Source organism: Saimiri boliviensis, chromosome 7, assembly GCF_048565385.1.
Source record: "Saimiri boliviensis isolate mSaiBol1 chromosome 7, mSaiBol1.pri, whole genome shotgun sequence".
Taxonomy (NCBI): Eukaryota; Metazoa; Chordata; class Mammalia; order Primates; family Cebidae; genus Saimiri; species Saimiri boliviensis.
This window is the reverse complement of record NC_133455.1, coordinates 116783464-116927642: the sequence shown is the minus strand read 5'-3', so window position 1 is coordinate 116927642 and position 144179 is coordinate 116783464. Positions and strand designations below refer to the sequence as shown.

Here is a 144179-nt window from a genome sequence, read left to right as displayed (position 1 = left end):
TCCCCACTCCAGGTAGGTCACAGAACATGGCTCAGTGTGTGACTCTGAGCCAGGGAACCAGCTGAGTGGCAGGATCCATGACGTAGGAATCTAGGGGAAACGAAGGATTTGGTCCTAAAAAGAGATGTCTGGCACAGCTATGTGCCGGAGAAAAAGGGGCCAGCCATGCTTCTACTATAATCTGTTCCTTGTAACTTCACTGGCTCTTAGAGTTCACCTTTGAACTGCCGGCTCCATATTCCTGCGTCACTTCAATAAGCCAATTTCCGGTCCTTATCAGGACCATGGGAGGTGGGGTTTCTTTATCCAGGTACTCAGTTGGATTACTTAGGAGGGATAGATGTTATTGATGCTAAAGTAATTTCTTTTCCCAGGAAAACGCAGGCTTTTGCCTCTACCTGGTTCCTTAGCCCGTCCTGCACACATGGGTCAGAGGCTCCAAGATGGCTGGGGCAATGCTCCAGTGAGAGCAGGTGACAAACCCCAGCACTGATCCAGTTTGACTCCAGGGTGAAATGGGCAGGGATGACTCAGGGGTTGAGGAACCCGCTCCACAAAGGCTCTGCGGAAGGAAATGATGTCTTGCAGCCTTGGGATGAACTAAGCCTGAAGAGATTACTGATGGCCAGGAAGGGGTTTATTTGCAGAGGGCGAGGCCTTCTCTTTTTCTCACTAGGCCTGATGAATGGAGAGGTGAGGAAAGAAGGCTGTTGGGAGGTCACATCTACTCCCCAGCTGATCTCTTCAGTCAAAGCCTGGCAGAAGCTGCTCATTTATCTTTCTACCACCAGTTCCCTGACCCAGGAGAGGATACCAATGGTAAATCAGTGCTTGCATGTGGTGATTTCTATTTTGTGGACCCTCACATGCAGACAGCCAAGCTAAACGCATTCCTCAGCCACACTGTTGTGAGTAGGCTGTGCAAAGTCACATTCTGGTTTTATTTTGGTCATTTCCTTTCATCCCTTATCTTCACTTCCATTTCCCTTGTGTACCTCCCTTCCCTATTCCACACCCTACCTGTACCCCTGACTCACTCATGGGATTCTAATAATGGAACAAGAACCCCATGCATGTGCCCCTATGGCTTTGGCAAGAGCTTCTCTGGGTATATACCAGCCTGTGGAATCGCTGGGCCATAGGGCATAGGAGTACTTCATTTCACTAAATACTGCTGGGTTGCTGTACAGAATGGCTGTGCTCCAGCAGTGAATGAATGAGCTTATTTCCTGGAATCTTCTCCAGAATTTGCTATTACCTGGCTTTCTAATCTTTGTATACTGGGGGTGCATAAAATAGTATACCATTGGTTTTAAATTTGTATTTTTCTGATTTCTAGGAGGGTTACATGTCTCATATCTTACTTGTTATCTATTCTCTGAATTGTGTATTACATGTTTTTCCCATTGTTCTTTGGGGTTTCCAGTCTTTTTCATGTTGATTTGCAGGAGATTTTTTTTTGTATATATTACATATATAATTATAAATGTATGTACATACTATAATCCAATTTTGAAAGCAAGATTATACTTACTAGCCTGATTACTATTTTAATTTCTATAATGGTTCTTTATCTATGCAAACTTTCAATGTCTTCTTCTGCCAAAATTGGTACTTTATAAATTCACTATAATGTGTCTAGGTATGCACCATTCCCCCCATCTACGTTGTACAACATTTTATAAGTCTTTCCAATTGAAGTCTCTCATTTTCCTTAATTATAAGAAATAATATTCATTTCTTTAAGTATTTTCCCCTTTCATTTTTTTTTTTTATCATTTTGGAGAGCATCTTTTGTATGGTTAGTGATTCTTCTACTTCTCTAAATCTTAACTTTCACTTTTGCTTCTTTTTTTAGAAATAAATTAAAATTTATATGGTATTTATTTATTTACTCTTAATAAAAATAAGTCTCATAATGTTTCCTTGTATTTATTTCACTTCTTCCTGGAGTACTTCTTTTAAGAGAATACTGAAAAAATGTTTTATGTGTGCTTGAGATATCATTAATTTGCTCTCAAATTTAGAGACAGTGTAATTGGAGTTAAAATTCTAGGTTGAAGGTTTGTCTTTCAACACTGAAAAATTTATTCTATTACCCCACATCCAATGTTGATAGTAAGAATTCTTGGTTGTCCCCCAATACCCTAGCCCCATCCCAGGGGATCTGAACCTTTTCTCTGGAAATCACGAGAATGTGGAGAGGATCTTTGGAGGCTAAGTGATGGTATGCTGTGTGGCTTGCAGGAGTGGCAAGAGGACCAAGAGCTAATGGGGTAGGGTGGGCAGGGCAAGGCACAGTGAAGGAGATGTATAGGTGGGGGGTGGCTGGCAACGGGTGATTTTTCCTGCAGAACCCTGGAAGGGTACCAAATTCTAAAGTTAGAGGACCCAAAAACTCTAGATTTGTTGGTGGGCAAGAGTGAGATGCAGGCTGAAACTCCCCACTTCTCTACCCCATCTTGGGGGAAGAATTGCTCCTCTGTAAAGAAACTGAACAACCTTTTCCTGGTGTGGGAGCTGATGCCACAGCAAGGCTCCATTTCCACTGACCCTGTAGTGGAGCCAGGTAGTCTGCATGACCTCTGGCATAATCTGAGTTCAGTCAGTTTTACTTGCATCACAAATTGGTAGGCATTTGGAAAAAACTACGAAACACAATTTAGAAAAAGATAAATGGCTTCACAGGAAAACAAGAGTTAATTTAGGATACATAAGGAACTTGAAAGAAATTAATTTGTATATTCAGAGCCATTTATGAAGATATCACATCAATGAAAAAAAGAGAATGATATAAAAGCACTAATTAAAAAGCTGAAGGATAAAATAGAGGAAAAGTAAAAGAAAAAGAGAGTTAAAAAAAAGGGGAGGGGGCAAAAAGGTAACATGTTGATAACCCAGGGAATCAACATCTAACTGATAGAAGCTCCAAAAAGAGATGAAGATGAATTGATGAGGGGATGAATTACAGAAAAACATTGCAAGAGAATTTCCCAGAGTTGAAGGACACAAAATTTAAGAAAGACATATTCACTTTGTGCTCACTATGATAAAGAAGAGTTGGCAAATGCAATATCATAAAATTCAGGACGCTAATACTGAAAAGAGAGCTCTTACATGTTTTCTGAGAGAGAGAAATGGAGAAAAAATAACACCAACCTACAAATAAATGGGCACCAAAGATTTCTAACAGCAACACAGTTTGCTAGAAAACAGTTTTTAACTGCTTTAAATTATGGAGAAATATAATTTCCCCGAGAATTCTTTATTATTTTTCTTCTTATTATTAGATGAATATGCCTATGTATCAACTAGAATCCTATACTCCTCAGGAATATCTGTGAAATTTGAAGGCAGAGGAAAGGACATTTTGAGACAGATAAGGAGTCAGAAGGCTTAAGTTTACATACATTTTTTTGGAAGTCATTTGAAAACACACTCCTGCAAAATAAAAAAATAGATCAAGCCAGAGGAAGACATAAAATTCCAGAAGCAGTATATTCAACCTGGAATCATAGTGAAGAGTAACACACAATGACAGTTTTGCTGCAGGTCCAGAGAGACCAGTGTAGATTTTACAGCTGAAAGAAACACCAATTTGTGTCTTCAAATGATTTTGAAGACATGTAAGCACAGAGATGTTAAGTCAGTCGACCAAGATCTGTCCATGGTAAGTAGTAAGTTAGCAATCTGGACCCCCCAGCCTGTCAGCCTTTGGAACCTGTTACCGTACAGTGCTTCTCCTGGTAAACTGTCTTAAAGTTATTAACGATTTCCATTAGGAAAATGAAAATAGTGGTACATTCCATGTATGCTAAATGCTTGTTTGTTATAGTCAGAATGCAAAAAATATTATGTAAAATTGCTAAATTAAGAAACAGCTTTATAGAAATCAAGAAATAGTTTTTAGAGAAATAAAAATAACTACCAGGAGAGAAAATTCAAAGAGAATGAAAGATGATTAGATAGAGGGAGTGGACAAGGGGAAGCAGAGATGGAAGTGGAAGAGGAGAGGGAAGAGGAAGGGAGGAGACTGCTGTTTTGCATTTTGAATCACCTGCACATTAGAAAAATTAAATTACGTGCATGAATTATTTGAAAAACTTTAAATCTGTATATCTTTTAAAAGGGTAAATGGGGCTTGTTTGGAAGATAAGCCAACAGGGAATTACAGCAATGTGCAAAGGAGCAGAAGAGTTGGAAGTTCATGGCCTGGTGGGGAAAGGTATGATTTAGTGGCTGGACTCTAGGGTGGTTGTTTGGCCATTGGGGGGAAGGGGGGAGCGGCTGGAGTTGACTCTGGAAAAGTGGGCTAAGGCAAGGCTTTGGAAAGCATCGAATGCCATGCTAAGAAGTTTGGAATTTCCTCTGTTGACCATGGAGAACTATGGAAAAAAGTTTTGAGCAATGTGATTCCATCTGTGTTTCTGAAGGATGATCCCCTATGGCAAAATGCGGTAGGATTTGGAGTGTGGGAACGACAGGAAGCGGGAAGGCCAGATTGGAGGCGGTTACAAGCTTAAGGATATCTTCAGGGTCCGAATTAAGGCTTTCAGCGTATGTAGAAAACTGAAGTTCCATAATTGCAACTTGAATCAAATCTCTTTCACCACTTTCACCACCGTCCTGTGGACTGGGCTGTCCTCTGCCCAGGGAGACACTGATGGAGCAGTATGTGGGCGGGTCACAGGGAACTGCCCCCCGCTCCTCATTCAGGGGCCACTAGAACCTCCTGCCGGGTCCCAGTTTCACTTCGAGTTTTCAGAATCTTACTACAATTTCTTGGCCACATTTCAACACACGTCTTAGTTTGTAGCATAGGATTTTTACCAGTCTGTCCCCAGCCCCCTCCACGCCCTCCAATGATTCCACTGGTTTTTATAAGTAGTTTTCCAGTTTTTTCCTCCTGCCCTGCCAACTCATCTAGGAAGCAGGATTTTTTTCTCTCCTTTTTTATTACTAGGATTTAAAAAATAGTAAAATGGAAAAAATGAATGTTTTTGCACTTCTGGCCTCTTGCTTTCGAGGTTCACACCCACTGGCACCCTCCCAACGAGGCTCACTAGCATTCCACACTGCTGGGCGTGTGTCTGTGTGACTAGGAGCCCTCGGCCACTGTCTCCTGTCGTCATCGTTCCCCCCACTACGTCCTCACCTGCTTCCATCCCTCCCTTTCTCCTGCCCGCTGGTTGCTAGGCAACACAGCTCAGGGGCAAGAGAAGCTGGCGGGCAGTACCCCACGGAAATAGTGGCTGCTTGTCTTCCTCTCCCAGCAGCCTGACTGGGAGTTGAGCAACTTGCTGAAGGTCAAAGGCAGCCATCCACAGCTGTGTCATTCCCTCCACTAGGTATAAACCTGGCACAACAGGGGAAATACTTGAAGGTGGAGAACGGGGTAAAGTAGGGCAATTAGCTTTCCCTTCATACCTAAGAGGGTGTGTGGCTCCTGCCTTCCGGCAGAAGAGGGTAAAGGTGAAGATGAATTGGTCTTTTCGCATTTCAGGAATGTGAATTTTATTTCCTTCCACACCTCTCTGTTCAGTAGCTGGGCTTGATAATTAGAGTCAACCCTGCAAAACGACAAATTCACTTGTTGACAGAGGTTGAATTTTTTGAGTTGGGGTCCATTTCTCTAGTACCAAGCACGATCTGGGGACTCACAGCAGGACAGCCTCTGGGAGCTTGTTAGACATGTGACCTCAGTCCCATCCCAGACCACTGAACCAGAAGCTGCAGTTTTTACTAATAGCCAGGTAATTTGGTTGCATGCTGATCAAATGCTGTGGATTTAGTCATGTGTTCTTGAGACTTCTTTCTTTCCTGCTCAGCATCACAGAGTTCTATCTTGGGTCTTTCATCAGTTGGCTGAGGCATCTCTCAGCCTGACACAAACCTCATCCCTTTTTCCATCTCTCCTTATCCTGCACAGATGTGAGACAAGGCAGTACAGATATGTTACTACCCTTATCCTCCTTGGGCTAACAAAGCAGAGATTATGAGACTATATTCAAACAATGAATCCCAATTTTATTGATGAAGAAATGACCTAGTATGTTCAAGGTTACAGAGCTTCAGTGGAATTGCCCTGGGGATTGCTGAACAGCTTGCTTTCACCTTCTTTTCTCACGTGTCCCAGGCTAGAAATTCTGTCCTTTTAAACACTTAGCTCCAAAGACTCTTACTGAAAAAAAGCAATCAGAAACATAATGTTGGGTTTGGTTTGAGTCATAAATTCCACCACGTAGGGATGAAACTAAGGACTTTTTCCTGAGCCTCTGCAAATGATTCCAGTAGTTCAGAGGCCTTTTCGAACAAGAGGTTGCATGGATTGAGTTTCAAAGAAAAGAATGTCGAAAGACATCTTCCAGCTGAGAATGGTCTCCAGATGTGAACACTGCTCTTCCAGATGTGGATGAATGGGTCGGGACTGAGATGCCTCACATGTCTGCAAAATGAAATGGAAAAACCTCTCTCAGCCACAGGGGAAAGTAGGACAGGGGGAAGATAAACGGAATCCAAGTTAAACTCTTCACGGTGGGGCCAGACTAACTCGGACAAATCATTCTCGTGTGGGCTGATATTTTAAATATGCAGTATGTGTAGAGGCCATGTGTCAAACTGTGCTGTTGAGCAGAAACTCAGAAGGTATTGTGTCTGCAGGAACTCACTCTTCTTAGACCTGTGTAAATCTGACTCAGTCCCTTAGAGGAGCCTCACCAAGAATTGTTGAGACTCCAGACAGATCTAGCAGGACAGGCAGTGACACTTACTCAGGGGAGCTGAGAACAGAGCCCAGAATGCGGAAGGGGAAGGAGCCAGAAATCACACAGTCCTTTCTTTCTTCAGCTTCTGAATCAGCAACTCATTCTCTCAGGAATTGCCGGGTTTGTTTCTTTACAATGGCCAGTAGGTCCCATGTTTCTCAGATGAGTAAATATGAAACCACAGAAAACTGAGGACTTGTGGCCAAATCCTCCTGGTTTGTCACATCTCTGAAAATCTGAGCCATTGTTAAACTCCTGGCTGCAGGAAATTAAACTCCTTTATTTCCCTCTGCCAGCGTCTTCACCTTCTCCAGGAAGATCCGCCAAAGGACTGCTCCAGGTGCAGGTCCACCCACCTCCCCACTTTCCCAAACCATCCGCTTTATCCATTTAGAGGCTATCCCTGAGTCGCAATTTCCGTGTCACTCTGGAAGTGTGAAAGCAATCTTTATTCCCCCTAACTTCTCTATTTTTCAGCAACACAACTCACTCACTCTGTACTGGTTCAAATGGTGAGAATTCATATTTTTATTTCCATATAAAGTTTCCCAGGATCTAAACAACACATTCTGACAAAACAGGTTAATTTAAGTTGCTAATTATTTACATTATTAAAATATTATTACATTTGCACATGTAATGATGTCTACATACTGATAACACACACACACACACACACACACACACACACACACACACACACACATAAACCCAAACTGGTTAATATGCTAATAATAAAATTGACGATTGCTAAGTTGGAAACAATAATTAGCTGTCTTCCGTTCTCCTATGTGGGGCCTAATTCTCCCTGTGATCTTGGGCCCAACACATTTCTCAAAGGCCACACCAGTCAGAAGGTAGATTTTCCAGTTGGAAGGTATCGAGAGCATTGCAAAGGTAAACCCACGATCAGTCCACCCTGGGTGGACATGTCATACATCATTACACTGGGAATAAAGTATCAGGAAGCATGGTATCATCATCATCATTATCCATCAATGGCTAACTGTGAGTTTATTTCCTTTTTTTTGAGATGGAGTCTAGGACTGTCGCCCAGGCTGGAGTGCAGTGGCATGATGTTGACTCACTGCAACCTCCGCCTCCCGGGTTCAAGCAATTCTCCTGCTTCAGCTCTTGAGTAGCTGGGACTACAGGTGCATGCCATCGTGGCAGGCTATTTTTTTGTATTTTTAATAGAGACAAGTTTCACCACATTTGCAGGCTGGTCTTGAACTCCATCTCCTGACCTCAAGTGACCTGTCTGCCTTGGCCTCCCAAAGTGCTAGGATTACAGGCATGAGCCACTGTGCCTGGTCATTTCCTTTTGTTTTTAATCAATTTAGAACTGACTTCTCAAGCTGCTGTCTAAGTTTGATTCTAAGCATATTTTGATATTCCAATTAGTACTCAATTCAGTATATGTGTATATATGTGTATATATATATATACACACACACACACACACACACACATATATATATATATAATTATACACTCTCCATCAAAAACATATTTACATATTTTTTACTTAAACCCACTTCAAATTGATTTAAGGCTTAGGAAAATAAGTTAGGTTTAGTTCAGTATGTGGTTTAGAAAATGTGTACGCTTTATTCTGGCTTCCAACTAAAACTGTGGTGTACTTCCTGCCTCTGAATTGGACAGATTTCTGTGTTTGGCTTGTATTGTGACAATGGTGTATTATTTTGTTCTTGTCAGTTGCATCCATCATTATTTTTAAAAAGATTCCAGAAAGCCTGGTGTTACAGTTAGCCCACCTTCCCCCAAATGCTGCGCCATTGCATTTTGATCAAACATTGGGATCATAAAGAGTCTCCATCTTCTGTGTCTAGGCTTCCCCCATGCCTCACAGCCCAGAGTCAGGAGAGATGGTGTTTTTGTTCATCTGCTTCCCTGAAGTGAGCTGTGTTGTCCAGACTGAAGGGAAATGGCATTTCTCCTGCTGCAACTCAGGACCCTGCTGCAATAATTCTTGCCTAAGAGGGCATCTCAGCCATGTGTTCTCCAGCTCATTAATCCTCAGCAGTGACTAATGCTGAAAACCCAACCCTTGTCTTTGGCTGCCAAGGGTGTAATTTCCTTTGGAATGTTCATTTCTGTTGACTTGTTCTCTACCTTTCTTTTCACCTATCTGTTATGCTTAGCTCTAGCCTCCTGCATGTGTTAATTCTAATCCTTTAGTGACCTAGCTAAAGAAAATGGCTCAGGAATATATTTTTTATTGATTAGGTTTTTTTCTATGTGCTATGGCACCTATACCTCGAATATTGATATATTAGTTTAAACCTACCATTTCTCGAATGCCTATGTGCCAAGTAACTTACAGTATCATGTTTGTTTTTACTAACAACCAGTGTTATCCCCATTTTTTAGATGAAAAAACTGAGGCTTAGAGAGTCTGAATGCATTTCCCAAGGCTCTGCAGCTAGAAATCAGATTAAATCTCATCTGTCTGACTCCAAAGTCTCTGTTTCATGGACTTCCAGCTCTGGTTCACATTACCCCAGAAGAACCCTGTGACTTCAAGAATTTCTCAAATGTCCAAACAAATCTATTTTAATTCATTTCATTAATAAAAATAATAATTCCTGCCTGTCTCATAGGTGATATAATGAAGTGGAAGGAGACAGAAGAGAGTGTTATAGCTGGAAGGGTGGGAAATCACCCCCTCCACGCTGAAGGGAAGATTTCAGGTTCCAAATGACACATTTCACTCAGAACAACTTTTGCCATAGGTGTGTGAACCTGCCACCACCCTTTTAATTTGATGGATTGATTTAATCTTGTATCTGAACCTGACTGAGGAGATTCCTTCCTGGTTCATGACCCTGTTGTTGGAGAAGTAGGATCTCGAACTGGAAGGCTCTGAGTGACAGAATGAAGAGCTGGAAGAATCAGAGTGAGATACAAGAGGGTTCCAGACTTGTTCCTTATTTTATCAGAGAATTGAAAGTGTAGATCTTCCTTCTAGAACTTGCAACAAGACAGTGAACAGCAAACATGAACCGTTTCCCCTGCAGTTTGTTTTCTTGTACATACCCCTGCTTCCTGACGCCTTGGCAGAACAGCCTCTCTTGACCAGCAGAGGACAAGCCTATGAAAGCGTAGAGTAGATGCATGAGTGCATGTTTGCACCCTCATTCCACATCCTTCTATAAAGCATTTGAGGCAGTTCACAGAATAGCATGACCACCAGCCATGCTGCCATTTCTTCCAACAGCGACCATGGATATCTTTGCTGTGATCCTGAAATTCTGCAGACAGTCCTGAGGGATCTGGCAGGCCCTCTGACAGACCCTAACACTGGAAGTCATGCATATGACTCTGAAGAGGTGTCACAAGAAGTGGTGTTTCTGGAGAATGCATAGGAAACTTTTCGTTTGCCCTCACAAAGCCTATTGGCTTTGCAAAGCCTGCAGAGGAAGAGTTTAAATTCTGAGCCCTCAAAACAGATTTTTAGAAAAGCATCTTCCAACCTTTGTTTAGTACAAATAAAGAAGATATGACACCACCCTTCCCAGGATCTTTCTCTTGGGTTTTTTTTTGTTTGTTTGTTTGTTTTTTTTTTGTTGTTTTTGTTTTTTTTTTTTTGCCTACGATGGGGGTATTTTTAGGGAAGGGAGACCAAAACTTCTTGTTCCTTAGGTTGTATGTACACTTATTCAGGAAATATGAGCAAACATTTTGGAATCTGTATCATTATGTATTAGTTGCCTTACCGGTGAACTTTATGGAGACTATCATATTTACCAAAATAGAATGACACCTCTGTAGAATCTTTTATCATAGGATTTCTTGGCCAAGTCATCTTCCCTCTAATTTGCAGAGATGAGAATAAAAACCAAGAGAGGTCACTAGTTGAAGAGTAAGTAATCAGCAGAAGTTGATGAGCTCAGCCTCCTTCAATCTGGCCTGGAGCCGAGTGATGGGTTCAGCCCATGAGTCTGGTCTTTTCTCCTAGCCCTCGATGTGCACACTTACTGCAATGGGTACACATAGTTAGTGCGGAAAACAGGTGTGTGGTGGAGCAAGTCCACTGGCTTTTTAATTATTTGTAAATTTGAGGTCAGATAAGTTTCTTAATTATTAACGATAATCCTTTGGGCATCAATATGCCAAGTACTGCACTTGTCACACAGGAGAGGAGGAAAGTTTGTGACATTTCAACATTTCACTAGGATGGAAGAAGAATCAGGCACAACCTTGTACTTTGCCTCAGAGGGGTCAACAAACAAGCATGAAGCCACCAAAGAAGGACATGGAGAAGGTCATCAAAATGGCAATGAAAGCAGCGTGAAAGGAGCACTAAAGGGAAAGGGTGTCAGTATTCTGGCAGTGTAGCCAGGCCGAGGTTGGAAGGAGGCATGATCAAAGCCTGGTTCAGAGAAGGGGAAGCCACGTGGTAACATTATTGTCCAGGCAAAGGGCAGGAGTCTTCAGGTGCATGAATGACTGGATAAAGAACAAACATGATTGGAGCCAAAGGGCTGCACTGTGCCATAGCAGGTGCTGATGAAGTCAGGGAGGGTGCAGGTGGCAATGTCAGGAGCTATGCACGGGTTCTGAGCCAGATATGAAACGGGTTTTGAACCTGGTTGTTCTGAGCAGCTGCATGTGGTATCAGTTAGCATAAAAAACAACTGAAACTGAAGAAATCTGCAAGAGGACAGCTCTAATAATTTAGCATTGAGAAACATAAAAACTGAACTCGTCTTGAGACATTTGGAATGGAGAAAAAGATCCTAAGACAGGACGTAGGGCAGAGGAGCAATTAGCCAGGGCTCGGCAAAGAAATGGTGATGGAATCGGAGGAGAGATACTGCGTGTGCTTTTGTTGCCTCTTGGAATTTTTGAGCTGGAAGGGCCCTTTGTCCAATATCATCTTACAAATGAGAAAACCAAAGCTTAGAGAGGCCAGTGAAGAAGTTGTACCTATAGACTTACACGTGGGCCAATGAAATTCAATTATGTCTATATTTTATTTGGAAAATAACATAAATATGTTTTAGGTTTCAGACACAGAAGCTTAATTAGTTAATATGGTGTGTCAAGCAGAGCACTGGTTTTAAGCTTTTGACCATTGCATTCTGATTCTAGAAAACTTGAACCCTGATCAGCTCTGACCCTTGATCCCTGGAGACCTTTGGCAGGCAGCGAGTTACCTTGCACTGGGGCTACTATGGATTCCAAAAGCCACTGGAAAACATGGTGTGGCAAAGGACTGGCGGGATCTCAGAGCTACACCCTGCTCCCTGGGGCTCTGAAATCTGGGAACAGTCAGGCTAGATTGGATCTTTCCCAGGATGTCCCATTCTGGTCTGGGTCATCTGGCTTCTACCCAGACTCACGTCAACCTCCACACTGTGATTATCCATGACACTTCAGCCAGCAGCATCTCCACACCACAGTTTATGCAAAAAGAAAAAAAAAAAAGTTAAGATCCTTTCCCAGGGACTGGGAACACGTTTCATTTAGCTCCATTTAAAATACATTGTTAAAGCGATGTGCTCCACAGAGCTGCCAAGTGCTATAAATATGTATGAAGTCGCAGTGGCCTCCTACACCCATGGAGAGGCCAGTTTGGGGATGGAAAACAGACAGGGGGAATTTTAAGTACATCCTGTTCCACTAACACTTGCTTCTTTTCCATTCTGTTCTTCCTCCTTCTGCTCTCTCCTGCTCACCAACTCCCCCGCCCCCAGCAGAAAAAATAATTGCTATGAGGGTTGAGCTTGATGATTTCCTTTTTTTTTTCGTTAAAGTGTTGCAAAACCTTAAAACTGTAAGGGAATAACAGCTTTCTCCACAACACACAAACCTAGCTCTCCTCTGCCAAACAGGAAACGATCCCAGGGCTGTGGGCTCCTGAGCCAGGAAATCAGTCTTTGCTGCTCTGGCTACCTTCCCCTCAGGTTCTTCCTGGGCATCGAGCGCATTTAAAAATAGTAACCACCAAAACCAGAAGAAAAGACAATTTCATTGTCTAACCACTGCAACTTGTGGCCTGATTTGGGTGGTAGCAGAGAGGGAGCTAATCCTCTGAGTTGGCACCTTGAGAATTCTCGTAGGGTAGAGCTGGTCCCTCCCCCAAGATTTCAACACCGGGTGTCCCTGAGGAGTCAGCCCAGCGCAAGCGGGCGGCATGCTAGGCAGAGCCAGTTTACCACGCTCGTGCACGTGAGCACACACATTTGTGCGCATGTGCGCACGCATGCGCACCGTGGGTGAGGCGGCCGGTGGAAATGCAACATCTCCCGGTGGCTCAGCCTGCGTGCAGTGCAGTTGGTACACGCCCACCCTGGCTTGGGAAGGCATGGCTTGGGGCAGAGCTTGTCTGCTACTGAGCTAGTCACTCCTGCAGCGGTCTGGGGAGGGTGCATCCTCAGCTGGCCCCGACAGGATTAAGAATCTGTAGAATACGCTCAGTTTCACTCAGCATGGGGAGCTGTCACAGTGCCAGGTACAGAAGGGACCCAGTGGGCTTCTAAGGCTATGTGAAGAGAAAGACAGTTTGAGAAGGTACTTGAGGGTCTCAACAGTTAATCTTGTTGAATAAAAGAGAAATCAGTTTTTACCATGAACAACCTTGCTCCACCCCATACCATGCAGATTAAAATCCTCCAAAGCAGAGGTAAATTCACAATGATAAAAAGATCCACATTCCTCAAAATAGGTTTATGATCCTAAATTTTTAATTTGCCTTTTTTTTTTTTTTTTTTGAGACAAGTTCTCAGGATTCCTGTCACCCAGGCTTGAGTGCAGTGATGTGATCATGAATCACTGCAGCCTCAAACTGTTGGGCTCAAGTGATCTTTCCACCTTAGTCTCCCAAGCAGCTGGGACTACAGGTGTGAGACACCACACCCAGCTATTAATTTTTTTTCCCCTAGAGATAGGGTCTTGCTATATTGCCCAGGCTGGTGTCTAACTCCTGGCCTCAAGTGAACTTCCCAAAGTGCTGGAATTACAGGTGTGAGCTACTACACCCAACCTTGCCACTCATTGGGCAAGTGGGTTTTAAAAATAAGTTCGGTGTGCCTGGCACCTCCTGAAGTGTTGTGGGGACACAGAAGAGATGTAAGAGCTGTTTGCCATCTTTGAGGACTTCGTATGTTATAGTCAAAGAGAGAGAACGAACTCAGCTGAAGCAAACTGGAGACAAGGCATGCCAAGCATTCAGCCAGGAAGTCTTGAGTGCCCATGAGACACTGCTCTGGGGAGTGCAGCTGTGAAACAGCACAATGAAATGCCTGCTCTCAGGAGCTCATGCTCTGGTTGGGGGAGGCAGGTGGAAAAATAAGTGGGATATATGCGGCATGCTGGATGGTGCTGGATAATTGGTAAGAGCTAAGGAGAAAAATAAAGTGGCAAAGGGGGATAAGAAGTGTTGGGGAAGGGTTGCAATTTTAGGATAGGTGACCGGAAGAGTTCTTCCTCAGACGGTGACATTTGAGTCAAAACATGAAAGATACAAGTACTGAAACTGCATGTTCCGGGCTGGACAAGGATGATCGTAGAGGAGCCAATTGGGAAATAAGCAGAGAACATTCATGCAGAGGCTGAGGCTACATCCAAACCCTTGAAAATTGGAAAGGCTTTATCTAGTCGGAAGAACGGATGAGAGGGACAGAATTGATATAATTACCTTGAAATTTGTACAATCCAATACATGTTTTCTCTGCTCTGTGTCTTGCATATTACACACTTTCAAGAAAAACAATTCTATTGCCTACTTTTACCCTTTGGGTGGATACAACAGCACTTGGTAATTTCCCAGGGATGTCTGGCAGTCCCATTACAGCACTGGGGACCGGGAGGCAGAATGGGGATGGGGTGTCTCTTGATTAGCAATGTCCACCGGGGAGATGGCCTGGCTGGAAGGGTAATTGCTCTGCCCTCACCAGAGAGACATGGGTTGAGAGGTGCTCAGCCACTTTCTAACCTTGTGACCTGGTGCGCTGGTTTTCTCATCTGTAAGTTGAGACTATTACCTTATTATTATTCTTTTTACAGACTTGTTATTAGGCATACATTAAGAGCTCAGCAAGTCATACCCATTATTATCATTATCATGCTATCACATAACTATGTGAAATAAAGTGACAAGCTGACAATTGTTGTAAAATCTGTCATGAGTGTGAGAGGTGCTAACATTAGTCAAACTTATATTTGTTTCACTGCAGAATTGCCAGCCTCCAGTAAATGACTAAATCGGGGACAAAGAGAGGCTAAGTGATGCACCCCTGTCCACCACAGTTCAGTGGTATGGTTGGATGCATGCTCTGACCTGGGGCACCTGGGTGGAGCACTTTGAGGGTTTGGGGCAAGTCCTGGGGAAGAGGAGTGAAGAGGTGGGGAAGAGGCAGGTCTGAATATGGCATCAGCCTCCAGGCCATGAGCTCCTGTGAGCCTTCCTAATAGAAGGTGCTAGCTCACCAGCGTCATGGGCTGTCCATCCATCCTTCTCTGGGAAGTGTCACTCAGGAGGGGACCTGGGGAGAGCTGGCACTGGGACTTCCACTTCCCCATGCACTATCTCTTTCCCTCTTACTGATCTTGACAGTTCACCCATGCCAGTGTTCAAAAGCTTATGATTAAAAAAAAAAAAAAACCTGATAAACCTGATGTTGAAGCTGTAAGAAGTTTCAGGCATCTAAAACTGGTCTGGATTAGCCTGGGGGAATCCTGTGGTCGGTGAGTCAAGAAGGCCAGAAGGCCATCGGAAGATTGAGAAAAGAAGCGTGGGCCTGGAGAGAGCCGAGGGTTTCAGAGTAAATGAAAAGTCCGTGGCGTGTGCTAGAGGCTCACACTCTGGGTGGCAGGAATCCCAGGTCCTGCTGCAAATTCCACAGGCGGCTTTTTGAGTGTTTAAGTTACTTTGCAGTGTTCTGCTCATCACTGAGCTCTGGTCTCCCTTTCAGCACAAGGGACAAGCCAGGCTCCTCACATGCACAATTGTGTCCATTGCTGATGAAGATTTCTCTTGACTTCCCACAGATTTAATGGGCAGGCATTCAAATACTTGCTGATTCACTGATCGGCAAGGCAGTAACTAGGGCTTTTTAACACTTAATCTATTTTTAACCTTTATTAAACGCATGTTACGTGCTAGGCACTGTGCTTTACACACGTTATCTCATCTTATTCTCATAAAAACTTATGATACATGTATCCATATTTGTTTTTCAGGGAAGCCTCAGAGAGGTTATGTGATATGCCTCTCTGAGGACCCAGATTCAAATTCTGCCTCACACTAAAGGTTGTGAGCTTGAACACAATGCAATCCCGACTCAGCATCCACCGGTGTTTAATTTTTGACTTGTTTATGTCTATAAAAGTAGGTTACCAAGGACAGGTAGATGTGAGATCTTTTGGGGCAAGTAGGATAAGGAGATAAACATATTTATAGTGTGTTAATGCTAGAAGCAATCCATTTTCACAATCTTTCATTTACTTATAAATTGATTTTGTTCAATAAAAATAATAGAGCACCCGCTATACTAAAGCATGACTGGCCATTGCTGAGGGTTCAGAGACGAAAGATCATTCCTGCCTTCCAGATCTTGCTCTCTCCTGGAAACAGGGAGACAGAAAAGTGAATATTGGTAAAGTCAGGTGTGCTTGGAGGCTATGGGAGCTCCCAGGAGGGGCATGAGATTCACACTGGGGCTGCGAGTGTCTTCCTGGGGATGCTGATGCCCAGGCTGAGTCTTGTAGACCAGGCTAGACAAGGGAGAGCAGGCCAGGGGGAAGGGCGTCTCATCAGGGCAGGACATGGAAGGCTTGGAGGTTCCAGGCTCAGGCATAGAGAGAGTTCAGTATGGCTGGGACATGAGGCAGGGAGGAGAGGGTGACAGGCTGGTTGGTGGGCCTGAGAGATAGGGACAGTTAGACCAGGGAAGGCCTTGTGTGCTGACCAAACAGTGGGTCCATATCCTAAAAGCAACAGCATGCCATTGAACAGCTTTCTATGGAGGAGAGACTTGGTAGTTTTAGCAAATCACTCCGAGAGCAGGGGAGATGAACCAGAACAGGGCAGCTGGAGAGGGGAGACAGGCTAGGAGGGAATGAGAGGGTCCAGGGCAGAGAGCGGGGAGCCGGCTCAGAGGGCTTGACTGGGGGAGACAGCTCTCGACACTCAACTGCCCTCCATCCCAAATCAGGAAATACCTAGAGTGCTTTTGTTCTCATAGCATTGCCATATTTAGTTCAAATTGGTATCTCTATTTGTTTACATCCAATGCTCATTGATTATAACCAATAGTCTGCAAACCGCAGTACTGAGGGCCTCAGTGGCGGGTTCTGTTCAAGGTCTCTACATACATCGTGTCGTTTCATCTTCCTACCAGCTTTCTGGGGTAGATTTCATTATCTCCACTTTACAGATAAAGAAGTTGAGGGTCGGAAAGTTTAAGAATTTGGCTGGAGTTGGAGATAGAGAGTGAAGTAATAGACACTGGAGACTCAGAAGGTGGGAGGGTGGGAGGGCAGTGAGGGATGAGGAATTACTCAACACGCACGATGTGCAGTATTTAGGTGATGGTTACACTAAGTGCCCAGCTTCACTGCTATGAAATATATCCACGTAATAAACTGCACTTGAATCTATAAACAATGCGAATAAAAAAAAAAAATGGTCCTTCAAAGTGAGAAAGCTGGGATTCCAACCAAGCATAGCATTCGCAGTGAAGTTCCATTGTGGGTTTTTGTATTTGTTTTGAAGAAGGTGAATTCCTCCCTATTTCACCCATATCCACATTTTGTAAGTTAGCAATCCAGGTCCTTTAAGAAATTCATTCTTGTATCTTCAAATTCTCCTAATTAAAAAAGCGTCAAAGATTGCACCAGGCACTGAAATGGAGTTTTGTAATTTGCAAAACGTTTTCATCTATGTTGCCCTTGCTGAGTCTTCCTATATTCCACCAAGCTGGGAGAGACATTATTATTTCCATACTATTGATGAGGAAACGGAGGCAGGGAAGCAGACATCACGCGAATAAATGGCATAGCTTGGCCTTCGTGCTCTGAATTTATCCTTTGCCTTTTGTCTTTCTCTGATTACACTCAGGTGGCAAATGGTATCACATGAACATTCTTTGGTGCATAAAACTGGGAGAAAAATGCGATTTGAACCTCTGAATGTTTCTGTCTTCGAATCCAATGCAACTCATTCAAGAAACACTGGGTACCTAAAGTGTCCAGGCACTGGGTGTTCAAAGATGCTCAGCTCGGCTCTTAGGGAGCGAGTGGTGCACAGGAGGAAGGACCAGGGGAGCCGAAGGTGCGACAGGGTGGTAAGCGGCATCCTAGAGGTGTGGCCAGAATGAGCCAGCTCCTGGGGTGGGGCTACTCATTCTGCCTAGGGTGAGGTGGAGGGAAGGGACGGCCTCACAGAGAGGTGACATTGAGACTGGCTGTGGAGGTAGAACAGCATTTCTGTAGGGAAAGAAGGGCAGGGGCAATGACAACAACAGGGTCACTGGTTAAATCCTCGCTATGTGCCGGGCCCCGCGTTAAGAACTTTAGAGATATTATTCATTTGCTACTCTCAGTAACCCTACGAGGCATCAACTAGTATTAGGCCCATATTATAGATGAGGAAACAGAGGCTTAGGGAGGATTTACTCCTAGGCAGTCTGATTCCAGCTCATTCTCTCGACCACTGCAACGCAGGGAAGGCACTCAAGCCAGAGAACAGAGCTTGAGCAATGCCTCAGAGATGTAAAGACGCCCAGCTCACTCAAGGTGCAGGGTGGGTGCAACATGGGAAGAGGGCAGAGGCCTGAAAGGGGGGTGGGGCCAGTGTGCAGCGGGCCTTGCATGCATTTATCTTCCCAGCAAAGTTAGAGAGCAGTCATGTGATCCCATCTGATGGGGTCTGTGTCTCATCTAGATATGGTGCCACAAATTCAGTGCCTGCAGGGGGCCAGCTCCTGGGGTGGGGTTACTCATTCCGCCTATGGCGAGGCCCATGAGGCGAATGAGGGAGCAGGCCAAGCGAGAACGAGAGGATGTTCCTGTGAAGGCAGCAGGCTCCGGGCCTCCAGCTCCTCCCAGCTGACTACAGCCACGTGGGAAGGAAGTCCCTTTGTCACCAGTCCCTCTCATTTTTAAAAAACCTTGGCAAATCAACATTTTGTTTGAAAAGTCCTGATTTTAAAATGTAGGAGACTAATTCAGATTACTTTTTTGGAACACTTTCAGGACCAAACAAACCATGAGTGTGGGCTGCTAGTTTGCTACTGCTTACATGGAGGCTGAATTGGAATAGGGAGAGCTCAGAGGCCAGGGTCTGTGTCAGGAACCCATTCTAACACACTAGACAGAGGAGGAAGACTGGAGCATAGGCCACAGCATAGGGAGGAAGCTGAGGGGTCAGGCCTGAGATAGGTTTTAAGTAGAATTAACAGTGTTAGTTGACTTTGGATGTGGAGAGTGGGAGAGGGAGGAGTCAAGGTTGACCTGGTGGATGATGGAGCCATTCATTCATTTAATTTTTGGACAATTATTTATTGAGTACCTACTATATCCAAGATACGGCCCGAGGAGCTGAGATATCACAAGGCAGAAGACACGATACCTTGCTGTGAAGAAGCTCCGAATCTAGTGAGAAAGTCTGTTGAAAGATAAGGACTGTTGAGAGATTTGGAGGCATCTAGGAAGAGCAACCACCCTAGCCTTAAGCGGCAGGGTGTTAGGGAGGGCTCTGCTGCTGCAGGAGAAGTGCAGGTATGAGAGAGAGGGGCAGACATTGCATTTTGGATTTGTTGAGCTGAGTCTCAGCTACAGCCCAGGTAGTTCTGTGATCTGATACTAACGCTCTGTGATGCTTTTAGTTTTGTGACACGTGAGAGTCCAGACAGCTTGCTCACTCATATGACACATACTTTTCTTGCAGTCATGCGTTCCCTGTATCCTCTTTTAAAATGCTTGGCATACATGTGTGCACGGCCGAGAGTGTAGCAGATGCCAGTGTCACTCTGGGTCCCTGCCCACTTGTCATCCATCTTAGATGTTGCAATATTTGTAAGGCGAACCTGGGCTGCTTTGTTTCGTTTACTCATTGCTGTTGTGGAGAACTGTATTTCTCTCCGTATTAAGATTGCTGTATGGTGGATTAATTATGAGGAAGACACCCTGTGCAGTTCACCACTCCACCTCCTGTCTGAGAGTGCCACACACTCTTCATCCAAACCCGGGTCAGATTTTGCTTCATTCATTGAACACACATTTGTTGGGCATCCACCATGTGCCAGGCACTGTTCAAGGTGTTTGAGATGCATCGTGAATAGAGCAGGACTCCTACCCTCATGCAGCCTTGCTTTCCTGCCGTCTAAATGATTTGTTCATGTTTATTTCTGTGTTGCTCTTTTGGGATGTGCACAGATGTGTGGCCCCCTCCCAGCCAGGAGAATGTTCCCACCTGTTCCCTCTCTAGTAAAGCTGTGCCCTTCATCTGAGACTCTCCATTCTGTTCCCCTATATGGATTGTTTGCAGCATGGCAGCTCCTCATCTTGGCTGTTGAATTTCCACTGTCCCAAACAGAACCTTAAATACTTTGCCCAAGTTCTAAATATCACTGCTCCTCTATATACTCTGAAAGCCATTTATGTTCTCTTTTGATAAGAAAATTTAACTCTATCCTTAAACCAGACCCTTTATCGCTCCCATTGACCTCCTTACCAGATGCACACTTTCTGTCATAAAGCCCTTGTGGTCTTTTGTTCTCTGTCCTCAGCTAAAAGTCCTTCCTATGGGAAAGTGTCCAGACAGACCCAAAAGGGGCTTTGAACTCAGGCTTGAGTGGGTACACTGGTGTGGATTGGGCAGGGCAGGATATTCAAGAAAGCTTTTCTAGGGAGGTTGGTTTTCACCAGGTCACTTGGCATTCAAAGATAATCTGGGACGAGGAACCGAGAGGTCACTACAAGGGTCATTTGGTCTGGGTGAGTTCCCTGCTCAAAGTAAAATGGTGCAGAGACCTCTCAGACTCATAAGCTGCTCTGTGAAGGTCTAGGAAGCTCTAGCTTGGATTACTACCTATTGCAATAGTAAAAACAAAAAACCACCCCCACACCTGCAATTTCTTCACCTATTTGTACCATTCTTGATCTATGGTGGACAATTCATAGCTTCCAGTAGCCACAAAAACACAAGCATTGTAGAGGAAAGAGAAAAGTTAACAGCAAATACAGAGTTAAAAACTCTAAGAAACTTACAGGCTGTTCTTTAACAGGTCTGTGAGCTCGATCAAACAGATAGGCTTCCCCGAGCCTTGATTTTACCCTTCCAGTAAGATTTTTTAAAAAGGTTGAAATAGGAGCAATGCGTATGCATAAGATGTTATGCAGGTAGAAGTTGTTTTTACCGTTGTTGTGATTATTGTTTTTATTTTGAGCAGGCTTCTCTCCTAAAGCCTACATCAATCTGGACCTGGATCTTCAGGGCTGCTCCAACGGCTCTCCCTCTGTGGCCAAGGACAGTCCATCAGCCATTACCCAGTGAGCCGTTCCCTGTCCTGCCCATCAATCAGCCGGCACTGGGCTGAGGAATCTGTGCAGCTGTAACCTTGCCACCAGCTAGCAGGGACCTTGCATTTTCTTGCTTCAGTACCAAGGCTGGAAATTCCTTGGAAGGGGCTCCACCAGCATAGGCTTGCCTGTTTCACTGCACCCAGGATGCTGAAGGAACGCCACCGTACCAGGATATAGGAAACTATAAACTCATTAGGGACAATTCACTAGTATACCCCCTGCTGCCCTGCAGGGCTTTGTCTGGGCTCCAGCCTGTGCAACTGACTAGGGTCACATGCTGAGCTGTGGGAGTTGAGACATAAAGTGAGGTCCAAATGATGCCAAGAGTCAGAAATTTGGGGAAATGGATATGCTGAAACTAAAAACACAGAATGGAGTAGTCTGAGGAGATTTAGCCAGAACTAAGGGATCTTTAAAAGATCAGATTCCTGGCAACCACTCAGCCCTATACCTTCAAGGTTAAGGGGAGTCCTTTGGCTTCATGTTCTCAGATGAAGATCAAAAGGACAACAATATGATGGTCAATCATTGCTCATGACATAAAAAGGAAGAAAAGAGGGCAGAGGGAGCTGGTGGGCGTCCATTTACACATGCTTTGCAGAAGTTTTTGGATTTGGGAAGGTAACCAGATAATGTTAATACTAGAGGGGACCTCAAGATCATGAGAAATGACCCTAGGGTGCTTAAATAAGCTTCCAAGATTGCACACCAATGAGTGATGTGATCAGTGCTGTACCCCAGTCCAATGGATGGGAAACAGAATAGTTAATAAGATGGCAAACATGTCATTACATGTACAGATATGTTATGTGCAGAATTTCACTATGGTATTGTTATGGCAGCCAAAAATTGAAGCAGCATCAATATCTATTATCCACTAATAAAGAATTGCTTAAATGTTTTATGGCATATGAACTCTGTGGAATACTACATAGTCATTATGAATAATGATGTTGATCTATATTTATTGACGTGGGGTGCCGAGGGGCTTAGCTAGAGGGACACATAAACTTTTGTTATATCACAATAATGGATGTCAGTGCAACATGCACATTGTTTTGGGTAAAATTTCATATGTGTATACAAATACATATAAATGAAAGAATGTTTATCATAATTACCCAAGAGGTGAGGTTTTGGATGATTTTAACTTTTTAATTTATATCTCCATGCGTTGTTGGAATTTTGTTTGAAGATCATATATTATTTTTTATAATCAGAAATCAAACAGTAAAAGGACTTCCTTTTTATTTTGATTATGTAACCTCGTGTACAGTTTCAGAGCTTCTCAGGATGGTGGGAGTGAATTTCCACACCCGTTTTGTTTATGGCTGTTTTCCTCAATAATAGGCAAGTGTTGCCCAGCTCACAATTCAGGGGATGACCATTCGGAGGGCATAGTGCCCTGGATCTTCAAATGGGAGCTGTTGATACAGGAAGTAGATTAAGATGTCCCCAGAACTTCAAGATAAAGTCTTTTTAGAAGAGTAAAAGTTGGAATGAATGGAGTGGTTGCTTTGAGCTTCTGTGGAAGTGACTACTCTAAAAATAGTCCCAAATGGGTGGCAGGAGAGATTTAGGAAACCCCACCTCTAATTAAGATGACTGGGTATAGTCACAGGCAAGCAGGACTAGAGTGGAATTACAGCTGGAAAGGTGAGACTGAGTCAATTGCATTGGCTAGCGCTGTAATTTGGCTAAGGACATAGTGTGTTAACCAAAGAGGGGTGACCAGTGCCGAGTCCAGAAAACAGAGCTTTGTGTGTTCATCAGTTTATCTAGCGTTGTCCAAGGAAGAATGGCTGTGAATCCTGTGTCCGTGGACTCTGCCAGTTCACACGCATTGAAGTTCCTTTCTACACATCAACCTAGAAGAAGAGGCTGGACCTGGCATCTGTGTTTGGAATGGCAAAGGCGTGTCTCAAAGTGTCGAGGTCTTGTTTCATCCTGTAATATTTTTTAAAGAATTGACCTATTATCCTAAAATTTAACTGGGATGCATGTCCCATTTTCCAGTGAGGCCAAATAATCAGGTCACTCTACTTAGTACTTGTTCATTTGTTTGTTTTCACCAAGAACCAATTTGTGTCTTTGAAAGTATTAACTTGGTCTCAACGATCACTTCTGGCACATCTCTGGGTCTCGTGTGTTTTGTTGACCACACAGTCTCATGGGGAATACGCCTTAGGGTCCTTAGGCTGGACTGCTTGGTTTTGTGCCCCTTTCATGGCAATTTTTCCTGGGCAAATTTAAAGACATATACTACTTTCCCAACAGCTATGGGGGCTTAGCTAGACGGGTGCTCTGACCAGCATCTGAGTTTGAGGAAAGACTCTTGAACAAGAATCGAGAGCCTCTAACTCGGTTATTTGACACTTCATTGATTAAGCACATTACATTTTAATTGAACGCCTACTATGTAGCCAGCATTTACTTATTGGACCTGCTGCCAAAGGAGGGGCCGGTCACTCTTTAGTCTCTTATGAATATTCAGTTCTTTACCTGAAATGGTCCACTAAGCAGGAAGAACAACATGCTCAGTAACACGAGAGCTAAAGTACAAAAGAAAACCAGTTATTCAGTATACCTTTAATGTCTACCTTCTAGTATTACCATTGGCATTGGTTGGAGAAAGGATGTCTTCGTTTTTCATTTTGGTCACAATTGCTTCTTATTTGTTTGCCTGTTACTCTTCTCTGGCCGTAAAGCTGTATCTGCACTGGAAATGGCTCAGGTCCCTTTGTCAGCCATTTGGATCAGCCATGCATATCCCAACTGCCTAAAAACTAGGTTCAGCAATTAGTATCAATCTGGTAACTGTCCAATGTGGCAAGGGTGGCTTATTTCTCCTCCAAGTTGAGATGTCATTGTTGACATCGCCACTTCTCCTCTCTAGCCACATGCCACTTTCCTCTCCGTTCCACCAAAAGTATCAGGTCGTGGTCCTTATTCTAGAAAGGCTCTCAGTATCTCATCAGTGTTCTCTTCCCTAACCAGTGTAATGACCAGCTGGCCAAGAGATCAGAAATGGGGAGACTAGGAGGATTTTGGAGACTTCTTATTTTGTGAAACTATATTAAAATCACATCTTACTGAGAGGAATTTAAGAAAGTAAGCAATAAAAGCCAGAAGAAGATGGGCCAGGCACAGTGGCCCACAGCTATAATCCCAGCACTTTGGGAGACCGAGGTGGGCAGATTTCCCGAGTCCAGCTACTCTGGTGGTTGAGGTGGGATAATTGTTGGAACCTGGTGGGCAAACGCTGCAGTGAGAGCCAAGATTGTGCCACCTCATACCAGCCTGGGAGACAGAGCGAGACTGTGTCTCAAAAACAAAGCAAAACAAAAAATTAGCCAGATGTGGTGGTGCCTGCCCGTAGTGCTAGCTACTCAGGAGGCAGGAGTGGGAGAATCACTTGAACCCGGGAGGGGGAGATTGTAGTGAGTCAAACTTGTGCCACTGCACGCCAGTCTCGGTGACAGAGAGACTCTGCCTCAAAAAAAAAAAAAAAAAAAAAGAAAGAAAAGAAAAGAAAAGAAGAAAGCCAGCAGAAAGCCTGAGAGAGAAATAATGAGAGGAGTGTTGAAGAAAGAAATGGAAGGAAGGGGAAAAATACAACATTTCTGGTGAATTCTCAAATTTCAAAGAGGACTGGTGAGGAACAAACATTCCTTTGACTTGGGACGATACTGTATAACTTTTTCTCTCCATTCTATTTACCTTCTAAGCAGTATTTGCTAATATTAATATTGACATCCCTGTTTATATAATAGCTTCAAGGAACACGTTGCATAGTTTAGGATTCTTTTTGGTTAACTGAGTTTAAACCAAAACAAGTTCAAGCTATTATTAGTTTTCTTTTCTGTGGGCTGCAGGGGCCAGACCTGCCTTAGGAGACTTCTTGTATCAGTCATTAAAAGCCTTCGTTTCATGCATTCATTAAAATGTTTACGCTGGTTCAAACTTGAAAATTTGCCCCAAATGGCATCGTGCCAGAAGTTGAGTCTTGTTGCTTCAGAAGAAGGGGAAAATATCCTGGTGCTGGAGTAACACTTGCACTGGGTGAGAGGGACATTCCTTCCCAAGAATATATGGCTTTTCATTGAGTGAGGTCAAATGAAATTTTGTCTGGTTCTCTGCCCATGTGGAAAATGAATGTGTCTAATTTACCTTCCAAATGGGGGAAATGGGAGCAGAAAGGCGGATTACTTGACATTGTTTGGAAAGACCATATAAATGCCAGGGGAGCTGTATCTCCAATCCCATGTGGTTTTAGGCCCTAAACCGTTTACTGTCAGTAGTCTAAAAATTGTCTGCTCAAGGCCACAGGAAGACTCAGGCTTGACATTTTAATCACATCCAGAGGCACAAGAAGTGAGAACTTCAGCCAGAACAGATCCAATTCCTTTCCAGACTTGATAACTTCGTTTTATAAAATAAGCTCAGTGATATTTCAAGGGTTAATTACAAGTCTTTAGAAATCTTGGACTTGCATTTATCTTTTAAAAATACTTACACAATTTAGCTTTCTAAGGCACCACTCTGGGTGTGTGCATGTGTGCATGTGTGTGTGTGTGTGTGTGTATGTGTGTGTGTGCATGTGTTTCTCTCTGTGTGTGCATGTTTTTGCATGTGTGCGTGTGTGTATGTGTGTGCACGTGTTTCTGCGTGTGTGTGCATGTGTGCATGTGTGTGTATGTGTGTACATGTTTCTCTGTGTGTGTGCATGTATTTTTGCATGTGTGCATGTGTGTGCATGTGTTTCTGCATGTGTGTGCATGTGTTTTTGCATGTGTGCATGTGTGTGTGCATGTGTTTTTGCATGAGTGTATGTGTGTGTTTTAAGAGCTCTCATTTAATACTTAATAAGCATTTAGTATTTTCTCTCCAAACCTAGACATCTCCAAAAGTACACAGGAGGGTGAGATTTATCAGACCCATTTGGAAGGTGATGTCGTCTACTCACTTTAAGGTGAAATGGAGGAGGGCAGATGCCTTGCTCACAGCCACTGCCAGGTAGTAGGAGTGGAAACTGGAACTCCTGCTTTCTGAGTCCTGTTTTGACAGCCCCTCCCTGAGTCCAGTGCCTCTCTTTTTGAAATCCATAGAAATCCAGGTGGACAGAAAGATTCCTCTACTCAAGTACTGTAAGAAAAGTTCCCAATTTTTCCCTTTGTTAAGCCCAAGAAGGAGGTGGTGGGGGAGAGTGCCTTCCCTCTACTATTCCTTGGTTCCAGGGTTCTCTTTAAAAAATACAGTCAGACCACATACTCCTCAGCATCTGAGAACACTTCCTCTGGAGTCCAGTTCTCTTTTCCAGGCAGCTGAGGGAAGAGAGACTTTAAAATTGGCAGAGGGCATCGGGGATGAAAGGCAAGTCCGAGAGTGGGAAAAGGCCAGGGGGAGAGGCAGATGGCAGCAGGGGAGAATGGCCCATCTGGAGAGCCAGCCTATGCCTGGGGATTCCCCAGCCTCACGGGCAGACACCCTCCCTTCCCTGAGGGTTGGGCTGCTCACAGATTACAGGGACTCTTAACCTGCTGCTGGGAGTGGCCCTTCTCAGACAGGCATTTTTATTATCAAATGAGTGATGAGGGAGGGGAGAGGTGAGGAACTCTATGAAAAACATGCAGCCTTTTATCACATCATCAGTTTTCAATGAGAAAATCCAGAGCTTCTTACTTTTACAGAGATAGAATTCAGTTCTCAGGGACTTTTGAAGGTACAGCATCACATCACTGTGTGTGTGTGTCTGTGTGTGTGTGTCTGCGTGTGTGCGTGTAGTATGTTTTCCTTGTCATCCCACCTTAGAAAATATACTCTACATTCCCACGTTGAGATATTTTTTCCTAAAAACCATCCATCCAACACATCCCAACCTCCTGAAGAAAGCCCTATAGGTTCACCACAGAAGATTCGGAAAATACAGACTGTGACCAGAACAAACTAAAATGCGCCCATAATTTTAAAACCGAATTTGATCAACATTTTGGTGAAGAGCCACCAGTCTGCTTTCTGTCTTTTTAGGGAATATAAGCTCCAAGAGGCTGGGACGTCATTCACTTCTGTGACTCAATGATCTGAACTGGGCCCAATGAAGGCTGACAGGCAGCCTGTATTGGCAGAATGAATGAAGAAATACTACACACACGTATTTTGAATTGAAATAGGTTGTCAGGGTGCAGCAGAGAATAACAGAAATAGAATTGCTTGGGTTTGTTGACTTCGATCCAACCTACTGCTGGTAACGCACTGAGTCTCCTTGGTAAGTCACTTCACCTCTCTGGGCCTGAGCTGCTGCTTCAGTAAAATAATCCTTGTAGCTAAGATGTGTTGAGTGCTCACTATGTGCACTGTTATAAGCCCTATACGTGTATGTCTCATTATAACTCTATGAATAGGTACCTACTATCTCCATTTTATGCATGAGAAAATAGGCATGGAGAAGTTAAGTGGTTTCCCTAAAGTCATACAGCCAATTTGTGGAGAGCTGGGCTTGAACTCAGGCCTCTGGGCTTTTACCCTCTCCAGCAGAATGTCTGGGCTGTGGGATGAGATGACTTCTCAGGCTTCTCCCAGCTCCAGTGTTAGAGAGAGAGAAAAAGAAAGAGAGAGAGAGAGAGAGAGAGAGAGAGAGAGAGAGAGAGAGAGAGAGAGAAAGGGAGGGAGGGAAGGAGAGGAGTGCTGCAGGAAGGTAGTCCGATGACTATGCTACTGGCCAAGTTCAAGAAAGTCAATTGTGGAACAAGGTCCAGCTGATTATTACAGAGAGCAAAGTTCTTAAGTAGAGGACTTCCTCCTGGAATGTGGAGAGTCCACACGGGCATTAGGAGAGCCTAATTAAAGACCAGGAATTCTCTGCCATTCCATCAGCACTCCATCACTCAGAGGCAGGGTTGCAAGGGCTCCTGGTGCGTCCCTTTCGCCTTCAGGGCCTCCTTGTACAGCCACCCACAGGACAGTGCACGAGGGTCAGGCAGGGAAGTAAATAAAAAAGGAATCTGATAATTCCTCATGGTGAGCAGCAGCTGATGCATTTAATGGGGGAGAAAGACTGGGAATCTCGTTTGATGGTGACCTAGGACTTCAGTCATCAGGACACCGGCCCCTTTCCTCCCCCTCCCAGGCTGAAACCTCGTGTTTTGCCTTGTGTCCATGGTAACCAAGTCTCCTTTTTGGTGAGGAGGAATGGGCTTCAGTAAACAGATCTATTTGTGTGATCCTATTACTCATTTGAAGCAGTGTCACTCCTTTTTCCACTGTGGTCTGTGTGTCTGAGTCAGAGAGAGCGTACAACAGGGTTCTTTGAATTGATGGCTCACTCCCAGCCACTCTTGACTGACTGCCAGCTTAGCAGGGCGTAGCTTACCAACAAATCTTTTTTTTTTTTTTTTTTTAAAGCCAGACTGATTCATAGAAACTCCTTTAAAACACGGTGAAAAGAAACCGCCCATTACACACCCCAGTACACCAGCGGAGGAAACTTATAACCTCGGAAGACGGGTCCCTCCCCTCAGTGCAGTCGCGAACCTCCAGAAGAGCGGACCAGGGCTGCTGCCAGCACCCGCCACTCAGAGCTCCTCTGTCGCTGAGACCCTCTAGGTAGGACAGCTCCCAACGCTGTGGCACTCTCAGCAAACTTTCTCTGTCCTTTCAACGGCTCTCCTTCTTCTGACCTCATCTAAGCTTTGCTTTTTCTTTTTTCCTTCGCTATTTTTCTATGATTCTCTAAGAACCAAGTCCTTGAAACTTTTGGCTTAAAGTGAATACACAGACAAATTTTTTCCAGAAAGTTCAGAAAAGTGTATTTTGAGGACGTAGTCTGGGGAAATCAGCTGGATGGGGCGAAAATCATGTCTAGCAGTGACTGGGTTCTTGCTTCAGGGTATCGACGGAGCAGGGACTTTGAAACAAACCGGGATAGGACACTGTTTACAGAGGAAACAGCACACAAAATTGGAAATGGCATTGGGAACTGGCCAGATGTTTTTTGGCTCCTCCGTTTTGATTCCGATTGCTTCAGGACTTGAGTTGTTTCTCTGCCTGCTGGTTGTTGGCTGGGATTTTTTGGGTGGTGGTGGATAGATAACTCGTTTTCAGTTTATTTTTCACGTTGCTTTTCCTGCAGGTTTGCTTCTCTGTTCACTTCTGTTTAAACTTAAGTATTTTTTCCTCCACACAGGATGGGAAGAGGGGGATTGATTTGTTTAAAGAAAACCTTTGGTGGGGTGTGGTGGCTCACGCCTGTGATCCTAGCACTTTGGGAGGCCAAGGTGGGTGGATCACCTGAGGTCAGGAGTTCAAGACCAGCCTGGCCAACACGGTGAAACCCTGTCTCTACTAAAAATACAAATTAGCCAGGTTTGATGGCGGGTGCCTCTAATCCCAGCTACTCGGGAGGCTGAGACGGGAAAATCACTTGAACCTGGGAGGCAGAGGTTGCAGGGAGCTGAGACTGTAGCACTGCACTCCAGCCTGGGCAGCTAAGCGAGACTTTGTCTCAAAAAAAAAAAAAAAAAAAAAGAAGAAAAAAGAAAACCTTTAGAGAGAGAAAGAGAGGGAGGCAAATGGTGTTTCAAATGAAACGTGGGAGGGGTTCATTTGGTGGAAGCAGGAGCTGATGTGGATTCCAGATGACTTCTCTTGGCCAGATGTGGAGGGTGGGGGAGGCAGAAGGGAAGCTGGGTTTGGAGGGGAGGGTGGGGCAGAGGAACTTCATCTGTGCCTGAAAAAATTGTTGAGTGGCTTTGTGCTTTCACCCCAGAGAGTTGCTTTTCAGTGCCAAGTGAAAAGATGGCATATCAGAAATGATGAGAGAAATTTTGAAAGAAAGTGGATGTGGCATTTCTCTGCACGGAAGGCAGTGATTATTTTGAATCCTTATCTTTTCTCTCTTTTCTAAAATGTGGTTGTATAAATGCGAACATGCCTGCTAATCACGAGGTAAATCTGGAGGAGTGAAGAAGGGTGCTTTTTCTATTTTTGTTGTTGTTGTTGTTAGGTTTGCATTTCGGGTGAGTGTCTACCAAGGTGTGGCCCATTTCAACCCAGACACTGGTGTATTTTTTCCCCAAGTAAACAAGATGAGGAGAATGACAGGATTCAGCTTGTCTGACAAAGTTAGACTTTTCCTTTAGAAAGGAGTACGCTGCGAGAGAAGATTTAGATGTAATCAGCCCTGTGTGAGCAGGCAATGCTCCTTATAAAACTGCCCCAGGAGGGATGATTGAGTAGGCACCAGGGCGACGCTTCAAGATAAAGGGAACTCCCACATTTGCTTCAAATGTTTATTATTTCCACATTACGTGGATGTGGACTAGGGAAGCCATTATTACATCAATCGTGATGATATCCTGTGAAAATTATACAAATCTTTTAGTTCTGTGCAGGTTAAAACTAGTAAGTAATGTCTGTCTAAACAGTCAGCACAGGGAAAGCAGCGACAATTCTGGAGTGTAAACCATCATGAAAATCGCATTAGTTGTAGCAACGTTTCACATTATACTGTAGCGTTATACACAAGAAAATATGCTACATGCTATTTCCTGGAGTTTGAAGACAATTTAAAAAACGCTATTCTGATTCCTGCTCCCTGCCCTTCCTCCAAGAAGTAGTGAGAGAGTCCCTTGGCTGTGGGAGCTTTTCTGGATTTCAGCTTTGACAATACTGAAATGTGAGGGTTATTTTCTTCCTCCTGCTGCCTCCCACCCTCAGAGGCAGATCCAATTCCACCCAGACTCCGAAGAATGAGGCGGGGGTGGGGGCTGCAGGACATCCTGTCTGGCGCCCTGGTCAGAGAGCCCCCCACATTTTACATTGTTTGTGGGTACTGAACTGTCTTGGGAGTTGGCAAGAGGCCATCAAGGACCAACTTGGAGCAGATCACATCCTTAGAACCTGGCTACCTCCCAGGGCTACTGGGCAGACCACTGGGGAAAGGAAAGACAGCCCTTCTGCGGATTGTGGAAAGGACTTACTGTGCCTTCCTCGGCCCTTCCTGCTTCCTCCAGAGAATAGATTAGGCCCATCCAATTCCCACCTTGCCAGTGTGCTTCATGGAGACCCACTCCAGGAATGCAGACCCTCTTGGCTTGCTCTGGGTAGCTTAGGGATTTCATATAGTGCCAGAGAAAGACACACTGAAGACCTAGAAAAACTTGTGGATGAGGCAAAACTTCTTTTCTGTAGACTCCAAGGAGCCTGGTGGGCACATAGCTGAAACTTGGCCACAGGAAAGGGCAGAGGCAAGTCGGTTCCATTTCATCCTTCATTTCGTTCACAGAATTCTAAATTTGGGAGGGATCTTGGAGATCAACTCATTCATTCTCCTACTGTATGCAGAAATCTAATTTTTACACCATCTTGAACAGATGGCCATCCTACAGATCTTAAAATTTCCAGATGGGGGGAGCTCAGAATCTCAGTGTGTACCTCCATGCTCACTCCCCTTGGCAGGACAGCTCTAATTTTATTAAAGTTCTTTAAATCACACAAAATCAACTTCCTTATAACTTCCTCATTCTGCTGGTCTGAAATGACTCAGAAAATATCTATTCTGGTTTTGTTTTTGCTATACCCAGTGATTCTTATCCTCCAAACACTTAGCCCCTACTTAATGAATACAACTTGATGGATCTAGATTGCATTAGCTTTTCTTTTCTTCTTCTTCTTTTTTTTTTTTTTTTTTTTTTTTGCCTAAGTCTCAGAAGAGCAGGGAATGTTTTTGAAGTTTGAAAGTATGCACATAGTCAATCATACTCACAGAGTTTTTGATTCGGAGGTATTTCATTTTCTAAACATATGAATATGGTTCCTTCTTTAACTTCTCACATGTATGTACCTAGCTGCCTAACACAAAAGCTCAGGCTTATTTGGGACTCTTAGATGTACATACTCGGAGGGACGCACCCAGTGTTGCTACCTATTAGGTCATGGTTAGATCAATCTAATACATCTAGCTTCTAGCTAGGCCTTTTGGGGATTGTCCCATAACTTGGTTCATAGTTTATGTAGCTCACGCCTATACACTGTCACCACTCATCATAGTAACTACGAGAACAGGCTGTCCATCAAGTGTAGCCTCCTTTTAATTGCTGGCCAGCAATCTGGGTATCAGCTCCTTGAGAAGAGCTCATAATCCTTAACCAGTGTAGAACTGGAATTTTCTGACCATCAGCTTCCCTTTTCCAATACTTTTCCCAGCTCTGCCCAGGTGACCTTGAATTTCTGGACCACACTTACTATTCAGCCATCAAGGAATCCCAAATATGGTTCCAGTTAGGGGTTTACTTGAATCTCCATCCCCCGGCCCCGACATACACACGTCCAGAGACTACTCTTTGCAACACTTTGGTCTCTGGTGTCCTGCATGGGTAAAACCATTTCCTTCAATTTACCTGGGAGATTCACGGATACTGAAGCAGAAAGGTGAAAGCACAAACACCTGTGTGATTGCTGCTTCTCTCGCTTCCTTTTCAGCAAAACGTTGGGGTCAATGTTTTCTTCTCTGTTATGGAGATGGCATTTTCCTGGAACTACAATGGACTCCTCTGCTGTTGGTGCCCTTGGCCTCATGTGGCTGTGGCAGTCTTTCTATTTGCTGAGCCTCTTTCACGAATTATTTCTTCAAACAGGGCGGTTAAAATAGAGAGCCCTTTCAGCACCGGTTAAAACTGTGGCAAGAGCAGATGGAAGACAGCTGACTGGGAAGACAGAGGGGCGAGGTGCCGTCTTGACTCTGCTGTGTAACCACAGGCGAGGCGCTTGTCTCCTTGCTTTCAGGAGTTGAACTTACTGGTTCTTTCAGACCCCTTATGGCTCTGAGATTCTAAGATTCAGCCAGGCATGGTAATTCCAGCTACTTGGGAGACTGAGGTGGGAGGATCACTTGAAGCCAAGAGTTTGAGACCAGTCTGGGCAACATAGTGAGATCCTGTCTCTAAAAGGAAAATTTTAAGAAGCAGGGCGTGGTGGTGCATGCCTGTAGTCCCAGCTACTCGGGAGGCTGAGGCAGGAGTATTGATTGAGCTCAGGGCTTTGAAGCTGCAGTGAGGTATGACTACAATTGCACTCTAGCGTGGGTGACAAAACAAGACCCTGTCTCTAAAAACAAACAAACAACAACCAAAAACAAAACAATTAAGATCCTACCATTTCTATTTTGAGAAATCCCTTGGGCTGATGCTAACAACTAGTTTAATCCATAAAAACTTGGTAGACTAGTGAAACAAGGTAATGCCTGGCATTGAAATGGGCGTTTTACAGAGGATTCTTGGCTCCTAGGTGCCTTGAGGACCCACGCAGCCTCCTCTGCCCCATCCACTCAGAGATTCTTTCGGCATGGTGGTCCCCGGACTTACTCTCAGATAGCCACGAGAATTCATCCAGCACTAGGACTGAAAGAAAGAGGCTTGAGTAATTAAACGTAAAGGGTGCCAGCTCAGATGAGGAGGGCAGGCTGGGTCCGCGAAGACTTTGACAGCAGCAAAGCATTCACCAGCAACCGAATCAGGCTCAGGGAGAAACTGAGCTGGCCCTGGGAATGAACCTCCACCCTCTTCTGAGGAGGGAGACCCTGCAGCATGAGGGTGTGGCGCACAGGTGTGGACAGGAGCCAGTGAGGAACGATCTGAGAGGAGGAAGGGGAAGGTGCAACCAGGGCAGGAGGGAGGGAGGGAGAGCAAGTGGGACGCTGTTTCCCAGGCTGTGTTGAGGGAGGAGGCAGGCAGAAAGACCTAGAATTGGAGAAAGAACTAGGTGGATAGAGAAAGACAGAAGGGGGCAAAAGAGCAGGAGAGAAGTGGTGAGAACGTTCCCCTCCTATCCTTCTGCTCTTTTTTGGGGACCACTCACCCTCAGTGTTTCAGGAAAATTCTTTCTGTCAAAATCTTATTCTTTGTCCCCTGTGAAGAATCTTTTGTTGCATCGTCTATGTCTTGTTTTTTCAGGATAGTTGGCACCTCCTGGGTTTCATTTGAGTTTCCATTACATGTGCCCACCAGGCACATGTTCCAGAGGCTGGAACCTCTTCAATGTTTCTCCTCTTCTAGGTCAGATCAGAGCTGAGAGCAAAATGGGGTCCTTGATCCTTAGACCTCTCGTTTCAAAGAATCAAAGACCCTTCCCCAAGAGGCTGGAGAAGGGGAGTTGGAGGGAGGTTTGCAATCCTCAAACAACTAGTTTGGGGCAAGCCAGTGTGTTCACGTTGACCTCAAAGAAAGTTCTGAAGCTGAGACCTGGAGCTGCTTCCCTTTACTGAAAGAGTCTCCATGCCTGGGTGGGATGGGGACTCCTGTGCTGGGGCGGGGCCCAGGGCTGAGGGTTAGAAGCTTGCTGGGAGTTTGCAGGGGAATCTGGTTCGGGTCTGTGATGGCCAGGCAGGCTGGCTTTGCAGGGTGGGCCTTCTCAGCAAAACAACAGCGAGAAGCAGTGGCCTTTGAAAACCCTGCGTTTTTACCATTGGCACTGTTTCGGGGGGGTATATGTGGAGTCTCTGATTAACTCAGAGAGGGTAGGAAGAAAAGAGGAAACAGTAGATCTGGTAGAGGTTCTAGAACGAGAGACGGGAGAGAGAACACATTTCCACCCTGGCCTGGAAGGCATGAAATGGTGGCTTCAGTTGTGATTGGAGTCCCTTTCTTCTCTGAGGACATGCATTTCCTTGTTGTCAAGGGGTTGGAGTGAATGACCTCGATGCCTCTAAACCTCGAAAGAATGAATTGCAGTGAGGCCCTGAGCCCACCGATGGGTCTGGAGTGTCTCCAGGCGAGGGGCCTCCCTCCCAGCTCGCTGCCCTCCAGGAAGCTGCAGCTTTGCTGGTTCAAGCATGTTGCCCCATCTACTGTCGGTCCCGCCCAAGCGCCGCTGGGCCCGGCCACACCTAGGTTTTCTTCCCAAACCCATAGTTATTATCTTGGCAACCTCTCCCTTGAAGACGTTCTGGCTGCCAGAACACTCCTTTGTCAGAAGCAGAAGGCAACTGACGCTTCCGTCCTCACCCAGGGAACATCGCCCGATCCCTTGACCAGCTGCAGTCTGGGGGCGTGGGCTGGGCCCCGCTTCACAGCCCGGGTCTGGCCTCCGTCTTTGCAGATGTTGCCCAGATCCACCCCCTCCCCTGGACACAAAGGAGGGCAAGCGGAAATAAGACAGAGAGGTTATTCTCCTTGGGAGCATTTGCAAAAACAATATTCATGCGGCTTGTTTGCTTTTAGCCTAACTGTTGGTCCCCAGGCTCTGCCGGAGAAGCCTAAAGTCCATTTCTCTGGCCCGAGCCTCTCGTTTTACACAGAGGAAGAGACCAACCTAACCAGGAAGAGTGCGGCCCCCAGCTCGGTGCCTGGCACAGGCCTTCAGCCCTCGCGAACCCTGTGAGTTCTACAGGTCACAGTTCAGACGTGATGGGGCCAGGTTGGTGCTGAAAAGCCCTCCTCTGTGCTGCTTTGTACTCTGTGCCTCTAGGAGCCACTGACCAGAGAGGTTATGTGATTTTTCCAAAGTCAGCAGTTGGTCAGAGGCAGATTTATTATGAAAATCTGATTCTCTCTCCCTCATACAGTGGTTTACCCCACTCCCAACCCATCCCTCGGCTTCTCATCCCTAAGTATGTGAGACTCTGTTCTAGTCTACACAGCACCAAACACGACTTGCTGTGTAATAACCCCCATTTAAGATAGCATGCATTTGGGAGATGAAAAAAATAATTGTTTCCCTGCAGGATGTATATCCTTATTACTTTTGCTGCCTGATTGATTGATGATGTTTCTCCTGGTAGTAAAATCTGCCCTGTATTTTAAAACATCAAGTCCTACCTGAGGTTCCTTCCTTCCACACCAAACATGAGCTATGCAGAGGCCGGAGGAAACAGCCCTTGAGAATTCTTTTTCTCCCCATGTTTCGCACGAAGAAATTAATGCCCTACTTTCCCACCCCTGCATAAAAACAATCTTGAGAATGGAAAGGTACACTTGACATAAAACAACAATAGCAATGGCCAGAGAGGCTCATCCAAGGTCTCATCCACTCAGCCTGCCTCTAATGCCAGCCTTTTCCTCCTCCAGCCACATCCTCTCTGGCTGCTCCCAGAAGGGAGCGCTTCCTTTTCTGCTTTTGCGTTACATGGGCATCTATTTTGCCAACCCAAATGATCCTTCACGGGAAACAAACACAGCAAAACCAAACCAATGAAAGCTGAGTGCTCCCGACGTGCACAGAGGACAGAAAGGCTTTTGTGCCACCCTGCGCGGTGTCTTTAGGAAGGAGAGGCAGCTGCAGAGTTTCAGGTGTCACGCTGGGGAAGGTGGTGTGGGGACAGTTGACTCATGGGGGTCACATGACCAGAAGCGACTGTGCCTCTCATCTCTCCTCGTACCTTGGAGAAAGCACCACATCTTTGGTCAGATGCTGTGAGAACGCTTTCCCCAACGTTTACAGTTATCCAGAAAGAGATCAGAATTTCATTGTCGGAAAAACATCGGCTAACAAAAAGACAGGGAGTGTCTGGCAGTAATCTCAGGACTGTGTTAGGACTTGACTGAGATTTTGAGATCTAAGGTGAGGGCCTCTAGTGAATCTTCTGATAACCCGGTAGTTCTGCTGTGAAGACAACCATGAAGAGTTAGTCTAGTTGGGTAATCTCACGGGTGGAACTAAAGGTGGTGTGGTTGTTGCCAAGAGCATGCTCAGACATATAGTCAGAAAAGTCTTTCTAATCAGGGAGGGGATCCTGGTGGGTAGTGAGCTCCCCAGGACTGAAGGAGTTTAAACAAGATTTAGATAGTTCTTGGGTTTAGATTTGTAGATGACTTTCTTGAATTGAAAATGAATTTTAAAGACCTCCCTCTTCAGTCCTGAGATTCTATAATTCAAAGAAGTAGAGAGAAAGGTTAAATCTGCAGACAAACTAGTGTTTAGAAATTTAAGATATTTTCTTTGCATTCACGTATTTCCTCTTGAACAAAAGGCAACACACGCATGTATACCCTTGTATATTCCAGTGCTCTCAGGACATAGTCACATATTTACATAGGTATTTCTATAGAAATATATCACAAAGTTTGCATGCAATAAGATACTCAATATCTAGTTGTAAAGTATTAAACAATTTCTGAAAAACAATAAAAGACTAACGTTCATATATGTTAAAAAAAAAAAAAGGAAATATTTTCCCTCTAGAATTCTGTGTTTATTATGAAGTCTTCAGTCATTTTGACATTATTTTTCCATAGGGAAGAAAATATGGCCATCCTTAATTCATTTATTTGTTCCTTGAACAGATATTTATTTGGTACCTGTCATAGGCAAGACTCTCCCTTAGGGGACTTGAACTCTTAGGGCTGCCGTCAGTGGTTTTAGTAAAAAGCTATGTAAGGGAAATAGAATAAAAGAGGGAAGAAACTACTTCTAACCTACGGATCTGGGAAGGTTTTTTAGAAGAGGTAGGATTTTGGCTTGGTTGAAAAGAATTTGATAGGCTGTACTGAAAGAAGAATACAAAAGCAGGGCTTTTATTCTTGGAAACCAAAATCCTGGGATTGCAAAGGCTGGCTAGAGGTGTTTGGAGCCTCTCTCCTGGTGATTGGTGGTGGTAGTGGTGGGGTTCGGAGGTTCTTGAGCAGGGGAGTGCCATGGTCAGATAACCCAGTAGTGGGTAGGAGATAAGTTAGAGGGGAGGAGTTCAGAGACAGGGTCAAGGGCGAGGCTGATGTCACAGTCAGGCTAAGACCTGAACTGGACAATGGCAATAGGAATGGAATGGAAGGAAGGATGCGAGATAAGGAATGGAAGTAGAAGCTCAGGGTAGGACTATGATGTTTTGGGCAACGAAAGTGGACTGAGGGGAAGGGAAGATAAGACATTTGGCAGTGGCCATTACTACTCTGTTCTCCCCAGAAAAACCTGGTCTATCTTAAGCTGCCAGGGAAATGCCAGCCAGATCCATCCCCTGCTACTCAGAAAGCTCTCTTGTGCCCTCTTGTAGAGAAGAAGGTCTCCACGATGTCTTTCATCTGGGAGAATCTCACCCACTCTCAAATGAATCATGGAAATTCCCCCTGTGTTGGCTTCGTCTTCAGCCCCTGATTTCTGAGCATGCTCCCCACCTCCCCCGACCCTTCGGCTCAGGCTAATTCTTCAGTGACTCAAGCCCCAGGATTCTGACCACTTCCTTCACTGGAGAAGTGGGTTTCTGGTTGCTCTATTCTATTGCATTGTTCCTAGTCATCGTGCCTTAGACCGCTCTTAAAGAATTGCTGCTGCCTCTAGGCCTTGTGGCAGTTCAATAAGCACAGACGTCTGCACAGGAAGAGGGTATCTGATTCCTGGCTTAGCAATCATGGAGCCAAATTATGCACCTCTAAACTTCCCTTCTCTTCCTTAGGAGTCAATTATTCTCAAAGTGTCTGCAGAATTAGTTACCCACCAGAAAAGGAAAGGCTCCCATGGGGGCCTGAGTAATTTCTCACCCTTCAAAGAACTCTCGGTGTTAGGGCTGCCTGAACAAAGTCCACAAGGCAATGTATGGCAGTCTCAGGGCTATCTATGTTCCTTTGATTCTTTCATGTGTGTGTGTATGTGTGTGTCTGTGTGGGAGGGAGAAGCCAATAAAGATTTAAATAGGTGGAGATAACTTGAGACGGTGGTTATCCTTCTTTCCCTTCTCTCATATCTCATAGTGGTCATTCAGAGCTACAGTCACCTGCAATTTTAATCCTCAGGGTTATGTCCTCCCTTCCCCTCCCTTCCCTTCCCCTCCCCTCCCCTCTCCTCCCCCCCTCCCCTCCCCTCCTCTCCTTTTCCTTCTTCTTTTTTATTTGAGAGAGCATCTTGCTCTGTCACCTGGGCTGGAGTGCAGTGGTGTGATCTCAGCTCACTGCAACCTCCACTTCCTGGGTTCAAGCGATTCTCTTGCCTCGGACTACAGGCGCGTGCCACCACGTCCAGCTACTTTTTTGTATTTTTAATAGAAAGGGGTTTCACCATGTTAGCCAGGATGGTCTCAATCTCCTGACCTCGTGATCTGCCCACCTCGGTCTCCCAAAGAATTGGGATTACAGGTGTGAGCCATCACGCCCAGCCCTCTTTGTTTTTTTGAGATGGAGTTTCACTCTTGCTGCCCAGGCTGGAGTGCAATGGTACAATCTCAGCTCACTGCAACTTCCGCCTCCCGGGTTCGAGCGATTCCCCTGCCTCAGCCTACCAAGCAACTGGGAGTATAAGCGTGTGCCAACATGCCTGGCTAATTTTTGTATTTAGTAGAGACAAGGTTTCACCCTGTTGGTCAGGCTGCTCTCGAACTCCCTCAGGGTTATTTCTGCTAACTATCATACACTTTCTGTTAGCTAAGAACTTTATCTAAATACTGAATGGTCAGTGTTCGTGAGGTTTGCATTAGAGATAGGAGCACAAAGACACCTCTGCTGTAGTGTGGTCTGGGCAATGCAGGAAGAAAAGGAGGAGCAGTGATCAGAAACAAAAGACGGTGGTCGAAGGTAGGGAACAGCAAGCCTGTCCATTAGGACAGAAACCAGAGCAGCAAAGGCATATCAGAGTGCCGTGTGTGGTTCCAAAGTGCTGATCTCCATTTCTCTTAATTCCTTCTCTCCAGAGTCAACACACATGGCTCCTATACCTTTCTCAGTTTTCCACCCAGCCCCTGACTGCCCCTGCGCCACGTATGGGAGGTAGGTGAGGCTTAAGAAGGAGATCATCCTCCACTCACCGTGACGGGTACAGAAATGTGTTCCTGGCATCCCGCACAGAAGTCAGTGGACAGGCTGTCCTTTACGAATGCAAGGAACTGCTGAGCTCTGCTGGCCCAGCTCTGGGAGTCTAAGCACCACAAATGAATGCTGTTACACGTGTTCCCCCACGACTGTGGGCCTGCCCAGAGCAGCAAATGCTCCCACAAAGCAGGCCTTGCTTCAGAGTATTCAGAATTGCAACGCTATGATTCTCTGCATCTGGTTTGAGCTACCCCATGAGGACTAGGGGTATGCTTTCCACTGGAGAGTGCCACCCATAGCATTTGAGACGGGGGTGAGGGAGAAGTCTATTATTGTTTTAGTGAAACGCATTGCTAAGAAGTAAGTAGTAGCCACCAATACTTCCAATGATATAAATTCTTATAAATGGTATTTTTTTTCAGTGCCTTTGTATGAAGCAAGATGCACACTGGGGCAGGGAATGAGTCTCCCCACAAGCTCCCCTGCAAGTAATGGATGGGTAGAAGTTTCAGGAGCAGGATTCTTCTGTTATTCTACCCTGCGATTTAATAGATGGCCAGGCATTCATTCATTAGTTACCACTAATGGTTTTTTCATAAAGACCTCAATGATTGCCTCTTCCCAGACGGAGGGTTTCCCTGTGGGGCGGGAGGTATCTAGCATAGTGTAGAGACTGGTAACTAGGCATGATTCAGCCCAGAAACTCCAGAAGATAATTCAATCTGTTTTCACCTGTGTTGGGGGAAGCCCACTGAAAATAATGGCAACCCCTCTAAACTGACAGTGGATGATATTCATAGAACCTGACAAATGATGGGATCTTGAAAAGATGGAGAATTTTTAGCTCCAGCTAAACAACCCTTCCTTCTGGCTGGATACAGCAGCAAAAAGCAGAGAGGATTGTGGGTTTCCTGCAAGAAGAATACTTGTTAACTCAAGATACTTTACTTCTTTCCGTAGTGAAAAGACAGGGAGGGCATGATCACAAAAATCTGACATGAAAGAGAGTTGCTCTTTTGCTTGATTATCACATCCATTCTTCCAGCCTGCGACGGGCAGGGAATATGGTCAGGTGGATCCAGGGGCCGGGAACTCGCACACACTGCCAGGACCGTGATACCTGGGTCCAGGCTCAGGTGCTGTGGGAGGGGCCTTTGAGACAGAGCATGAGCTAGGCAGAGGAAGTCAGACTGGACTTCAGGGGTTAAGAGCAACACAAGGAGACAAAAATGCTGCTGAATTCCCAACAGCCTATGGGGGAATGTTTTCTGCTACTTATTTAAGTGGCCTCACTTGGTGGATTACATTCTGTTATGGGCCCCTCCAGCCCCTCCCACTTTTAGGAGAAGGATGTTTGTAAATTAGAAGCAACAGGACCAAGAAAGTCATCTGAAGAGCTGGAGGAGGATTAAACATAAGTACTTGTTATGTAATATTTGTAATTCCCTGCAATCAGCCTGTCCCTCTTCTTACAGGGAGCAAGGAGACCAGGACCTGGTGAAGTGTGAATCTTGGGGAGTTTGAGGACAATGGGCTGAGAGGGTGAACTTTCTCCTGGTCTTTCTCGAGGGTGTGCTCTTAGAGGCCTCCCCCCATAAGGGACAAGGGTTAGACAAATGACAATTTCTGAGAGGACCGAAAGGATTTTATACACTCTGCCTCATGAAGTAGAGAGCAGATATCTTATTACTTGGACTTAACGTGGGGCAGCCTAGCGATTGAGTAACTGGGTTGAGTTGACAACAGCTACTCAGCTTCACTTATGAATAATAGCGATAATGATAACAGCAGGTAAAGCAACCCCATTATTAGTGGCTGCCATGTGCCAGACACTAGGTGTTTTACATAGGCAATCTGAATTCATCCTCGCACTTCCCTTTGCAATTGACATTGCAACTTCCACTTTCTAAATGAGGGAACTGAGATGAGCGGTCAAATAACTTGATGTGATTCTAATTCAGCCTCTGTCTGAGTCAGAAAACTCTTTTTGCTGTTCATTTAAGTCAAGCAGAAAATTGTGGAGGTGTGCTAGAACCTGAGAAAAGCAAAAATGAATTTGAATGTGTGGGGAGATTATTAATAGCAGACATGAAAGCTCCAACCTGTCCCCTGAAGAGGCAGGATAAACTTCCTAATTTTTGCATTCACGGTTAAATTGGACACATTCCTAAAAAACAGGTTAGGTTGGAAAGAAGTGGCCATATTGGGAAGGGGCTGTTGGAGGGGGTCAGGGAGAATAGTGGAAGCCAGTGTCTGCCTCTCATTCATTGCCTGCAGAGAACAAGGCACTCTGATACATATTAGATCGTTCTAGATTTTTGGTTGCCTGATGAAGAAAGTGAGAGGAGATAAAAGGCATGTGAAGTGTTGGAATTATAGTATCAGTGCTCTCTAATAAATACCCGGTGTGGCATGGAAGTGGCTCAAACACACTCAAAGGGTCGATTAAATTCGGTGGAGGGAGAGAGGGCAGTGGAGCCATTTCAGGATGCGCCTGGCCATCTCCTCCCTGGATTGGGCATCCACACATCCATTCTGCCTAGGGTGTGAGTAACCTCAAGCCCTTTCCTTTCGCCATCCCTCTGAGCCTGCGCTGCTTTGTGACTGACAGTCTTAGGCATGACAAAGCTCTCCTTCTCTAGCTGACATAAATCAGAATCGCCTCCCTCATGGGTATCTTTCACACTTCCTTTATTTCCTAGGCTTTATGATCGTCGGGCTCCCTTCTTTTCTGCTGTCATTACGGCTGAAAGCTTTTGTTTATCCTGCACATTCTTAATCAGTGTTAGTTCCCAATCCTCCCATTCTGTGATTTATGCATTTGCCTGTCTTCCATATTGAGTCCTGAAGGATTGGAGTTTGTATAAATGTCATGTACAAGGAGAAGGCACATTTGATGGTATCTCAAGCTGCATACTTTGAAAGCCCCCAGAACCGTCATACTGAGCTGTGGAAAATAAGACACTCTGCCAAGACCAGTGGCAGGCTTCCTGCCATGAGACACACAGAGCTCAAAGGCTCAGGTGTAGTAACACTAGTCCGAAATGCTCAGTCAGGGGGTGACCATACCATTAAACTGTAATTAGGTCGTTATAATCATTGAAAACCAAACATCATTATAATAATAGAATTGTGTCTCTTACATTTTATATCTCACCTGGGATCAAATTAGTAGCCTATTCAGTAGATGGGCATTGAGTAATATAGCTGCTATTCTTCAGAAGACATTCGTGTCTATTAAAAGTGCTGGGTGAGCAATGTGATGAAAGCATGGGCATTTTCCTAGTGGAAAATGGACATTTAAATGACACTGTTGTATAGAAACCTGGAAATGATAAAGGCCTACTTCTTTGCAAATAAAGGTCCTACTTTTAACCTCTAAAACACAAACAAAATAAAATACTAACCGTTATCATAAAATGTTCTTGTTCCTTTTTTGAAACAGAATGTATTAGAGAAATGAGTATGTAAATACCTAAGAAGAAACTGAATTATGTTTACATGTAGGTATGTATTACTGGATGAATAAGCACTTAAGCGAATCAGAACTAGGTTACGGGGGTGTTTTCAGGAATTTATGATTAGATTGTGATGGTTTTTCGTGCAGCTCTTGCCCATTTTCGCAGATAGCCCACACGTGTGGAACAGCTGAGTCGTCTTATTGAATCTGACAGTAACCACTTTTTTCCCTTTGTTTTTCTTTTCAGAACTCTCTTTGCTCACGAGTTACCCCAAAACAAGCCAGGATGTTGGTATTGCTGGCTGGTATCTTTGTGGTTCACATCGCCACTGTTATTATGCTATTTGTTTGCACCATTGCCAACGTGAGTAATGTTCTTTTGTTCATTCATTCATTGAGAAATCATTCAAATATTTACATCAAGTGCACAAAAGAAGTTTAAGCCACAGCCCTCGCCCTTCATGAACTTACAGCTCATTTGTGGGAAAACAAAATAAACACACGCTTGCACTTCAAACAATTAAATAACAAGAGGAGAAAGGTGAATGGAGGATAGTGAAAAAGGGCTGGAGGATACAGTGCGCCTTCGTCAGTCTCTTAGAGGAACCTGCCCAGCAGCAGGGGTGGCTGGAGCTTGAAGTGACCCCGGGGGGGACTGGGGGATGGATGAGGTTTCTTTTAGTGAACGAGGGAAGCGGGAAAGCTCATAGGGATGCACTCAGGTGGGAGTGCTAGCAAAGGAGCACATGCAGAAAGGACAAGCTTTTGTCAGAAAATAAGGAAGCCGCCTACCTGTCTGGAGCAGACCTTCCCTCCTCCAGGGAGCCTTCATTGGAAGGTAGATGGGAAGAGGAGGATGACAGGCTTTGATTGCCAGATTGACGAATTCAAATTTTTAGCAAAGAGTAGCATGTGAAAGTGGAGTTTTGCCAGATTAACCTGGTGCCACTCAATTAACCCAGAAAAAAACAAAAAACAAACAAACAAACAAAAAAAAAACGGAGGTAGCAAAAGTCTTTTCTCGGAAACCTGGGCTACTCTGACCTCTAGTGGTGGCTTATAGCGTCCAATTTACTTTTACCTGTGCTTTTCTCTGAAAAAAGCAAGCTCCTTGGACTAAAGCCAAGGCCATCACTAGGCAAGCAAACAATGGTTTCAGAACCTGTTTAGGTCCCTATCACAGTTAAAGGATAAGTGGGTTTTAAAGTTCAGATAGAAGAGCTCTGCAAACATTGGTGAGTGTGATCACAAGCAAGGCTAATTTAAGAATAATTTCGATGAGACGAACCCTGCCCGTGCGACCTCCTCATTTTGTAATTTAGCCACTCTGCATGCCAACTTTTATATCTATCCGGGTAAATCTGATAAGCTTCTTCAAAGTGTATTAATGAGCGCCAAAGTGCTGAGTATCTGTGAATTACCAGCCCCTAATATAAGGCTCCGCACACACACAGTTGTTTATTGAATGAAGAGCAAGGATAGGCGCAGGTGATTGCATGTGTCTGGCCCGCCTTTCCAGTGTGTGCATTTGTGTGTGTGCAGACAGAACCCTGAACTTCTTTTCTATTCCAGAAGGAGAATTCTTTTTCTTGGGCCAGGCAGGAAGGGATGGTGGCACCATGATGAGCCTGGGGGAATCCATTCGGGTCACCCTTCAGCTTTTAGCAGCCCCTACAGGAAAGCACTTGCTGTAGTATTTTACTATCGAATTACTTTGAATGTTGTGACAGTCAAGTTTGATCCTTCTGTTTAGATGAAAGTCGCTTATTAACCACCAGATTCATTGTTATTTTCCCAGTAGGTCTTATGCTTCTTAATTGTTTCCAGTTGGACATTTCACTTTTTTTCCTGGTAGCCAGGGACTTAAGTGAAGCAATCTTGTTAGAGTATATCAATTGCACATACCTAAGCCCTACCTAAGCCAATTTCCTCATCCAGGGCTTCCAGAACCTTAGAATTTTAAACCACCGTGGTTGAATTACTTCCATTTTGAATTACTTCCAGTCATGAAGAATGTGGAGTCCAGAGAGGACGAGGTGATTTCTTTCCGGGTTTCACATTCTTCTCTCTCTTTTCTTAAAGAGAAGCCTATCTGGAGGTGGAAATAAAGTCTGATTAAAACTGTGACTTCAGTTTTAGTCGGACTTTATTTCTACCTACAGATAGGCTGCTTGGCCATAGTAGCTGAATAGAGTGTCTTCATTACAATTTGGTCCTGATGCAAGCTGATTTGTTATTTTCTTTTACAATCAGAGGGTCAGCTTTCAATCAACGTTTCTTTCCTTCTGGTTTCAGGTCTGGATGGTTAACAGTCTTGGAGACATATCAGTAGGTCTTTGGGCAAACTGTACCTATGGTAACTGCAATGGCAACCTGTCATATGGCAATGAGGGTATGTAGGAAGATATTGACCCAGGGCTGACAACAGGTGTGTTCAGGAATATTCAGCCCCTGGAGTGACGTAATGCCCTGTTCTTCTCGCCCTGTGCCTACAGATGCCCTCAAGACAGTGCAAGCCTTCATGATTCTCTCTATCATCTTCTCTGTCGTCTCCCTCGTGGTCTTCATGTTCCAGCTCTTCACCATGGAGAAGGGAAACAGGTTCTTCCTCTCGGGGGCCACCATGCTGGTGTGCTGTGAGTATCTCATGGATAGACTCCAGTTTACACTTTTAAGTCCATCTTACCATCGGTGCTTCTGGTAACCTGAACGGATTAGCTCATGGTTCAGTGGAACTTTCTTGGGCAATTTTCTCCTCTGGTTATTTGTTCCTTCATGGAGAACCTTGAATTGCTGCTTGTATTAAGAATCCTCATCTGCTTCATTGCTCAAAACCAGTGCTCCTGGATAGCTACCAAGTGGCAGCACATACCTGTCAGTGGCACGTGTGTACAAGACACTGGAAGAAGGCAGAAAGGCAGGAGTTCTCAGAAAGATGAAACCATTGCCACAATGCACACGATTATTGTGATTCTCATTCAGTTGTCATTCTTTCCCAATGTACTCGGTTTGGTGGAAGGGCATGCTCTTTTGCATCCCTGAATAGCTTACCTAGACCCAGAGGGCCAGACAGGACGCTGGATGGTAGGCATGAGGTTCTGTGTTTTACATCACATTATGGCCACAGAAACCAGTGCAGAGATCAGAGACCAGACACCTCTAATTTATCAACATACCATCAAGCTTGGCCCAGGGCACATCTAACAGAACTGCTATTTAGGGACAAACAACCAAAGTTCATTTTCCTATTGCTAATGAGGGAAATAGGATCTTCTTAAAATTAGGAAAACTTTTTCTCAATTTTAATGTAAAGAAACACATTGACACATCTCCTTTTCCTCTGCAGGGCTGTGCATTTTGGTAGGAGCCTCCATCTACACTAACCGTTACGCAAGTGGCTCTAGCACCTCCTTCTGGTCGGAGAGTCACCACGGCTATTCCTTCATCCTGGCCTGGATCTGCTTCTGTTTCAGCTTCATCATCGGCATTCTCTATCTGGTCCTGAGAAAGAAATAAGGCTGGACGAGTTCACGGGGATCTGGGGGGTGGGGAGGAGGAAGCCGTTGAATCTGGGAGGGAAGCGGAGGTTGCTGTACAGGAGAAACCAAGATAAGGGAGGGGGGAGGGGGAAGGAAAGGGGGGAGATCAAATCCCAAACCATTACCAGAGATTCTCCACTGCCAAGCCCCTGCCCTGGGGAGAAAGTAGTTGGCTAGTACTTTGATGCTCCCTTGATGGGGACCAGAGAGCCTCCCCTGTAGCCACCAGACTTGGCCTCCAGCTGTTCTCAGTGACACACACTGTCTGGGGCCCCATCAGCTGCCACACCACCAGCCCCACTTCCCAGGTGAATTCTGGGTCACACACTGAGGTCCACAGACCTACTGCACCGAGTTAAAATAGCGGTACAAGTTCTGGCAAGAGCAGATATTATCTTTGTGCTGAATACGCTAAGCCTGGAAGCCATCCTGCCCTTCTGACCCAAAGCAAAACATCGCATTCCAATCTGAAGTTCCTAGACGGGGCCTTTGGCCAGCGAGCCATTGTCCCTCTTTGGAACAGATATTTAGCTCTGTGGAATTCAGTATCAAAATGGGAGGAGGAGAGAGGGTTTGTAAGGTCACATTGGTGGGTTAGCTAAACCAAGAAGGAGACCTTTTCACAACAGAAAACCTGGGGGGATGGTCAGAGCCCAGTCCAGACCTCACACACGGCTGTCCCTCATGGAGACCTCATGCCATGGTCTTTGCTAGGCCTCTCGCTTAAAGCCAAGGCAGCTCTTCTGGAGTTTCTCTAAAGTCAGTCAGTGAACAATTTGGTGGTGAAAGTACCACACAAACTATGGGATCCAATGGGCAGTCTTGCAACAGTGCCATATTAGGGTTGTGTTTTTAGGATTCCCCTCAATGCAGTCAATGTTTTTTTTAAGTATACAGTAGGAGAGAGATGGACATGGCTCCTTGGAGAGCAATTCTATTACTCTTCCTCTAACTTGTAAACTTTTGAGGAAGTTTTGTCTAATTATTGATATTGAGAATCAGGGCTCCTAGGCTCAGTGGTAGCTCTGGCTTAGACACCACCTGGAGTGATCACCTCTTGGGGACCCTGCCTATCCCACTTCATAGGTGAGGCATGGCAATTCTGGAAGCTGATTAAAACACACGTAAACCAAACCGAACAACAGGCCCTTGGGTGAAAGGTGCTATATAATTGTGAAGTATTAAGCATACTATAGTTCAGCCATGATAAGAACAGAGTGCCTGCATTCTCAGGAAAATAAGAAAATTCTGCGAGATAAATAAAAATATAGGTGATGGGCAGATCTTTTCTTTAAAATAAAAAAGCAAAATCTCTTGTGGTACCTAGTCAGATGGTAGAAGAGCTGTCTGCTGCCGCAGGAGCATCTCTATGTAGGACTTAGAAGTAGTATGTTATTCCTGGTTAAGCAGGCATCGCTCTGCCCTGGAGCAGCTATTTTAAGCCATCTCAGATTTTGCCTAAAGGGGTTTTTTGGGAAGACTTCTCCTTTATCAACCTGAGAAGATCTACCCCAGGGAGAATCTGAGACATCTTGCCCACTTTTCTTTCTTAGCTTACTCCTCATCCATTTCTTTCATACCTTTCCTTTTGGGGGAGTTGTTATGCCATGATTTCTGGTATTTATGTAAAAGGATTATTACTAATTCTATTTCTCTATGTTTATTCTGGTTAAGGAAATGTTGAGGACAAGCCACCAAATTACCTGGTCTGGGTTTAGAGAGATTGGCCAGCAAAAACTGTGGGATGGAGAATTTTGTCATTATGATTTAATTATTGCATGATTATAGAAGACTGTCTTAGTGCAGAAGCATACTTACATATCAGACATATCCAAAGGAAATACTCACATTTTGTTAAGAAGTTGAACTATGACTGGAGTAAACCATGTCTTTTACTTTTTTTTTCTGTGACATTTACGTCTCATGTAATTTGCATTACTTTGGTGGGTTGTTCTAGTACTGTATTGGGCTTCTTCATTAATAGATTATTTCATATACTATAATTGTAAATATTTTGATACAAATGTTTATAACTAGGGATATAAAAACAGATTCTGATTCCCTTCATTGTGTGAATGTTTTCTTTCCAAAAAAATGTGGAAAAATATGGATAATTGTGACATTTATCCCTCATTAAGTTGCCTATCAATTTGATTTGGACAACTTGACATATATTTGAGACATTAAGCCTCTTTCTGTTAATACGTTAGGCATTTCTGCAATAGCTCTTTCAGGCAACTGAATGTTATTAAGCATAGTTTTATCTTGCTTTAATTAAACCTCTTAGGCAAAAAATGGAACTTCATAAGCTAATACATTAGAAAGAGGTTATGATTATGATTTTAAATCAGAAATGCTTGTGACATTAAGACATGAGACACTTGTAAAGTTTCTTTGAAATAGCCAGCTCCTCTAATGTGTCTTCAAAATATAAAGTGATTCACAAAGGCATGCATAACACACATTTGTAACAGCCCATTCATTATATAAACCAGGGCATACCTGTGTGGGCTCTGTGAGTGAAGGGAGGCTTCACTACTTTCTGTGAGCAATGAGGACTGGCATCAGACTGCATATCCTTGTGTCATGTCAGCACCAGTACGATAAGGAGGGTTTTAATGTGGAGCAGGTAATCTTCCAGCCCCTTCTGGTCTTGGATGAAGTCATTGCACAGAGTAATGCACCAAAAATACACAATGTAGGCTGAAGAGTTTAACATATTTTAAATCAGTTAATCAAATTCAATTGATTCTTGATGGCTTCTCAGAGCCCTACATGATTTCTTGGATTGCTCTGAGAAACTATCAGAAGAGGTCCACTTCCTTCACTTAGTTCCCCCAGGGATTTCTTTTCCCCCATGTCATACACCCAGTTCTAAATCAACCCCCCAGACTATCTTTCCATTCCTTCCCCAGAGGCAACTTTTGTCAGACTCTGCAACAAACTCCTTGCACTACCCAGAGTGTCCTCTGCTGCTAAGATTGGTATCTTTCCCCTCAAAAGTCTGGATGGTGAATGGGGGTATATTAGTCTGAATTCTCCAGAGTAACAGAAGATTTATGTGTGTGCGCATACATATATATGAATAAATAAAAATATATTTATTTTAAGGAATGGGCTCACATGATTATGAAGGCAGGCAAGCCCAAAGTCTGCAGGGGGTGGTCCAGCAGAGGGCTGGTGCTTCAGTGCAGATAGGAAAGTTGCCAGAGTCCCTTTTATAGAGAAGTTTAATACATATTTGTTGAATTAAATGTCTTCGGTAGAGACAAATTGAATTAAAGTGGTTAAGTAAATACTCTTTGGTAAAATTTGTGCAAATTATGAGTATGAAGAGAATGAGCTACAGAGCTGTCCATGACCACTCAAGAATGGGACCCCCAGGCAAATGATAACTTATTCATTCATCAAGGTGACAAACTTGAGGTATCAAACGGTTAACAGATAATGATCCCACTCTGCCTTGGACTTGGCCATTACAGTCCCTGTGTAAAATCCCACCAGCTTTCAGGCATGGAAAAAAATTTCAGAAAGGTCTTGAAAGAAGGCATATGAAGACAAAAAGGATATTGAGCAGGGCTCCCTACTTGGAGAAAAAAAGAAGCTCTCTTCAGTGTTTACTAAGAAATAGATGGAATATAACATATCCTGTACAGATGAAATGTCCTAGCAAAAACGTTTAAGTGTATTTAAAGAAGAGCTAGATTTTGGGGGGAACAGAAGGGAATAAGATAGGCTGGTGGGAGTCAGGATGAAAAGAAGAAAACTTGTTGGAAATTTTGGAGTAGATCGTGAGGAATGGTGACTCAGTTTAAAGATGTATTGTTCAGAGGTGAACACGACTTTCAGAGCACACAGCAGGTAAGGAAAGATGCGCACTGATTGTGTGGAGCCCAAAGTAAAGAGGGGTTTGGAGTCCCAAATAGCCTTGTTTCTGAAAGGGAGACATGTGAAGCCTCCTCCTGAGGTGGGGAGGCTGGGGAGGTGAACATCAAGACCTATATTGATAAACAACTAGGGGCTAGATGCTGCATCTATGTGCTGGGGAAATAGAAAATGAAGCAGACACGTGTCCCATCTTCCTCCAGCTTTCAGTCTAGCTTGGAAACAAATCTCATACCTAGAGAAAATGGAGGCTCTGTGAGACATAGATGAGGTGGGAGCACGAATGCCCAGGGAAGGGAAGAAGAAAGATTTTCAGGTCTTCAGCTCTTTGTCATGACCCTATCTCAGGCCATGAGCAATTGCCTGGCATCTGCTGTGGATTGGGCCTGTGCTGCATTTATTACTTGCCAACATTACTTTGTCCCAAATACCATTCCTTTGTTCCAGGGTCTCCTTGTCTTCCATCTGGGGAACTGGAGGTGAGAAGCATTATAATAGCCTCTCTGCCTTTATCTACAATCTCTCCAACCTGTCCTTTATGCCAATGTCAGGATGGGCACTGATGGATGCTTCTATTGCTGTCAGGGCAGGGAGGGCCAGAACACTGGCATAAGATGTCAATGTGTATATTCATATGTTAGGTCCATACTCAACTCAAGCTTCCAGTTAACTGCTGATTTATGCAACTCCTGTTCCTAATAAGTTCCTCATCTCCATCTGAGACCACCTCAGCCTGGACTTAATTGTCCACATCACTAACAGCATTTTGGTTTAAACCATTCAACAAGTCTCCAGGAAGCTCCAAACTTTCCCTCATCTTCCTGTCTTCTTCTGAGCCCTCCAAACTCTTCCAGTCTCTACCCATTACCCAGTTCCCAAGTCACGTCCACATTTTCAAGTATCTTTATAGCAGTGCCCTACTCCTGGCACCAATTTCCTGTATTAGCCTGTTTTCACACTGCTATAAAGACCTACCTGAGACTGGGTAATTTATAAAGAAAAGAGGTTTAATTGATAACAAAGCTAACAAAGTGAACTCTGATTCAAGAATGACTGTCTACACATGGCACATGAAAGACTTTATGACATTAAGAGATGAATTAAACAAGGGTGGGTAGGGGGAAAAACAGACTTTTGAGCTCTTCACAGTATAGGAATGTGTTATTTCTAAGAGTTATTTTCTTAAATTGTTTGCTTGGAACTCAGTATATTTTTCCATAGGAAAAAGTCAGAACTATTTTATTTATGAAATGGGCTAACAAGACTTCTGTAATCTAGCTTGGAAACTTAATAATTATTAAACTTATTTTCAGGCCAGGTGCGGTGGCTCACGCCTGTAATCCCAGCACTTTGGAAGGCCAAGGCAGGTGAATCATGAGGTCAGGAGTTCGAGACCAGCCTGGCCAGCAAGGTGAAACCCTGTCTCTACTAAAGATGCAAAAAATGAGCAAGGCCTGGTGGCACACTGCCTGTAATCCCAGCTACTTGGGAGGCTGAGGCAGGAGAATCACTTGAACCCAGGAGGCAGAGGTTGTAGTGAGCTAAGGTTGTGCCACTGCATTCCAGCCTGGCCAATGGAGCGAGACTCTGTCTCAAAAAACAAAACAAAACAAAATAAAAGAACAAAAACAAAAACAAAAACTTATTTTCAATGAGATATGACTGTTTAAATTCTAAAACCTAGAACCTTCTGTTGCCCTGAAAACACTTTAGGGAAAGAGGAGTGTGTCTGATAGAGAATAAGATGGAAAGTGAATATGGATCCATATTCAGAAGACATGGCTGTATTAGGGCAAAGGAACAGCTTTTCCCTGGCCATGCTCAGTGTTTGACATTGATGTGGGAGAATATGGCATTCGGTATGACTCTGTCTGGACATATATAGTTTTGTAAATCGGGTGTTCTTGAGTCGAGACTGCATATTTCATTCCGAAATCAATCTTAGTTTTCCCATGTGCATTAGGGTATTTTATTAGTCCATTTTCACACTGCTATAAAGACACACCCGAGACTGGGTAATTTATAAAGAAAAGAGGTTTAATTGACTCACAGTTCTGCATGGCTGGGGAGGCCTCAGGAAACTTACAATCATGGTGAAAGGGGAGGAGGTACATCTTACATGGTGACAGGTGAGAGAGCGTGTGCAAGAAAAAGGAAAACTGCCTTATAAAACCGTAAATTTTGTGAACTCACTATCAAAAGAACAGTATGGGGAAACCACCTCATGATCCAACCACCTCCCACTGGGTCCCTCCCTCAACACGTGGGGATTTGAGGGATTACAATTCAAGATGAGATTTCAGTGGGGGCACAGCCATATCATATCACAAATCAATGCTTAAATTCAGTTTACCTGGGAAGTTTGAATGATTCAAACTCCTTAAATAGCCATTTAAGGCTTTTAGGCATCATGAAATCATACTATTTTTAATTTCATTTGACCACTTCTCCTCTGTCTTATAAAAAGCTGACATTGAGCACATATGTACTTATATATATATATATTTTTTTTTTTGAGACGGAGTTTCGCTCTTGTTACCCAGGCTGGAGTGCAATGGCGCAATCTCGACTCACCGCAACCTCCGCCTCCTGGGTTCAGGCAATTCTCCTGCCTCAGCCTCCTAAGTAGCTCGGATTACAGGCATGTGCCACCATGCCCAGCTACTTTTTTTTGTATTTTTAGTAGAGACGGGGTTTCACCATATTGACCAGGACGGTCTCGATCTCTTGACCTCGTGATCCACCTGCCTCGGCCTCCCAAAGTGCTGGGATTACAGGCTTGAGCCACCGCGCCTGGCCAGTACTTATAATTTTTAAGGTGAATCAAAGTAAACCTGTTTTGAGTATTTGGATACAGTTTTGCAATAGCTTTTGAGGTTACGAGGGTTGCATGATCAAGTTTGAGAATTACAGTAGTAGATTCATGAGTGAAATGGATTACACTAATTAATCTGACATTTAGTCACATTGTTTTAAAAAAGCAAGGCAGTATTCTGGCAGTGATATTGAACTCCAGATTCCTTTCCATCTACCAACTTATGAAATTCACTTCAACATTGCATACCAGAACTGACTACTAATTTCTTTCCCCAGAATAATTTAAATTCTTTATGTCTCATTGTATTTAGTACTTGTCAGAGCTCCTGGAAGGACAGATTAAAGATAAATGCAGACAATTATTCATTGCTTAGCTTAGGTTCATTTCAGTCAGTCATTCTCTTGACCTTACTCTGGACCTCCCTATTCTCCAGAACCACTGTTCCTAATTCAGAGGAACGCACATGGGGCCTAATTTTTTGGAGCTAACACCCGCTACCACCATTTTTGAACCCCATGCTCTTTTTTATTTTCGAGACGGAGTCTTGCTCTGTCACCTAGGCTGGAGGGCAGTGGTGCCATCTTCGCTCACTGAAACCTCCTCCTCCTGAGTTCAAGCAATTCTCCTGCCTCAGCCCCTCAAGTAGTTGGGATTATAATTGTATGCCACCACACCTGGCTAATTTTTGTATTTTTAGTAGACACTGGGTTTCACCATGTTGTCCAGGCTGGTCTCCAACTCGTGACTTCAAGTGATCCACCCGCCTCGGCTCCCAGAAGTGCTGTGATTAGAGGTGTGAGCCACCATGCCTGGCCTGAACTCCATGCTCTTTTAGCTCTTCAGGGATGCTCTATTTTTCTTACCCTTCTCTCTGTATCTCTACCAGAAATTTTCTTTTGTGGGTAAAATATGCTTAAGTTTACCATATCTTAAGCAAAAGAAAACACACAAACAACATAAAAAAATCACTCCTCTCCACGCTAATACTTCGCCTCTTGCTCTCTTATTATCCAACTCCACCAGGCTCTGTCCCTGGGGTGGAGGGTAAGAGCTCACAGAGAGGCATACTGTATATCTACATATTTAAAAATTGTGTATCAAGTTAAAAAGCCATTAAATATAAGGTATTCTATTGTTCTATTTTGATAAAGATACCTTAGAAGGTCAGGTTAAACTGAACAAGCTCAGACTCCTTGGAATCCCAGGGCAGAAGTTGGCTTGTGAGGGAGTTGGTGTCAGGCTTCCTGCTCATAGCTCGGCTTCCTTCCTTCTCCCTTCTCTGCCCCGTCTCCCACTGTGAGAGACACGGAGTGCATGTGAGTGGGTATTCCAGCTCACACATACAAGAACAGCCCTCACCTCTGCCCCCTCCTTCAGTCAACTGCCCCAGGGCCATCCCGTGGGCCATTCGGTAACACAGTCAACTCTCCACTTGACAGGCCCAGGGAAAGGGGCCTAGTCAGGAGCATGCGGGCATTTGGGCAGAGACTTTGCCAGCACGGGCAATCAAAATGCAGTCTGGCAGCAGAGTGCGGCCTCCAGGTGGGTGTGCTCCTTTGGTTCTGAGCCCAAGGCCTTCTTGCCCAGGGGAGGGTGTGGCTGGAGAAGGGTTGGAGCAGAGCCTGGAAAGCACAGGCCTAGAGAAAGCCTCCTGCCTGAACTAAGGGCCCAAGGCTCTGACTTCACTTCCTACTCCCTCAGCTCGGGGCTCCCTGGAGCCAATCACCTTCTGCCCTCAGCACTCCAAAGTGACAGCTCTGCTGAGGATCGGTAGACATTTTATATTCTCCAGTCCAATGGCACTCTTAGCCTGTACCTTTTTGTTTGTTTCTTTGCCTTCTGCTCATTGTATCTTTGTGTTCTGCATGCGTTTTAATTAAAATTCATATAACGAATAATCACCTGCATTGGAATGAATCCAAAATCTGCATCTTGACTCAGGTCGGCTTTCTGAATTCAGGGCTGTAAGAGCTACAAATTCAACCGAACCCCTGAGGTTTCCTCCCCTTCTTTTGACTTTCGTATCTCAGGAAATAGCCACCTACCACTTAGAGTTACAGGCCAGAAATCCAAGCGTCACTCATGTTCCTCCTTCTCCCTCACTCTTCACATTTAATTAATAACTGTATCTTGGTAATTATCACTCCCAAATATTTCTAGACTCTTTCCCTTTCTTTCCTTCCCCTTTGGTGTGATCTTAGTTTAGACCTTTAATTGCATTTATTTAAAGTAGCTGAATTAGGCTCATAAGAATTCACTGCTCCAACTCATTTTCCACTCTGTTGCAAAAACTGATTTTCCTGCAATGCAAATATGAATGTACCGTTCCCCTGCTTGTAATCCTTCATTTGCTCCTTCAGGTTGTGCAGGATAAAATTCAGAACTTGTTTATTGCTGCCTTTTTTCCCCCATGCCCAGTTTATCCCTGGGCTAAAACACACTACTTATACATTGTTGTGGGGAGTCTTCCCCACCTACCATGGTCCTTCCTCTGGTATCCAGCTACCTCATCCGGATTTAACAGAATCAGAGCACCTTCCTCATCTCCAAAAGGGTGTCCTGATGCCCCAGGCCCTATTGAGATGAGCGTTGTCAATGTTTACATAACACCATATGCATATTTCATCAGAGCGTTTGTCACAGAACATTTGAATAGTGGGTTAAACTGTATGCTTCCCTCACTGGACCATGAGCTCCACGAGGGCAGGGAACTCATCTTTCATTTCCTCCCCCTCAGCATTTAGCAGGATGCCCGGCAGTTAGCAGGTGTTCAATATAATCGTGTGAGAAGGGCTGGAAAGGTGGTGGGGCACATCATCACGGGTGACAGAACTGGTCCCCTGTGGCACTCGCTGTCTCTGGGGATTGGACAAGTGGCTCCAGTGCAGGTGAAGTGCCACTGATGCTGAGAGAGAGGGAGGAAAGGTTCCTCTAGGGGGATGTCTCTTGCTATTTTTAGGGTCATTAAAAGTGATTAAAGCCCTCTCTGTAAAAGCGTACACATATATATTCTTGTCATAAAATGTTCCTGAAACATCCACGGGTTTCCTAAGTAGTACAGCCCTTAGGCCAGGGCAAGAATGACCTCTGCTTCAGAGCGCTGCATTTATTTAAAGTAGCTGAATAGGCTCTGGTCCTCGTCCAGCTGTGCATGCATTTAAGATGAACTTCAAGGGTGAATACAATGTTGGAAGTTGTAAAGAAGCTGGAAGTTGAAAGATCAGCCAACAAAATCATAGCGATGGAAAAGCTGGCTGGAGCAAGTGACCCATTTGGAAAGGTAGACTGGGGGCTTTACTGCAGAAGGTCTTGACTCTCAGGGTTCGGAATTTCACAACGATTTGGAGGGATAATGGGAATCCCTTTAGGGATTTTGAGCAATGATGTAATTGAAGTGTGCTCTGAAAGGATGAATTTGACAGATCATAGAGGGGGTTTCAGGGGAAGAGAAGTTGGAGAAACAGTTGGGAGGCTACCGTAGCAGCTGAGGGAAGAGGTAGAAAAGAACTGAACAAAGTGGGTGGGATGGGACTGAAGAGATTAATATAATACAAAAGGTATGATTTAGATGTCATGTGAGTCAGCAAGATTTCAGGGAGAAGGCAACAAAGATTACTCTAATTTGCAAGACTGGAGTTGGGGGAACTGGCCATGTCATGAACAAAACAGGGAAGCTGGAGGAACAATTAATATGAGGGAGAAGATCATAAACTCAGATCCAGACACGTGAAATACAAGGAGCTGGCTGGACATTTAAGTGTCTTGCTCCTTAAAGTCTAAAGGTATCTTAGGATACCTGTGAAGGGTTCCTTTCCAGAGGGATCCTGGAAGTTCCCCAAAGTACCCACAAATATAAGTCTCCAAGAGGCTGAACATTTTCCATGTTTAGACTCTACCTAGGTAAGTTTTTCATAGCACATCCATCAACCTGGGTCAACTCACTTGGGACTGACCTTATATCTGTTTGAATTCAGCTGTCTTTTGTTTTAAATTTTACTTTTAAATTGTTTTATTGCCAATTTTAGCTCCTCCAAATTAGCATCACACTTTCTCCTTGTGTTAGTTCCAACCTGGATCCTGTAGGGGTGGACACGGAAGCGTGATGGGAGGACAGGGCATGGATCTGGGACACACTTGGAGTTTTAATTTAGTATCCCATGAAACTTCTTGTTTAAAATATCTGATTTGCTAAAATTTGCTTTTCAAAAATGTTGGCCTTTTACTAAATTTCCCTTTTCAACATTTTAAACATCTGCTTTAGTTTTAAAATGGCTGTCTTCTTTCTTTTTTTAAAAACATCTTTTACGTTTGTCCAAACTTTCCTATCCCTCAAAACGGAGGCTTCTTTTGGGCAAATTAATTTGATGTGAAATCTCTGAACAATATCATCAACAAGAGATCTGGAATGATGTCTGAACACAGGTAACAGTGACCTGGCATGGATGTAAGTCAAGTAATATTGTGAAAAACCCCATGTAATACCAGGGCACATGAAGAAATGAAGATGAGAGGCAATCATTCCTTTAGATTCCGAATCAGTCAGATTATGGTCTGAGTTAGAGTACCGTGTTCAGTGTTGGTCATCACTGTTCAAAGGGATGTTAAGAAATTAAAGTGACTGTAGAAACAAGCAACCACAATGATCAAAGCGTTGGTTAATGGGCTCCAGGATAAAAGATAAAGAGGTTTGCTGCTGTTTTCAGAAGAGAGGACTGAAGTAGACCATGATTTCTGAAAAGTTTTTATAAGACTCGGTTGTAAAGTTTATTCTCTGAAGGTTTATTGCCGAGTTAAAAACGAGGAAACTGAGGCCAGCACAAGAAAATTAGATGCCAATTTATTCAGCTCCCAGGCGAGTTCCTGTGTCCCAGGGAAAGGGGCCAGGGAAGTCGTGCCTGATTCCTCTCAGGAGTGGGGTTTTATAGGGAATGAAGGCCTTCCATTGGATTTGGAGAAACAGGATGTGGATGGAGTGAGCTGCTCTTGGTAGGGAGGTGGGACTTCCGGTGAGTGGGCTAAGTGCTGAGTGCAGAGGGGATTTCCAAGGGTGGGGTTGGGTGCCAAGTGCAGAGGGGATTTCCAAGGCGGAGCTAGATGATTGACATATTCTGATAATGTAAATTTTTAAGCGGGGAGGGAGATGGGCGTGTCCGAACTCCCAGCGAGGCAACCAGCCTTACATCAGTTAACAGAAATAACACATGATGGAAAAAGATTGAAAGCAAAGCTAAAAGAAGAGAAAATGCCTCGTTTTGGGTAAGTCAGGCCAGAATCAACCTTTTACCCTTTCCTATACTGTTATTAATTAATCACAACAATCTTTCCTGCAGAGCTTGGGCCAACCATGTAAAATCCCTTATAGGGAACTCCAGGCAGCCTCTCCCAGTTCTTTGAAATTTTTCCTTAGGAAGAAATCTGCTTTCTCCTCTATTTTGGACATAGAATATTTTGAGAACTTGAGGTTTTACCAAATGATTTTTCAAAGCTCTTTCTAGCACCATGATTCTATCAAATCATTTGATTAGATGAGTTTCGCAAGGAATGGACTTAATTTGTAGATGATAATGGATCTAGGCCCTTTGACGAAACAGAGACATTTCTGGAATGCTTTGGTGAAGGGATTGGAGACTTGGCTACTCTTTTGACACAGAAAGTTTAGTTGTCTTCTCAAACAAGCTCTTCACAGACAGCCTAGAAAGTCTCATGATGCTGATCAAAAAGAAATATTTGGATGGAACCAGAAGGAAAGAACTCCTACCAGGATCTCCTGGGTAGAATCTCCTGTTTGGCCCAGGAGAGGAAAATTGGGCTCTAGGAGGATCCTGAACACTGATTGGCTGAGGAAGGTATTGAGGCGCCTGAAATGAAGCTTGTTGAAGTCTCTGCTTTTTCTGTAGCTCTTTATGTGTTGTTATGAAAAAGCCTGATGAACAGTGGTTTTCTGACATGAAGTTTCTGGGAGGTAAACAGTGATAAATGGCAGTTCAAGAGGCTGAAGGGCAGAAATCAATACTTGCTGTTACTCTGCAGTAAATTATGAGAAGCCTTCAATGAGAGGGACAGATGTTGTTTTTCAGTTGCATGGTCTGGACTTTAGTTGTTTATAAATTTTCTTTCTCCCTGTGGGTCTAAGTTTTGGTCTTTGCCATATATACCCTAAATGTATGGGGATATATATCAGGCCACTTAAAAAGGTAATTCACCATTAGTATCTGAATTTGCTTCTCTACCATTGACTTTTTCTTTTTTCTTTTGTTTTTTTCTTTCTTTCTTTCTTTTTTGTTTTTTGAGATCTCACTCTGTTGCCAAGCTGGAATGCAGTGGTGTGATCTTGGCTCACTGAAACCTCTGCCTTCTGGGTTCAAGTGATTCTCCTGCTTCAGCCTCCTGAGTAGCTGGGACTACAGGCATGCGCCACCACACCCAGCTAATTTTTAGATTTTTAGTAGATACGGGGTTTCACTATGTTGGCCAGGCTGGTCTCGAACTCCTGACCTCAAGTGATCCACCCGCCTTGGCTTCCCAAAGTACTGGGACTACAGACGTGACCCACTGCACCTGGCAGACTTTCTCTAACTTTTCTAATGATGATTAGCACAGTTTGTTTTGTTGAAGGACAGCCTTTGGACCACAAAATGGATAAAAATAAAATAAAATAAAATAAAATAAAATAAAATGGAAATAACTAAACTGCTTTAAAAAAAAAAAAAAACCCTTGAGAATCTCCTAATACTGAATTTCAAGGGCAGAGTCATTCTCAGTGCCATTTGGCTCACAGACATGCATTCCAGAGTCACTAAATTTGAAATACAAAAATAAAAAAGATTTTACAAAAGCCATTTCTTCCAGTGAGGTCAGCAACAATTCTTGTCATTTCTTTTTTGAACAAATTCATCATGTTCCACCAAGTCAGATATTTACATATACTAGCTTGAAATTTCACTTCTGGAAAACTAATAGAGAAAAAAGTCTTAGGGGATACTTTTGCTGTTTTTATCGCAGTCGTCGATCTTCAGTGTTTATTAATTTTTAAATCTTTTCCTTATTTATATCCATCCCTCCCTTTTATAAAAAATAGACAATTTCCTAAAACTTGAGCCAAGAAGTCTGCTCTTAGGTGGTGCTCCTGTTTTTTAACTGCTGGTTAGGCTGACAATAAGGAGAAATGTCCAAGATCTCATTGGAGGAGACTTCTTGCAGCTTGTCCATCACACACACATATATAGCACTTCTGTTGCTGCTTACTGAGACAGCCACATGATGCTTTCTAGGACAAATTCAGATGGGAATCTCAAGAGTCATGATGGCAGAGACAATATATGTACCACACTGCTCCAGTGGTCTAGGGGCATTGCAATCACAGAGACAGGAGCTGGCTCTTCTGCCCCTTCTCTACCCACTTCTTGCTAACTGCAGGCTCACCTGGCCAACCTACAGTCTAACCTGTGAGGAGCACTCAGATGGGGGAAGAGCCTCCTGCCAGATGTAATAATGATTATTTTGAGAGGCAGTGGGGAGAAGGGGGCCAACCAGGGGACCCTTACAAGACTTCATGGCTTTCAGGCAAAGAAATGACGGTTTGACGGTTTGAGGGGCTCTGACTTACATTCAGATCAAACAGACTCCTGAGACATAATCGAATCAACACCAAGCGTACCTCCTTTGACTGTTAAGTACCTCGAGTGCTTGTTCTATGAATACTGTCTCCTCTGTTTTCCTGGAACCGGCCACATTGCCTGGTTTGTAGACACTGAGTAACGTTACATTAGACCAGTGAAAGGATAAAAGAATCTCAGGTTCTACGGAAGGAGAAATGGGCTTACACTGAAGTATCAGAAAGAGAGGGTATACTAGGTGGGGAATTTCTTGATGAGAACCATTGTTGTATTATTATAGGTCTATTGTGGGTTATTGAGGAAGTGCCATGTAATCTAAGGAGATGCATTATCACAGCAGAATTTCCAATTTTGAAATGATTTCAGTGGGCTGCCTGGAGGAGGGCATGAACTGACCACTGTAGGCTTTCAGCCTTCTCTTGATGCTGATGATTCTCATTCTCAGGAAGGTGCCCCACTCCCACACCACCCCCAATTTTCTTGGACAATTCTAATTTCCTACAGTCCCTGCAGTGCAGAAGCCACTGATTCTGGAGCATTTTTGACAGTATGGTATTGGTATGGTATCAACAAATGCTTTTTCAGAGCAAAGACACTTTCTCAAATACTAAGTCCTCACTTAAAGTAATTGATAGTTTTTTCTTTTTTAATTTAAGAGGGGGTCTCGCTATGTTACCCAGGCTGGTCTTGAACTCCTGGGCTCAAGGGATCCTTTTGCCTCAGCCTCCAGAGTAGCTGGAGTTACCACTGTGCCCAGTCATCCATAGGTTCTTGGAAACTGCCACTTCAAGTGTAACGGCATACAACAAAGCCAATTTGATCACAGGCTAACTGAGTTAAATACGAGTTAAGGTCTTGTGGCATATTTCTGGCCACAAAACACCACCAAATTTCTAAATAAAGACCCAAACACTTCCTTTTTTTTTTTTTCTTTTTGAGATAGAGTCTCACTCTGTTGCCCAGGCTGGAATCCATGGTGCATCTGGGCTCACTGCAACCTCCACCTCCGGGATTCAAGAGATTCTCCTGCCTCAGCCTTCCAAGTAACTGGGACTAAAGGTGCGTACCATCACGCTTGGCTAATTTTTGTATTTATTTATTTATTTTTTGCATATCACTTCTTTATTTTATTATTATTATTTTTTATTATACTTTAGGTTCTGGGGTACATGTACAGATCATGCAGGATTGTTGCATAGGTACATACATGGCAAGGTGGTTTGCTGCCTCCATCCCCCCGTCACCTATATCTGGCATTTCTCCCCGTGTTACCTCTCTCCAACCTCCCCACCCACTGCTGTCCCCTCCGTAGCCACCCCCACAGACCCCAGTGTGTGATGCTCCCCTCCCTGTGTCCATGTGTTCTCATTGTTCAACACCTGCCTGAGTGAGAACATGTGGTGTTTGATTTTATCACTCCTTTATTATACTGATCTGGAAAAAGGAGTTTGTATAGTTATGCTTAAATGAACACTGGACCCATGTGGCAGAGCCAAGCCACTAGAACATGATTTAGAAATCAGTGAAAGAGACACTTGAACAGGACAAAGCAGCATTTCACTGCCAGGAAACAAGGTGGGGAGGAATTCTAAAACACACAGCAGGAAGCACTCCTGCCCCCTAGAGGTCAAGGAGCTGATCCCATATTGGTAAAAGGAATGGCTTATTTTCTGATGACCACATGTGGGACTATTTCAACCACCAAGAGAAACCCCAGAAGGGTTACTGTTTTGTATTATTTATATATACTACTTTTTTAAAAAACAAAATAACACTAAATTCAGGATTGATCCCAACCTTCTACAGCCAGCTCAATTTTTGTATTTTTAGTAGAGATGGGGTTTCACCATATTGGCCAGGCTGGTCTTGAACTCCTGACCTCGTGATCTGCCCACCTCAGCCTCCCAAAGTGCTGGGATTACAGGTGCAAGCCACAGCACCCAGCCAACATTTCTTAAGTGTTGAAATAAATGTAAGCTATACAGACAATTACGAAATATGAATGAAAACAAGAGAATTATTTAGCCACTTAGTTCAGTTCAGGCTTTGGGTGGCTGGAGCCTCCCGCAGCAGCTCAGGACACAAGGTGAACTCGGAGAGGACACCATCCCATCACAGGGCACGCTCACACACACACCCACACCCACACACACCCACACTCACACTGGCACTGTGTAGACATACCAGTTCACCTAATGTGCACAGCTTTGGGATGGGGGAGGAAAGTGGAGTACCCAGAGGAAACCCTTGAAGCCATGGGGAAAATACGCGAACTCCTTGCAGACAGTGGCTCCAGCTGGGAAGAGATTTTATTCTTCTCATCGGTGTTATAACAAAACAATGACGTTATTCGAGCACTCTCTGTACATTAATGGCGCCATCTGCTGAGATGCTTAAACAACTAAAATGTGAGAAGGACCCAATGACCCCTCTGCCAAAAAATGTAAGTGCATCACTGTGTCCTGGTGCTAGCAGGTGTTGAGAAACAGAAGTTAAAAGCTATGCCTACTTTTTTTTTCTTTTTGCATTGGCATCTGTTGACCTATATTGTGCATTCTGTGTAAATTCCATATGCCAGAAAAATCAAGAGTAAAAAGGTCGTGAGAAGGCAGAAGAGTGGGTTGGAGAGGACTCTGAATAAGAGCACCTGGGCTGAGACAGCTTATCAAGATATAAGCAATGATTTCTGGCTTTTTTCAGCCAGGAGATAAATAAGCGCAGAGGATGCAGTGTCAGTCTTGGATCAGTAAGGGATATTGTACAATGAGACAAATGATGCATTTTCATCTTCCAGGTGCCTCTCCGCCCCTCCTGTCTGGGGGCTGTGAGATAGGGAATCTGCCAGCTGCTTCCTGTGGGACCCCGCAGGGTTACTAGACCAAGAGGCGACCTTGAAGAATGCTACTTGCCAACCCAATTAACAAGTAAGGTTAATATCCTTGTCCTAGTGGGTGTCTGATTTCCACTCTGTCATTTCACATGTTGACACTAGATGTCAGGGAAAGACTTAGCGTTCTACTTTGCAGGTCTCACATCTCTTCAGCAGGAAGGAAGGCCGCCTGACACAGAAATCAGGTACTGAAGACTGGCGAATTTCCCACTGTGAGCCACTGGGGACAGCAGGGCTCGTACGCCAAAACACCACTATCCTGCTTGTGCCCTGTTAGACACACTCTTGATGCTGTTAAAGCCCATTGACAGAATGGGTTAGATCAAGGTCATTTCATCAAAAGAGGTTTTTTTTTTTTTTTTTTTTTTTTTTTTTTTTTTTTTTTTTTGAGTGGGGAGGGGCAATGAAAGTCGTTAATTTACCCTTTCAATTTTATTATAAAAGAGATTCAATTTTACTTTTTAGAAAAGGACAGAGGTATGACATGATAGCGTTTTTATAATCCTTTTCATTAGTAAATTAGGAAGCAGGTAAATCAGTTAAAAATTATATGGAAGTCTCATAAGATCGTTCTGATACTCTGTAGTACTTCCTTTTGTTTTGCAAAAATGGCATTTTATTTTAAATGATATTAATCAAAAATGTGTTTTTGCTGCAGAATAACTAAATCCTGACTTTCCAAGGCTCTCAGCTCCTTCACAGGCTTTCTGATGTAATAAAAAACCATGGGCTTTCATAAAAAAGTATGGCTAACACATTCAAAAATTTTCCTTCTTTGCTTCCTCCCTCCCTCGCTCCTCTTCCTCCTCTTCCTCCTCCTCCTCCTCCTCCTCCTCCTCCTTCTCCTCTTCCTTCTCCTCCTCCTTCTAGCCTGAAAGAAGGCAGTGTGAACAAACTGGAACCAGGAAGGATGGTGGTAAAGGACAAAGCCAGAAAAGGGTACAGGATTTTTCCTGTGATGCACATTCTTTTCCTCTGTTCCAAAGGGCCATGGCCATTGTGTTCTCAGCCAACCTTTGGAAATAACTGGTCATCTACCCACCCAAGGTTAAAAATAGCACTTCCTTGGTAGGAGGAGCCCATGGTGGGAGGAGGGCCCACCCAGATGCTGGGGAGCAGCCCCGCCTATGGAAAGACGTTCCAGGAGTCCCCTTTGTGGATCTGGAAGCCATTATATCATCACCAAAAATAGTATTATTAGTACCATATGGGTGTGTCCTTCATTTATTCATGAGCTGGATGTAGTGCAGGGCACAGGGGACTTGAAAAGAAAAAGAAACGTTTTCTGTTGGCTCACAGTGGAGGCAGGAGAGAGACATCCTAGAAAACCATTCTAATGCTCATAATAGATATTTACAGTACTTGGTCATTGTCACCTACTGCAATCCAGACAAACCCATCTTCTTGGAACTTTCAGATAAAGATTGATGTGGGGTGCGGTGTCTCACACCTATAATCCCAGCACTTTGAGCAGCTGAGGCAGGAGGATCGCTTTGGGTCCAGGAGTTCAAGACCAGCCTAGGCAACATGATGAGGCCTCATCTTTACAAAACAATAAAGATTGATGTGGACAAACAAAGACAGTTTCAAAGTGTAAGGCCCATTAGAGAATTACTAGGGTAGGAATGGCAATATGGAGAGATGTCAGTACTACTGATTTATTGATTAAGCTGTTGACTGGGTCATTTATAAAAATACCCATATGGCACATATTATGTGCCAGGCATCATTTTAAGTATTTTGCAACTATAAACTCATCCTCACAACAACTCTCTAAGTAGGTACCAATGTTAGTCCCATGTTGCAGATAAGTAAACTGAAGCATGAAGCGGTTAAGTAACTTGCCCAAGTATTCACAGACAGAGCTAGAATCCTGGAGGTCATTTCACTCACCTTTTCTTCTACTCAACCCAGACACTCACCTAACAATACGCTTTTTCTTTTCATCTAGGAAGAGAGTGTTACGTAGTTTAACAGCTTGTGGTTTGGGAGTCAGTCAGATCTATGTTTGACAATTAGCTCTGCCGCTTAATAACTGTGAGTTTGGGGCAACGTGGACTGAAGTTCTCTGAGCCTAGTCTTTCTTATAAGGAACAGTGGTAGCTCATTCCTATAGTTGTTGGAAGAATGAAAGGAGATAAGTAGTTAGGAGGAGGTAAGTAGAAGATAGGTAGTAAGATTACATACTCTTGATAAACGTTCTTACTTCCTGTGGAAGCTCTAAGATAACCCACCGGCTTCTCACATCCTGGTGACTGGGCCCTTGTGTGGTTCTTCCCACTTTGGGTAAGGCTGACCTATGAAGCCAGTAGAATATTGTAGAGTGACTTCCGAGGTCAGAGCATAAAAGACACAGCAGCCTTGCACCCTCATTGATCTGGGGAAAGCCAGCTGCTGTGCCATGGCGATATGGTTTGGCTGTGTCCCCACCCAAATCTCAACTTGAATTGTAGCTCCCAGAATTCCCACGTGTTATGGGAGGGACCCAGGGGGAGGTAACTGAATCATAAGGGGCGGTGTTTCTCATGCTATTCTCGTGATAGTGAATAAGCCTCATGAAATCTGATGGGTTTATCAAGGTTTCTGCTTTTGCTTCTTTCTCATTTTTCTCTTGCCACTTCCAAGTAAGAAGTACCTTTCACCTCCTGCTGTGATTCTGAGGCCTTCCCAGTCGTGTGGAACAGTAAGTGCAATTAGACCTTTTTTTTCTCCCCGGTCTCAGGTATGTCTTTATCAGCAGCGTGAAAAAGGACTAATACAGTAAATTGGTACCAGTAGAGTGGGGCATTGCTGAAGATACCCCAAAATGCAGAAGTGACTTTGAAACTGGGTAACAGGAAGAGGTGGGAACACTTTGGAGGGCTCAGAAGAGGACAGGAAATATGGGAAAATTTGGAACTTCCTAGAGACTTGTTGAATGGCTTTGTCCAAGATGCTGACAGCAATATGGACAATAGGTCTAGGCTGTAGTGGTTGCAGATGGAGGTGAGGAACTTGCTGGGAACTGGAGTAAAGGTGACTCTTGTTACGTTTTAGCAAAGAGACTGGAGGCATTTTGCCCCTGCCCTAGAGATTTGTGGAAGTTCGAACTTGAGAAAGATAATTTAGGGTATTTGACACGGAAATTTCTAGGTAGCAAAGCATTCAAGAGGTGACTCAGGTCCTTTTAAAGGTATTCAGTTTTATAAGGGAAGCAGAGCATAAAATATGGAAAAGTTACACCCTGACTATGTGATAGAAAAGAAAAACCCATTTTCTGGGAGAGAAATTCAAGCCAGCTGCAGAAATTTGCCTGAGTGGCAAGGAGCTTAATGTTAAACCCCAAGCCATGGGGAAAACGTCTCCAGGCTGTGTCAGAGGTCTTCACAGCAGCCTCTTCTGCCACAGGCCCAGAAGCCCAGGAGGAAAAAGTGCTTTTGTGGGCCGGCCCCAGGTTCCCGTGTTGTGTGCAGCCTAGAGACTCGGTGCCCTGCGTCCCAGCTGCTCCAGCTGTGGCTGAAAGCGGCCAACGTGCAGCTCGAACTGTGGCTTCGAAGGGTGGAGCCTTGGCAGTCTCCACATGGCATTGAGCCTGTGGGCGCACAGAAATCAAGAACTGGGGTTTGGAAATTTCTGCCTAGATTTCAGAAGACTTCTGGAAACACCTGGATGCCCAGGCAGAAGTTTGCTGCAGAGGCGAGGCACACATGGAGAACCTCTGCTAGGGCAGTGCGGAAGGGAAATGAGGGGTTGGAGCCGACACAGAGTCCCGACTATGACACCGTCTAGTGGAGCTGTGAGAAGAGGGCCACCATCCTCCAGACCCCAGAATGGCAGATCCACTGACAGCTTGCCCCATGTGCCTGGAAAAGCCATAGACACTAAATGCTAGCCCATGAAAGCAGCCAGGAGGGAGGCTGTACCCTGGAAAGCCACAGGGACAGAGAGGCCCAAGACCATGGGAACCCACCTCTTGCATCAACATGACCTGGAGTCAAAGGAGATCAATTTGAAGCTTTAAAATTTGACTGCCCCACTGGATTTTGGACATGCATAGGCCCTGTAACCCCTTTGTTTTGGCTAATTTCTCCCATTTGGAATTTACCCAATACCTGTACCGCCCGTTGTAACTAGGAAGTAACTAGTTTGCTTTTGATTTTACAGTCTTGTAGGCAGAAGGGACTTGCCTTGTCTCAGCTGAGACTTTGAACAGTGGACTTTTGGGTTAATGATGAAATGAGTTAAGGCTTTGGGGGACTGTTGGGAAGGTATGAACGGTTTTGAAATGTGAGGCCATGAGATTTGGAGGGGCCAGGGCAGAATGATATGATTTGGCTCTGTCTCCACTCAAATCTCAACTTGAATTGTAGATCCCAGAATTCCCATGTGTTGTGGAAGGGACCCAGAGGGAGGTAATCGAATCATAGGGGCTGGTCTTTCCTATGATATTCTTATAGTGAATAAGTCTCACAAGATCTGATGGGCTTATTAGGGGTTTCTGGTTTTGCTTCTTTATCATTTTTTCTCTTGCTGCCTCCATGTAAGAAGTGCCTTTCACCTCCTGCCATCCTAAGGCCTTCCCAGACATGTGGAACTGTTAGTCCAGTCAAACCTCTTTTTCTTCCTAGTCTCAGGTATGTCTTTATCAGCAGCATGAAAATAGGCTAATGCACATGGGGACCCCTAGGCAGTCCAGTGGATAGATCTTGTAGCAGAAGTCTCCTGCTTCATTTATCCTGCCAGCCAGGCAAGTGCACCATTTTAGAAGCAGATCCTCTAGCCCCAGTCAAGCCTTCAGATGACAGCAGCCCTGGCCAAGATCTTGACTGGAGCCTCATAAGAGATGCTAAACCGGAACTGCTCAGCCAAGCCACGTGTGGATTCCTGACCCATAGAAGCTGTATGAAATAGTAAATATTTACTCTTACTTTATACCACTAGGTTTGGAGCAGTTTGTAACACAGCGACAGATAACTAATATACTTTCCCTCATCTATTCTTTCTCCAGTAGGTCAAGCTGGACTCTTATCTTGTCTCCACCTCTCACAGCACATTCTGCTCCAGACATAAGTACAGTGGGTGAAGTTTGTTCTGGGAACATAGCCCCTTGTAATCCATTTCACTTGCCCTTTCTGCTGCCAGCTGAAAATGTTTTGACCTCCACATATGGTCAACCAATCTTCCCTGGCATTCAGCTGCCCACTAGGTGTTATTGGGCATGACTGCTCTTGTGTCTTTCTCTGGGGACATTTATACTGGAATAGTGGAGAACCTTTACAGCATAGCCTGGGGTTTCTCCTTAAACTCTTGTTTTGGGCTCCAAAAATGTTAGGTGTGGGCTTGAACCTAGGTGGGAATAATTCCCTGCAAAAAAATCAAAATTCCTTGTAATCACCTTCAGGGCCCACTGGGTTCTGGTGCCCCCCCCCCAATTCATCTTTTACTGGTTGTTCCTCACTCATTGCACCCAGCCTTCCTCTCCCTTTCCTCCCTCCTCTCCCCTCCCCCCTCCCTCCCCTTCCCCTCCCCTCCCCTCCCCTTCCCCTCCCCTCCCCTCCCCTTCCCCTCCCCTCCTCTCCCCTTCCCCCTTCCCCCTCCCTTCCCCTCTCTTCTCCCCCTCTTTTCCCCTCCCCTCCACCCCTCCCCTCCCTTCCTTTCCCCTCCCCTCCTCTCCCCTTACCTCCTTCCCTCCCCTCCCCTTCTCCCCTCTCCCCTCCCCTCCCCTTGTCCACTCCCCTCCTCTTCCCTCCTCCCTTCACCTCCCATCTCCTCTCTTCTCCTCTCCTCTCCTCTCCTCCCCTTCCTTTCCCTTCATTTATGATGGGGTCTCATTCTGTCTCCCAGGCTGGAGTGCAGTGGTGCAATCGTGGTTCACTGCAGACTTGATCTCCTGGGCTCAAGTGATCCTTCTGCTTCAGTCTCCTGAGTAGCAGGGACTATGGGCACAGGTCACCATGCCCAGTTGATTTTTGTATTTTTAATAGAGATGGGGTTTCACCATGTTGCCCAGGCTGGTCTGGAACTCCTGAACTCAAGTAATCTGCCTACCTTGGCCTCCCAAAGTGCCGGGATTACCGAGATGAGCCACAGTGTCCAGCCCACTCAGGCCTTACTGTTCCAGGAGAATGTTGAGGTTATTCTCTCCATTGGGCTTTTGCACCTGTTGTTTTCCTTGCTTGCACCTCTTTCTGCAGGTCTTCCCTTGATTGGCTTATTTTCATCATTCAGATTTCAACTCATCGGCACCTGCTCAGAGAGACTTTCACTTACTAATGAAATGAAGCCCTCCTGCCCCCACCATTCCTGCTGTACTCTACAATACTACCATGCTGTTATCGTCATAGCAGTTACCATTAGTGAATTATCTTATTTATTGTTTTGCTCACTTGGTCTTTGATTATACCCCACCCCTTGTGTCACATATACTTCATGAGAGCAGGGTTGTCTTGGTCACACACCACAAGCCAAATGCTTGGCGCATATGTGTATATATATATATGTGTATATATATATATAGTATCTGAGAAATTTATTCACTGAGATGCAGTATGTGTGTAACTCAGAGTTGGTTTTGTTGGCTATGAGATGCGATTATGCGTAGTCCTTGTGTACAATTCACATATAGATTAGAAACAAAAGAAATACTCATAGCACATGGGTATGGTATGCTGTATAGTAGCAACAACATTAATGCCATTCTCCATCGTCTCTGGCCCATTTTGCAAACTCATCTGAAGTTTCCGAAACTGTAAGAATTCCATGCATCTGGCCCCAGCCTCCCCGCACTGGACAACCCTACTGCCCCTCACCCTTCCCATCCATGTTCAGCTCTCCAGGATCTTTCTCTTTTCTGGTCTCCGCTACAGTTGTTAGTGTAACTGCGTCCCCTGGTGGCCTCTCCTGATAATGACACATTGTGGAGGTGGGAGGACATTATTGGAAACCTGTTGATGGGTCATTCCCAAGTCTTTTTAGGAGAAACACCAGCCTCAAGTTCAGATAAAAAGGTCGAGGCCACAGAAAGTATGGTCTCCACATCCATCCTTTCCTGAAAATCTGCTTCCCCCTCTGTGACCTGGCCTCGTTCAAACCCCAGTGTCTTACCTGTATTGTTGCCTCCTCTCATTTAAAATATCAGCTGGTAAATTGTAATTGATCTCCCCTCCACACATTTTCCCTCTTTCCATAGACATTTTCCTGTTGTTCATATTTTCTAAGACCACTGCTCTGCTTAAAAACAAGCTACGGCTCCCTACTGTATGAAGAATAAAGTACCAGCTCCTCAGCCTGGCATCCCAGACACTTCAAAGCCTGGCTTCAACCTGCCTTTCTAATTTCAATCTCTTCTACACCCCTGACTCCTCGACCATCACATGCTCATGCATAAGGCATCTGGACCATTCCTTGAAACGATGCCTCCACTTCGTCAAAGCCCTGTTGGCCTTCATGCCTTTCTCTCTGCCTGAAGTGTCCTGCTCCCACTTTTACCTGACAGCTGAATCCCATCCCACTCAGAGCCAGCTCCAAGGCTCTGGCTTCCATGAACTCCCTTGGGCCCTGCCTTCTCCTGCACCATCATGTCTTGGGGGAAATATGAACGATTATGCCTACAAGTCTATTGAACAATGCTAACAGGCATAATTGTTCATGTTTCCACCAAGACATGATGGTGTTTTATCTACTTTAACACTGTCATGTGCACAGTAGATCATTAACATCTGTTAAATAGGTCAATGAATAGTGGAAGCTACAATCCATGTTTTCCGGAGTCCAGTCAGGCTAATCTGAGAAGTGAGAGGCCATATATGGTGATATTGGGACAGAGTCTTTGAAATTGGCATGACCTTGGGAAACTTGGGGTGCAGAGTTACTATAAACTGGAAGAGCTTCCACTGAAATTCTGTGAGCTTTAGCTTCCTTAGGGGAATTATGGGCACAATTATTTCTGAATCTCCTTTTTTATCTCGAGAGAATGAAGGTGAGGATCTTAGAATAATGGTTTATGTACTCTGATGTGCCAAGATAAAGGCAAAGTGTAAAAGTTGATACTAGAATATTAACTAACGTGTTCGGGAAATTGTATTCCCACAGCACTATTTCTTTTCCGAAATTTAGTTGCATTTCCTATTTCTTTGGTTTGTATTCCAAGATAACTGTGTGCTGCTAGTAGCTGAGATGAATGGAGCTTATGCATTGATAAAATCAATGGATTTTGAGACAAACCATTTAGTAATCTCTAGTGAACACAATAGTTCTAGAGATTCAGAAACCATGTACATAAATTCAGCTTTTTTCTGAGTCACTTTGTTGTGTCTCTTAATGATCTTTTGACTCAGTTTTCTCACCTGATATTTGGAAATATTATTTGATTTCCAATATTTTCAATAAGTTAATTGTTCAGTGAACACTAATTGAGTCACACCCATAGAGCTGAAGGTTTTCGAGAAAAAATGCCTTAGAGGAAGTTAAATTTGAAGTCATATATTTGGGACTTGTTTTTCTGTCTCATACACCTACACCCCAAGACCAGCATTATAGGGCGCACATCTTCTATTGCTAATCTCCTGGGGAGATTACTTGCCTGGCTTAGAGAGCAAACCTTCCTACATTCCTTGATAGAGTCTATGCATTAAAGCCCCTTCTTGTTCATAAGAGAGCATCAGGTGGCTAAGGTTAGAATATCTACTGTCAATTCCATGTAGAGAGCTACATCAGACCAGGTCCCAATAACTCAACCTCCATCAGAGACCCAACCTCCATCAGAGATCCGACCACCATAGAGATGGGTAGGAGTCTCATGGTAAGTGTAAAGCCATGAGCCTGTCTCTAGGTATCTGTCTCTATTTCTGGGTGAAGGAATATACATATATATATTTTTTCTCATGGGCACATCCTACTAAAAAAAGGAGATTAACCATATTACATCCCTGACTTGCACCATGTGGCTTAATAAGCAAGACATGCCATAAAGTCAACACTTAGTTCTGTGGCTTATAGCAGTGTACACTAAATACCTGAGTGTAGTTTCTACAGTAAGAGTCTGGTGGCAGTGGGACAGGTTTCCACATGCCCTGAGGTTTCTGAATAATACTCTGCCAATCTTGCATCTTAAGTACTTTTTTTTTTTTTGGATAGTAGCTCACTCTGTCACCCAGGCTGGAATGCAGTGACATCATCATGATTCACTGCAGCCTTGACCTCCCTGGCTCCATAGATTCTCCCACCTCAGCCTCCCATGTAGCTGGGACTACAGGTATATGCCACCATGCCCAGCTAATTTCTTATAGGGAGTTTTGCCATGTTGCACAGGCTGGTCTTGAGCTCCTGGACACAAGCGATCTGCCTGCCTAGGCCTCCCAAAGTGCTGAGATTACAGGTGTGAGCCACTGTGCCTGGCCTGATCTTACGTACTTAGAAAACCAACTAACTGGAAGATACTTCAGATCGCATTAATTTATCTCCCAAGCAGATCAGGTGTGTGAGATAAATAGCTCTCCCTGCAAACCCAAAAAGAAACTGAACTGCTTATCAGGCATGGTGAGTCTACGGTATGTGGTCAGCCTTATTAGCATGTCTTAATTGAGAATTAGACTGTCACTGCAGAACACACTGTGAGTTCAAAACTTGGGAGACAAAATAATTCATTGAAATTCCCAAGGCACATCTTGTTTCCTACCTAGTCGGACACACTTTCATCTCTGCTGAATTTCTAACCATTCCCATGGGAGATGATTGCCTTGTTTTATCTGAGATTGTCTTCCAAACACACCACCCACCAGGACTACTACCAGTGCTGGAGTATTTGGGGTACCCTTTCCTAGGCTATATGTAAGCCAAGTTCAACAGGTTGTATAATTCTCCGCCAGTTTCAGTGGAAGGGTCGCCCACCAGGTACTTGCTGGTCTGAGCTAAGCAACTGCAGAGTGAGGGAAACACAGTTAACAGACGAGGCTGTGAAGGCTGGTGCTTTTGTCCTCTGTTCTAAGAGCAAATGATGTCTTCCATAATATGGATGCAATCATGGCCAAATGTATATTCAGCAGTATGTTCCTCCCATCTCTGTTCTGGGGCGATAACGGATAATGCTATTCCTCCAGTAGTGTGAAGGGAGAGGGGGTCAAGAAAATGTTATCAGCTTAAAGCAACAGGGCATGAGATGCATCCAATCTTACGCGATCCTAAGTTCCTGAGCACGAACGTAATTTGTAACCGGCAAAGAAATTATTTCTAATAATATAATTTGTATGTGAGATTGGGCTCGTGAGAGTGAATGTCATGAGAGGTAGAGGGAGAAGGACGTAGGGAGTGAGACGGGAAAGAGGATGAAAAAGATGAGTGAGAATGAATAATGGAAGGTAAAAGCAAAGGAAAAGCGACAGAAAGCAGAGAGTGGAGAAACGAAACAGCAACTTCTGATAACTGTGGAAATAGATCACAAATATAATGGTATCAAAGGAGGGATTCAGACAGTGAACAGGAAAGTTGAGAGCATGGCTGAAGGTGGAAGAAAGGAGGAAGAAATGAGTAAGAGGAAACCGAAAAGGAAAAGGAAAAGGAAAACCCTTCGAGGACTAGGTAGGAAACAAGATGCGCCTTGGGAATTTCAATGAATTATTTTGTCTCCCAAGTTTTGAACTTACAGTGTGTTCTGTGATGACAGTCTAATTCTCAATTAAGATATGCTAATAAGGCTGACCACATACCGTAGACTCGCCATGCCTGACAAGCAGTTTGGTTTCTTTTTGGGTTTGCGGGGAGGGCAGTTATCTTATGTTTCCACACCTAAGTTTCTCATTGGCATTCTTCCTACAAAGACACAAAATGACCACATATTGTTCTCGCTAATATTTGTTTTAGTCTGACACTTTCATCTCTGCTGAATTGATGACGAACTGCTTCGTACCAACTTTGTATTCCTCCATCTGCTTTCGGTTACCTTCATTAAAAATATTCACATAAATCTTGACTAATGGAGAAAAATAGATTCACTCTGGTTTACTTATCTGTGGGTAAGTTTAATTATTTCCCAGTATGCAAAAGCATCTTAGGAGGCTGCAAAGATGGCTTGGAAGTAGCATTGCCAGAAAAGGGAAAGCTTGTACCATAGAGTCAACTGGCTGACCTGCAAGTAACAGACAGTGAATATTAGCTGAATGATGGTAATTGAGTGAAAATCTGGATTGCCCTTCAAGGGCTGTTAGAAAGAGTATCAGAAAACGGCAGGAAGACTTAATATATATAGTGACCAATTACCAAGCACCCAAGCATAGTGAAAATCACTGTGCATGTATTATCACATTTCACAGAAGCAGAACCCATTCTTTTTCACATGCAAATTCCTCCTTAAGAGTCCCTGTCTAACAGTACTCTAGGAATTTTAGCCTACTTCTGGAGGGCTTCTGGGCATCCCCAGGAAGTGCTTTTATTCTCGCGACATCACTGCCAAGTGCTTGCTGCAGATACCCTCAGATTTCTCCCGCTGGGCTCACCTTCCCTCCCCAAGTGCACCACGATTTCCCATCCACTCCACCGCAAATGCCATTGTAGACCTCCCTTTATTTCCAAAGCCAACACAATCAGAAAGATACAGAGCATAGTAGTTGCTAAGATTATAAGCTTTGCAGCCAAACTTCTTGAGTTCAAATCCAGGCTCTGAATCTTACTAGCTGTATTATCTTAAGTTACGTAACCTCCTATACCTCAGTTTTTTTCTCTGTGAAATGGGGCTGATAATAATACTTTTTTCCTTGGGTTGAAGGAAATGAAGATTAAATGAGGTAACTCATTCTGTGAGGTAATTTTTACGTGAGATTGAGCTTGTGAGAATGAGTGATGGAGAGTTAGGAAAAACTGGAGGGAATGAGAGAGGAGAAAGTGGGAAAGGCAATGAAAAAGATAAATGAGAATGCATAATGGGAGGTCAAGATAAAGGAAAAGCAACAGAAAGCAGAGAAGTTAATTCATTGTAACACGTAGGGCACTTTGAAGAATGCTTACTCTGTTGTAAGTACTTAATAGAGTTAGTTATTAGTGACAGGTTATAATGGTTAGGAATTTTTTTTCTACTGAAGACATGGATTTCTTAGGTTATAAAAAAGTATAGCTTTGGCCAGGCGCGGTGGCTCACGCCTTCATCCCAGCATTCTGGGAGGCCGAGGCGGGTAGATCGTGAGGTCAAGAGATTGAGGCCATCCTGGCTAACATGGTGACAAACCATCTCTACTAAAAGAACAAAAATTAGCCGGGCGTGGTGGCGCGGGCCTGTAATCCCAGCTACTCGGGAGGCTGAGGCAGGAGAATCGCTGGAATCTGTAAGGCGGAGGTTGCAGTGAGCCGAGATTGTGCCACTGCACTTCAGGCTGGCGACAGAGTGAGACTCTCTCTTGGTCTCTGCCATCTTGCTGGAGTCGTACACTTCTGTTGTTCCTGCATTCTTCTTGTCTCCCATTTTCCCCAAGTCTTGGATCACAACTCCTAATTAGAGTCTCAAGGAAGCCCAAAATGAGCAAACAGCGTGAGTCTCTGCCCCCAAGGCCTAGAACGCTTTCACTTTTGCTGTTTAGAAGCCAGAGGTCTTTGTAGTCTTAATCCCTCTTCCAAGATTGGGCAGTGAGCCTTAGATCTGCATAACCACAAGCCCCACTCAGGTGTTTCACAAATACAACGACAGTCTTCTCCCCAAAGATAAATTCTCCTGCTGTTCTTAGGATGGGGATAGGGTTCTAGGGGGGTTGGGAACTCCTCCCTCCAGAGGCTCAGGATATGTCATTAGCCATGAATATATTAAAAACACATCCTTTGAGTAAAGCAGGCTTGTTTTGAGACCTTGAAGCATGTTTGGTGTTCTTGATGGCCATCATCTTGAAGAAAAATCCAAAGTGCTTCCAAAAATGTACCAGGCACTAAATGAGTGAAGAGGTACGCTTGGTGGCAATGACTCTGCAACTGTTCCTTGGAAACATCTAATGAGGTTGGAAAATAAGGTAAAAATAAGGTGAATGATTATATAATTATGCATATACATAATTATGCATATATATATAATGGTTTACAACCAAATTCTTTAATGGAATGAAATAGATTGGAATAAAACAGATTAGAGTACATCAAACATAATAAGGGTAAGTACTCTCGGGGGAAATTTTGTTTCAGTTACATGTGTGTTCATCTGCCCGTGTGTATATACTCCAGGTCATGATGTAAAATGCATTTCTTATGGTGTATTATGATTTTAAAAAATTATATATATAATTATATAATTTAGATAACATATAAATATATGCTTCCCCTCACTACAAAATACACTGCCTTAATCATCCTGGCTTGTATTTCCACCACTTGGCAGAAATAGCTTTTTTGAAAACTGTTAAAGTTCTCCAAGTTGCTGTCTCACGTGGCTTTTCTTAATCCACATCTTCCTCCTTGACCTTCAGGACATTTGACATTCCTGAAATTCATTGGATCCCAATTTATTGGATCTCTCAGTCCTTCAATCTCCTGATTTTCCTAGAACCTCTGTTGTTCCTTCTTAAATTTTTTATTTTGGACTTTTCGTCCTTCCCCTTTCCTTCAAATGTTATTATGGCCAAGCTTTTGTCGTGGACTTTTTTTCTGTTTCCTACATTTTCTCCTTTAGTAACCTGATTCCTTGCTATAGCTTCGCATGTCATTTCTCTGTAAACAAATCCCAAATTTATATCTCTAGCTTTGACATTTCCCCTGTCTATACTTACCTTTTTGACTGGCTTTTCATTTCACCGTTGTTTTTAGATATTCAGCTGAGACTTGAATCTCAAAATCTTCATCTTTAAAATTAATAGCATTTGTTAGTCAGTCTTTTTCTTTTTTCTAACAATACCATAGTCTTCTACTGACACAGATTTAAAATCTCTATGCCAAATTTTTTAAAATCATGATGCACTGTAAGAAATGCATTTTACATTATGACCCGAGATATATATATATATATATATATATATATATATATATATATATATATATATTTGCAGACAAACACACAGGTAACTGAAACAAAAATTTCCCCCAAGAGTACTTACCCTTATTCCGTTTTATGTACTCTGATCTGTTTTATTTCAATCTATTTCATTTCATTAAATAATTTGGTTGTAAACCATTAAATTGATTTCATGACCCACTAAAGATATGAATTGCTGTTCCAAAAATACTGCTCTAAATAGTTTTTCATTCATCTTTCTTTTTTAACTCCCACATCTAATCAGTAATAGTTTGTTTTCAAAATGTCTTGCATATTCAATCTTTTTCTAAACTTTTCTCTCTGATGCTTTCAAAAGTCTACCTTTATTGGGAGACCTTCCCTGGTTTCTTTAGCTAGAGGCAATTTCACTCTCCTCTAAGTAACACTATTTATCTGATTGTGTCTCTCTTAAATTGCTTGATCATCGAAAATATCACACGCTATAACTCTGTTTTCTTATCTTGCTTTATTTTTTCTTCTTAGGTCTTGTCACTTGACAATTATATTAGTCAAGATTCTCTAGAGAGACAGAACAAATGGAATATTTCTATATTTATATGTGGATGTGGCAAGAGATGTAGGTAGATGAGAGGTGATTTATTAGGGGAATTGGCTTACACTGTTTTGGAGGCTGAGAAGTCCCACGACCAGACATCTGCAAACCAGAGACCTGAGGACACCAGTAGTGTGGCTCAGTCCAAGTCGGAAGGCCTCAGAACTAGGAAAGCCCGTGGTGTGACGCTCAGTCTGAGACTGTGGGTTTGAGAACCTGGGTGATTGATGGGTTAAGTCCCGGAGTCCCAAGGCTGGAGAGCCTGGCGTTCTCACATCTAAGGAGGGCAGGAGCAAGAGCATGTCCCAGCTCCAGGACAGAGTGAGGAAATCCTTTTCTCTCTGTTTTTTTTTTTTTTTTTTTTTTTTCTTGTTCTATCCTCACCCCAGTTGACTGGATGGTGCCTGCCCACAATGACAGCAGATTTTCCCTGCTCAGACCACAGACTCACACACCAATCTTGCCTGGAAACACCCTCGCAGACACAGCCAGAGTAATGCCTTACCGGTTCGCTAGGCATTCCCTCATTCAGTCAAGGGGACACCTAACATGAGTCAACATTAAGTCTACCCCTTGCCAACCTGGCACTCGTATACATCTCCTTAAGCCGTACCTGACCTCCAAATAAAGACAATAACAAGGTATTGGTTCCACCTAATGTGGTATAACTATCCTGCATACAACTGAAAATGGACTAATCCTGCCCTCAGAAGAGGATGCCAAGTCCCTGGGTGATGTTTACTGTTCTCTTGATATCCTTTAACTTAAATACTGCGATGTGCGATTAACAATGACTAAATATTATGATATGAAGTCAATATATTTCATGTTACATGATAAAGGAATAAGAGATACATGAAAACAAAGATATTTGCTTAATATATGTAAATATACACACAAACACATAACAAAATAGGGAGGAAATATTCATGACAATTACAGCCCTTGTTTCTGTGACTGGTCACGTGGTTGCAGCTGGCATAACTACCCATTTTGTATTCCCTTTGCTTTCAGCAAATACCGTTGGCTAACTGTGGCTCTTTACTTGGTATGGTGACCCAAAACTTCATTCCTGAAGTGTCTGGGCCATTTGTAGTCCTACCTGTATTGGGTTGTTGTGATTTCCCATTTACCTTAACCACAGGGCATGATAATATTAAGAGACACTGTAAGAGCTCTCCAGACACTCTTCTTTACCCCCACTGTGGAGTGGTAGTCCAACTTCCCCTTGAGAGTCTGAATCAATCACCCTAGTCAACACCGCCACTCCTTCTTTAGCCTGTTGACTCAGAGTCACGGGGAGCCTAAAGTGGCCGGGTGGCAGCATTTACTTCCGGTTCAATGCAATCATTGTTGTGTCTCCTGCTGGTAGCATCCCTCTCTCTGGAACCAAAATATCTAGGCCAGCAGAAGTTAAAGTCATGGGAGCAGGAAGCAACAATTTTGCTAGTTGGTCACTTGGTATAATATTGAGTGGTGCCACTCCTGTTTCCACTTCTTGATTCCTGTCCATGAATCTTGGCTATGGGAGGAATAGTACTATATATTGGTCCCTGATTTAGAGCCTATGTAACCACCTGGGGAGACTTGCCCCAGCCCTGCAAAGTTTTGTCACCTTTCTGGTACCATAACCACATCCTCAAAAGGCCATTCCACTGTTCTGACAAGGGGACTAGCTGCTTTAGGAAAGTGGAGAACATGGTAAGACCACTGACTTTAATGAGCATTAGCCCACTGCTGTGAAGTGAGTTCCATGAACAGAAGCAGAGCTGTGTGTGTCAACCTGAATAACACAGAGGAAGACTCACTAGAAGGAAATGATATTTGGAGATGGGCATTGCGATGGGAATACGCACACAGTAGTAAATGATGTGCATTTCCAGGGAAGTAAAGAAAGACAAATGTTTTTAAAGAAAAAGTGAGGATTGCATAATTGTTTTGAGATAAATATTCTTGGCTACAAGAATCAATAACAAGCCAGTAGAGGTTGGAAAGGTAGTTGCTGTGCAGTTGTTCTCACAGAAGTATTTTTTTGTGTGTAAGTTTGTGATGTCATTTGTGCAAGGTTGTGGTTTTTGCAGAGTGTTTTGCGATAGTTCTTGTTATCAGGTATTCATGCATGTGAACTCTCCCTTTATGGCCTTCCTCAGCTCTGTTTGTTAAGGTTATATTAAAAAAATTATCTATCTATCTATCTATCTATCTATCTATCTATCATCATCATCATCTATATATTTATTTTTACTTTTTGAGACAGAGTCTCATTCTGTCAACCAGGCTGGAGTGCAGTGGCACGATCTTGGCTCACTGCAACCTCCACCTCCTAGGTTCAAGCAATTCTCCTGCCTCAGTCTCCCGAGCAGCTGGGACTACAGGTGCATGGCACCATGGCTGGCTAATTTTTGCATTTTTGTAGTGACAGGGTTTTGCCATGTTGCTCAGACTGGTTTCAAACTCCTGGCCTCAAACGATCCACCTGTCTTAGCTTTCCAAAGTTCTGGGATTACAGGCATGAACCACCATGACTGGTCACTATTTGTCAAGGTTATTTAAATATAAGTGACTCAATTTTTATTCTGACAACTTTCACATGTGGAATACCACGATGGTGGACAAAACATTCTGTGAGACCATGAATGGTAGTTTTGGCAGAAGAACTGTATGCAGGGAAGGCAAATCCATATCCAGAGTGTCTATTCCAGGAAGGATAAAATGCTACCCCTTCCATGATGGAAATGGTCCAAGTAATCAACCTGCCACCGGGTAGCTGGCTGATCATCCTGGGGAATGGGGTCATATCGGAGGCTCAGTGTTAGTTTCTGCTGCTGGCAGATTGAGCACTCAGAGGTGGTCGTAACAGGGCTGGCATTAACGGGTGGAAGTCTAGGTTGCTGGGCCCTTGCATGACCTCCATCCCAGCCACAATGGCCACTTCATTCATGAGTCCATTGGGCAATGACAAGAGTGGCTGTGGAAAGAGGCCAACTGGCATCCATAGAACCGGTGATCTTATCCACTTGATTATTAAATTTCTTCCCCTCTGACGTCACCCTTGGTTAGCATTCACATAGGACACAAATATCTTCACATCTTCTGCCCACTCAGAGAAGTCCACATGCTTCTTTCCCAAACTTTTTTGTCATCAATTTTTCAATCACGTCCTTTCCAGGTCCCTGACCCTCTGGTCAAACCATTGATAAATTGGTATACAATCACATTTCCTTCCAAGAGGAGTGTACAATCAGGTGTACTGCCCCAAATTCTGCCTATTGAGGAGACTTCCTTTCACCACTGCCTTCAAGAATGTCCCAGAAAGGGGCTGTGGTGCTGCAACTGTGCACTTCCCAGTGGTGCCTGCGTATCATGCAGAAACATCTGTAAACCAGATCTTAGTCTTCTTCTGTCAACTGGTTATAGGGTGCTACTCAAAAGGCCATTGGTGCAGGCAGGGAGAGAGAAGGCCGCATAGCAAGAGTAGGAACCATTTGCACCAGTTTGTCATGTAACTTACCTGTGCCTTCAAGACCTAATTGGACCTGGTCACATAGATATCACTGCTATTTGATGATGTAGTGTTGCTGTGCACATTCAACCTCATTGGCTCGGTGAGCCTGATAACACCCAGTTTATGGCAGGAATTTCAGATTGCATGGTAACTTTGTGGCCCATGGTCAAGCCTTCAGTTTCTACTATGGCCTAGTAGCAGGCCAAAACTGTCTCTCAAAAGGAGAGTAGCTGTCTGCAGATGATGGCAGGGCCTTGCTTCAATATCCGAAGGGCTTTTGCTGTGATTCACCTATAGGGGCCTGCCAAGGGCTCCAAACGGAATTCCTGTCCGCTGCTGACACCTCAAGCCTCATTGCATCTGCTGGATCATGTAGCCCAAGTGGCAGAGCGGCTTGCTCAGCAGTCTGTACCTGCTGCAGAACCTTCTTCTATTCTGGGTCCCACTCACAACTAGCAGCTGTTCCAGTCCCATGGTAGATAGGCTAGAGTAACATGCCCACTGGACCCCTAGAAACTTCAGTGAGGCAGAAGTCCCCTGAATTCCAGTTAGATTTATTTTTCACCCTCTGACGCCCAAATGACTTACCAATGAGTACAGGGTAATTGCTGCTTCACGCTCACTAGGTCCAATCAGCATAATGTCATCAATGTAATGGACTAGTGTGATAGCTTGTGGAAGGGGAAGGTGATCAAGATCCCTTCAAACTAAACTGTGACACAGGGCTGGAGCGTTGCTCTGCCCCTGAGGTAGGACAGTGACAGAGTTTTGCTGGCCTCTTCAGCTGAAAGCACACTGCTTCTGGTGGGCTTTGTGGACAGGTATGGAGAAAAAGGCATTTTCCAGATCAATAGCTGCGTACTGCTATGAGGATATGTGTTAATTTGCTCAAGCAATGGTAACACATCTGGTATGGCAGCAGCAATTGGAGTTAACACTTGGTTAAGCTTACGGTAATTTACTGTCATCCTCCAGGATTCATCTATATTCGGCGCAGGCCATAAAGGAATGTTGAATGAGGATATGGTGGGAATCATCACCCTTGCATCCTTCAAGTCCTTGATGGTGGCACTAATCTTGGTAATCCGTGCAGGGATGGGATGATGCTTTGGGTTACTGTTTTCTTAGGTAAAGGCAGCTCTAATGGCTTCCACTTAGTCTTTTCCCACCACAGTAACCCTCACTCTACTGGTCAGGGAACCAGCATGGGATTCTGCCAGCTGCTGAATATGTCTATTTCAATCACGCATCTGGAATGGGGGAAACGACCACAAGATGGGTCCAGAGACCCACTGAGCCCATTGTGAGCTGGACTTCAGCTAAAATGCCATTGATCCCCTAACTTCCATAGGCTCCTACTCTGACTGGTGAACCACAGTGATGTTTTGGGTCTCCTGGAATCAATATCAGCTCAGAGCCAATGTCCAGTAGTCCCCAAAATGTCTGATTGTTTTCCTTTCCCAAGTGCACAGTTACTCTGGTAAAAGGCTGGAGGTCCCTTTGGGGAAGGATGAGAGAAAGATTTACAGTATATATTTTTGGTAGTGTACCAGGCTCCTTTCTGGAAGGGCCCTGGCCCCCCACTTCATTTGAGAGGTTCTGGGTCTGTAAACTGGCTCAAGTCTGGGGGCTGATTGAGAGGCCATGATTTTCTGTTTTTATGATTCAAGTTAGACTTTTGTTCACTTGACCTGGAAGTGTTCTGCTTATATAAATCAAGTAAGCATGTAGTAGGTTTCCCGTCTATTTCACTTCCGGGGACACCATGGTTAACTAGCCAATGCCACAGGTCTGCATAAGTCAGACTATTCTGATTGTCGCTTTGCCTCTGCTGTTCATTATGGTAAACACATCCACCTTGCTTTAGTGGATGAGACCTGCGGCTTGGCCCCAGCCACCCGGGATCCAATTATTCCCATTGAATTTATGTTTTCCAGTTGAGTAACTGTGTTTCCCACTGCAAGATCCATCCTATGGAGGACAGTCACAGTTTTTTAGGGATGCTGAGGATCTGCTCACAAACCAGTTTCTCAAAGTATTGGTGAAAGGTACATCTTCAGCCCCTCCCTTTATAGGTGAGCAGATTCTAAGTGATAAAAATCCAGTACCGGCTTACATTTTCTCTAGGCATTTTAATCCCTTCTTCTACAACAAACCAAGGGAGAGCAGGTGTCTCCAGCTCCCTCATCATGGGCAGCCTTTTGATCCATGTTTCAGCCAACCAACCAACCAACCAACCAACCAACCAACCAGATTAGCCCTTTTCCTAGCTCCCAGTGCTGCAACATTCAGCACAGAATCTCTGCTCAGTGGGCCCATATCAATAAATTCAGCCTGATCCAACTTTATTTTCCTTCTACCATTATCCCACAGCTTAATATCCATCCCACACATGTTCCCTAGATTTCTGCTTGTATAGGTTAGAAAACTCAGGTCGTTCTTTTGGAGTGTAGCACACCTCCTTAGGAGTCACATTTTCTACCTCACCTTTAGGGGCCTGCTGAGACTTGAGTCTGGATGTAGGGCTAGAAGCAAAGAGGGGAGGTGAGGCTGCGTCCTGAGGAGGATCAGCCTTGTTTTGCTCGGAAACTGCCTTGGGAGGCCGTTACTGTTTTCTCAGACAAAGAAGGGCTAAGCCCCTCAGACACATGTAGAAAGGCTGATACTGTTACTATTGTGGATAGGAACACTGCTGCCTGGGGTCAGGGTGTAAGACCACTTCTGCTGGGCAAACAAGTCTCGTTAGAATTTAGGGGCTCAATGTCCCCAGCTTCATCAGGATCTTTCCACATGTCCTCATCCCAGTTTACATAATCCCATTCTCTCCCAATCAGTGCCCTTAATTTCACAGTAGACACTCTGAGAGGCTGAGTCCAACTTTAGTTGTAAATCAGCCAATTGGATGATAAGGGCTTGTGTTTGATTTTCAGCAATTTCAGCCCTGTGGTTACAGGAGAGAAGATTCTGGCTCAGGGCACACTTAGAAGCTCGCAGACTATGTATGCAGAACTGGAGCTGGAAATTTGAATCCCTGTTATTTTTTTCCATCACTTTGCCCAGTGACAAGCAGCCCATCAACTTCATTATATTCCATGGTTTTCCACTAATGTTCAAAGGTGTCAGGTACAGAGCCATAGAGCTCTTTGCTTTAATTTGGATTTAGGTTTGGCGTATCAAATGCAGATATTTCGTGCATTTCTATGAACAGCTTATGATGTGGATTACTGGTGCTCTCTGTACTGTTAGAAGTAGAGTTCTGAGCATTTTTAGGTGTGGTCAGATTAGAGAGACAATTCTAGAAATCCCCAAACCAAGTAGGAGAATTCATCCTTAAAATTCTGTTCCTCTAGAACCATTTCTGATACCAAAATCTGTACTAATCAGAATACAACAGGCAAATAATATTCTAAGCCTCCCAACTGACCTAACGGACTCCCTTTTGGCCAAGAGGACCCAGAGAGACCTTAAAAACTGAGCTCTGGCCAGGACAGAATGGGAGTTCAGTCACGGCTCAATATATTCTTTCTTTATTAACCTTTCTATCACCTCACTCTGTCACCCAGGCTGGAGTGCAGTGTCATGACGATAGCTCACTGCAGCCTCAAACTCCTGGACACAAGCAATCTTTACTGCTTCAGCTTCCTGAGTAACTTGGACTATAGGCATGCACCATCACGCCCAGCTAATTAAAACAATTTTTTTATAGAGATGGGGTCTCTCTATTTTGCCCAGGCAGGTCTCAAACTCCTGGCCTCAAGCAATTCTCCTGCCTCAGCCTCCTAAAGTGCTCTAATTATAGGTATGAGCAACTGCACTCACCCTTATTAATCTTTAGCCAGAATTCTTTCCTGAGGAGTCAGAAGAAACCAGCTATGAAAAACAAGAAACAGATAACTCATTGACTTAGCGCCTTTAGTCAATCATCTGAGGCTGCGACTGGTATCCCCTTCCATCTTTGTAGTTTTGAGGTGACAGCTCACCAGTTTCACACTGTATCCCTTCCTAAAAACTGACCACCATCTCCAGACTGGTTTTGGCTGATGTGAAGAGGATGTACAGTAGGGTTTTTTCGGGTCCTCTGCTTCACCTTTTGATATCAGAGGCCTGAAAACTCCACTCTTGGATCATGCTGATGCTAACATTTTTGGAACATGCAACCCGTGAAGAGGCAGGAAGCTCAGTTGCACATTTGCGTTTTCCTCCTTTTAAAAATATTTGTGACTCCTCCTATAGTTTATCGACTATGTATACTTAGCCAGCTCATTTAGCACAAATTCCTGTCTTATCCTTCCCTCCCTTGGAGCATTTGCTTTGGGCTTCTGCTGGAGGTTACACTTCCCAGACTGCAGAATGGCTGGGCTGCAGGCTGCACCTTTTTTTTTTTTTTTTAAATTTTACTTTAAGTTCTGGGATACATGTGCAGAACATGCAGGTTTGTTAAATAGGTGTGCATGTCCCATGGTGGTTTGCTGCATCTATCAACTCGTTATCTAGAGTTTAAGCCCCACATGCATTCAGTATTTGTCCTAATGCTCTCCCTCCCCTCCTCTCCACACCCCGCAACAGGCCCCAGTATGTGATGTTCCCCTCCCCATGTCCATGTGTTCTCATTGTTCAACTCCTACTTAATGAGACCACATGGACACAGTTTGATTTTTTTGTTCTTTTGTTAGTTTGCTGAGAATGATGACTTCCAGCTTCATCCATGTCCCTGCAAAGGACATGAACTCATCCTTTTTTATGGCTGCACAGTATTTCATGGTGACTATGTGCCACATTTTCATTATCTGCTCTATCATTGATGGGCATTTGGGTTGGTTCCAAGTCTTTGCTGTTGTAAATTGCAAAAGGCTGCACCTTTTATGAGAGATAAGGCTCTCCTCTCTAAATTCATGAACCTCATGATTCTTTCATTCACAGAACCAATAGGAGATAGATAGGAGATAGATAGGAGAGGTTATTTACTAGGGAAATTGGCTCATGTGATTATGGAGGCCCAGAAGTCTCAAAACAGACTGTCTGCAAGCTGCAGACCCTGGGGTGCCAGTAGCGTGGCTCAATCCAAGTCCCAAAGCCTCAGAACCAGGGAAGCCAGTGGTGTCACTCTCAGCCTGAGGCTGAAGGCCTGAGAACCTGGGTGACTGCTGGTGTAAGTCATGGAGTCCTAGTCCTGGAGAGTCTGGAGTACTGCTGTCTTCAGGCAGGAGGAAGAGAGTGTCCCAGCTCCAGGAGAGCAATGAGGAAATCTTTTCTCTCATTCTTTGTTCTATTCTGGCCTCCAGCTGAGTGAATGGCCTCTGTCCACACTGAGCAGATCTTCCCTTTTCAGTCCACTGACTCACCTGCTAAGCTCTGGAAACACTCCCACAGACACACCCAGGAGGAATGCTTGACCAATTCTCTAGGCATTCCTTAATCTAGCCAAGATGACATCTAAAAGTAACCAGCACAGTGTACAATGTATTTAGATGTTTGTTTATTTTCTGCCTCTGCCACTAAATTGGGAGATCCAGGATAACAACGACTTGGTACCCCCAGCACTTAGAACTGAACTTTGCTTGGAACAGAGGCCACCAATAAAATATGACTAGAGAGAAGAATGAAGGAAGGAATGATCACCAGCAGCAGCAGAGACTAATGAGTCTTCCAGGGCTAGGGAGAAGGAGGCTCCCCACAATCACTTTTTTTTTCTTTTTTTTTAGCATCTCGTGCCCACCCACATGGCGAAGGGTGGCCATATACTGATGAACTTAAGGCTTCAATTCATTGCCAGGCACTGCATCTTTCACTGTAAATGGTTCCAATTAAGGTTTACTCGTAGACTAGGAGTGGGGTCTATTCAACCTAAACTCCTGGGCTGTTACACAGTAGTAATAGAGGACAAGGTGGAATGGATGTTGAGAGGCAACTCCAACTCCCACTACAAGAGTTCAGAGGAGGCCTATCAGAAACAGTTACCTTCACACTGGGCCTTGCATTCCAACTCACACATGTTAAGTGACCACCAGGCAAAGTCAATGAAATAATACATACCTCCCCCAGCCTTGCTCCTCCCTCCTCCTTCCAGCTAAATCATTTGTTCTAAAACGTACACCTTGTTATTCTATAAAATAAATAGAAAGGATACACTGTCACACATTGCTTCGCATGGGATGAAAAAAATGAATGAACAAACCAATGGTTAGACTTCTTTATAAACAGACTGTGCACCAGATGGAAACGGGCATGATGCTGAACACCTGAGTAGCTGGGATTACAGGTGCGCACCACCACACCCGGCTAACTTTTGTATTTTTTGTAGAGATGGGGTTTCACCACGTTGGCCAGGCCGGTCTTGAACTCCTGGCCTCCAGTGATCCACCAGCCTCCCAAAGTGCTGGAATTATAGGTGTGAGCCACCATGCCTGGCCAGTAGATTGCCTTTGGACTTGAACTACAACTCTTCCTGGTTTCCAGCCTGCTGGCCTACTCTGCAAACTTAGGACTTTTCAAACCTTCACAATCCTGTGAGCTAATTTCTTTTTTTTTTTTTTTTTTTTTTTTTGAGACGGAGTTTTGCTCTTGTTACCCAGGCTGGAGTGCAATGGCGCGATCTCGGCTCACCGCAACCTCCGCCTCCTGGGTTCAGGCAATTCTCCTGCCTCAGCCTCCTGAGTAGCTGGGATTACAGGCACACGCCACTATGCCCAGCTAATCTTTTGTATTTTTAGTAGAGACGGGGTTTCACCATGTTGACCATGGTTGGTCTCGATCTCTCGACCTCGTGATCCACCCGCCTCGGCCTCCCAAAGTGCTGGGATTACAGGCTTGAGCCACCGCGCCCGGCCACTAATTTCTTAAAATACTTCTCTCTCCCCCTCCCCCCACCTATCCTGTTGGTTCTATTTTTTCTGGAGAACCTTAACTGACACAGATTATCCCCTGGGGCACTGATGATAAAACTGTTGCAAAAAAGAATACGCTGTCCAGGAGCCTACGCCGTTTCCTAACAGTAGCAATTGTGCACCTCTCTGCCACGGTGACAGATAAAACATGTGCTTCTTCCTGGAGACTCATTACTTCAGGGAACTATAAGCAGTTTATGCGCTTACAAAACCACTGGGGTGGTCAAACAGACTACAAAGATCAGATTCCTAGAATCTATTTATGGGAGCAAGCACAGAGTGATCAGGCCAGGCAATAAGACTGGGTGTCAGAGCAGGATTCAGCAAACTGACAGGACCCATCATTTCTGGAACCTCCATGACTTTGTACATGCTGTTCCCTCTGCCTGGAAGAGCCCTGCTTGCATTGTGTATTAGCCAGGGTTCTCCAGAGAAAGAGACCAATGGGATATGTATATATCCAGAAATAGATTTATTTTAAGGAATAGGATCACGCAGTTTTGGAGGCTGGCAAGTCCAAAATCTGCAGGATGGGCCAGCAGGCTGGATACCCAGGGAAGAGCCAATGCTGCAGTTCATTTCTGAAGGCCGTCTGCTGGGAGAATTCCTTCCAGCTCAGGGAGGTGAGTCGTTTGTTCAATTAAGGTCTTCAGATAATTGGATGAAGCCCACCCACATTATGGAGGGCAATTTGCTTTATTCAAAATCCATTTATTTAAATGCTAATATAATCTGAAAACATCCTTACGGAAACATCCAGAAGATTGTTTGACCAAATATCTGGGCACTGTGGCCCAGCCACATTGACACATAAGATTAACCATCACATATTGTTTGCTGGGAATGTCTCCTAATTCTTTAAGGTTCAGTTTAAACATCTTGGCAACATCAAGCTTCTTCATTCCACCACTTGGACTCAGGACATTCTTATATTCGAATCCCTATCCCACAGTACTGTAATGATTTACTCACATGCCTGTGGTCTCTGCTAGACAGTGAGCTTCTGATGGCATGGACCATGGGGTCTACTGGAGACAATATTGCAAAATGATATGCTAGACTCTACCCAGTTCCTGGCACACAGAGTTGCTCAGTGCAATTCATAGAAGAAGGTGATAAATTAATGGAAGGAATCAGGAGCTAGCAATAATAGTAGCATTAAGTTATTTGATCCCCAAATAATTAGCTTCTTTCGTTTTCCACCCTGAATATTTGCTGCGTCGGAGATGCAATAGAGCTAATAGGTCTACCTGGTCACTCTGTCCCAAGCACACACGTACACACATACCCATATCCATTATGACAGACCCTGGGACGATTTACCGAGTCAGCCCCTTGCTAATTGCCTGAACTTGGGCATGATTCTTACATTCTGAAAGCTTGTTTTCTTTTGAAATCAATCATATGAGAACAACAACAATAATACCTATTGCACAATGTTGTTAGAAAAATTAAGTGCCTAGCATATAGTAGGTCCTTAGTAAAAGTTGATCCTCTTCCCTTAACCATATTTGTTTGTTTGTTGGTTTTGAGACAGGGTCTTGCTCTGTTGCCCAGGCTGGAGTACAGTGGCGCTATCTCATCTCACTGCAACTTCCGCCCACTGAGTTCAAGTAATTCTCATGCCTCATCCTCCCGAGCAGCAGCTGGGATTACAGATGCCTGCCATGACACTGGGCTAATTTTTGTGTTTTTAGTAGAAACAGGGTTTCACCGTGTTGGTCAGGTTGGTGATCCTTCCACCTTGGCCTCCTGAAGTGCTGAGATTACAGGTGTGAGCCACTGCGCCTGGCCCCCTTACCATGATTAACATCTGGTATATTGTGCATTAACTATTGAAAGTAACGAGAATGTGTCAGTGAGTTCCAAAGATACTCTTAATGTCTCTTGGTGACCTGGCCTTCTTATTTGTCTTCTTCCACTTTTTGACAAAAGGGAGGATGTCGATTGTGTAGGCAGTGGTCTCACACGAAAGAAAAAGATAGCTGGTGTGTGTACTGTTTTATTCTCTACTGAAATGAGTGATTCTTAATCTTCTCAGGAACACGGGCACTTTTGAGGATCTGAAGATAGTTAAGGGCTCTTTCCCCAGAAAAATGCATATAAATGTGACACTTTGCAAATAATCCTAGCATGTTCATGGACCCCACACACTCAAGGTTAAGAACCCTGAGTCAAAATCTCATTTATTGCCTGTCCCTTGCCTCACATGTTCTCCCTCCCTCTCTGTATATAGACACACACACACATGCTCTCTGCCTCTGTCTCTATATGCACACAAGGTTTCTCTCTCTATCTCTCTCTCTGTTTCTCTTCCCTATGTATATATTTATTCATCTGCTTAACTCACATGTTTAGGATTAGGATAAAGCTTGTGGATGCCTAGGTGGATCGATCAATAGAAAAGTCAAGGAGCAGAAGGAGCTGTGGAAAGAAAACACTTTAGACAAATTTAACAGAGTTTAATTGGGCAAAGAAAGATTCGTGAATTGGGCAGCTCTCAGAACCAGAATAGGTTCAGAGCGACTCCCGGTATGCACAGAAAAAGGAAAGTGCCATACAACGGAAGTGAGGCCAGAAACAGCTGGATTGGTTACAGCTGGGCATTTGCCTGATTTGAACCTTTGAACAGCTGGCTGCCTGTGGTTGGCTGAGACTTAGTTACTTCTCACAAGAGTAGCTTACAGTATGTTCACGTATCCACACCAAGTTAGGTAACAGTTCATTATGTACAAAGAATGTCTCCTTTTGTAATTATGATTGTTGTTCTCATATGATTGTTTTTAAAAGAAAACAGCTTTCAGAATGCAAGAATCATGCCCAGGTTCAGGCAATTAGCAAAGGGCTTCATGTGAGTCAAAGGCAAATTTAGACCAAACTTAAAATATGTACAGAGGCAGCTTTAGGCCGAACTTAATTTAACAGAGCTGTGGAGTTAGAATGGTTCCTTTATTTTCACACATGTGTCACCTTGGAGATGTTAATCTATTATAAGGTAGAGTATAGCAATGGGTAAACTCACCTCCTGGGGCCATTTAACCAGCTTCAGATATTCTGTGCAAGCTGGGTTTGGACTATTAATTCTGTCTGTATCTCGGTTTAAATTGTACTTAAGGTGGGAGGAGACGCGTGCTTTCTGTCTGTATCCCCTGCCTTTAAAATGGAGATGACAGTAGTTCCACTATCTTCAGTCAGAAGGATTAAATAAACTAAGACATATACAGATTTTACAATTATGTATTATAGTAAGCGCTCAGTAACTGTTAGCTTGTTTTATTATTTTGATGACTTAAAATCACCTATAATATAATCACATACAAAGCATAGCATTCAACAAATAATAAATTCAACACCACTAAGAGAAAAACTGCAACTAGGAATGTCTTTAGAAAAAAAGCACGTTCCTTAGGTGAGTTACTTTTTTTTTTTCTTTTTTCTTTTAATTGCATTTTAGATTTTGGGGTACATGTGAAGAACATGCAAGATTGTTGCATAGATACACACATAGCAGTGTGATTGCTGCCTTCCTCCCCATCACCTATATCTGGCATTTCTCTCCATGCTATCTCTCCCCAGCTCCCCACCCTCTGCTGTCCCTCCCTGATTTCCCCTTGACAGACTCCAGTGTGTGATGCTCCCCTCCCTGTGTCCATGTGTTCTCACTGTTCAACACCCACGTATGAGTGAGAACATGCGGTGTTTGATTTTCTGTTCTTGTGTCAGTTTGCTGAGAGTGATGGTTTCCAGGTTCATGCATGTCCCTACGAAGGACACAAACTCATAGTTTTTTATGGCTGCATAATATTCCATGGTATATATGTGCCATATTTTCCTTGTTTAGTCTATCATCGATGGGCATTTAGGTTGGTTCAGGTCTTTGCTATTGTAAAGAGTGCTGCAGTGAATATTCGTGTGCATGCGTCCTTATAGTAGAATGATTTATAATCCTCTGGATATATACCCAGTAATGGGATTGCTGGGTGAGTTACTCTTAAATAGGGATTTTAAGTTAACAGAGTAGCTGGGATACCAGTCTTGTTTCCCCTGCCCCCCGTCCTCCGCCTTGGGACCCAGTGAAAAAGGAATCCATTGTCTATAAATGTCTTTTCTACAATAACTAGACCTTCTCACTGGGAGAGAAACCCACGTCTACTTCTAGAAGATATCACCAGTAGGATTTTTGTCTTTTTGTCTCTTTTACTTAGGAAGGGTCTCTATTTTTATACCAAGGCAAAAGGTTTACTATTATATAAAATTATGATGCTGACAGGTTCCCACGAAAGGTTGCTTAAAAGAAAAACAAAGAAGAAAAAGGAAATGTAAAGGTGCAGTCATCACTGCTAACGCTTCACATTTCTAAGGCAAAAAGAGTGTCTAAGATTGAATTTATTTTCCCTAATTTATAGGTCTTGTTTATCTTTGGGCCTTCACTCTTCTCTTACAATGTTCTCCTTGTTTTTTTGAAACTAAAATATTAACCACTGCAGAACCGTGGCAGAATTACCCAGCAAGTTCAATGCTACCAGTTGGGGAGGAGCCACCTCTCTCAGGCCAGCTCCTGGCACCCGCGTGCCCCGCCGGGAGGGGAAGGTGCAGCTGAGCCTGCGCCCAGCAGATGGCGCTGCCTGCAAAACCTGGAAGGGCGGGGGAAGTCAGGGCAGGGAAGCAGGGAGCTGAGTCACAGGACAAAGGGAGAGGAGGCGGCGGGGAGGAGAAGGGGAGGGAGGACCCGAGCGGTGGCGGTGGTCGGAGTTCTGATGGTTGCAAAAGTGTGAATTGTTAATTTTGAAGTGAACATAATTTCATTCTAATTGTAATTAAGGTGGGAGGAGACACCCGCTTTCTGTCTAAGAGCATTCAGACTTGTTTGGGAATGTCAAGAAACTCGGTGAGCCAGAGCTCCTAGCAGCTATTTGCATACGAATGGAGGATCGTCGGGGAGGAATTCATCCCAGGGGAAGAGGGAGCCGCTGGTGAGCTAGACCAGGAGCAGCAGGGGCCTGGATCGCTGAGTGCTCATTGGGCCAATGGCCAGGAAGTGGCTCCTGACTCCCCAGAACGCATCTCTGCATCTTGCAGGGGAGAAAGAGGAATCCGTGGAGAAACTGGAAGAGATGTTTTACTAAAAATCCCCGTAAGCACCTAGGTAGAAGCGTCGCAGCCTTGGGGCTCTTCGGGCAAAGTTGTAGCACCAGAGGCCCTCCTGGGGCTGGCCCAGGCTGCTAACCGTGGTGATCATTATCAAACACCCAGAATTGATTTCTTGCTGGGACCTGTGCCAAGTGCTGTACTTTCATCAACTCACTTGGGTTTCACAAGAAGTCAAGGAAGTAGATTCTATTTTCAGTCTCATTTTACGGATGAGGAAACTGAGGCAGACTCCACCTGTGGACAGAGCTAAGCAGTGGCAGGACCTGGGTTGGAAGCCAAGTGGGCCTGGCCCCAGGACACACGGCTGCTGCCCTCCTTGCCTTCGGTGCCTATGTAGGCTCTAGGAGCAACTGGACACACCCATATTATACACCCAGAGGACTGGGTGCGGTTGTGGTGGAGGGTGCTGAGCAACTCTGCCTGGCTTTGCCGTGAGGTCTTTGAGGTGCTCCTGGACTTGAGCTAAACCTTGAAGATCTGGGTTCTGGAAAGGCTTAGGTATTTCAGGCGGGAGCCCAGGAGGAAGAAAGCAGTAAGAGCTGGAGAGGGTGAGTTGAGCTCAGAGGCAAGAGAGGAAAGTCTGACCTGGTGGAGGAGGAGCAGCATGAGCTTGGGCAAGAGGGGTGGGACCTGGCAGGCTGGAATGACCTGGCACCGATGTGGACACACCTGGGCACAAAGAGAGCACCGTGGAGAGGGGGAGGTGAGTTTCACTGCCCTGGGACCCCCGAGACCTTTGAGTTCTTCCGTCGTGGGCTCACTTGCCAAGCTTTGAGCTTTTGGTTCTGACAAAGGCACAAATTGTTTATGGGCCTTGGTCAATGCAGCGTGAAGATGGTATCAGAAATGAAAAAAAGAAATATAAAGAAGGTTGCAAAGAAACTAACATTACTGTCAATTCTCAATTACCTGGGAGGGATAAGATTAATTGAAACCCACAGATTTCAATAGCGAACAGCTTTTCCTTCTTTTGCAACCCATCTTTTGCTACAACGTCCAGAAAAAATAACCAAAATGACTAATCAGATTTTCACATCGACTCCTTCATATCCCCCATCGGAAGTGCCAATAAGCAGTGAAACAGCCTCAGCATGGACCACAGCGGGGAGAGGAAGGAGAAGCAGAGATCTGGAGAACTCTCTGCCTGGATGCGAAATTCCTAAGAAACCCAGAACTGAGGACCAGAAGGTGGGATGTGACGGGGAGATCTGGGCACAACTGCTGCAGCCGTCACTGAACCTCAGAGCCTGAAGGGCACCCCACAAAGCTGAATATCTGAGGAGGTGTGAAAAACAGCTTATTGGTGAGGCTTAAGGGAGGACATAGGTATAAAACTGGGGTGAGCTGAACTGAGCACCAGTGGAAGAGGGAAAGAAATTCAGTGACAAACTCCCTGCCTCTCATCATTCCTTTTCCCCTTTGTTCCTCAGGACAGTGGCTCTTGTCTGCTAAATATTTATCTAATATCTGAATTATTGGTGATGTCACGCACGCCCTTGTATCTTAGAACATACTGTGATTTAGAACTGAAATTCTTTATCATCCCCATTTCTGCTAAGCAGGATCTACTCTTGATGTAAGGATGTGGGATCTTGGGAAGAGCATTTATATCTGAGAGGAAGGGCCTGGTGTGTAATCTCAAAAACACCCCTCCTTTTTCTTATAAGCAGGAGAAATGGGTTTTGGCTAAATAAGGGGGTCGTAAGTGAGGGTGCCTGGGCAAGGGGCTGGGGACAGGCAGAGCAAGTGTTTCCCACTTTTCTTTTTTATTTATTTATTTATTTATTTATTTTTTAAAATTGCATTTTAGGTTTTGGGGTATATGTGATGAACATGCAAGATTGTTGCATAGGTACACACATGGCAGTGTGGTTTGCTGCCTTCCGTCCCCTCACCTGTATCTGTCATTTCTCCCCATGCTATCTCTTCCCACCTCCCCACCCCCCACCCCTCCCCCATTTTCCCCCACCGGACCCCAGTGTGTAGTGCTCCCCTCTCTGTGTCCATGTGTTCTCATTGTTCAACACCCGCCTATGAGTGAGAATATATGGTGTTTGATTTTCTGCTCTTGTGTCAGTTTGCTGAGAATGATGGTTTCCAGGTTCATCCATGTCCCTTTTCTTAATGGTAGCAGCTTGCCGGAGATGGAGGCAATTGCTCCAGGGAAGAGTCAGTCTACAGCTGGGGGAGATTGAGAAAGAGAGCGAGGCCAAGACAGTCCGGCCAGGAGGACGAGAGGCGGCGGGATAGATGGACTCTGTGTGACTAGAGCCTATGTTCAAACCCTTGCCTACTGTTAACACAGCAGTTGCCCAGCGAGAAGGCGCCGCAGCCCCGCTCCCTTCTCTTGTAGCACATTGCCTGTTCTTCCCTGGCCTGTGACTTCTCACCTCTGACAGCTTCTAGCTCTGGCCTCTTACAGCCCAAGAGCCCAGAAACAGTGCCCTGACCACTGCTGCGTGGTGTCTCACCAGACATGCCCTTGGAGCCAAACCATCGGGGGAGTCCCAGAGCCTGCTGGGGCCAGTTGCCTAGGGCTACGTATGGCTGTGTATCAAAGCCAAGGAAAGAGGGTGACACCCTTAGGGGTGAGGATTCTTGAGGGCAAGCACCCATTTCCATATTCTTGGTAAAACTCCCTTTTATTATGATGGAATGTGGGCAACTCTGATGATGATGAAGAGGAGTTGGGAGGAAACTTGAGCACTGTTACAATATGGAGAGGGATTTCTATGAATTGTGAGAACGTTTCCTCTCCTGGGAGTATGTGAGTGGTGGTGCTGCTTATCTTCCTTGTGAAGTCAATAAAACTCCCTGGGATTCTACAAGCAGATGTTGTCTCTGGCCATGACCCTGGTGACCCTGGGGAAGCAAGACTCTTGAATCCTGGCTGGGAAGTCTCAGTATTGGTGCTGTGTTCCTGGAGAAGTGGGGCTTGCAGATGGGAACAGCTTACATCCCAAGTTGTCATGGGCTTTGGGGTTTGTCTTCTGCTCCATGAAGGGTTAGGTGTGTTATTATGTGGTCACAAATGACACAGTCTTGGAAAAACCATGTCACCATCCCGACTTGAGCTTCTTCAACTGAAAAATGAGAGGGTGGCACATGTCATGTCAAAGATGATCATTCACCTCGAACAGGCTTTTATTGTGAGTCTTTGGACAAACAGCGTATCTCTCTGGCTCTATTTCCTTATCTACAAACAGGAATAATAATATCCACCCTTACCTTCTAATCTATGTGAAAGCACTTAGCGCTCTAGGAAGGAAAAGCATTATTTAAATCCAGGGTAGAATTATTATTATATTCTATTTGTTCTCTCCTAGTCATTCACCATTGCTGTGCTCTACAATTATGCCCTGAGGTGAGTTATGCGAACAAACAGTTACACAGGCAAGTTTCTTGGGAGGTTGAGCATTCTGATTGTGCTTGGGGGAGAGACACCAGAAGTCTTTTGTTTAGTTATTTTAGTGTGCAGCTTGCTATCTATTTAGTATATAAGCCAGAATTGGACTACATTACTACCTCTAGAATATAAGATTTGTAGTTCTTTGGCCTTTGCAGAGACTCTTGGATTTCTGTGGGTGTTGTTTTGACCACTTCCAACCCAGAAAAGCACACCGTGAGTTCTCTGTGGCTCCCAGCAAGACTCTGATAATGCCCCAGACTCTGACACTCGCTGGGGTTCAGAGCACAACCAGGGTCCCACTTCTTGGAAACCTGCATAGCCCAATGTACATGAATAAAGGCACATTTCATTTAGCTAGACAAACACACGCAGGCTTATCATTGCTTTTGTGTTTTACCATTGTAGCCACCAGAGGCCTCACAAATTGTGGTTGATTTTACTGTCAGTGGAAATCTACTGGGAATTAACAACAACAACAAAAAATCATTGAAAAACTGAATAGAATGTCTACAAAAGTTCAAAGTCTGTTACCTTGTTCATTCAACATCGCTATTCATGCAAAATGTCATGCAAATCAGTTCTTATTTACTGAGTACTTTGCTTCAGTAACCAAAAAAAAATGCTAAGAAAAAAATTGCTTATGTTTAGCCATCTATTTTTCCAAAAATAGGACAGCAATTAAAGTAGTACCACATGATGTGACTGATGATATCAGTACAGAAAAAGAACACCATCTCCGTGCATGGTGCTCAGGGCTGAGCATCTGTCTTTCATCAGCGACTAAACGGGGTGTCAGGAGGAGTCCTGGAGCACCGGGACAATGGGCAATGTGGATGTGATGCCGGGTACGGGATGATAAAAGTACCCTTTGTGGTGAGCAATCATGGCAAATGTGTCTTCCAACAGGGCACCTCAGAGATCCCTTGGGAACCTGATTTCACTTCTCTGGGCCTCAGTTTCTTCTTTGACAAAAAAGAAGAGGGCATACTTTGGGCTATGTGATTTCTAAGTCTTTACAATTCTAAGATTTTTCTAAAATATTTAGAACCACTTATTCTGCATATGTTATATCAATTGCAGCACAAGGTGCTCTGCAAAGGCCTTCTTTCTGAACTCTCACGTAATGCTTTAAGGTAGGAACAGACAGCTCCATTTTACAGATGCTGAAACAAAGCTCGAAGAAGATGAGTCGCTTGCCAGTGGTCCCACAACCTGGAGGTGGCAAAGTCAGGTTTCACACTCAGATTGGTTTAATGCTAAAACTTCTCATTGCCTGATCTTGTCTTCATGCATTTCCCAAATGAGAGAGTAAAGTTAACTAACCTAGGGAATCTAGCTCCTGGGGTGTAGGATTCACTGCAGGTTGCAGTATCAGTTTGGAATTGTGCTAGTGGTAAGGAACAGGCCAAATAAATAAAGGCATAAGCACACATGAGCTTATTCTCTCACATGAAAGTAGGAGATTGGCAGTCTAGGGCAGGTGGGGTGGTTCTGGGGCCATCAGGGCCTCTGGCTCCTTCGTCTTTCTGCTTCACTATCCTTGGATGTTTTCCATCCTTAAGACTGATTCATGGCCCAAGATGGCTTGTGGAGATGCAGCCACCACATTTAGGCTGCAGGGGGAAAGTGGAAGAAGACAGTAGGCAGGTTTATCTCCCTTGAATCAGCAGTTCAGAAGTTCCACATAGCTCCTCTGCTTATATCTCATTGGTCAGTTTTAGTCACCTAGCCACATATAGTGGTGAAAATGTAAAGCAGAGAAATGGAATCTTTATTCCAGGTGGCACACTGTCTAGCTAAACACTAGGGTTTACATTACTAGGGAAGAAGAGAGAGTGGGTATTGGGAGACAAATTGCAGTCTTTGCCACAGTCATCAGCTCCACAGCTACCTTCAGCTCTTTTCTGAGGATGGAGCCTGGCTTCGATCAGGTGTCTAGCTCTCCTCAGCTTCTCAGGTAACCTGGAATAGTAAAGAGTCAGTCACGGTGGCATCACTCGTCATACTTGGGATTTGGTGGTGATCAGCATGTAAACCAGTTTTGGATAATGAGATGTGAAAGGGCTTCTGGAAGAGGCTTCTTTGTGCTTAACAAAGAAATGCTTGGGAAGAGACTGACTTTCTTCTTCAATTAGACATTGTATTGTCTGGAAATAACACCTGGAAACCTAGTAGCCATCTTTGTAACTCTACAGGGAACCTGCATCTTAGGACAAAGCTGTACCTGGAGGATGGCAGAGGGAAAGTCAGAAAGAACTTGGGATGAACTCACAATTCTGGACTTCTTATGATGTACTTTTCCATATTGTTAAGCCAGTTGAATCAGGGTGTCTTCTTACTTGCAGCTAAAGGCACCTTGGCTGATGTGCAGGAGGAGGAAAAAAGTGACCCATTACCCATTTCTTATGCCTGTATGAGGCCATTCTCACACTGCTATAAAGAACTACCTGCAACTGGGTCATTTATAAAGAAGAGAGGTTTAATTGACTCAGAGTTCTGCAGCCTGCACAAGAAGCATGGCTGGGGAAGCCTCAGGAAACTTACAAGCTTTACAGAAGGCAAAGCGGAAGCAGACATATGTTACAAGGCTGGAGAAGGAGGAAGAGAGAGCGGGGGAGGTGCTGCACACGTTTAAACAACCAGGTCTCATGAGAACTCACTCACTGTCATGAGAACAGCAAGGGGGTGATCTGCCCCCGTGATCCAGTCAGTTCCCACCAGGACCTTCCTCCAACACTGGGGATTTGACATGAGAGTTGACATGAGATTTGAGTGGGGACACAAATTCAGACCAAATGCCCTTGAGATGGCAAGCTAGACACCAATCTGTGCCTGTCTTTGAGCTGTACTTTCTGCATTCTATTTCTTACGAGAAGTATCTTTTTTATTTCTACAGAGAGGATGTCTTGAGATACAGTATTTAACAACTCAGATTAGAATAAAAATATTTCAGAATTACAAGGGACTAAACTCCCTTGCTCAAGCCTGTGAGAGAGTGAGTGATTTCCTTAGGGTCACACATCTAGTTAGGGGTAGAATTTGGGACCAGGAGCCAGGCCTTCCGAAGACCTCCCAGTTCAATCTCTCTCTCAGTTTGCCTCCAGTGCAACCACTTCTGAAAGGTCTGGAATGTTGGTGGGCCTGTGTTGGTCACGGTTAGGATTCTTTTCCACAGAGATGGTCCCTGTGACCGTGTCTTTCTATCCTCTCCTTATAACGCCTCTTGATTCCAGGCCTCAGGGCCCATCGCGTCGAGAATGGTAACTTACGACTGTAGGCTGGGGGTGATTTTCAGCTTCAGCTGTTGCCAACCACATCACCCATGGCTGTTACCCTGCTTCCTTGTCTTCTCTGCCAAAGCACACTGGAAATCATTCAGATGGCCATGTCACCTTCTCCTGAAATTGGAACCCAAAGGGTTTCCAAGCACTCAAGCTCCATCTGCCCCTCATTCCAGACCATGTCATGTCACAATTACTCCCAATCCTGTCTCATTTTCCCAGGCAGTGCACACCAGACTGGGAAAAACTCCCCCAGTGAGCCTCAGAAGTGTGTGCAGCTGTATGGGGTGGTGGGGGAGATGCTCTGGGACCTAGGTGACAGGCTCAGTCATGCTATGTGATCTTCTTCAAGAGAGGCAGTGTGGCAGTCATATGCTAGAATCAGACAGACCCAGCTCAACCTTGCTAGCTATAAGAACTGGGACAGGCTATTCAAATTCCCAGCTTTAGTTTTCTCACCTGTCAATGGAGGGTAATAATACCTATCTTGTAGAATTCTAGTAAATACTAAATGATATAATGTCCATAAAGTATCTCGCAGACACTCAATAGACTATTAATTTGAGGAAATATCTAGAAGGCATTTGACGGATTATTAATTAAAAATAAATTTTTGTCATGAAGGCTATAATAGAATTCAGGCTTCAATTTGTGTCTTGGAGTTAATACTCTTTGCTCAGCCAAGCTTGATGGCTCATGCCTGAGTAGTCGCAGCTACTCAGAAGCTGAGATGGGAGGATCACTGAGCCCAAAAGAGCTTGAGGTTGCAGTGAGCCATGACTGCACCCTGGTGCTCCAACCTGGGCAACAGAGAGACTCTGTCTCTCAAAAACAAACAAACAAACAAACAAACGACAACCAAAAACCCCAACTCTTTGCTCCTCTGTTTACTTGATACTTACGGGTTCCTTGGGACCTAAGTCTCCTCCCGCCCAGTCATAGCTTAACATGAAGGGAACTTGGAGTTCTCCAACCTGATCTGTTTGGTCCTGACCTCTTGTGGACTCTGCTTAGCAAACAGGGCCAAGACAAAAGAAGTCAACCCAACAGGTGGAGTCTGTTTTTCCATAACCCCGTGAGTTATCATCATCCCACCAGATGAAATATCTCCCCAGAGACCACTGAGGTACCATAAAGCACAGTAGTATCTGGGTGAGGGCCTATGGTGGCCATTAGCCAGCCGGCTAAGCCATCTTATCTCCCTAACTACTCCAGCCACTGTTGTGATTCTTAATCAACTAAGCTTACTTACCCCTTTCCTCTGAGATGGCTTGGATCTCATCTGGTCTTTCAAAGGGTAGACAGTCCTGGAGAGAAGGCAGCCCCAGGTATTGTCTTAATCACTCTTAGGAAGAGATGAAACCAAAGGAATAAACTGGGTGAATAGCAGAAATGACCCCTCCTCTTCTCTGTCCACGGAGAGTTCCGTCTCCCGAAATGATGACCTAGCTAATGTGACCATGGGGACTTAATGTTATCTTTGATGTTTACCATTCTCCCTGGAGGCAGAATGAGGAGGATCAAAGGTCTTGAGTTTTCTCTTGAGTTCCCTTGGATTTGATCAACAATGACATCATGATAGCTGGTAAATTTGGTTAGTTCTGTTAGTGTCCTCGATTTAATGACAGTGGCCATATTAGCTTCCTGTTCAAACACTGCCATATGGCTCTCCTCTTGCTATTAGTCTTGTGTCTGAACTGATGATTTAGAGATACGAATTCTCCACTGTGGGGAGCAGGATGGCCACGTCAGCACAAACATTCTTGGATAAACCTCATCATTCAGGGAATACCTTTCATGCCTTCTACTGAAAAGAAAATAGGCCAAGGAAATAGTAAATGAAAAAAGCTAAACATTCTTAAAAAGAAACATTTGCTGTCTCAAGATATGAGTACCTGGAGGATATCTGATGACAAAGGCAGTTAGTCCTTCCACCATGGGGCACTTGAAAGGTCTTCATTAGGTACTTGTTTCAGATATTGGAAGGGCCTTATGGGATGAAAGCTGCTGGGGCAGAGATTTCACTGTAGTGTCAGAGGGCCACCCCTGAAGGCTGCCCAGAGCCCCTGTTCTTTTTTGGCCATCTGGTCTTAAATACTCAAGGACATGCTGGGAATTGGTGAAGGACAGAGAGAGATGTCTTCAGGAACATTTTCACTGCGGCGCTTGGGACACAAGTGGCTGTGTCTGATTTGCCCAGAGTTTCAAATGTGAGAGTGGGCACTGGCCCCGAGCTGCACCGGTGTGAGCCGGCATCCGCAAGTCCTCCTTTTCCCTCTGCTTTTCGCTTCTCCCTGGGGGCAGTAGATGGCTCCCTTGGGTGCTGATTTCTCCATCCTTCGCTCACTCACACCCCCAAGTCTTTTGTTCTTTGTCTTGTTTTCCCTCCTAAAGTGTATTCATGAAACAGATGCTTCCATTTTATGTTTCTTGTTTCCTTCCTTCTCTTTCAGCCTTTTCTGGTCTCTCTCTCTTAACCCTCATCCTCCAATCTGCCCTTTCCTCTCTCAAACTCTCCTTCTCCTCCGTATTCTACTCACCATTTCAATTCTGTATTCTCTCTCTCTCTGATTCTCATCCTAATATCTCTGTCCTTTTTTCTGTTTTCTTTACCCTTTTCTTTCTCTCTCTTCTTCACAAAGCAGTCTCTGAATGTATGTTAAGAGATACTTTATCGGTGCCATGATAAAAACAAGCACTTGAAGCAGAAATATTTTACCGAGAAACCCTTACTCTCCATGAATCTTTAGGCTCGGTAGTGGCTCGCATGTTCATGCCCCATGTGTTCTTCTGTAGGCATATATTTAAGGTTGCATTTCACTCCAGGATAAGATTGATTTTTCTGAGATTGGTTATTAGTTCCTGAAGTGGGCCGTTTTTAAGGATGAGGAAGCTAAGTGGGTTGAGCTTGGTGTTGTACAAAATACATAACAACCAAGCCGGAAATCGCACTGCCTCATGAAGCTGTGCAGTGGCTTGGAGGTTGTGGCTTCTGCAGAGCCTCCTGGACTCCTCAGGCTAGGTCAGGTGCTCCGCTTGGATGCTGCTGTGTTGTTCATTCTTCTCCTTCATAGCCTCCATCTCCTGCCTGTGCTCAGCTATCTCTGCCAACAAACCATAACCTCACACACTGTCTAGAATGTAGTGGGCAATCCATGCACAGTCTTCAGAACGCCAGGAGATCCTCGTGAGAGCTTTTCTCATTTGCAGCCTCTTATCTGCTCACCTCTAGAGTGGTGGAGTTTCCATGAGTAGCTGCATTAAGAACTCCCATTTGTATGAGAAATCTGAGAGCATTTCACTTCAAATAGATAGCCCTGTATCTTCCAGGCCTGTGTACTAGGAAATCTAGGCATTAAGGATGCCAAAATAAAGAAGGACCTAGCCAGAGGTCATTCTCCAGTCTGTAACTTAACTTTGCCCAATCCAATCCCACATTTTGTCTCTTTGCAGTTGTCCGAAATGACAAGTCTCCTTGGCTTTGCCTCTTTGGCCCCATTGGATGTGAGCTGTGACATCTGCTGTTGTGGTTCGTGGGCCTGGACGGACTCACTTCTGCTGGAATTTTCCAATGTATATTTTCCTCATGTTAATTGCAAACATATCTTCCTGATCAGGACTTGTGTAGAATATGCTATCAGATTTTCTGGAGATTAACATCCTCACATGATTTTTGTTTGCAAATAGGTCTGCAGCCTGATATTTTTTTTCCTCAGAATTATTTTCAGTGTTATGAACAAGTTTCAAAAATCACTTGGTTTTAGTGCTGCATTTAGTAAACAAAAATGTCATTGGGCCCCACTATGTTTATGGAAGCCACCCTTATCCACAAAGTCACATTGCTCACAACTAGCCCAATTTAAGGGATTTCACTTTTTTTTTTTTTTTTTTTTTTGAGACAGGGTTCTCACTCTGTCACCAGGCGCCAGGCTGGAATGCAGTGGCGTGACCTCAGCTCACTGCAACCTCTGCCTCCCAGGTTCAAGCAATTCTCCTGCCTCAGCCTCCCTAGTAGCTGGGACTACAGGCGTATGCCACCATGCCCAACTAATTTAAGGGATTTCAAAAACTTACTTGCCCCACAAGAGTTACATTTTGGGGATGACAGGTAAGTTTATTATCATCTTAAGTGCAGTGATGATTCGTGGATGTCTACACATGCCAAAACCTATCATATTGCACATTTTAAATAGAGTGGTTTATTGTGTGTCAATTGTACCTCAATAAAGCTGTTTTAAAACCCTCACTGGATCCAAAATCCTCTCCCTTTCCCCTACCTGAAATTTAATTGTTTTGTTTTGTCTCACTGTCTTTGGCTTCATCAATCACAGTCATTTGGTTCTATCAGTTTTGATGAAGCAAACACGTCTGGGAGAATAAAAATACAGCCGACAGATCCTCCCACTCTTGTGACAATTAAATGAGTTTGCTTACTTTTTAACCACTGGGATTCAGAGCTGTAAGTAGGCAGAACTGGAATTCAGATGAGCAGGGAAAAGAGAGAGAAGTACTTTTGGAGCCTGGGAAAATTTGGAGAATGAGGGTACAAGGTGAAGTGACTGGGTAACCCCCCAGGTTCTGGAGGGGAGGACCCAGAGATAAAAGCGTTAAGTGAATCTGTGTCAAAAGGCAATGTTACTACTTCTCAAAGAATGGTCCTCTCCTTCTTCTGTTCGTGAGTATAAATGGCGGCTCTGTGGCTTTGAAGTCAGATGCACAAGAACGTGACTATGGGCCCCACCACTGATTAGATGTCTGACCTTTGGCAAATTTCTCGACTGACCTTAATTTCAATTTCCTTGTGTGTAAAAGGGCATAAGAATCTTTATATCACGTGGGTGTTGTGAGGTCCGGGCAAGATGACAGAAATGAAGAGATTGCCTTGCACACGATAGGGCTTATGTTTCTCCCCATTCTCCTCTAACTTTTTCTTACTTAAAAAATGTTTTACATATATATATATATATATTTTAAAGCTTTGTCAAATTTATTAAACTGTATAAATGTGTTTTTTTTTCTAATTGTGTAAGTAATCCATTCTAATCGTTTTGAAAAAGGAGAATACAAATCAATCAGTTGGGGGTGGGGGAATCTCCTTTCCTGTGAATTCTTAAGAGAAAAGGAACATGCCAACATATAAGTGCTCACAGTAGCCTGCACTGACCCTGCTGCAGGCACGTGGCCGTGGATAGGAGATGGGAAGCTGCAGGCATGTGTTTGACCACTGCCTTGCTACCTTTGATCAGCTCTGATTTCCTTTCTACTTGTTTTTAGAGGTGCCGTTGTCTTACTTTAAACACTAGGTAAATAAACATTTGGAATCCTTTTAGATTGTAACATTCAAGAATGCTAGCTCAGTGTTGAGAGCGGAGGGTGAACGTGCCACATGAGCCAAAGCAGCTCTCACTGTGCTGCCGTTTCCTTTTTAATAAGGCCAAACCCAGAGCACCCAATCATACTCTTGACTTGCTGATTTTTCCCCAACCTCCAAGCACAACAGAATTAGCCTGCGAGCCCCAGAGCCTCTGCGCTCACTCCTCTCCTCTTCCCTCCAGCTCCAGCTCCTGCTCCCAGCATGCCTGGTCTCTCTACCTCACACGTCTGCTCCAGCATCTCTGCTGTCCCTCCAGCTGTCATGCCACTCTGCACACACAATTTTCTTTCCTTGCCAACCACTCCACCATCAGTGCCAACCAACCATTCCTTTAAACCTCTCAAATTATAGTCATGTTATCAAGAGCTGGAAGAGACTTCAGGGTCTTGTACCTCCAGCCTAGTTCAAGTAGACACAGACAGAGTTCCCGGAATCTGATAGCCTTTTGCCTAGCTGCACGTGGTCTGAAATGCCCTGGGAGCATGGGGCAAAGCGGAGGAAGAGATCACTCACTACCTGCAGCTGGCCAGGATCCCCGGCATCACTGACTCTTAAAGCCAGTGGAGGTTCAGAAGCCCCAGAATTTTGGCATTTTGTGTATCACAAGGAAAAACTCTTCTCTCTAAAGAGTGTGTCTGCCTGTGCTTCTCTTAAACCTAAAAGCCTCCTGTGTACTCCCATAACTGGAGGGTCCGTTTCAATCCCTACCCCACAGCCATCAGTGTCCTCACAGCCCAGCTGGAGTCCACCATGTCCCCAGTCCCAGACAGGCACAAGGGACGCTGCAGCCGCAGACACACTCCCTTGTCTACACTGCAGGCCTTCGCACGTGCTGTGCCCTCTGACTGGAATGCTTTTCCCACTTTTCCCACTTGGAAAATGTCTGGTCAAACCCTTCTTGGGGATGCCTTGCCTGTGTCTGTGGGTAGATTGAATGTTATCATGAGCCCCTTAAGACCCTAGCAATGGTAATAATAGTGAAAAAGACAATGGCAACTGACATGTGTTGATAGTGCTAATAAAAACTCATTATTTTATTTGATCTTCAGAAACAACTTTATTATAACGCTACTTTTAGGGATAAGGAAACTAAGCTTTAGAGCTTTAGTCATGTACCCAAGGTCATGGCTAAAAAAGGGTGGCCTGGGGTTCAAGCTTAGGCTTGCCTCATTCCAGAGCCCAAATGTCACTGTGCCTCTCACCACTTACCATGCTGCCTTGGCAACTGCCTGTGAGCAAGGCTTGGACAGGAACCCTCAGCACATCCCCCAGAGGACAGGAACCCTCAGCACATCCCCCAGAGGACAGGAACTCTCAGCATATCCCCCAGAGGATGGGAACCCTCAGTATACCCCTAGTGCCTAGAACAATGCCTGGCATATGCTAAGTGTTCAGTAAATGTTTGTTGAATAAGCAAATACATTTCAACAGAGCCTTCCCCTCCTCCAATAGTCCTTGAACCAAACCCAGGGACTTGGGTGGAGATAAGTTCCTCCGTGCCCAGGAGCAGCAGCAGCAGATGGTGCTGAGGGGTATGCTCTCTCTTCACTCTTGCTCCGAGCTGCTCTCTCTCCATCCTTTCTCCTCCTTCTCTCAAGCAGCCCCATGTGCTAGGAAAATGGCCAAGTGAAGCCACCAGCCTTCCAGCAGGAAACACCTGTCTGGTCAAAGCCTTTTGCAGCGCTTTGTTTCCACAATTACCTTTTATTTCACTCTCTCTCTTTTAGATTTCATGCAAAGCCAACTGGTATTTTTTTTTTTTTAAACAGCTGAGAACACCAGATGGAAGGGTAGGGGGAGGTGGAGGCACAGTGAAAGGCAGGAAGGGGGCAAGCAGGGGCTGTGGATGAGGGGGACGTCCTGAAACCTGTGAGGTCGGGAAAATGCCTGACAGGTCGGCAGAGGTAGGGAAGGAAGAAAGAGCTGGAAAAATCGAGCAGCCACCATATGTGTGCATGCACATGCACGCCGCGCTTGCAACATACCATTAAAATAGGGAAAGAAACGTTCTGGTTTCCGTAGCAACAAGGCCTATTGGTGCCTCAGCCAGAGAAACTTATTGGAAAAAGGAGGCATTTGCCTGTTAAGGAGCCTGATGAATCGGGAGATAATTATACAGCATTCCACCACCACTAAAGACACACAAATACACTCCAGAAAATATTTTAAAGAGCATAGATTATCACAAATCCCACAAAGGCAGGGGGTGGGAGTGAGAGGCAGCAGGCGAGGAAGAAAGGCGACTGGAAGGATTCGAGGTGAACACCCAGGGAGGGGGCCCATGCGAGGCGGAGACTGGAACCAGCTCACAGGTCAGTCGTCAGAGGCACACATGAGGCAAAGCTTGACATATTTGTATTTGATTCTAAGGGGCCAGAACATTGAGTCCTAGTCTTCTTTGTCCCTTTGGGAAGTGGGTGGATGGATCTATCATGTCTAAACAGTTAGGTTTAGTATGAGAGGGTTTGCTGATGAGAGCAGTGAGATCAGTGCCGTTAGGGCCCTGTTCCTGCAGCAGAATAAGCCGTATGAATGTCATAGGACATCTGCTCCCCCAGATGGGGTGGGACGGAAGAGGAGAATCTTCAACACTGAATAGAAGACTATAGAATCTTCCTTAGGGTGGAAGGAAAAGAGGTACACAATTGTAATTCTCATAGCACAGGACACAGGGCTGGGCATGTAACAATTGCTACGTAAAATATCTAGGGAGTGAGCCGGGTGCAGTGGCTCACGCCTGTAATCCCAGCACTTTGGGAGGCCAAGACGGGTGGATCACGAGGTCAAGAGATTGAGATCATCCTGGTCAACATGGTGAAACCCCGTCTCTACTAAAAATACAAAAAATCAGCTGGGCATGGTGGCACGTGCCTGTAATCTGAGTTACTCAGGAAGCTGAGGCAGAAGAATTGCCTGAACCCAGGAGGCGGAGGTTGCGGTGAGCCGAGATCGTGCCATTGCACTCCAGCCTGGGTAACAAGAGTGAAACTCCGTCTCAAAAAAAAAAAAAAAAAAAAAAAAAAAGAAAGAAAAGAAAAAAAAAATCTAGGGAGTGAATGAAAGACTGAATGGATACATGGATGGATAGATAATTATGTGAGTAAATTGATGAATAAATGGGTTAAAAAAAATTGTGGCCGGGTGCGGTGGCTCACACCTGTAATCCCAGCACTTTGGGAGGCCGAGGTGGCTGGATCATCTGAGGTCAGGAGTTTGAGACCAGCCTGGCCAACATGGAGAAACTCCATCTCTACTAAAAATAAAAAGTTAGCCAGGTGTGGTGGCTCATGCCTGTAATCCCAGATACTTGGGAGGTTGAGGCAGGAGAATTGCTTGAACCAGGGAGGTGGATATTGCAGAGATTGCACCACTGCACTCCAGCCTGGCTGACAGAGCAAGACTCAATCTCAAAAAAACAAACAAAAAAATCATGAATAACCAGGTCCCTGTCTTCTCTCCTCTTGTTCATCCCTAGGAACTTAATTGCAAATCAGTTTTGTCCTCCAGAAGATGGTCACTGAGTAGTCACAGGTTCCGTGGTAAAGTCTTTGGATGAGAGTCATTCCCTGCCATAAGCCCCAGGATCCTGGGCTAAAGATGGTCCGGCGTCTTCAAGAGCCTATTACCTTTGAGGATTCAGATGTGTTGAATATGTTCTCCTTCCCCCTCGTGGATGGTACACTTTGTGATATGCTCTTCCAGTGCTGCATCCTGAATTAGAGGGAAGAGCTCACCTAATTCATCACAGCACCAGGACCACTTTCTGGAACTCTTGGGGCTCAGGTGAGCTCTCAACTTTGGTTTGGGAATTTTCCTATCCTCTGATCTCCGGTAGTGCTCTGTGAGCCTCTCAGCTGGCCCTTTCTTTACACATACTATCTAGAATCATGACTTATTATTTAGGTTTTTCTGTGTGTATGTTGCACCTCTCCAGCTACACTACGCTCCTTAGCAGGAGGGGCTGCCTGGAGAAACTCTTCATCTTGGGCGCCACTAGCGGGCCACATATCGAAGCATTGCATATTTGCAGTGCTGGCACCAAGGAGGACCTTGATCTGTAGACTCAAGTCATACTCCACCCTCAGCTAAGATCAGCTCTGTGCCAAGAAGCCCCTTGCACACTAAACACAGCTATACCACACGTAGCATTTTGTGGGTGTTGCCTGGTTGGGTTGCATGGCAGACATGGGCTAGAGGACCTTGTGAACTGATGGGAGAGAAAGGGAAGGAGTCAGGGAAAGTCCCGGGGGACTCATCCCCTTTCTGCTCATAGGCACTTGATCTATTATTAAACTGAGTCTGTCGTCCTGCCAGGGAAGGGAACACAGAACCACAACAGACAGCTTCTTTGTCCTGGTGTTAGAGATGAGGCAGGATTTTCTTTATCATCACAATCTTAGAAGTGCATTTTATTTACATTTTGTTTTTTGAACACGGAAAAGAAGGTTCAGAGAGGCTGAGCAAATTGCTCAAGGTCACACAGCTAATGTACAGACATGTACTGAATTTACACTGTCCCTCTCCGATGTCCAGGTTCTTATCTCTGGTATTATATTGACTCTTGGGACTCAGGCTCACTGAAGGCACTGGAGGAAGCCAAAGCATGTTTTATGTCTTCGAATGAATGCCTCTTTGAAAACAGCCTGGTTTGGGAGTATGAAAGAGAAAAAACAGGTCAGGGTCTTCTGCTGCTTAAAATGAAGATGAGGGAAACAGGGTTCAGAGCAGAGAAAAACTTCTAAGTCTTATTTTGTGTAAGCATCATATTAAACAGATTCAGTTCCAACTATAAACAGATTTTCAAATTTCCACCTTCCCCCTCCCATTACCCTCCATCAGCCCCCACCCTCCCCAACAGATTGTTCCCTTCCTTCCTGTTTATATTATAAGAAAGCAAAATTGGCTTCCCCTTCATTCTCCACCTCCCACCCTGCACCATCTGGGGGTGCATAGCTCTTACCCCGTTTTTTTTTTTTTTTTTTTTTTTTTTTTTTTTTTTAAAATACTCCCTCGACTTCCCGTCCAGCCCATTCGCTTTTGAAGCTCTGCAGCGAGTGCCTCCAGCTGCCGCCAGGGGTCGCGGTCGAGCAGTCGGCGCCGCCGCTGCGCAGGAGAGCCGGGGCCCTGGCCGGGAATCGCAGGCAGGCTCGCGTGCACACCAGCGCGCAGCGTTCAGCAGGCCGCGCAGCCTCTGCAGTGCTTTCCGAGGGGAGTCAGAGACTAGGGCTGGGAATGAGACCGGGCCTTTTCGGGCCACTAGAGCCAGGCTCCCTCAACTCTCCCGCCCTAGGCTCAGAGCACACAGTGCTCAACGAAGGGCAGCGAGGCCAGCCGCTGGCCTGGCCCAGGTCGAGCCCTGCCTCCCAGGATTCCTAAACACACGGGACCTGGACTCTGTGGACAGCAGTGTCTGCTAAGGCCTGACTTCATCAGGAGTGACGGGAGGTGGCGTAGAGGGGCAGCTCTTGCTGTAGATGGGGAGGACACCTCCTCTCCCACCCCTGCCTTCTTACTGCCCGCCTACTCCTCAATAAACCCAGGCCCCTGGAAGCAAAGTGCTAGGTCTCTCCCTGCACGCCCATGGGCGCTCCCCAGGCCCCCGCCAGCTCTCAGGTCACCCTCAGACCGACTTGGCCGAACCGCCCGTGGTCTTCTTATGTGCCTGGAAAGCCAGGCCTCTGCCAGAAGCTTACCAGATGGGAGGGAGAGCAGGGGAGGGCCAGCACGTGCTTCCTCTAGCATGAATTTTTCAACATTACATTTTCATCTCTCTGCCCTATTTCTCTCAATTCTCATCTCTGAAAAGAGCAGCGCAATTCCCTCCCACTGCTCTTTTTAGAGATGGATCTGCTTCTTCAGATTTGATGCAATTACTGGGCAACTAAGATGGAGGCACAGGGGAAGAAAGGGGGAGCCGGAACAGAGGGGACGGGAAGAGGCCTGCCAGCTCAGATGCCTGCAGGTGCGCCCAGGAGAAGCCTTGGCTCTGGGTTGCTTGCCAGTTTTGGGCAACACTGTTGAGCCCCTTTACTCAAGCCATTGAGCGGAACCACCAGGGTCCCATGACGCACCTCCACTTTTTCTTCCCCTTTCTCCATCTGCCTCTCCCTTTCATCTCTCCTTCCCTTCCTTCCTTCCTTCCTTCCTTCCTTCCTTCCTTCCTTCCTTCCTTCCTTCCTTCCTTCCTTCCTTCCTCAGAGACAGACACAAGTGCTTATAATACAAGTCATACTTGGATCTTTCATAAGTTCTAAAGAGATAAGGCACTATCGGGAGGTGGGAGGGAAGAAATTGATCTTAATGAATCTGATCAGTTTCTTGAAATAAATGGGATTTGAGCTGGATCTTGAAGAATGGGTAGGACTTTGCAAGAGGGAGGAAGGCAGGCCAGGCAGCGAGAAAAGTTTGAACAAAGACATAAAAGTGACAGATGCCACAGCAGTTGGAGAGATCCATGAGTAGGCTGCAGTCGCTCCATAGAAGGTAGAGGGGAAGAGGATGTTTTGGGCGTAAGCCTGCAAAAATTGGACCAGAAAATGGAGAACCCTAGAGTCCAAATGAGGAGTTAGTGCATTGGTCTTAGGCTGTGAAGTCCGTCAAAGGTTTCCACAGCACAACAAATCTGTGGTTGTATTAGTTTATTCTCATGTTGCTATAAAGACATACCTGAGACTGGATAATTTATAATAAAAAGAGATTTAATTGGCTCACAGTTCTACAGGCTACACAAGCTTCTGCTTCTGGGGAGACCTCAGGAAACTTAGAGTCATGGGAGAAGGCAAAGGGGAAGCAGGCACATCTTCACATGGCCAGGAGGAAATAGAGAGTAGGGTAGGGGGTTCAGGGGAGAGGTGCTATACACTTTTAAACAACCAGATCTCAGGAGAAATCTACCACAAAAACGAGAGGGAAGTCCACCTTCATGATCCAATCACCTCTCAAAAGTCTCCTCCTCCAACATTGAGGATTAATTACAATTTGACATGAGATTTGGGTGGGGACACAGATGCAAATCATATCAGTGGTTTAGGGATATTTCTCCAAAGGATGGGTAGATAAGAGATCAAGGTGCTGGGGGTTGATGGCTGGGCATGAGAGGTTTGGGGGGCCATTGTGGTAGTACAGATGGAGACAGTCAGGGCCTGACCTAGGGCTGCTGCACTGGAGCAGAGAGTGTGAGGCATCACAAGGAGAGGCTTCACACTTGCTCCTCAACACCCTCTTCCCACTGCTGCCCCTCTTTCACTCCCTATCACAGCTGATGATCTCCTATCACTCTTCACTGAGAAATAGGAATGAATGGAGGAGAACTCCCTTTTCTCCCAATCACCTGGTCTACACACAAAGCTATGTGTACCCAGAATACACATTTTCTCCTTTCCTCCTCTTCGTATGGAAAAATATTTCCCTTTCTTCCTGTTTATATTATAAGAAAGCAAAACTGGCTTTCCTTCACGCTGCCTTTTTCAAGAACTTTTCTTCCTCATTATTCCTTTTCTCTCCTGCATCATCAGTCCTTCTCCTTCCCTCTTTAATGTTCATTCTCACCAACACACAAATATACTCTATCATTCCACAGCTTCACAAAAGTCTCCAATGCTACGTCCCTCTCTATCTAGAGCCTCATCTGTAATAGAACCTTTCCGAAGTCTGCACACACTGCTTCTATCGCTTCACCTACAAACTACTCTTCAGTTTGTTCCAATCTGGCTCATTACATTACTTTACCAAAATTACCCTTCGATCTCTATCATCGGTAGTTTGCTGGCCTTATATTGGTTCTTTCAATCATATTCGGCATACTTGACCTCACTGACCTCTGTGAAACACTCTTTTGCTTAGTTTCATGATATCATAGCTGCCTGTATTTTTTTCTGTATCAGTGTCCTCTGCTTCTCATACAGTTCTATTGGCTTCTGCTTTTGGAGAAGACATACAAACACTGAAGTGCCTCAGGACCTTGTCCTGGGCTCCCTTTTCTTCCTTTCCCTCCTTTCTCTTCCTGTCTCATCTACTCTCTTCTCTTCCTCGATGTACTCCCATGGCATAAATACCATCTCTCCAGTGATGCCTCTAAGTGGATCCCCATCTCAGAGCCCTCCCCATGGAGGTCCAGGCTCTTACATCCAACTGTGAAATTGACATCTTCACCAGCATGTCTCACTGTAATCTTAAATTTAGCATTTAGTTTTGTTTTGTCTAAAACAAAACAATTAGTTCTTTTCTGTACCGAACTGCCAGCTGGTTCTGTTCCTCTATGTCCCCAATTCAAGAAATGGCATTATCATCCACCTAGTTGCTTATACCAGAACTCCTGAGTCATCCTTGATTCCTCCCTTTCTCTTCTCTCTATATCCCATCCATCAGCAAGTTCTATCAGGTTTACTTCCAATCTAGATCTCAAATGGGCCCATTTCTCACCATGATCACTGCCATCCTGTAGTTTAAGCTGCCACGATCTCTTACCTGGCCTGGTGCAAAAGCTTTGAACTTGTCTCTCTGCTCTGCCTCTTGCCCCTTCCTCCCCATAACTCATTCTCCATGCATCAGTGAAAATGAACTTACAAAAGCATAAATCAGGTCAGATCCTTCCCCTACTTAAATGCTGTCCTTTGATTTCCTGTCATACTTAGAATAAAATCCAAAGGCTTTGAATGGCCTCCAAGGCTTTCCACAATGTGATCTCTGCCCCACTTCATCCTCACCTAGTTATGATCACCCCCTTCTCAATATGCTCTATCCACAAAAGTCTCATTGCTGGTCCTTGAACATGGGAAGCTCTTTCTGTATGACCTTTGTACCTCCTGACCCATGGACCTGGATTATTTGACCTTTGTCTGGGTCTTTTTATAATAGACTCCCTTCTCATCCTATAGAGATGCCTTTTTTGTTCATCCTCATGCTCCCAGCTATCCCATATCACCTTGCTTACCTCCTTCAACACATTGCTCACACTCTGAAACACAGAAACTCACCTGTTGTCTATTGTCTGTCTCCTGAGAATAAGAAACTTATCTCTCTTGCTCACCCCGATATTCTCAGCACCAAGCAAAGCCCCTGGCTGTGAATTAGCAGTGTTATACATTAGGTAGATATGACAGAATCTGATGAGTTATCCTGTATATAAAGCAGAGTGATGGAGAAGGGAGGAATTTCATTAAGGATGAGAGTATAGAACCCAAAGAATGCAAATACACATTTCAGTGAGAAGAGACAAAAGAGAAAGTACAAGCTTTGGGTTGGGGAGGTGGATAAGGTTCTGGTTTTATGATGAGTTTGAAATGCCTATGGGACTTTCAGCTGTTAGATGGAGATGTAGGCCTGTAGCCTGGCAAACAAGTTAATCGTAGAAATAAAGATTTGGAAAACACTGCTTGGTCTATTTTGTATGGCTATCGCAGGATACTGCACACTGAGTAATTTATAAGGAATAGACATTTATTATTAGCTCACAGTTCTAGGTACTGGGAAGTCTAATATCAAGGTGCAGGCAGTATTGGTGATTCTGATTCCAAGATGGTGCCTTGAACACTGTGCGCTCTGGAGGGGAGAAGGCTTCACCTTCACATGGCAGGGGAGTAAGGAGACAAAAGGGGACCAAATTCACCTTTTGATAACATTATGAATCCTACTTAGGTGGACAGAGCCCTCATGGCCTTATCACCTCTTAAAGGACCCACCTCTTAAGTACTGCATTTAAATTTCAACATGAGTTTTGAGATGACAAACATTCAACCATAGCAACACATTTGCCAAAATGGTAATGAAAGCACCAGGAAAGCACTGGATGAAATGATTGTGATGGGTCAGTGTGAAGGCAGAAGAGAGATTAAGTATTACTTATAGTGAAGAACAAGAAAGGGGAGGGGCCGGTGAAGACTGGGGCAGCAGGGAGCCAGGAGGATGAAGTGTCACTGAAGCATAGAAAATGTGAGATTTTAAGAAAAAGTGATGCAGATTGAGTATCCCCTATCCGAAATGCCTGGGACCAGAAGTGTTGCAGATTTTGAGTTTTTTTGGACTTTAGAATATCTGCATTATATTTACCAGTTGATCATACCAAATTTAAAAATCCAAAATCTGAAATGCTCTCATGAGTATTTCCTTTGAGCATCATGTTGGTGATCAAAAAGTTTTGGATTTTGGAGCATTTGGATTTCAGGTTTCAGATGTTTGGATTATGGGATGCTTAACCTGTGAACAAATTCAGTTCAGTCCAACAAATACTTCTTGTGCCGTCTCTCTGTGCCAGGCTACATACTTTTTATGGAACTACAAATATAAATAAGCTCTCATCCTTTTTGAGGGGATGAGGGAGGAGTTATAGTCACTACATACTTTATAAGAGTATATCCATATACAAAGATAATATGTCAGATGTGTTAGTGAAGCTTCCTGTTGGGGAGAACAGGAAGTGGAAAATGGAGATAAAAAGAAATCAGAACATAAACAAAGCAAAATGGGGGTCTCAACCAAGCAAGGCTGTAATAGTGCCATGAATGGAAGCTTCCGATGATCCAACCATCTGCCCACCCTGGTAGATGCTTGCAGCTTTTTTATTTAATATCAAAATGTTTCAGTTTTACTATAAAGTGCCAAAAATTTATGGTAAAATCTTCCAATGGCAGAGAAGGTATAAATAAGAAAGCACACCTCATTTGGGATCCAACCTCCCAGAAATAACCTACATTAATATTTTTGCTATCATTCTTTCTTACAGTCCTTTCTGTGTGTACACATGCATGTACAGTTTGGCACTTATAGTTATTTAAAAATGGCTAATGGTTTTGTTTCAAACCATCTAGGAGTAGTTCTTCTTTTTTATGAGAAGAGCAGCTTGCACATCTCCTCTTAGATAGCAGATGGAAGGCTAGTGTTCACCTGTCCTTTGTTGTAGGAGAAAAGCATAATAGAACATGTTTTGGTTTCAAAAGAGCCTGAAGCTTAGACACTAGGGTTGGTGAATTAAACAGTGAACTCCTCCAGTGTCCTTTTGCCTCCAATAATTTACAAAGAAGTCAAAGAGCCCTTCAGAAAAAGGGATCAACACTCCCTCCACTTGAAGTCCAAGGTTATTAGCACATGTCTAAGAGACTGATGGAAGCGCAGGTGGCAGAGAAAGAAGAAGGAAGAGCAGTGTCCTGGCCAGACCGACTGATGGCATTCGGGAAGGGCTGGAACCCTCATTACCCCTGTTCCCTGGACTAGAATCACATGTTGGGGAAAGGTTGTATGTGTGTACACTAAAAATATTGTGTCCAAAGAGCTTTGACACTGGAGCCCAGGTCTGCTTAGCATGAAGTGCATGCAGCTGAGCCGAACTCTGGGAAAGACTTGTCACCTCCTGTCCATCCCAGATAAACTGCAGCCAGCATGAAAATGAATGTCAACCTGAGTTAATTCTGTGCTTCTTGTGGTGAGTAGGGATTTGGCTACTGAGGGCTTCCTGCAGTGTGTAGTCCCTGAGAAAGGATTCATAGACCTTCTTCTGATGCAAAGGCATTGAGTGATGGTGACAGCGACTATAGCTGCAGGATTGGACATTTGGGACATTCACCGAACTGTCCACTTTCATTGTCTCTTCCTTAGGCAAGAAATTAGTACCACTCAATAAGAACGTATCTTTGGGACTTTAGAAGGGAGTCACCTGGGAAGAAGGATGAATTGCTAAGACTAAGGAAGTGAGAGCTTAAAGCCATTTATTTTTTATTATATTAAAAAGCCATAGTAGTCAAAACAGTATGATATTGGTACAGACCACGTAGACCAGTGGAGCAGAATAGAGAGCCCAGAAACAAATCCAAACGTATACCATCAACTAATTTTTGCCAAGAGCACCAAGAGAGCACAATGAGGAAAACAGTCTCTTTAGTAAATAGTGCTGGAAAACTGGATTGACACATGCAAGTGAATGGAATTAGGACCCTTACCTTATACACAAAAATCAGCTCAAAATGGGGAAAAGACCTATCTGTAAGGCCAGAAACTATAAAACTCCTAGGAGAAAGAAAACCATGGAAAATCTGGACATTGGCTGTGGCAGATTTTTTGGATATTACACCAGAAGCTTAGTCCACAAAAGCAAAAATAAATAAATGGAAGGAACAACGTCAAACTAAACATCTTCTGTACAGCTAAGGACACAATTGACAAAATGAAATGGCAGCCTACAGATTAGGAAAAAATATTTGTAAAACATGTATTGATAAGGGGTTAATATCTACAATTTATGAAGAGCTCATACAGCCTAATAGTACAAAAACAAATAACCTGATTAAAAAATAAGCAAAAAACCTGGATGGACATTTCTTCAAAGAAGACATGAAAATGACCAACATGCATATAAAAAAGTGGTCAGTGTCATTAACTTTCAGGAAAATGCAAATCAAAACCACTATGAGATATCACCTCACATCTGATAGCAGTCATCAAAAAGTGAAACAACAGTAAATCTGATGAGAGTGTGGAGAAAAGTAAAAGTGACTCATATACATTAATGGTGGGAATGTAGATTGGTGCAGCCGTGATGGGAAACAGTATAGAGTTTCATAAATAAATTAAAAATAGAACGATCGTATGACCTAGCAATCCCTCTTCTGGGTATATATGCAAAAGAGATGAAATCACCACCTTGTAAAGATATCTGCACCCTCATGTTCACTGTAGCATTATTCACAATAGCCATAGATATGGAAACAACCAAACAGTCTGTCAGTGAATGAATGAATAAAAAAACTGTGGCATATACACACAATGGAACATTATTCAGCCCTAAAAGGGAATAAGATTTTGCCACTTGCTACAACCTGGAAGAGCCTGAAGGACATTATAGTAAATGAAATAAACCAGATACAGAAACAAAAATATTACATGATCTCATTTATATGATCTCATTATATCTATCTCCATATTTATATGTGGAGAGAGATAAGAGAGCAGTGGTTACTGGAGCACTGGGGAGAGTAAATGGGGAGGTAGAGGTCAGAGGACACGAAGCAGAAGATCTGGGATGGACAAGTCTAGAGATTTGATTTATAGCATGAGGACGGCTGGTAACAAAATTGTGCTGATTTTGGGATTCTTGCTAGGTGAGTAGATTCTAGCTGCTCTTGTCACACACGTATGGGTAACTATGTGAACTGATGAATATGTTAATTTGCTTCACTATATTAATTTTAAAAAGTCATTTACATATATTTCACAACATGTTGTATACCTTAAACATACACAATAAAATTTATTTTAAAAATTGAAATGTAACTTGATATTTACCTTTTTTTTTTATTGCATTTTAGGTTTTGGGGTACATGTGATGAACATGCAAGATTGTTGCATAGGTACACACATGGCAGTGCGCTTTGCTGCCTTCCGTCCCCTCACCTGTATCTGTCATTTCTCCCCATGCTATCTCTTCCCACCTCCCCACCCCCCGCCCCTCCCCCATTTCCCCCCAACGGACCCCAGTGTGTAGTGCTCCCCTCCCTGTGTCCATGTGTTCTCATTGTTCAACACCCGCCTATGAGTGAGAATATACGGTGTTTGATTTTCTGCTCTTGTGTCAGTTTGCTGAGAATGATGGTTTCCAGGTTCATCCATGTCCCTACAAAGGACGTGAACTCATCGTTTTTGATGGCTGCATAATATTCCATGGTGTATATGTACCACATTTTCCCTATCCAGTCTATCATCGTTGGGCATTTGGGTTGGTTCCAGGTCTTTGCTATTGTAAACAGTGCTGCAATGAACATTCGTGTGCACGTGTCCTTGTAGTAGAATGATTTATAATCCTTTGGATATATACCCAGTAATGGGATTGCTGGGTCAAATGGGATTTCTATTTTTAGGTCCTTGAGGAATCGCCACACTGTCTTCCACAATGGTTGAATTAATTTACATTCCCACCAACAGTGTAAAAGTGTTCCTATTTCTCCACATCCTCTCCAGCATCTGTTGTTTCTTGATGTTTTAATGATCGCCATTCTAACTGGTGTGAGATGGTATCTCAATGTGGTTTTGATTTGCATTTCTCTGATGACCAGTGATGATGAGCATTTTTTCATATGTTTGTTGGCCTCCTGTATGTCTTCTTTTGTAAAGTATCTGTTCATATCCTTTGCCCATTTTTGAATGGGCTTGTTTGTTTTTTTTCTTGTAGATCTGCTTTAGTTCTTTGTAAATTCTGGATATCAGCCCCTTGTCAGATGGGTAGACTGCAAAAATTTTTTCCCATTCTGTTGGTTGCCGATTCACTCTACTGACTGTTTCTTTTGCCGTGCAGAAGCTGTGGAGTTTGATTAGGTCCCATTTGTCTATTTTGGCTTTTGTTGCCATTGCTTTTGGCGTTTTGGTCATGAAGTCCTTGCCTACACCTATGTCCTGAATGGTTTTGCATAGATTTTCTTCTAAGGTTTTTATGGTATTAGGTCTGATGTTTAAGTCTTTAATCCATCTGGAGTTAATTTTGGTGTAAGGTGTCAGGAAGGGGTCCTGTTTCTGCTTTCTGCACATGGCTAGCCAGTTTTCCCAACACCATTTATTAAACAGGGAGTCCTTTCCCCATTGCTTGTTTTTGTCAGGTTTGTCGAAGATCAGATGGTTGTGGGTATGTTGTATTTCCTCTGAGGCCTCTGTTCTGTTCCATTGGTCTATATCTCTGTTTTGGTACCAGTACCATGCTGTTTTGATTACTGTAGCCTTGTAGTATAGTTTGAAGTCCGGTAGTGTGATGCCTCCTGCTTTGTTCTTTTTGCTTAGAATTGACTTGGCTATGCGGGCTCTCTTTTGGTTCCATATGAAGTTTAAGGTGTTTGTTTCCAGTTCTGTGAAGAAGGTCATTGGTAGCTTGATGGGAATAGCGCTGAATCTGTAAATTACTTTGGGCAGTATGGCCATTTTCACGATGTTGATTCTTCCTAACCATGAACATGGAATGTTTCTCCATCTGTTTGTATCCTCTCTTATTTCGTTGAGCAATGGCTTGTAGTTCTCCTTGAAGAGGTCCTTTACGTTCCTTGTTAGTTGTATTCCTAGGTACTTTATTCTCTTTGTAGCAATTGTGAATGGCAGTTCGTTCTTGATTTGGCTCTCTTGAAGTCTATTACTGGTGTATAGGAATGCTTGTGATTTTTGCACGTTGATTTTGTATCCTGAGACTTTGCTGAAGTTGTTTATCAGTTTCAGGAGATTGTGGGCTGAGATGATGGGGTCTTCCAGATATACAATCATGTCATCTGCAAATAGAGACAATTTGATTTCCTCCTTTCCAATTTGGATACCCTTTATTTCTTTTTCTTGCCTGATTGCTCTGGCTAGAACTTCCAGTACTATATTGAATAGGAGTGGTGAGAGAGGGCATCCTTGTCTAGTGCCAGATTTCAAAGGGAATGCTTCCAGTTTTTGCCCATTCAGTATGATATTGGCTGTTGGTTTGTAGTAAATAGCTTTTATTGTTTTGAGATACGTTCTGTCAATACCTAGTTTATTGAGGGTTTTTAGCATAAAGGGTTGTTGAATTTTGTCAAAAGCCTTCTCTGCATCAATCGAGATAATCATGTGGTTTTTGTCTTTGGTTCTGTTTATGTGGTGAATTACGTTTATGGACTTGCATATGTTGAACCAGCCTTGCATCCCCGGGATGAATCCTACTTGATCATGGTGGATGAGCTTTTTGATATGCTGTTGCAATCGGTTTGCCAGTATTTTATTGAAGATTTTTGCATCTATGTTCATCATGGATATTGGCCTGAAATTTTCTTTTCTTGTTGAGTCTCTGCCGGGTTTTGGTATCAGGATGATGTTTGTCTCGTAAAATGATTTGGGAAGGATTCCCTCTTTTTGGATTGTCTGGAATAGTTTCAGAAGGAATGGTATCAGCTCCTCCTTGTATGTCTGGTAGAATTCAGCTCTGAACCCATCTGGACCTGGGCTTTTTTTGGGTGGTAGGCTCTTTATTGCTGCCTCGACTTCAGACCATGTTATTGGTCTATTCAGGGTTTCGGCTTCTTCCAGGTTTAGGCTTGGGAGGATGCAGGTGTCCAGGAATTTATCCATTTCTTCCAGGTTTACTAGTTTATGTGCATAGAGTTGTTTGTAATAATCTCTGATGATGGTTTGGATTTCTGTGGAATCTGTGGTGATATCCCCTTTATCGTTTTTTATTGCATCAATTTGGTTATTCTCTCTTTTCTTTTTTATTAATCTGGCTAGTGGTCTGTCTATTTTGTTGATCTTTTCAAAAAACCAGCTCCTGGATTTATTGATTTTTTGAAGAGTTCTTTGTGTCTCTATTTCCTTCAGTTCTGCTCTGATCTTAGTTATTTCCTGTCTTCTGCTAGGTTTTGAGTTTTTTTGATCTTGCTCCTCTAGCTCTTTCAATTTTGATGATAGGGTGTCAATTTTAGATCTCTCCTTTCTTCTCATGTGGGCACTCATTGCTATATATTTTCCTCTAGAGACTGCTTTAAATGTGTCCCAGAGATTCTGGTATGTTGTGTCTTCGTTCTCATTGGTTTCGAAGAACATCTTTATTTCTGCCTTCATTTCATTGTTTATCCAGTCAACATTCAAGAGCAAGTTGTTCAGTTTCCATGAAGCTGTGCGGTTCTGAGTTAGTTTCTGCATTCTGAGTTCTAACTCGATTGCACTGTGGTCTGAGAGACTGTTTGTTATGATTTCTGTTCTTTTGCATTTGCTGAGGAGTGATTTATTGCCAATTATGTGGTCAATTTTAGAGTAGGTGTGGTGTGGTGCTGAGAAGAATGTATATTCTGTGGATTTGGGGTGGAGAGTTCTGTAAATGTCTATTAGGTTTGCTTGTTCCAGGTCTGTATTCAGGTCCTGGATATCCTTGTTGATTTTCTGTCTGGTTGATCTGTGTAATATTGACAATGGGGTATTAAAGTCTCCCACTATTATTGTGTGGGAGTCTAAGTCTCTTTGTAAGTCATTAAGAACTTGCCTTATGTATCTGGGTGCTCCTGTATTGGGTGCGTATATATTTAGGATCGTTAGCTCTTCTTGTTGCAGTGATCCTTTTACCATTACGTAATGTCCTTCTTTGTCTCTTTTGATCTTTGTTGCTTTAAAGTCTATTTTATCAGAGATGAGAATTGCAACTCCTGCCTTTTTTTGCTCTCCATTTGCTTGGTAGATCTTCCTCCATCCCTTTATTTTGAGCCTTTGTGTATCCTTGCATGTAAGATGGGTTTCCTGGATACAGCACACTGATGGGTTTTGGCTTTTTATCCAATTTGCCAGTCTGTGTCTTTTGATTGGGGCATTTAGTCCATTGACATTTAGGGATAGTATTGTTATGTGTGAATTTGATGCTGTCATTTTGATGCTACCTGGCTGTTTTGTTGGTTAGTTGATGCAGATTCTTGATTGTGTTGATGCTCTTTTACCATTTGGTGTGTTTTTGGAGTGGCTGGTACTGGTTGTTCCTTTATATGTGTAGAGCCTCTTTCAGGAGTTCTTGTAGAGCAGGTTTGGTGGTGATGAAATCTCTGAGTGCTTGCTTGTTCACAAAGGATTTTATTTTTCCTTCACTTATGAAGCTTAGTTTGGCTGGATAGGAGATTCTGGGTTGAAAGTTCTTTTCTTTAAGGATGTTGAATATTGGCCCCCACTCTCTTCTGGCTTGTAGGGTTTCTGCTGAAAGATCTGCTGTGAGTCTAATGGGCTTCCCTTTGTGGGTAACCCGACCTTTCTCTCTGGCTGCCCTTAGCATTTTCTCTTTCATTTCAACCCTGGTGAATCTGACGATTATGTGCCTTGGGGTTGCTCTTCTTGAGGAATATCTTTGTGGTGTTCTCTGTATTTCCTGGATTTGAATATTGGTCTGCCTTGCTAGGTTGGGGAAGTTTTCCCGGATAATATCCTGAAGAGTATTTTCCAGCTTGGATTCATTCTCTTCATCACATTCAGGTACACCTATCAGACGTAGATTAGGTCTTTTCACATAGTCCCACATTTCTTGAAGATTTTGTTCATTCCTTTTTGTGCTTTTTTCTCTGTTCTTGCCTTCTCTTTTTATTTCATTGAGTTGATCTTCGACCTCTGATATCCTTTCTTCTGCTTGGTCAATTCGGCTGTTGAAGCTTGTGCATGCTTCACGAAGTTCTCGTGTTGCGTTTTTCAGCTCCATCAATTCACTTATACTCCTCTCTATGCTGTCCATTCTCGTCAGCAGTTCATCCAATCTTTTTTCAAGGTTCCTATTTTCTTTGCGTTGGGTTAGAACATGTTCTTTTAGCTCATTGTAGTTTCTTACTACCCACCTTCTGAAGTCTGATTCTGTCATTTCATCACCCTCCTTCTCCATCCAGTCTGGTTCCCTTGCTGGTGAGGAGTTGTGATCCCTTTTAGGAGGAGAGGTGTTCTGGTTTCGGGAGTTTTCATCCTTTTTGCGCTGGTTTCTTCCCATTTTTGTGGGTTTATCCACCTGTTGTCTGTCTCTGTCCCAGGGAGTTGGAGCTTTATGAGTTTCCGTTGCACTACTGCCTTTTTTGATTTTTCTTTCCGGTCGGACCCGCCCAGCTAGCAGCACGCCTAGCCACTGCCTGCCCGCAGGGGCTTTGCTGAGCTGCTGTGGGCTCCGCCCAGCTGCCCTGAGCTCTTCCCTGCAGTCCTTTTTATATGGGCGTAGTTAGAACTGTCTTGGCAATGGTGGCCCCGCCTCTGTTATGGCGGACTCTCTCTGTTGTGGCAGGTTGCCTCGGCAACGGCGGGTTGCCTCGGCAACGGCAGCCTGCCTCCGTAGCGGTGGAGAGTCTCAGTAATGGCGGAAGCCCCTCCCCCACGGAGCCGGACCGTCCCGGTTCAGCTGTGCTTGGTTTGAAGGGCTCAACCCAGAGGGTTTCCAATTACTGTTTTTGTTTTCGTTGTTGTTGGGGGTGGAGGGGTGGGACCAACCGAGCCTGATCACCTGGCTCCCTGACTCAGAGTCTTTTCTTTTAAGTTGAACGACCCCGCGTTCCGGTCGCTTGTTGAAAAGGCGCCGGGATCTCCCGTGCTGCGACTCACGGAGTCGGCTCGAACCGCGGCGCCGGCCCCTGGCGGATTTTTTGCCTAGGAATCTCCTGGCCTGGCTCGCTATTTCAGCTGAATGGGCTATTCTGCCGTCTCAAGGCTCTGCTCGCCAGCTAAGAGGGCTCCCAGACCAGTGGCTTTTGTACGGAGAACCGCAGCAACAGGGAGTGGTCACAGCAGCCGCGCGGGCGGAGTCAGCCCCGCGGGGGCCAAAACAGCCGCACCGGCTGGGACTGCGACGCTGGCGACCCCTCTGCCTGGGTATCTCCTGGTCTGTGGGCAATAAGAGTTCGTCTGGAAATGCGGCGTCCACTCACCCTCTGCACTTTCACTGGGAGCTGAAGTCCTGAGCTGTTCTTAGGCGGCCATCTTCCCAGCGTCTCGATATTTACCTTAAATTGGTAAGGTAAAATAAAACTCTGTGTGTCTGTATGTATACGTGTATGTGTATGTGTGCATATGTATGTATGTCGGTGTGCACACATGTGTGTATGTGTATGTATGTGTGTGCATGCATGTATGTGTGTGTATGTGTGTATCTGTAGGTATGTGTGTATGTGTGTATACATATATTGTGTATGTATACACATATTTGATTGCTAGGGTCACAGAGGAGATTAAGACAGACAGTCTATTTTCCATACTCCAAAGTTTATGTTTTAGTAGGATAGTACATAAATGTGTGGTAAGGAATTTGGTGTCACCCAAAAAAAAGGTCTAGACTTTGTTTTGGCTCCTTGGAGGTAGCCTCTAGATCAGGCGTCCCCAAACTTTTTACACAGGGGGCCAGTTCACTGTCCCTCAGACCGTTGGAGGGCCGCCACATACTGTGCTCCTCTCGCTGACCACCAATGAAAGAGGCGCCCCTTCCTGAAGTGCGGCGGGGGGCTGGATAAATGGCCTCAGGGGGCCGCATGCGGCCCGCGGGCCGTAGTTTGGGGATGCCTGCTCTAGATCTTGACATTTCCCTGGTTTTAGGAATGTTTTTATTTGTGGCAGGCCCCCCAGACCCCACATGGTAGTTTTTGCTCATCAGGGGACTCAGGGTGGGCTGCTCAGACCACATGCTATCAGCTTCGCTCCTGAGAGGTTGGAGTGGGAGAGCTGTGGCTTGAGTTTTGCCATGTGGACAATGACTCAGTCAATCATGCCCATAGAATGAAGTCCCAGTGAAAACCCTGGACTCCAGAGCTTGGGTAGGCTTCCTGGGGCAGCAGTACTCCACGTGTGACGTCACATACTGTGGTTAGGAGCAACATCAGCCATGACTCCATGTGAAGGGAATGGCCAGAAGCTCCAGGGTGGGCCCTGCCTATACTCCCCTTGTGTGTCGATTACTTTGGCGTTCTAGCTGGCATCCCTCCCCTGTAATAAACGTGACAATGAGTATAATTAATTTCAGTGAATTCTGTGTCTCTTTCTAGTAAGTTATAGAATCTCAGGGTGGTTTTGGGAATCCTCCAACTTGCAGTTGGTATCACAAGTATTGGGCAGACTCAGTAACCTGAAGAATTGCTTCCTAGACCCTGCAGTTTGGCTAACTTCAGGTGATAGATAAACAAAAACTAAATAAATGGAAAAGCTATTAATGCTTTCAGAGAGTGGTAAGTTCCTAAAGAAATTAAAACGGAATGTCATGAAGGAGAATGACAGGGGCGGGACTGTGTCGACTGGGTTTTCAGGGCCTGGAGCTGAATCTTCAATGACAGGCAATGTCTGGCAGGCAATGTCTGGCAGACAAGCATCTGGGGATATAAATGGGTTTGTGAGGTGGAAACCAACTAGGTGTTTTCAGGAAACAGGAAAATAGTTCAACGTGAATGGCGTGCGTGAGGCAGAAACAAAGGAGGAGTCAGAGATGGACGGGGCGCGATCAGGGCTCTGTAGGCTGGGTCTGGCCTTTGTATTTTGTTAAGTGCAATTGGAGATTCATTGGAGGATTTAGGCAGGTGAGTGGCATGACCTACTTATCCTTCTACATGCACATAGATAGTTTTGCATAAAAGGGGCCATACAATCCATACAATTCTGTAGCTTGCTACTTTTACATACAGGAGTATGTAATATCCAACCACATCTGTTTTGCATAAGACAGGTAATGGCATACATTTACAGAGGGGGCTATGGGAGCATGGAGGGGTGGGGTACTTCCAGACTTAGGGGGCCATGCACGCTTTCCTGGAAGGAAATGCCTAAGCCAGGTCACAGAAAATGAGAGTAGCTGGCCTAGCGAAGACAGCAGTGAAGGGAATCTCAGGCAGTGGGGTACCTAGTATAGGTACAGGGGCAGAAATGAAGGAGAGGGCATGGGTAGGTGGTCACCTGTGTGGAATGCTGTAGAAATATTATTAAAGAGGGTGATCAGCAACCTTTAAAAAATCAGCTTCAGGAGAGTTGGAAGGATGTGACTTAAACAGGCATTGTTGGGTAGCAGAGAGAGAAACCACTCAAAAGAAGACAGCTGGTTATTTTAGAGATACTACAGACAGTCTAATGGTTATCCAAGAACAGAATATGTTGGGATTGGAACCGGGCAGTCAGCAAGTAAAACCACTCCCTGTTTTCCATAGTGAGAATCTGATTGGATGAGCCCACTCCACCACTGAACATGTCCACTCTACTCTTGCCAGCTCGGGCAGATTAGCAATTTCCAAGAAAGGAATAGCGTTGGGCAGGTTTCCCAAGTATGTTTTCTACAGCTGTTCTTTTTAATTAAAAATTTATTTGTTAAATGTTTTTTTTTAATTATTATTTTTTAAGACGGGGTTTCACCATGTTGGTCAGGCTGGTCTTGAACTCCTGACTTCAGGTGATCCACCCACCTTGGCCTCCAAAGTGCTTGGATTATAGGTGTGAGCCACCACACCTGGCCTACAGCTGTTCTAACAATGAAGAGTGCAGACTCTGCAGCCAGAGTGCTTGCCAATCTACCACCTGCCAGCTGTGTGATCTTGGGCTAATAACTTAACCACTCTGTGCTCAGTTTTCTGTACTGAAAAATGAGGATGCTAATGATAGTGTCTACCAGGCAATATTATTGTGAATATTAAATGAGTTCGTATATAATACGTAAGCGTTTAGAGTAATACCAGACAGAAAGAAAAGTGTTACCTATTATTTTTGTTAGGGCCTGATGAAAGAATGAGACAATTGGGGAAAAAGCGTGAAGAAGTTCGACAGTGAAGGAAAGGAGAGAAATGCCGTAGTAGGTTCATAGAAAATCAGTAGGAGTGTGGGGGTGTATCAGGACACAGGAAATATGACTGGCTTTATCGGTTTGGGGCGCAATGCCAGGAATGGTGCCACATGTGTGAGAGAGAATGAAACTGATGGGGCCCATCAACAACAGAATCAGAGAAGGCGCGAAGGAGCGAAGGTGGGTGGAGATGCAGAGGGGCATTGGAGGGGAGAAAATTAGAATCTGCGGCCCCTGCTTACTGCCAAAAAGAGCTGGCAGAGCCTGCCGCCAAGAATGAAGGTCAAAAGCATGTTTGAGGGATTACAAGAATCAGGAAAGCTTCAGAATAATTTAGATGCTCCTCCTCCATGAAATTACAAAAACAAAATCTCAGTGGCACAATGAGTTCCTCTCTTCTCAGTGCCCCAACAACATACTCCGATGCACGCCTCTCTTACAGCTGCAGGCACATTTTAGTGTTATGATTTGTCTATCTGACCCACCTTCCTGAATGCTATCTCTATGAGGTCGCAGACCTTAGTGGGGTGCAGTAGATTTCCCTTAGCTCTAAGTGTGAGTTAGAAAAAGGACCGTCTCTGGATGAAGGCAACTCAGAAGAAGGGGTACCTTTTCATAATCTGCACAAAAGTGCTGTCTGCTTGTCATGCTCCTCTTCTGTGAAATTAAAAAAAAAAAAAAATCATAGGCAAACAGTGCCTTGGGCCAGATTCAAGGACTGGTGAGTGAATTTCACCCCTTTCTTTTCTTTGGCTGGGAGCCCTTCTCTGTGCATGATCTGCAGGACCCGGCTCTGGTCCTGGATATTTCCATCTCCCTAGTGTGTTGCACAGTACCTAGTACAGAATAGTTGCTCTGTTGAATAAATACATTATGTTGATGAGGTGAATTATGTATAGAAGCTACTAGGAATGGGAAGAAAGAATCATTAATTGGTGGGAACAGTCTAAGCATTAAAAACATATTTATTGAATGAACAGGTACATATAAAAATGACACTGAGCCTGGTGCGATGGTTCTTGCTTATAATCCCAGCACTTTGGGAGGCCGAGACAGGCAGATCACCTGAGGTCACGAGCTTGAGACCGGCCTGACCAACATGGAGAAAGCCCATCTCTACTAAAAATACAAAATTAGCCAGGTGTGGTGGTGCATGCCTGTAATTCCAGCAACTCAGGAGGCTGAGGCAGGAGAATCACTTGAATCTGGAAGGTGGAGGCTGTGGTGAGCCAAGATCGTGCCATTGCACTCCAGACTGAGCAACAAGAGTGAAACTCCTTCAAGAAAAAAAAAAAAAAAAATGACATCAAGCACTCCACCGAGGTTAGGAAGAATGTGTGTCTTCCACTCAAGGCTTCCTGTTTTTGGATTTCCATGAGCAAGAGGAATCATCTGATGTAAAGAGGCTGCAAAAATTACCAGTTGGATCAATCCAGGGTTGCAGATTGGCAGAGTGGTTTGGAGGAGGATCCAGGGCATATTTTTTTCTAGAGGTCCTCAAAACCTCTGTAGGTGACCCCAGAAGGGATCTCTTAAGGATCTTTCTTCAAAACTTTGTAAAACCCTAAACCTGGCATCTTCTGGATCAATAGCCTACTAGGTTCTGAGGTTCCTTGGGGTCATTCTGGGTACCAGTTGGCCACCATGTCATGCTGATTTGTAGGCTTCTTCCCTGTGCTAGCTTCTTCCAGTTCTTTCCTAGCCAGAGAACAGACCATCATTTAATGTAGTATGCTGCAGAGTAAAAGTTATCAAGCTTTAGAGGGGATCAGAATTACCCGAAGAGGCCTGATGGTTGAGCCTCAGCCATAGAATTTCTGATTTAGTCTGCTTGAGGAATTTGAACTTTCTTCTTCTTCTTCCTCTTCTTCTTTTCTTTTCTTTTTTTTTTTTCAGGAGACAGAGTCTGTCTCTGTCACCCAGGCTGGAGTGCATGCAATGGCATGATTATAACTCATTGCAGTCTCAAACTTCTGGGCTCAAGTGATCCTTCTGTCTCAGCCTCCCAAGTAGCTGGGATGACAGGTATGTGCCACTGTACCTGGCAAATTTAAAATTTATTTATTTATTTATTGCAAGACACAGTCTTGCTGTGTTGCTCAGGCTAGTCTGAAACTCTTGGTCTCAAATGATTCTCCTGCTTCTGTCTCTGAAAGTGCTGAAATTACCGGCTTGGGCTACTACGTGAAGCCAGAAAGTGAACTTCTGACAATTTCTCAGGTGATGCTGCTACGGTCTGTTTCTGGACCACACTTTGTGTAGAGTTGTCTTTCTTTGCATCTTTCACCCAGCATTGCTTAATAGAGAGTAATCTGTCCCAGCAAGGCCCCCACATCCTCTACTCTCCATCCAGGCTTCCCTCTGACCTCTCCGGTCCTTGTTCACTGCAGTTCAGCAGCTGTGGGCTTTACGATGGGAGGAAATATGGACGATCAGCTACAGAAAATGCAGAGGTATGGTGTCTTTTCACTTGGTTGGGTCAACTCAGCTCAGAGGACTCCAAGCCTTTTTCCTCTCCTGTTGGCAAAGGTTAGGGCACAGCATCGCTTCTCCTCAAAGAACTTTCCTGCTGGGGGGTGCCCAGGTCTGTGGCTCTGCATGGATAGTGGAGCTCTCATTTTCACCCAGATAGCAGAGGACCCCAACTGGCTGAGAAAACGCCCAGGCCTCCCCTTGTAAAACTTCTCCACGTGTCTTGGCTCAGTTCCGGGTTCTGCCCTGCTTCCTCCGGGCCAGTCCCTGCAGACCCGGCCCAGGCGGTCCTCCATGCCCTGGGGATCTGGAGTTGCTTTCTCTGGCAATTGTTACTGTTTTCCAGTTACTTAAGGACTCATTTCCTTAGTTTGAACATCCGCCAAGGACAAGGACCGCAGCTTGCTGCCCTTTGAGTGTCTCCCTCTCGCTGACATCTAGCCCCGTGTTGTGGCGGTACATGGTGGGATCCAAGAGAGGACTGCTTTCCAAATGTGTAAGAGAAGGTCTCAGGCTTATTCCGCTTAGACACAGTTCACGTGGCCTTCATTTCTGATATGTTTTTCACAGCACATGCTTGCATTTCCAGGCTGGCTCCGGGAGACTTCCTTACTTCTTCAGAAAGTTCTTGCAATTTGAAAATTGGAAAAAATCAACTACAGCTTCTCATCAGGGATTTGTCCCCCAACATTATAATCATGGCTTGGGGAAATCTTTTTACTGGTGTTCTGCTTGATAGAGGCCTTCTTCACCATGGGTGCTCTGGTCCAGGGCACCCTGAATGAAATGCTGAAGACTGTGTGGTGGGGAGGACGGGGAAGGAGGTTTCTGATTATTGGCTACCAGGTAAAGGCTACTGTGAATTGAGAAAAATTCATGTCTGCATCTTTGTGCTTCGGTTTTATTTTACTTTTTATTTTTTTGAGACGGAGTCTCCCTCTGTTGCCCAGGCTGGGTGGCGTGCAGTGACACAATCTTGGCTCACTGTGACCTATGCCTCCCGGGTTCAAGTGATTCTTGTGCCCCGCACTCCTGAATAGCTGGGATTACAGGTGCCCACCACCAGGCCCAGATAATTTTTGTATTTTGAGTAGAGACGGGGTTTCACCATGTTGGCTAGGCTGGTTTCCAACTCCTGACCTCAAGTGATCCACCCCCCTCAGCCTTCCAGAGTACTGGGATTACAGGCATGAGCCACCTCGCCCAGCCTGTGCTTTAATTTTATATCTTTGTACTTCATCAGTGAAATTGGATAATGAGATCCACAGAACTTATCTACTATATGTGTGACTTAAAAATTTCTAAAATTATGAAAATGCTTTGAAAAGTGCAAGATAAGTTGCAAATACAAGGTATTCTATTTCTACCCACATACAGATTCTAAGTGTTCAGTTCTGGCATGATATGTCTTAACCACTGACAACTATCTGCGGGCCATTATGTGTGTGAAGTATACTTTTAAATAGAGTGTATATCTGTGTGTATCTATTTTTATGCCAACCGAGATTTTTTTTTTTTTAAAGATCTGTCCATGGCAAGTACATGTCAGGAATCTCATGCCGACTTATTTATATGTCTGGGTTTAATGAGGTGAACTTAAAGCCTGCCCCTGAACATAACTGGCTAAAGTGTACACATACTTATTAAATACAATTATATGTATAGATTCACATACACTACAGGTTGTATCCTATCCCCTCTGAACACAGCAGGCACATTTTGCCAATGTCTGTTTTAATAGTCAGCTTCAAAAAAAAAAAAAAATAGCTAGCTTCCTAGGGAGGTGTTAGTTTTATTCCTCCATACCCAGCATTTAGCCAGCATTTCTTCTGTGCTTTAGCCTTTGATTTTGGATGAATCTCCATAATTGGCACTAACTATTGCAAGCTGATTTCTCAGAGACCTGCTTATATATCCTCTTATGAGAGATGATCACTGGCCTCACCCAAGAGGGTCCCTGTGCTTTGGTGGGAGCTGTCATTCCAGGAAAAGGTCACTGAGACAGAGTCCCCCTGGGGAATGTAAAACTTTGCACTGCAAACATTCCTGGGAAACTCAAGTACACTGTTTCTGACTAATAAGCGGTACAGGCTTATTCTAAGTGGAGGAGATCCTATTTCATATCACTGATTATACTCGACCTGAGAAGTGTAGGCCAGACCTTGATCCCAATTAATGAAATTGCCAATTGCCATTTACAGACATTAGCCCAGAGCTTCTGATAGGATTGTAAAACCTCATTCATTCCGACTCCATTAATTTAGAATTTGGGTTCTTATGGAGAGGGCCATCTTTTGCATTGATTTTTTTGTTTTTTTGTTTGTTTTTAAGATGGAGTCTCACGCTATCACCCTGGCTGGAGTGCAGTGGTTCCACCTCGGCTCACTGCAAGCTCTGCTTCTAAATTCAAGTGATTCTCTTGCCCCAGCCTCCTGAGTAGCTGGGATTATAGGCACCTGCCACCATACACAGAAAATTTTTGTATTTTTAGTAGAGACGGGATTTCTCCATGTTGACCGGGCTGGTCTCATACTCCTGGTCTCAAGTGACCTTCCAAAGTGCTGGGATTACAGGCTTGAGCCACCGTGCCCAGCCTGATTTCTGTGTTAACTATGGAAAAGATTCTGTTGCAAGAATTAAGAATGTGGACAATTATAGGGGGACACATTTAACACCCATAGGCATTGCTTAAGCAAACTGAATGCCCTCTATGGGTATTTTACCAGTTCGTATTTGAGTTGTCCAAGAAAAAATGAGTGCGGGGTGGATATAGCAGTGTTGCATGAAGATTATAACCTAAAAGCTGCCAAATCGCAGGCTGTTCCTTCGCCCCCATGACTACACGGTCTCTGACTGATGGCACCTCTGCTTCTTTCTGATACCTGCTCCATTTTTCTTCCTAACCAATGCTTCCTCTGCATACTCATAGTATCTGGGGCCAGTTAGCTTCACGTTGTACCCGGTCATTGTATTCTTACTGGCTCCGAAAGCCCAATGCCAAGTCTTCCAGTGTTGTCTACCCCAACCCTCCTGCAGACCGACTGTGTTTTAAGCCAGACTTTATAGACCATGTGTTGCCAGCCAGTCCAAATATTGATGACTGCTGTGGTCTGCATGTTGCTGTCCTCCACTAAATTTATATGTTGGAACTGAATCCTCAATGCGATAGTATTAAGGGGTGGGGCCTTTAGGAGGTGATTAGATCGTAAGGGCTCCACCTTCAACAATGGAATTCGTGCTCTCATAAAAGAGGCTTGAGAAAGGTCGTTTGCCCCTTCTGCCAGCTGACAACACGCAGAAGTTACCGTCTAAAAGAAACGGGCCCTTGCTAGATATGGAATCTGCTAGAGCCTTGATCATGGATTTCCCAGCCTCCAGAATTGTGGGGTATACATTTCTCTTCTTTATACATTACACAGTCTAAGGTATTTTGCTGTAGCAGCCTGAATGGACTACCACAATCCTTGGTCCCACAGTCTTGCCAAGCTGGAGTGGAGCCATGTGTTAGATGCCATGGCCCCCCGTGCAGCAGTGTCCCTTAGGACTGGGGTAACAGGCAAGGCAGGTGTTTGGTAGTTGGCTGCTCCAGTTGACCATCTCAGGGAAAGGAAATACCTCAGCCACACACTCACCAGGTATGCCTTGACCTCCCCTCCCAGCTGATTTGGTGCCATGTAAAATCGAAAGAAAAAAGTCAACCTCAGGTCCATTTCGGTGGTGAGGGACAGGACCTCCCAGGCCTATGGTGTCTTCCACTATCATTACTTATGGCACCTGCTCACTGCTGGGTCCTCACCCCTCTTCTCTTCCACAGACACTCCCTAAGAAATCCTCACCCAAGCCCGAGGCTCGGTCCTCCCCATGATGACGCTGAAATTGATGTCTCCAGCTCATCTGTACTCCAAGTTCTGGACTGTTGTATCCACATTTCTCTTAGACATCTTGTTGTATGTTACACAGGCATCTGAAATCCACAGGTACAAATCAAAATTGTATCTTACCTAAAGCCTCTTCTTATATTTACCAACCTCCTAAATTTCCCCATTTAGTGACTATCAAGAGCTTCTCCCCACTTGTCCAAGCCCAAGACATCCTAATAATTTTGAATCTTCTCTGTCAATCATATCCATTCAGTTACAGCATTGTATCGATTTTTCTTCCCAAATAGTTCTTGAATCAACCCCTTCTCCACAATACCTATTGTCACTGCTTTTGTTCCCATCGTCTTCACTTCCTAATAACTAGAAATCCTGACCCTGTTTTATTTCTCTCCAATGTGTCTGTCATGCCACTTATTGCCAGAATTATCTTTCTAAAAATTACCTAATGTCAACTTCTTAATTAAAACATTTCCATAGATCCCTGTTGTCTCTAAGATGAATTCTAAGCTTCTTGGCATAGTTTATTACAGCCTTTATGGTCTGTCCCTAACGATCCCTCCCCTCATGCCCTAGGATTTCTTGATCACTCCCTGGGCCCCAGTCACAACCAGCCTCACTACATGCTAAGTTCTTCTGCAGCTTCCTATACTTGAATACCTTCGCTCTGCCTGAAATATCCTTGTTCTACCTATACGCAAGGGTCAGCTCAAAATCTTATGACCCCAGTACTAAGGCACCTTCTATGAAGCACCAGATGTTTGGCGGGCTGAGGTGCCTCAGGGTCTGGGAAGGTGACATCAATGAGTGACGGGGCTGAGTCACCACGACTGAAACTGTGGCAACCTGCAGAGAGCTTGGACCAACCAAAGGCCTTTGCAGTGGACGCTACTCCTTTTGTTCCCTCGCCACATTTGAGCACCTTTTCTATATTTCTATATTTCCACACGGTAAGAGTCCTGCCAGAAAAACAGTGGGTGCAGATGTGAGACCCCAGTTTCACTGAAGAGTAGTGCCCTCATGAGGCATTATCTGGACATGAGTGATGTGAGCGGGGGCTGTGCCAGGGCACGAATGTTCTGGCTAGACTGGCAGTGAGGGCATCAGGCGCTGTGGATGTCTTTGCTTCAGTATCACGGCTCCCGGGCATTAACCGTGGCATGCTCTGCTAGAGAAGCTTCTGGGATGCAACTGGGCTCACTTCTGGCTATCATCTTTGAGAACAAGCCTCTCTGGCCCTCCTGGGAAGTTTCTGAACTACCTAATTAGCCTTTAATACATTTCATTTCTGCTTAAACTAGCTAGAGTGGTTGGTGTCGTTTGTACCTGAGAACTTATTGAAAGATAATCAATGGACACACACACACACACACACACACACACACACACACACACACATCTATATTTCTCTCTCTCTCTTTTTTTTTCTTTTTTGAGGCTGAGTCTTGCTTTGTTGCCCAGGCTGCTGTGCAATGGTGCAATCTCAGCTCACTGCAGCCTCTGCCTTCTGGATTAAGTGATTCTCCTGCCTAGCCTCCTGAGCAGCTAGGATTATACCATGCCTGGCTAATTTTTGTATTTTTAGTAGAGACGGGATTTCACCACATCGGTCAGGTTGGTCTTGAACTCCTGACCTTGTGATCCACCTGCCTCGGCCTCCCAAAGTATTGGGATTACAGGCGTGAGCCAACACTGCTGGCCAACTGTATATTTCTCTATTGTATTAGTTTTCTATTGCTGCTGTTACAAGTGACCACACACTGACTGGCTTAAAACAACATAAATTTATGACCCTCCAGTTCTGTAGGTCAAAGTCTGACACAGTTCTCACTGGGCTAAAATCAGGGTGCTGGCTGGGATGTGCTCCCTTCTGGAAGCTCCAGGAGAGCTTCTCCTTCCCATCCCTCTCCAGTTCCTAGAGGCCACACACTTCCCTCAGCTCATGGTGCTCATCCCCATCTTCAAAGCCGGCAACAGTAGGGCGGGGGTACATTTCACGATTCAGATTTCTTCTGCCGCTGCTTTTGTCCTCTGCTCTCTCTCTGGCTGACTGAAGCTGGAAAAGGTTTTAAGGACTCTGCTTTTAAGAACTCCTGTGATTAGACTGGACCCATCTAGATAATCTAGGATAATCTCCCATTTCAAGGTCTTCAGCCTTAATCATATCTGCAAAGTCTCTTTGGCCATGTACAGTGACATATTTACAGGTTCCAGGGATTATTCTGCATAATACTTCATGATATTGTAAATATACATCTATATGTACATATATGTATGTGTGTATATGTATGTGTGTATATATGTATTTCTCCACACACACTAATTTCCCTGTAAATGCTGGATTTGATTCATGTATCATGTATGTATATCTGATGCACATATAATGTATGTATATTTGATGAATGTATCTTGTATGTACACATGTGTCATGTATGTATAGCTCCCCACGTTTTCAGAAAAATTTTATGAATCCTGGTATTTATGTCTGTCACCCCCAGTTCACTGAATGCCTCAGGTCTTCCTCATCTTCATGTACCCAGGACATGATTGATGTTTACTGAATAAGTTGTTGACTGTAACAGCAACCAGATGAACGTTTCCAGAAAGCTATGCCACCTTTCCTACCCGTCTCTGTGGGAATGGCCGAGGCTGCAGCAGTGTACCTGTGGACCTGGCCAGCAGGCAACTCCTCCCTGCTCCGCAAGTGCTGTTGTCTTTGGGTACTTCTCCAAGGCACTGTCTCCTATGTACATGCACAGCTGTTACTCCAGCACCTGGGAACTGTCCCATCTCATATATTTAATTTAATTATTCTTCCAACATCTGAGGGAGGTGAGGCAGACTCAGATGCCAGATGCGAAGATGGAGACATAGGGGGTCTTGGACGTTTCCACAATTCCCAAAGGGGACTCTGGAGAGGCCAAGAAAGGGGACTGCTGGCTTCTTGCTCAGGCTTCCCTTGGGACCCTGCAGCTTTCCTTTCTGCCATCCCCAATCTGTCACACGGTAACTGGGTTTGGTGGCGGAAAGACAGACTGTGAGGGGGAAAGGCAAAGACATCTTCGAGCAGCCCAGGGGCACTTGTCAGGAACAGCACATCTGGCAGTGCTTCAGATGAAGGCTGGCCTAGATGTTGTGATGAAATAAACAAACATGGTAGATCCCTGTAACTCATAGAGAGCTGGTCAGAGATCTCAGATGACTTCCTACTGCTCTTAGGATAAAGTTCCAGAACCTTAACAAACCTTGCATGATCTGGTCCCTTCCTACCTCTCTCACCAACATTTTCCTGGCTCTCAACAGTCCAGCTAAGCTAGTCATTTTTCAGTTCTTAAAAGCAGCCATGCCCTGGGCTCATGCCTCTTCCTCTCCATGGACCATTTTCCCCATTCCCTTTTCTATTCTTCCATCTAGCTAACTCACAGCACACTGCAGGTCTCTGCTTAAAGTCACTTCTTCATGGAAAGCTTTCCAGACACCCTAGGCTAGGTTAGGTTCCCTTGCTATACCGTCTCATAAAACACATGAGAATTGTAATTAACTAATTAATTATCTGTAATGATGTGATTACTACTTTAAGGTCAGTCTTTCCTCTTAAACTCTAAGCTCCATAGGGAATTTATCTTGATCACTTCTTTATCCTCATGGGATAGCATAGTACTGGAATAGGGTTGGTACTTAATAAGAATTTATTGAATTAATACCTTTCTGGTAAAATTCCACCGATATGCTAAGGAAGATATTACTGAAGAGATTGGGAAGTGGTGCATTTCCAATTCTATTGCAAATTCAGAGGCCAAGTGCTTCATCTTATATTATTTTGTCTCCCCAAATTTGATCTCCATCATTCCTTCTTCCTCAGTACTAGCAATTATTAAACACATGCTCAATGACAGAATGAAGAGAATGAATAGTATGCTGTTGAGGGGCCAGAAACTCAAGAAGCAGGCTGAGGTCCAGGGCCAGTTTTGTCAATAACCTATGAGATGACTCTAGCAAGTTATTAAACTTGCACATGCTTCACTTCTAAGTTTGGTTTTTGCCTCCATACTATTGCTCTCCAGGCCAGGAACAGAAGGGCCTTCCCATCTCTGTGCTTAAAGAGGAAGGAGTGGTGGACGCATACCTTCCCATGGATGTGAACTGAGAAATCTTCACCTTGCTCCCCAACTTTGTAAAGGGAAGACAAGAAACAGTTAATCAAGGGAGGTGAACTCAAATGATTAGGGCAAAGTGGGAAGGCAGCATGAGTGCTCCGAAAAGTTGGAGCTGGTAGAGATCATAGCTTTTGTCTGGGGCTGCAGGGGCATAGTTTACAGGTGAGGTCCTTGAGGACCAGATAAGCTCACTGATTCATCCAAAATGAGTGAATTTATGCTTAGATAAGCTCAACGGTTCATCCGACAAGAGTAAGCAAGCCAGAACTCAGATCCAACTCTTTAGATATCTAAGTCAGAGCTCTCGTTTCTCTGTCATTTTTCCCATCCACCCTGACAGCTTGTGCTGGTCAGCTCAGGCTTTGAATTCCTGCTTCTGCTGAGTCAGTTCAATTTGTGGATTACCTGGACAACCTGTGCATGCCTGGCCTTATCCTGACTTTTACTCCTCCCTGGATGTGACTCCTTCACTCCTACCAAGTGGCATCATCACAAAGCTTGTGTACAGTTATCTCTAAGTGAAGACTCAGGGCCATGGAGGCAGTTTCCATTGCAGCATCACAACTTCACTATATAATAGACACCTTCAATGTTCTTGGGCATTTCCTGCTGGCCACTGTTGCCAGCAAGCATCAACCCCAAGCTATGTGACACAAGCCTCTCTCTCCACTCTTCTCTCTCATCTGACTATAAGTCCTAATGCTTTTCTGAGAGAGAGAGAAAAAATCTAGCTATGTCTTCAATGGTCTCCTTTTAGACTAAGCCCTTGGGGCCCATATTCTGCACTTGGTAGGCATAGCAGGGTATTTTCCTAAACTAAGGTAGTTCTCTTCCCTAGATTAAGTTTATCTAGTGTCATCTGTGTGTATGTTTGTGTATAAATATATTATGACTCATTTTTAAAAACATTTTCCTAATATTTTGAAGTATTTTAATGTGCATGAGTCTTTTAGAGAAGGATAAAAGCTCAAAGGAAGACCAGGAAGAGAAGAATGCCCTTGGTCACTGTAGGCAGATGAGGAGTGTGCTGTAGTGGGTAGAAGTCTTGGAGACACCTGAAAACCACAAATCTGAGAAAAAAGCAAGGCCCAGATTAAAGGTAAAGTCTGAAGTTGGGGCTGGTGGTAGGGCACATAAAGCCAGGCCTTTGGGGTTGAGAATGGGGTGAGGGTTGGAGTAGCTGAGGCCCCTGAGAGGGGCAGTATGTCAGATGGAGATAGGCAGGGAGGAGAGGACTCACTGAATCATTGGACTGGTGTCTCACCTTTTTGGCTGTGGCTGCAACCACCAGACACTGGCTGCCAATCACCATTAGGCCTGGGAATTGGAGGCCTAAAAAGAGCACAGAGATTTTGTTAGGCCATTCTCATCAGACCTGGTAAACATGGCCAAGGGTTGGCTGCAGCAGTGTGAATAGAAGGTGGTATATGGGGGGGATGGGTGGTGGTGGGTCTTCAGAGGAGGGTTATGATCATTAAGGGTCTTTATTGCTTCCTTCTAAGACATGGGTAGGAGAATGAAATTGGATCCTCATCTCTCACCTTATACAAAAATCAACTCAAGATTGATCCAGGACTTAAATCTAAGACCTGAAACTATAAAAATTCTAGAAGATAACACTGGAAAAACTTTTGTAGACATTGGCTTAGGCAAGGACTTCATAACCAAAAATCCAAAAGCAAATGTAGCAAAAACAAATAGGTGGAACTAAAAATCTTCTGCACAGCAAAACGAACAGTCAGCAGAGTACACAGACAACCCACAGAGTGGGAGGAAATATTCACAATCTATACACCCAACAAAATGCTAATGTCCAGAATCTACAAGAAACTTAAACAAACTAGCAAGGAAAAACAAACAATCCAATCAAAAAGTGGGCTAAGAACATGGGTAGACAATTCCCAAAAGAAGACATATAAATAGCCAACAAGAATATGAAAAAATGCTCAACATCACAAATGATCAGGGAAATGCAAATCAAAACCAAAATGCAATACTGCCTTACTCCTTCTAGAATAGCCATAATCAAAAAATCAAAAAATAATAGATGTTGACATGGATGTAGTGAAAATGAAACACCTCTTCACGGCTGGTGGGAATGTAAACTGGTACAACCACTATGGAAAACAGTGTGGAGACTCCTTAAAGAACTAAAAGTAGAACTACCATTTGATACAGGAATCCCACTACTGGATCTCTACCCAGAGAAAAGGAAGTCATTATATGAAAAAGATGCTTGCACATGCATGTTTATAGCAGCACAATTCACAATTGCAAAAACATGGAAGCAGCTCAAATGCCCATCAATCAACAAGTGGATGAAGAAATTGTTGTATATATATATTTGATGGAATACTACTCAACCATAAAAAGGAATGAATTAATGACATTTGCAGCAACCTAAATGAAACTGGAGACTATTATTCTAAGTGAAGTAATTTAGGAATGGAAAACCAAATATTGTATGTTCTCACTCATAAGTGGGAGCTAAACTATGAGGATACAAAGGCATACGAATGATATAATGGACTTTGGAGATTCAGGGGGAAAGGGTGGGATGGGTGTGAGGGATAAAAGACTACAAATTGGGTTCAGTGTATACTGCTCAGGTGATGGGTGCACCAAAATCTCACAAATCACCTCTAAAAAACTTACTCTTGTAATCAAATACTACATGTTCCCCAAAAACCTATGGAAAAAAAAAAGGCATGGGTCCAGCCCAAACGGGAAATACTGTCATTTGTTTCCAGAAACTCCTTATGGTCTGTTTCCAGCTGCATCAGGCCTGGGCAGGGTATGCTACTCAGGAAGTCACAGAGCCTGAGTCTCTTTCATGTTAATAATTATTGTAATAGTTAATATTTAAAATGCTTTACATGTGTTTTCTCATAATACATTTATGAAGATGGTATTATTCCTAGTTTACAAGTGAGGAGACTGAGACACAGAGAAGTCGAGGAGCTTGTCCAAGATCACACAGTCAGAAAATACTGGAGCTGGGACTCCAACCTCAGTCTGTTTAGCATCAGAATCCAAGTACTTAACCACTATACCAGCTGCCTTTGAGTAGACACTTGAATAAGCATAAACCATATGTGCCTGGCTAAAAGACAAATATAAGCCATCTCATTTCCTCAATCAGAAAATTGGCAAGAGAAATAGTTTGATCACTTTGGATATATAAACTTTTAATCAAATATCAACTTATAATCTTAAATTAATTATTTTTGTAAAGATTATGTAAAGTTGTGCTAGTTAGGGTTCTGAGTCGCAAGGAACAGAAATTAACTCTGACTCATGTAAGGGGTAATGGGGGACAGGAGAACCAGGAGAGAGAGCAGAGCTTGACCCTGGCATAGCTCCCCAACTTCATGTCATGAGGGTGCCACTGATTAGGCTTGCACTGCTGTTGCTGGAGGTTCCAGAGTTGGACACTGCTGTTGGTCCTGATAGCCCTGAAATCAAACACATACTCAGAAAAGTACATAAACATGATAGAGGTTAATGAATTGACACAGAGTAAACATACCCTTACACCCAACACTTATCAAGATACAGAACCTTACCAGCACCCTATCTTAAAAATTTCAGTGTCAACAAATATTTGAAACCATTTCTCAAAGTGGCGTACCAATTTATGCTTCTACCAGCAAGGTAGTACCAGGCCTAACCTGGTACTACTCTGTGTTTATTTTAGCCATTCTGTTGGATTTGAGGTGGTGTCTCATTGTGGTTTTAATGTGAATTTCTCTGATAATTAGTACTTAACCTTTTAATATCAAATTGACCATTTGCTATTCTCTTTTGTCTATTTCTTTTCTGTTGAGTTTCTGCATTTTCCTTATTGGTTTGTACAAGTTGTTTATATATTCTGGATACAAGTCCTTTGGTAGATAACTGTTGGAAATACCTTCTTCTATTCTGTAGCTTATGTTTTCACTGTCTTATGATATATTTGAATGAGATTTCTTAATTTAACAGGGTCCAATTTATTGATTTCCTTCCCTTTAATGTTAGAGCTTTTGGAATTCTATTTAAGACCTCTTTTCCCACTTCAAGATCAGGGAGATAGTTTCCTATGTTTCCTTCCAAAAGTATTATTATCTTTGCCAGGGTATTGCTTTTGAAAGTGGTCTTTAAGTATTTCAATTATAATACACAGTTTCAATTCCTCTGAAAATAATTACTGAATCTTTGTTAAAATATTTTGTCCTCTTTTAAACAGATCATGTCAGATTTATGTCAGATGGTCTCAAAGCACCAAATACTAGCAATAGTTGAGGTCATTTAAGGCTAGTGGGTTTTCCCTGAACAATTTTTATTGTTTGAAATACAGTAATTAAGCAAGGGGTTCATGGGTACAGGAGAAACTCTCACTTCATAATTGAGTAAAAAAGACATATATCAAGTCCCTTTTGGTTTTAAGTGTTACAAGTTTGACTCCAAGTAGCTTACAAGGGGAAAAAAAGATGACACTTATGGGAATCTAGCCTAAACCCTAATAACTAGGAAAGACAAGATGAATCTGCCTTCAGGCACAGTCATGTCTAGGAATCAAAGAAATGTATTAGGGCTGCCTCTGTATCTCTCTACATCTCTATGTGTGCTTCCCTCTGTGTTTTGGCTTTATTTGAAGAGGAAGAAAGGAGGCAACCAGGAGATCTAAATCTGTATTATGAGAATTTACAATATAGGAAGAGAGACCCTTTTCTCTGCATTTGTATGGTATTACGTTTCAGAGAAGGCTTTGATTGGACTTCTTGGTGTCGTATGCTCATCCCTGAACCTGTCACTGTGGTCTTGGAAATGGAATGCTCTAATTGGTCAGCCTGGGCCATATGCCTAGCCTATGACAATCAGGGGAGGAGGTCGGGGCTACTGCCATTGATGGCCCACTTTGCGTGTGGGACAGGTAGTTCTCCAGAAGGAAAGTGAAGCAATATTTTCAAGCATGTACTGAAATTTATTTCTGTTAAAGTGGCATGAAAAGGAAGAATTTTTCAGTACCAACCATTACCCTAGCTATTCACGGCATTTCTGCTTCTTACAGATTTCTATATGACAG

General features: G+C 44.2%; 1 protein-coding gene and 1 long non-coding RNA gene across 8 annotated transcripts; both read left to right on the top strand.

Moving 5' to 3' along the window:
* The first annotated feature begins 28753 nt into the window (after positions 1–28753).
* Positions 28754–49103, top strand: EMP1 (epithelial membrane protein 1). The gene is made up of 5 exons (XM_003934542.4): positions 28754–28922; positions 43750–43866; positions 45798–45894; positions 45998–46138; positions 46849–49103. Exons 2-5 carry the CDS (start codon positions 43789–43791, stop codon positions 47016–47018), a joined length of 486 nt encoding a protein of 161 aa, XP_003934591.1. The 5' UTR covers positions 28754–28922; positions 43750–43788; the 3' UTR covers positions 47019–49103.
* Positions 49104–58888: 9785 nt separating this feature from the next.
* LOC141585190 (uncharacterized) lies at positions 58889–130546 on the top strand. Of its 7 annotated transcripts, none has more exons than XR_012518592.1 (7): positions 58889–59000; positions 62304–62419; positions 64155–64284; positions 64387–64435; positions 66876–66933; positions 109858–110165; positions 130504–130546. It is a non-coding gene; the product is annotated as an uncharacterized LOC141585190 (long non-coding RNA). The 7 variants fall into 7 exon arrangements; XR_012518590.1 differs by lacking the exons at positions 109858–110165; positions 130504–130546 and adding exons at positions 97645–97682; positions 104462–108123; XR_012518586.1 differs by lacking the exon at positions 130504–130546 and having other exon boundaries at positions 109858–111346.
* Positions 130547–144179: the final 13633 nt, after the last annotated feature.

What these genes read in the sequence shown, in the direction of transcription:
- EMP1 (XM_003934542.4), top strand. Translation starts at nt 43,789, where the DNA reads ATGTTGGTATTGCTGGCTGGTATCTTTGTGGTTCACATCGCCACTGTT. An exon ending in TTGTTTGCACCATTGCCAAC is followed by an intron (nt 43,867 to 45,797) that starts GTGAGTAATGTT and finishes TTCTGGTTTCAG; the next exon opens with GTCTGGATGGTTAACAGTCT. An exon ending in CCTGTCATATGGCAATGAGG is followed by an intron (nt 45,895 to 45,997) that starts GTATGTAGGAAG and finishes CTGTGCCTACAG; the next exon opens with ATGCCCTCAAGACAGTGCAA.